The 144,179-nt window shown below is 46.9% G+C and overlaps 1 protein-coding gene across 2 annotated transcripts; it reads right to left on the reverse strand.

The window, feature by feature from the left end:
• Positions 1-8,499: 8,499 nt before the first annotated feature.
• On the reverse strand, positions 8,500-89,167 carry LOC141085321 (sialic acid-binding Ig-like lectin 13). 2 transcript variants are annotated; one of them, XM_073570601.1, is made up of 8 exons: positions 88,682-89,167; positions 68,332-68,527; positions 66,952-67,323; positions 66,330-66,632; positions 62,688-62,708; positions 62,249-62,371; positions 21,153-21,208; positions 8,500-8,735 (listed from the first exon to the last, which is right to left on the reverse strand). In XM_073570601.1, the coding sequence occupies exons 2-8, from the start codon at positions 68,396-68,398 to the stop codon at positions 8,685-8,687; spliced, it is 993 nt and encodes a 330-aa protein (XP_073426702.1). In that variant the 5' UTR covers positions 68,399-68,527; positions 88,682-89,167; the 3' UTR covers positions 8,500-8,684. The 2 variants fall into 2 exon arrangements, with proteins under 2 accessions (XP_073426702.1, XP_073426700.1); XM_073570599.1 differs by having other exon boundaries at positions 62,243-62,371.
• Positions 89,168-144,179: the final 55,012 nt, after the last annotated feature.

The raw sequence follows: 144,179 nt of genomic DNA on the forward strand, positions 1-144,179 counted from the left end.
TAGTCAGTCAGCAATAGTGCAAGTTCCACCACTTAAAAAGATGAGAGGCGTCTGTAATTTACATCATAGGTAGACCTCAACTATGGGAGACAAACTGAGAAAAAAAAATCCAGAAAATCACATTGTCTGTTTTTTTTCATTTTATTTGCATATTATGGTGGAAAATAAGTATTTGGTCAGAAACAAGCAATCAAGATTTCTGGCTCTCACAGACCTGTAACTTCTTCTTTAAGAGTCTCCTCTTTCCTCCACTCATTACCTGTAGTAATGGTACCTGTTTAAACTTGTTATCAGTATAAAAAGACACCTGTGCACACCCTCAAACAGTCTGACTCCAAACTCCACTATGGTGAAGACCAAAGAGCTGTCAAAGGACACCAGAAACAAAATTATAGCCCTGCACCAGGCTGGGAAGACTGAATCTGCAATAGCCAACCAGCTTGGAGTGAAGAAATCAACTGTGGGAGCAATAATTAGAAAATGGAAGACATACAAGACCACTGATAATCTCCCTCGATCTGGTGCTCCACGCAAAATCCCACCCCGTGGGGTCAGAATGATCACAAGAACGGTGAGCAAAAATCCGAGAACCACGCGGGGGGACCTAGTGAATGAACTGCAGAGAGCTGGGACCAATGTAACAAGGCCTACCATAAGTAACACACTACGCCACCATGGACTCAGATCCTGCAGTGCCAGACGTGTCCCACTGCTTAAGCCTGTACATGTCCGGGCCCATCTGAAGTTTGCTAGAGAGCATTTGGATGATCCAGAGGAGTTTTGGGAGAATGTCCTATGGTCTGATGAAACCAAACTGGAACTGTTTGGTAGAAACACAACTTGTCGTGTTTGGAGGAAAAAGAATACTGAGTTGCATCCATCAAACACCAAACCTACTGTAAAGCATGGTGGTGGAAACATCATGCTTTGGGGCTGTTTCTCTGCAAAGGGGCCAGGACGACTGATCCGGGTACATGAAAGAATGAATGGGGCCATGTATCGTGAGATTTTGAGTGCAAACCTCCTTCCATCAGCAAGGGCATTGATGATGAAACATGGCTGGGTCTTTCAACATGACAATGATCCAAAGCACACCGCCAGGGCAACGAAGGAGTGGCTTCGTAAGAAGCATTTCAAGGTCCTGGAGTGGCCTAGCCAGTCTCCAGATCTCAACCCTATAGAAAACCTTTGGAGGGAGTTGAAAGTCCGTGTTGCCAAGCGAAAAGCCAAAAACATCACTGCTCTAGAGGAGATCTGCATGGAGGAATGGGCCAACATACCAACAACAGTGTGTGGCAACCTTGTGAAGACTTACAGAAAACGTTTGACCTCTGTCATTGCCAACAAAGGATATATCACAAAGTATTGAGATGAAATTTTGTTTCTGACCAAATACTTATTTTCCACCATAATATGCAAATAAAATGAAAAAAAAACAGACAATGTGATTTTCTGGATTTTTTTTCTCAGTTTGTCTCCCATAGTTGAGGTCTACCTATGATGTAAATTACAGACGCATCTCATCTTTTTAAGTGGTGGAACTTGCACTATTGCTGACTGACTAAATACTTTTTTGCCCCACTGTATGTACAAGGTGCATGGAGAGGAGCAATGTATGTACAAGGTGCACGGAGCAGAGCCAAGTGTGTACAAGGTGCACGGAGCAGAGCTGCGTGTGTACAAGGTGTACGGAGCAGAGCCGCATGTGTACATGGTATATGGAGCAGAGCCATGTGTGTAAAAGGTGCATGGAGAGGAGCCATGTGTGTACAAGGTTCACGGAGTGGAGCCATGTGTGTACAAGGTGTACGGAGCGGAGCCATGTGTGTACAAGGTGTACGGAGCGGAGCCAGGTGTGTACAAGGTGTGCGGAGCGAAACCATGTGTAAAAGGTGGACGAAGCAGAGCTGCATGTGTACAAGGTGCACGGAGCAGAGCTGCATGTGTACAAGGTGTACAGAGCAGAGCTGCGTGTGTAAAAGGTGTATGAAGCAGAGCTGCATGTGTACAAGGTGCACGGAGCAGAGCTGCATGTGTACAAGGTGTACAGAGCAGAGCCGCGTATGTACAAGGTGTATGGAGCAGAGCCATGTGTGTACAAGGTGCATGAAGAGGAGCAATGTGTGTACAAGGTGCACGGAGTGGAGCCATGTGTGTACAAGGTGTACGGAGCGGAGCCAGGTGTGTACAAGGTGTGCGGAGCGAAGCCATGTGTAAAAGGTGTACGAAGCAGAGCTGCGTGTGTACAAGGTGCACGGAGCAGAGCTGCGTGTGTACAAGGTGTACAGAGCTGAGCTGCGTGTGTACAAGGTGTATGGAGAAGAGCTGCGTGTGTACAAGGTGCACGGAGCGGAGCCATGTGTGTACAAGGTGCATGGAGAGGAGCAATGTGTGTACAAGGTGCACTGAGCGGAGCCATGTGTGTACAAGGTGTTCGGAGCAGAGCCAGGTGTGTACAAGGTGTGCGGAGCAAAGCCATGTGTGTACAAGGTGTACGGAGCTGAGCTGCATGTGTAAAAGGTGCACGGACCAGAGCTACGTGTGTACAACGTGTACAGAGCGGAACCGTGTGTGTATAGGGGGTGCGGAGCGAAGCCGTGTGTGTATAAAGGGTAACAGGTGCAGTAATAGGGTCACATACGGCAGCAGTGGCTCAGTATTGGGGTATCAGGTGCAGTAATAGGGTCACATATGGCAGCAGTGGCTCAGTATTGGGGTATCAGGTGTAGTAATAGGGTCACATATGGCAGAAGTGGCTCAGCATTGGGGTATCTGGTGCAGTAATAGGGACAAATACGGAAGCAGTGGCTCAGTATTGGGGTATCAGGTGTGGTAATAGGGTCACATAAGGCAGCAGTGGCTCAGTATTGGGGTATCAGGTGCAGTAATACGGTCACATATGGCAGCAGTGGCTCAGTATTGGGGTATCAGGTGTAGTAATAGGGTCACATATGGCAGAAGTGGCTCAGCATTGAGGTATCAGGTGCAGTAATAGGGACACATATGGCAGCAGCGGCTCAGTATTGGGGTATCAGGTGCATTAATAGGGACACATACGGCAGCAGTCGCGCAGCATTGGGGTATCAAGTGCAATAATAAGGACACATGCGGCAGCAGCGGCTCAGCATTGGGGTATCAGGTGCAGTAATAGGGACACATACGGCAGCAGTGGCTCAGCATTGGGGTATCAGGTGCAATAATAGGGACACATACGGCAGCAGCGGCTCAGCATTGGGGTATCAGGTGCAGTAATGGGGACACATACGGCAGCAGCGGCTCAGCATTGGGGTATCAGGTGCAGTAATAGGGACACATACGGCAGCAGCGGCTCAGTATTGGAGTATCAGGTGCAGTAATAGGGACACATACGGCAGCAGCGGCTCAGCATTGGGGTATCAGGTGCAGTAATGGGGACACATACGGCAGCAGCGGCTCAGCATTGGGGTATCAGGTGCAGTAATAGGGACACATACAGCAGCAGCGGCTCAGTATTGGGGTGTCAGGTGCAGTAATAGGAAAAGAGAAGGATGATTGACCTCATGGAGATCAACATCCGACACTGCGGAGACACCATCACGTGTTTCTCAACGCAGTGATTCTAGAGCACTGCTCCCATCCCTTATGGGAAATATGTAAAACATGAAAATATATAAGCCGCGGAGACACCATCACATGTTTCTCAACGCAGGCAGTGACTAGCCAGGTCTTTCACCGGGAAGGAACAACCACGGGAAGGGCAGTCTCCAATGAAGGAAACCAACTATGCCAAAACATGGTATCCATCCACAGACAGCTGTTTTGGGGTATTGCCCCTCATCAGTGTGGAGTAGGAAACTGGCTAGTAGGAGCAATGCCTAGTAACAGGCCATGAAAAGAGAAGGATGATTGACCTCATGGAGATCAACATCCGACACTGCGGAGACACCATCACGTGTTTCTCATTGCAGTGATTCTAGAGCACTGCTCCCATCCCTTATGGGAAATATGTAAAACATGCAAATATATAAGCCACGGAGACACCATCACATGTTTCTCAACGCAGGCAGTGACTAGCCAGGTCTTTCACCGGGAAGGAACAACCACGGGAAGGGCAGTCTCCAATGAAGGAAACCACCTATGCCAAAACATGGTATTCATCCACAGACAGCTGTTTCAGGGTATTGCCCCTCATCAGTGTGGAGTAGGAAACTGGCTAGTAGGAGCAATGCCTAGTAACAGACCATGAAAAGAGAAGGATGATTGACCTCATGGAGATCAACATCCGACACTGCGGAGACACCATCACGTGTTTCTCAACGCAGTGATTCTAGAGCACTGCTCCCATCCCTTATGGGAAATATGCAAAAACATGCAAAACACATGGTCTGTTACTAGGCATTGCTCCTACTAGCCAGTTTCCTACTCCACACTGATGAGGGGCAATACCCCGAAACAGCTGTCTGTGGATGGATACCATGTTTTGGCATAGGTGGTTTCCTTCATTGGAGACAACCCTTCCCGTGGTTGTTCCTTCCCGGTGAAAGACCTGGCTAGTCACTGCCTGCGTTGAGAAACACGTGATGGTGTCTCCGCGGCTTATATATTTGCATGTTTTACATATTTCCCATAAGGGATGGGAGCAGTGCTCTAGAATCACTGCGTTGAGAAACACGTGATGGTGTCTCCGCAGTGTCGGATGTTGATCTCCATGAGGTCAATCATCCTTCTCTTTTCATGGTCTGTTACTAGGCATTGCTCCTACTAGCCAGTTTCCTACTCCACACTGATGAGGGGCAATACCCCGAAACAGCTGTCTGTGGATGGATACCATGTTTTGGCATAGGTGGTTTCCTTCATTGGAGACTGCCCTTCCCGTGGTTGTTCCTTCCCGGTGAAAGACCTGGCTAGTCACTGCCTGCGTTGAGAAACATGTGATGGTGTCTCCGCGGCTTATATATTTGCAGGTGCAGTAATAGGGTCACATACGGCAGCAGTGGCTCAGTATTGGGGTATCAGGTGCAGTAATAAGGACACATACGGCAGCAGCGGTTCAGCATTGGGGTATCAGCAGGATGAGGGGCTTGTGCAGGTTGGGGATAGATGGTGATGGGGCTGGAATATGAGAAGTGAAACGTGTCTTTGTTGTATTCTCTGTAGCCTAGTCCTAGCTGGAGGAGTTGTCATGTCGGTGTGGGCCAGATGGAAAAGACGTGAAAAGTGAATGATTCCATCAGAAAGAATGTCAGCGTTAAGACACCAGCTATAACTGTGCAGTAATCACTTATATGTTTTGTAGGACTGGTATTTACCACTGACCATATGGCGGTAGTATCAATATTGGTCTTTATATAGAGATTCTTTACAGTAACAGCGCAGTCATCTCCTACATCCACTATTAGGGGGCGTCACCGAGTTGTAATCAAAGTTACCTAGTTAGGGGCCCACTCAGAAGTTTCGCCCCCCCCGAACCAAAACCCTAGCTACGCCTCTGAATTATATGTATAAAAGGGAACTTACCATTATCACATGCATTACCCTAGATTACTACCCATATAATAATTGAGACATGTAATACCCTAAATGATTAAAGATTTAACTGTTAACTCTTTCATCACCCTAGACCACCAGACGTGCATGTATATGTTAATTTAGTTTCTGCAATGATCTGATGAGGAAAATCCTTTGATAAGGATATTCTTTTATCTACAATGTTTAATTTTCTAAGGATTCAAATATTTTTTTTTTCACCATTACAAGTTTATTTTCTTCTACTTTCTTGAATTTAACTTTAATTCATTTTTTAGTTCTGGTGTGAGATTTAAACATGCAATCTTCTGACCATTTCTTTAAAAAAAAAAAAAATTATGATACTTCTACATTATTATGTATGCCACTACATTACCCTTATTTGGTTACATCTTTACAACTTATAGACCTTACAGGCTGTATGGGATAATGCAATAACTATACATTAGGATAGCATTTACTAGTATATACATTGCAGGTATAATGGATATACCCGTATAGATTATCTCTGCCAGTGCACATGCATGTTTTATCATTCCCACTTCTTATAATAATCTTTTTTATATAGCACCAACATATTCCGCAGCGCTTTACAATTTACACACATTATCTATCCTGTCCCTGATGGGGCTCACAATCTAAATTCTCTATCAGTATGTCTTTAGAATGTGGGAGAAAACCAGAGGAAACCAACGCAAACACAGGGAGAACATACAAACTCCTTGCAGATGTTGTCCTTGGTGGGATTTGAACCCAGGACCCCAGCACAGCGTGTTGTCTTAGGCTGTGTGCACATGCTGTGGATTTTGCTGCGGTGTACAGTACCATGATTCCCTATGGGAGTCAAAAACCGCAGTGCAGACGGTGCGGAATTTTCCGCGCGGATTATCTGCGGTTTTCAATCCGCAGAAAGAATTGACATGTCAATTCTTTCTGCGGATTCCGCTGCGGTTTGCCATCTCCTCCATTCAGGAGATGAAAAACCGCAGGGCAAAACCGCAGAGCAATCCGCAGGTAAAACCGCAGGTATTTTGACCTGCGGTTTCACCTGCGGATTTTACAAAATCCACGCGGATTAATCCGCACCTAATCCGCAGCGTGTGCACACAGCCTAACTGTCTGCTCTGATGTTCTGTTTCTTACTAGACACTGCATTAACTGCTGCCCAGCATGAGAAACATGATCCCATCAGTTACAGGAAAAACAAAGGGGAGAGCCAGGGAACAGTGCAGAAAAGAGACTGGAAATGGAAAAGAAGACATTAACATTCGTCAGGGAATACACTTTTTCAGATTTGCAAGAAAAAAACAGATCTGCATTAATTCTGTCTTTTTGTTCAGACGGAATACGTTCCCAATACTGTAAGGCTGGTTTCACATTTGCGTTTTTTTTCGCGGTAATTTAGCGCTAAATAGCGCATGCGTTTTTTTCCCTATACTTTGCATGGGATGCGCTTATGTGCGCATACACATGCGTTTGTACGCGTTTTACCGCGCATGCGTTTTTTTGCGGTATGCGCTCGGGCGCACAAAATGCAACTTGTTGCATTTTTTGTGCGTCCGATTTGCCTCAAAAAAACGCATGCGCGCGCAATGCGTTTTTTTACAGCAAGACACCCAATATAAGTCTATGGGTGCGCATATGTGCGCATTGGCATGCTTATGTATGCGTTTTTTTGCACATGCGTTTTTTTTTGTTAACCATGGAATTTAGGGGTTTGGGTTAGAGTTAGGGTTAGTTAAGGGGGTTTAGGGTTAGGGTTAGGGTCAGGGTTAGGGTTAGGGTCAGGGTTAGGGTTAAGTATGGTTTGGTTAAGGGTTAGGGTTAGGGTCAGGGTTAGGGTTAGGGTTAAGTATGGTTTGGTTAAGGGTTAGGGTCAGGGTTAGGGTTAGGGTCAGGGTTAGGGTTAAGTATGGTTTGGTTAAGGGTTAGGGTCAGGGTTAGGGTTAGGGTTAGGGTCAGGGTTAGGGTTAGGGTTAGGGTCAGGGTTAGGGTTAGTAAAGTCATGGTTTGGGTTAGTGTGAGGGGCCTCCTAATGTTGGAAAAAAACGCAAACGCTGTAAAAACGCACTAAAAACGCATACAAACGCATAAAAACGCTGCGTTTTTTTCATGCATGCTCATAAAAATGCTTGAAAAAAACGCAGCAGTTGTATGCTTTTGTATGCGTTTTTCAATGCGTTTTTTTGCGGGAAAAACGCGCTGCAAAAAAAAGCAAGTGTGAAACAGGCCAAACAGGCTTCTTTGTTATTTTTGTTATTTTTAGGCTAGTTTCACATTAGCGTTTTTTTGCGCAGTGCATCGTGCGCATAAAAAACGCAAAGAAAAACGCAAAACAAACGCGCGTTTTTTTAACATCATGCGCACGCTGATGCGTCAAAAAAATGCAGTGTTGCTTGCGTTTTACATGCGTTTGCGTTTTTTTATGCACATGCGTTTTTAGGTGTGACATTTTTTCCATTGTCTAGAGAACATTCTAGACTTGTTTCACTCAAAAACGCATGCGCAAAAAAACGCAACCGTGCGCAAGACCATGCGCACGCATGCGTTCCCATAGACTTCAATGTGTTGTTTTTGCGCATTCCGTGCGCAAGCGTGCGCATGCGTTTTTTTGCCGAGACAGGGCGCACCAAAAAATCCAACATGTTGCGTCTGGCGCGCCTGGCGCAAAAGACAAAAAAACGCATGCGCACGAAAACGCAAGTGTGCGCAAGACCATGCGCACGTCATGTTAAACATAGGTGCGCAGTGCGCATGCGCACGATGCGCAGCGCACAAAAGCGCAAATGTGAAACCAGCCTTATCCATATTTTTGAATGCATGATTTATTTTTATAGTATATTGCAATGGATTTATTTATTTTTTAAATTAAAAATGCAATTCCCCATATTACATTGTTCACATACTATATATATTCTGCATTTATAATTAGTAGTCCTAAAACCAAAAAAAGTAAGCCTTTAAAGGTAAAAAAAATAATCAGAACAAAATCTATCTATCTATCCATTTATCTTAAAAAGAATTTCCAACCTGTATATTGATACAGTATGGAATAATTGGATACATTTAAATTTAAGAAAAGAAAATAACATTACATAGACTTTATGAAAAACAAATTAGTTCTGAGCATTTAGAGAACACTTTAGAAAACTGGTTTGTAGAACACGAAGATCTTCAAATCATTCCATCTTTATGTTGTAATAGGTGCTGTCCTGCTGTCCCATTAGGTCCTTCAAAACAAAAAACTATTTTCAATCATATTTGCAATATTCTATAGTATTTATCTATTATCTATCTATCTAACTATCTATCTAATGGATAGTCTATCCTCTATCCATCTAGCTATCTATTATCTATCTATCTATCTATCTATCTATCTATCTATCTATAAGAGAGTCTATCACAGTCCAGTCTCTTTATAAACATCCAAAGATCCTTGAGTGTAACTCATTTAATTGTTATATGTGTATCTAAGTATTTGATACACTGCCAATTTTGCAAGCTTTCCCACTGTGGTAGATTGGCTCACTAGTCTGCTCATAGAGGTAGACACAGGAAAGCTGTCTCTTTAAATTTTCCACTGGTTTATTTAGGTACATTATAAACCAGGTGTCATGGGGTTTCCGCAACAGAGAGAAGCCAGAAGACCGCGGCATCTGATGTCTTCTACTCCTGCGCTGAGAAGAATCACTTCTCCTTAATTTTAATGGTGTGCATTCCTTTTGTCAGAAAAGGGGTTAATCAGACATGTTGGAAAACCCTAACCTCTCAGCTGAGCTCAGTTAGTCACTTCTGCTTTCTTTTTAATCTTGCTCCTGATTCAAGTCCATGTCAGAGCTAGCATTTGCTGCATTTCTTAGGAGAGGAGTTCATATGAGAAGGAGTTTTGAAGGAGTTATCTGTGACTGTTACATGGTTTCTAAGTGGATAGTTTCCTTCCTTTCTTTTCTTTGGTTTATCCCCCTTCGACCACTCCCTGGTGCATTCCTTTGTTTTATGTGAGTGAATATTTTGCATGCCGGGTGTTTTCAGTTAACCATCATATGTGTAGCCTTGCTTGTTAGGTTGGTGTACTGTGGTACACAGCACCGCCACTCTTCCCTGGGTGGGGTAAAAGAACAGATGAAGGTCTACCTCAGGAGATAAGGCAAGGGTGGCATCCCCGACATCTTCACCTTCAGAAGTATCCCGGAGAATAGGGAAAGCTAGGGCGCCCCCTAGAGTCAGGGACAGAGAAAGAGCCCCTGATCCCAGGTCACCTGTCAGCTGTGTCATGACACCAAGGCAGGATTAGCAACATAAACACAGCCTTTCTGGCCTAACAGAGAATAAAGCAAAACTAGTGGCACAGTCTGTATTGCTGCGGGGTTCTGCCTGCTCAGGAAAGAAACAGGAAAAAAAAGGATCATTTTACCTTTATCTTCGTGCCCAGCTTTGGAGTTCACTTCTCCAGGCACATCCCACCCTCTAATGAGACAGAACTCTGTCTATTTATCCTCTGGACTCCATCTGGGGTGGAGATGTGTTGAACAGCCTCCCACCAACTCTACAGCTGTTCAGTCATCTAGCCCTAAACATGGCTCATTTACCATTCTCAGCACTTAGAGATCATATCGCTGAAGCTAACAGCCATAGTGATACATATCTCCCCTTCAATACTTTACCAGTGACTTTGTCACATATCCCTCCCTCTGCCTAATGCTGGGAGCTTTGGCACCTTCAGTCACCAGACAGGGAAGTCTAGACCATGCATCTGTGCTAACATGCAGCTTCCCAGGCTTGTGCTCCATATGAAAGTTGAAGTCCTGTAGAATTAGAAACCATCTAGTCAGCGTCGGACTGGAGCACCTTGGGCCCACCAGAGAAAATAATTCTTGGGGCCCACTATGTATCTACATAGAAATAAATACAAAACCACCAATTGTGCGGTAAAATGTGCTAATATCAAGGTATAATATAAGGTAGTACACATCTTAATTATGTAGTAGGGGTTTAGGTAGCCCTCCTCATAGAATATAAAGAAGCCAACTCATAGAATATAAAGTAGCCCCCCTCATAGGGTACAATACAGCCCCCTCATAGTATACAGAGTACCCCCTCATATAGCATAATGTAGCCCCCTCACAGAATATAATGCAGACCTCATATAGTATAATGTAGCCCTCCTCATAGAATATAATGTAGTTCCCATAGAATATAATACAACCAGCAATATAGAGTATAATGCAGTCCCCCATAGAATATAATGTAGCCCCATAGTGTATAATGCAACCCCCTCATAAGGTATAATGAAGCCCCCCATAGGGTATAATGTAGCCCCCTCATAAGGTTTAATGCAGCCCCCCTCAGAGGGTATCATGCTGCCCCCCTCATATGGGGTAAAATGCTGCCCCCTCATATGGGTATCATGCTGCCCCCCTCATACGGTGTATCATGCTGCCCCATCATATGGAGTATGATGCTGCCCCTCTTCATAAGAGGGATCATGTACCAGGAGTCACTATATAAAAAAACTACTATACTCACCTCTCCACCTCGCTCCCACACTGATTCTGGCAGTGGCTCTGCTCCGATGGCAGGAGCTGCGCTGCAGTCAGCCCGACATACAGCGGGGACGCGATGAAGTGATGTAATTGCGCACCCACTGTGTGTCTGAGGAAGAGGGGAATAATGGGAGAGGGAGCGTTATGTGACACTCTCTCTTCCAGTATTGCGGCATGCACTGGGGGGCCGTGCTGATGCCGGGTCCCACTGTCTTTCGGCCCCATAGTGGCCGTGCGGGCTGGGGGCCCCTGGTGGGGTCCCTAGTCTGTGGGTCCTAATAGTGGGCAGTTTTAGCCGCAGCCTGCGGCAAACTCTGCCTGCTTAATATTCACTCATGTCCACCCCCATGGGGGCCTGGGGAAGCGTGAATATTCATTTCACTTAAGCAGCGGGAACAGGCTTTGGCTTCTTGTCACCCGCTGCAGCTCTGCTGGCACCAGGGGCCTCCATAGCAGCTGTATGGTGTGTCGCTATTAGCAACACACCACTGGCTGGGGGCCTAGTCAACTGGCTCTATATGCAGGCAAGTGTCAGTGCCTGCGCCCACTGGAGAATCCTCCGGTTCTCCGGTGGCCCAGTCCAACAATGCATCTAGTCACTCGGATATTCTTTCCCTTCCTTTCCCTCATCAATGTCAGGTGTGCATGATCTGACACTAGCCTGAACTTCTGGCCTAACAGGTAGTACCTCAGGGTGTCGATTGTCCATTTAATGACCAAGCATTCTTTTTCTGAAATGGCATAGTTTTTCTCACAGGAGAAGAGTTTCCTACATATATACAGGGCTTGATGTTCCTCCCCATTTACTTCTTGGGACAACACAGCTCCAAACCTGACCTCTGAGGTGTCTGTCTGGACCACAAATTCCCTACTGAAGTCAGGTGCGATTAAGGCAGGCTGCTTACATAGGACAAACTTTAACTCTTGGAGCACCATTTCTGCTTTGGAAAAACATTTGGCCATCGACATCTTTGTGTCTTTAAAAAGTTTCATCATGAGTGCGACTATCATGGTGAAATTCAGGATAAACCGCCTATAGTATCCCATCTTTTTCAGATACACCTGAACCTGTTTCTTGGCTATCGGTTGCATCACTTTTGGATTGCCTCCACCTTATTCACTTGTAACATTATTCTGACTATGTAGCACCAAGTATTTTGCCTCCTCTTCCCCTTGGCATACTTCTTTGGGATTATGGTAGACCTCACCTCGAGCATCAAGTATGGCCTGGACCTTCTACAGATGACTTCTCCACTCCGGGCTGAAAATTACAATTTTACTCTTCTCCACGACAGCACCCACTGGAGGTATCGGATCCGCCCATTTGGAACAGGAAACCCTACAGGATAGATAAAAGGGGCGGTCCGCCTTTCCTCCTCAGTTTTGGTTTCCTGTTCCAAATGGAGCAGGATCCTGCAGGATCTTACCCGGGCCATGCATCCGCCTGTGCGGTCTCCTCGGGAACGGCAGGGGCTGCGGTCCGGAAGCAGCGTCGGGGGAGATTCCGTTTGACGGCTCCCCCCTCGTCTGGTGGCATTGTGGTAATGACCGGGTCCGGGGAGGGCCGCCCGGTCTTACCAGGGAGCGGGCCGGGCCGGGCCGGCATCCGGGGGATCCCCCCCCCCAATCGGTGGGGATATAGCGTGGAGGTGAGGCCATGAGCGCGCGAGCCGCGCGTGTGAGTAGCGGTGGCGCGGAAGCCGGCCGGCACCCGACGCTCCTATGCCCCGGAAGTAATGGTTGAACTTCCGGGGTAGGATGGCGATGACGCTGCGCATGCGCCCTGTGACAGGGCGACTTCCGGGGGCACGACAAGAAGAAAGATAAAACAGCGCTGCAGCGCTGCATCGTTGGAACCATGTCGTCCCCCGCAGAGTCGCAAACCCCAGCAGGGGATTCAGCTGGGGGCAACTCCACCAGGGACCGCAGCGCCAGGACAGAGACTGCCCGCAGGAGCGAGGCAGCAGAAACCCGATCCAGACCGTCTCAGCCATCCGACCCGGTATTAAGCTTCACTGGGTGAGTGTGCAAAGTATATACTCTACCTATTAAGCTAACCTCCTCCCTCCCCCCCCTCTCTCTTTACCTTTGACCTCTCACTTCAGTCAAAGAAAAAAGAAAAAAATAAACATAAAGCATGCGCATTATGTTCAGATCCTCTCCCTGACTCCTACCCCAAAAAACTCTGCAAACAATGCATGAAAGAGACCAGGCAGGGGTCGACGATATCTTCCAAAGATATCCGAGCCATAATTAGGGAGGAAATACAAGCCATCAACCGCGCCAGCACTCCCGCAGAGTCCAGTCATAAGAAACAGGTCATTGTTAGTTCAGAGTCAGAGGAAGAACAGGAGTTAAACTCAGGCTCCGCATCCACGTCCTCATCGTCATCCTCGGAGATGGAAGGACGCGCATGTTTTCCACTGGACAGCGTAGATAACCTTGTAAAAGCGGTTAGAAATACTATGGGATGTGAAGAAGAAAGGGGAGCCCAAACCGCGCAGGACATTATGTTTGCGGGATTGGCAGAGAAAAAGAGGAGATCATTTCCGGTGATACCAGCAATTAAGGACCTCATCAAAAGAGAGTGGGAGAAACACGACCAGAGGGGTTTTCTCCCATCAGCTTCAAAACGGAAATACCCGTTCACTGATGAAGATCTATTAAAATGGACTAAAGTACCAAAGGTGGATGCCGTCATATCCTCCACTTCCAAACAGACCTCGATCCCGGTCGAGGACGCAGGATTGTTAGCAGACCCATTAGACCGAAAGGCTGAATCTTCGCTCAAAAGGTCCTGGGAATCCACCACCGGGGTATTCAAACCCGCAATAGCCAGCACATGTACTGCTAGATCAATGCTGGTATGGCTAGATCAATTAGACCAGCAGATTGAGCAAAGAGTGTCAAGGGAGAAACTGCGTGCAGCCATCCCGTTGATAAGAGGTGCAGCTGCCTTTATGGCAGACGCTTCAGCGGACACCCTAAGACTGGCAGCGAGGTCGGCAGCCCTGGTGAATAACGCCAGATGCGCGCTGTGGATAAAGAGCTGGAAAGGGGATGCACAATCAAAATCCAAAATTAGTGCAACCCCATGCGAGGGTGAGTTCCTCTTTGGAAAAGCCTTAGACGAAATTCTCGCCAAGGCAAAAGAAAGAAAAAAGGCCTTCAGTGATTCTCCCATTCCGTTTTATAGGAAAACCTTTAAAAGACGGCCATTCGGGAGAAGAAGGCAATCGGACAGAACGAACAGATGGGCCACGAAAGACGAAAAGCAGAAGGGTACCATCTTCAGAGGGCCAACATATAGGAGAGATAAAAATTAAGAGTTTAGACCCACCAGTTGGGGGTAGATTAAAATTTTTTTTTACCAAGTGGGAACAAATTACGTTAAACCCATGGATTTTGAACATAATCAAGGAAGGAATAAAGATTGAATTCCTTCGGATCCCCTATGAGTTCTTTGTTATAACTCGCCTTAATTCCTCACTTCAGCAAAAGGCTCTCGAAGACGAGATTCGAGTCCTACTTGCTAAAAAAGTTTTAGTTGACGTCCCTGAGGAACAACAGGGTAGAGGCTTTTACTCTCCCCTGTTTTTGGTTTCTAAACCAGACGGTACGTTTAGAACCATTATTAATTTAAAGAAGCTAAATTCATTTATAAAAAATTATAATTTCAAAATGGAATCAATTAGATCCACTATAAAGCTTCTTTTCCCAAATTGCGTAATGGCAGGGATTGATTTAAAAGATGCTTATTATCATCTCCCTATACACAACAGATTCCAGAAATACCTAAGAGTCGCAGTGGAAGTCGAGGGAAGGATTCGTCATTTCCAATACGCGGCAATGCCCTTCGGGCTTTCCACGGCACCAAGAATATTTACCAAGGTGATGGCAGAAGTGATGGCCTACCTTCGCCAAAAAGACACACTAATTGTGCCATATCTAGACGACTTCCTAATAATTGGGAATTCAGTCAAACAATGTACTGAACGCGTAACTGACGCAATCTCCTCTTTTCAGAGCCTTGGCTGGATTATCAATATCCAAAAGTCCAGACTCGATCAGCAATCTCTCCAGACATTTCTAGGATTTCAACTAGATTCCTTGACCCAGATATGTCTACTACCTCAGGTAAAAATCACCCTCACAAAACAAAAAATACAAGCAGCTATAGATAAACCACGTGTATCCTTGAGAGAAGCAATGTCACTATTAGGATCACTAAATTCTTGCACCCCGGCAGTCCGGTGGGCCCAGTACCATGTCCGTACGCTACAACACCAGATCCTCCAAGAGGATAAGCGACATAGTGGTCATTTGCAGAGCAAAATAACCCTGTCACAAGAAGTCTTGACTTCCCTAGAGTGGTGGTTAGACGATAACCATTTATGTTCAGGAGTTCCATGGGTTATAGTTCCATCCTGTATCGTAACCACCGATGCCAGTCCCCAGGGCTGGGGAGCCCACATGGAGAATGGGTTTCGTCAGGGAAGGTGGAGTAAAGAGGAATGCGATTACTCATCTAATTTAAAAGAACTGACTGCAGTGTTCTATGCTCTATACAACTTCCTTCCGCAGCTCCAACAGAAGCATGTAAGGATCCTGTCGGACAACACCACCACAGTGGCATATATAAACAGACAAGGAGGAACTCGATCAGAGACTCTGATGTCTTCAGCGGCAAGAATTTTAAACTTGGCAGAAAACTATTTTTTGTCCCTCTCGGCCCTTCATATCAGAGGCGAGAGCAATCAAAAGGCAGACTTCCTAAGCCGACACACTCTACGACAAGGAGAGTGGTGCCTCAATCGGAAGGTCTTCAGGGACATAGTAGCCTCATGGGGACAACCCGAGGTGGACCTTTTCGCCACAAAGGAGAACAGGCAGATAAAAACATTTGCCTCCCTATCTCCGTCAGATCACCCAGACATACTGGACGCCTTTCTAGCTCCATGGAATTTCAACCTGGCGTATGCGTTCCCTCCATTGATCCTCCTACCTCAAGTAATTCGGAAGATCAGAGACGACAAAGCAAGAATAATCTTAATAGCACCGTTCTGGCCAAAAAGACCGTGGTTTTCGTGGCTGCAGATTATGTCAATAACAGATCCTTGGATCCTTCCGACTGCCAATCTACTCTCCCAAGGCCCCTTTTTCCACCCTCAAGTGCTCAGCTTGCACTTGACGGCGTGGAATTTGAGAGGCAGTTATTGAGGACAAGAGGATTCTCGGAGTCCTTAATTACTACACTACTACAAAGTAGAAAACAGTCCACAACCCAAATTTACACTAGAATATGGAAAAAATTTCTTCAATTCCATACAGTACCTCATACAGCAGAAGTTCCGATAATCCCAATCTTGGAATTTCTGCAGAAGGGGAAAGACTTAGGCTTAGCAGTAAATACACTGAGAGTACAAATATCGGCATTAGGGGCACTATATGGCCATAATATAGCAGGCAACAAGTGGATAACTCGTTTCATTACAGCATGTGAACGAATAGCTCCAATCCACATACCCTCCGTCCCTACATGGGATCTAAATCTGGTCTTAGACGCCCTAACGGTAGACCCCTTTGAGCCGATCGACACAATACCCTTCAAATACTTAGCACTTAAAATGGCCCTCTTAGTATCACTGACCTCAGCTAGAAGAGTGGGTGATATCCAGGCCTTGTCAATAGATCCACCTTTTTTCCAAGAATACCAAGACAGATTGGTATTAAAACCAGACCCTGTCTACCTGCCAAAAGTGGCAACAAAATACCATAGATCTCAGGAGATACTCCTCCCAACCTTCTATAAAAATCCCTCTACTCCGGAAGAGCAGAAGTTCCATACTCTGGACGTCAAAAGAACTGTCCTAAAATGTATTGAGAGGTCCAACAGTTGGAGGCAGAGTAGGGCCCTATTTGTTTCATTTCAGGGCTGTAAGAAGGGGTATGGAGTCACGAAGAGCACCATTTCCCGGTGGATCAGAGAGGCCATTCGTTTAGCCTACTCCGCAAAAAACGAAGATCCTCCAGGGAACATCAGGGCGCATTCCACCAGGGCAATGGCAACCTCTTGGGCGGAAAAGGGAGATGTTCCGATTGAAACTATATGTAAGGCGGCAGTTTGGTCATCCCCTTCTACCTTCTATAACCACTACAGACTTGATCTTTCATCAACCTCTGACTTAAGCTTTGGCAGGACTATCCTTGGCACGGTGGTCCCACCCAGGTGATGGTCTCTGGAATCTCTCCAGTGGGTGCTGTCGTGGCGAAGAGTAAAAAGCCGGATTACTTACCGGTAATGCTCTTTTAATGAGTCCACGACAGCACCCGCTCACTTCCCCCCCTAAGGATATCAATAGTTAAAGTATATTAACCAAATAATGGATAAGAAAGATGTTAAAATAAGAGAACATTGCCTAATCCTTGGCGGTCCTTCTGGTACTCTGAAACGAAAAACTGAGGAGGAAAGGCGGACCGCCCCTTTTATCTTTCCTGTAGGGTTTCCTGTTCCAAATGGGCGGATCCGATACCTCCAGTGGGTGCTGTCGTGGACTCATTAAAAGAGCATTACCGGTAAGTAATCCGGCTTATCGTATCGGTAAGCTGCGACATGCTTTTTGTGAGGGGCTAGGATTTGACTCATGGCCCACTAGAAGGTAGCTGGGGCCCCTAGCAACCCATCAATCTGGTATACTGGAAGTAACTATCCAGGATAGAAAAGGCTGTCTACTCCATGGAACTTTGAGAGAGGAGTATTTGACAGTAAACTTTTGTTAGGTCCAGAGTTGAGATGTACCGTATTTTCGTACCATAAGACTCACTTTTTTCCCAAAAATTTTTGGGGTAAAATGGGGGTGCGTCTTATGGTTGCAAGATGCTTACAAATTGTAACGCCAGTGTGTTTGTACTTTGCTTCCCCAGCGTTACTCTGCATGGTTGCATTAACTCTTTGCTCCTCTCCTCCTAACCTGCAGAGATACTGTTGTCTGATACCGTTATGTATGCTGCTCAGTTCCCTGCCACGCTGCGCAGCCGTACATGCGTGCGTGGCTCCCCTGCTTTGCATGACCACCCACTGGTGCGGTCCCTGGCTGCCGCTGTGGAAAGCTATCCATGGGTTAATAGGTCCTCTGCAATGTGTATGGCTTACCACGTGTGTTCAGGCTTGCAGCTCTCACCAGGTGTCCTTTGCATTCCTGATTTCTGTCTGGTTTTGCTTAGGGTACGTGCAGCCACACCTCCCCTGCTTTTATGAGGAATGGGTGTGTGCTACAATCGCTGCTCCAGCCTATCGCTGTGAGGCAGGTCCTATATAAAAGTTCCCTGCCCTGTGGGGCATTGCCAGAGCTTCACATTGAGTTCCTGAACCTAGCCGTGTGTGTGTGTGTGTGTGTGTGTGTGTGTGTCTGTTCAGCTCCTGCTCTGATTCTGATCAGTTCTGGGGGAGCTGTTGCTCTTTATCCCTGTGTGAACTGTGTCTTGTATCTCCGGTTGCCAGGAGGCAGACTATCCTGGCCCTTGCTCCTGTCTGCCCTCCCAGGAGGCAGAATATCCTGGCCCTTGTCCTTGTCCGCCCTCCCAGGAGGCAGAATATCCTGGTCCCTGTGTTTATGTTTGGAGTCTTGCCTTGCGCTGGTTTCCTGCTGTGTTTTGTTTCCTGGATCTGCTCCTTTACCTGACCCAGTCTGTATTGTGTCTTGTTTCTCCGCCTGCTCTGGGGGAAGAAATACCCAGACCGCCCTTCCAGATGTGCTGTGCCTGTTGTCCTCTGTCAGATGTCCGGATCCTATGTTTTCCTGCCCGATGTCCGGAGCCTGCCGATCGCTGCCAGTGGTCCAGAGCCTGATGACTGCGGCCTGATGTCTGCAGCCTGATGTCCGGAGCCTGTCGATCGCTGCCAGATGTTCAGAGTCCGATGCCAGTGTGCTGATGCTCTATCTGAGATCAGAGTCCTGATGTCCTGCCTGGTGTCCTGCCTGGTGTTCCTGATGTCCAGTCCGTGTTCCTGATGTCCAGTCCGTGTTCCTGATGTCCAGTCCGTGTTCCTGATGTCCAGTCCGTGTTCCTGATGTCCAGTCCGTGTTCCTGATGTCCAGTCTGTGTTCCTGATGTCCAGTCCGTGTCCCAATGTTCCGCCAATTCCCTGAGGTCCACCCAGTGATGACGTCCTTCTGGGATCAGTGTTTGATGTTCTCCTGCTGAGCCTGTGCTACGCCTCAGGCCTGAGAGAGAGGCCGTCCTAGTATGCCCGTGCCAGAGGATCCTGGACTGCATCAACCCGTGATGACTCCTGTCATCGTCTGACGTCTGTCCTGGGTATGTGTCTGATGTTCTCCTGCTGAGCCAGTGCTATGCCTGAGGCCTGATAGATAGGCCATCCTGATATGCCCGTGCCAGACAACCCTTGACTGCATCAACCCATGATGACCCCTGCCATCGTCTGAAGTCAGTTTGAGGTCGGTGTCTGATGTTCTCCTGCTGAGCCTGTGCTACGCCTGAGGCCTGAGGAAGAGGCCGCCCTAGTATGCCCATCCCAGACAACCCTGGACTGCATCAACCCGTGATGTCCTCCTGCCTTCATCTGTTATCGTGAGATGTGTACCCCTCCCTGATGTGCGGAACCGGGAGCCTTGCATAACTGTTTTGTTTATGTACCATGTCTTGTTCAAGTAAACGTTATGTCTATAACTGAAGTTGTGCAGTGTCATGTCGTTCTGCTACCTCGTCCACATGCTCAGCTGCCACAGACCCCTGTCACTACCCTTCCCTAGTCCGGGTAGGCTCGGGTCCCCCCTGTGGTCCAGTGGGTCCACATTCCGTCCCCACCTGAGACGCTTGCCCCACGTCGGCGTGGTCGGTCGACGTGGAGGCGCCGGCTTGGCCGCGATCGCAGACGAGACACAAATCCTGCGGGTGCGGCGGGGCTCTGTGGTGTGGTGGTGGCTGTGCTCCAGGGCAGTGGCAGCAGCTCTCTGTGCTCCATGGGGGACTCCACCGGCATTTCCTCAAAGCCCCGAGGCCCCCGCACATCCATTGCTGCCATGTTGTGGTGGCCTCCGGGAACATGGCCGCCGGGAAGATGGCCGCTTGGCAGGGGGCAGAGCATGCCCAGATTCAGATATCATCCCGAGATCTTGGGAGATCGCATTGCCGAGATTTAATTCTGAGCATGCGACACCCCCGGGCAGGCGGCCATGTTCCCGGGCTTTGACAAAATGCCAGAGAAGCACCCCATGGACCACAGCCACTGCACCGGAGCACAGCCCCCCTGCCCCAGCACAGAGCCCCTGCCCTAGCACAGAGCCCCAGCACAGGCCCACTGCCCCAGCACAGAGCCTCTGCACCAGCAAAGCGACCCTGCCCTGCAAAGCCCCCCTGCCCCAGCACTGAGCTGCCACCACCGCACCAGCTTGGGATGGGATTTCCCGGAGTCCACTGCACCAACATGGACCATCGAGCAACCCCTGTGACCACTCCTCCACCTATGCTGATCTCTTCCCTGGTAAGCTGAATTCGGACCCCCATTTGACACATTATTTTTTTCCTATTTTTCTTCAGAAAATTTGGGGTGCGTCTTATGGTCCGGTGCGGGATATAGTCCAAAAAATACAGTATGTGGCTGACCTTAGCTTCTCTATGAATCCATCGTCATAAGGCATCGGATTCTCATCAAATTTAGACACCTCATTTAGTTTCCTGTAGTTGATGCAGACACACCACTCTCCATCAGTCTTTGGCATGAGGACAATGGGGCAGGACCAGTCACACTTTTACTCCTTCGATGATGCCCAGGCTCAAAATTCTCCTTGGCGTCAAGAACTTGTCAGAAAAACATTTTATCATGTACTACAGGAAACGTCTGACCTCTGTCAAATCGACAATGTATCAAATACTTATTTTTCCCAATATATCTGTCTTTCATATGTATAATGAAAGGATATTTCCATGCTATGCATTTTTGTGTTGTCACATACAGCCTTCACGATAAGAAGGAAACAGTTCAGTAGAATGGAAGCAGTGCATTGATCTCACAGCAATATTCTGAATTTTTATTTGATGTCATGTTGATTTGTTTAAAACTCTTAGTAGCTGTTATAATACCTGATAAATAGATTCAGTTCTTTCTTCTTTTGGTCCATAATTATGTGTTCCATTCTCTAGAAAACATACAATAGTTTGAATCAATTCTATATCTGCATATAGCAAATGAGTTGAATAATTAATTATACCTGTAGTTTAAAGGGAACCTGTCAGCAGGGTTGTACGCAGTAACCTGCAAACAGTGTCAGGTCAGCACAGTTATACTGATTACAATGATACCTGGTGATGAAATATGTCTTGTGGTTGTTGTTTCATCTTTATTTTCAGTTTTGAGTTAATGATATGCTCGTGCTCCGAGGCGGCATGTAGTGTTCTGATTAGCTATTCATAATGAAGACTGCTGACAGGTCAGTGATCCCTCATACATTACATAATAAATATTATATAAACATACTGAAAAAAAAACCCTTCTGCAGGCAGGCACCAGTCGTGGCTCCTGCGCTGCAGCAAAAGCGCATACGTACTGTGTATATACTTATTATGGTGGAGGTTCATATTAGGAAACACTAACTTCCCTTCTGCATTTTAGGAACTCAACTTGGCTGTTAGAATCGTGGTTGCTGATCATCTTTTTTAAAGGGGTTGTCCGGGCTTTTCACATAATCTCAGTATATATCTGGGCTGCAGAATTATGACAATAAGTAATTTACTTTCTGTCACTAGTTTGCACGGTTTTCTAGATATTCTGAACAGAACGTCCAAGGGGGGGGGGTGTTATGGCATTTAAATGAGAACTAGTCATAACCTCCTACTCTACTCCAAACATGCCCTCTATAGTAACAACCCCACCCTCCATGGCTACAGGCCCTCCCCGTCCACATGAAGCAGCCCTCATCATCACACAGCAACGAATTCTTCCCCTCCAGCAGCCTCAGAGCAGAGAGCAGACCACCCAGCTGCTCCTCCCCCAGACACACACTGAACAGTGATCTATGGAAAGTGAAACTAGTGAGGAGGGAAAATCGCCCTGTATTCTGGGCCACTCCATGATTACAGTATGATTCGCACATACACTGCACCAAATCTGCTGCTGTGTGAAGACATCAGTGACACAGAGCTGTCTCATTCACACAGCAGAGGCTTTGTCACACAACAGATTACATCAGCGACTGCCATCCCCTGTGCAGATTAGAAGCTGCAGACCCCCATCACTGGCCATCACACAGTCTGTTCTCACTGCTGCCAGCAGCCTGGGACAGTGAGGGAAGGAATTACTGATAATGAGTTATGTATTGTAATCATGGAGTGTCCCAGAATACAGGTCGATTTTCCTTCCTCACTAGTGATGTGTTGAACTGATTCAAAGAGCCGGCTCCCTGCTGTGAACGAAATGAGCCGGCTCTGCAGGGTGAAGGAGCCGTTTTTTTTTTTCCTGGCGCCTCAGCAGCTTATCAGACCCAGCTTTTTACTGAAGCCTGACTGTGACTCATCTGGGGGAGGAGCAGTCAGGAGAGGACTGTGAATAAATGCAGGGGAGTTAACCCTTCAGTCCCAAATATACACTGCCAGTTCCTCCATAGCATATATGGCATTGAGGGACTCAGAACATAGTCATCATCATCAACTGCAATGACCTGTGCGTTACCTTTAGTCCCGAATAAAGATCTACTTTCCTGGCCCCTCATCCATGGCATATACAGTCATGGCCAAAAGTATTGACACCCCTGCAATTCTGTCAGATAATATTCAGTTTCTTCCTGAAAATGATTGCAAACACAAATTTTTTGGTATTATTATCTTCATTTAATTTGTCTTAAATGAAAAAACACAAAAGAGAATGAAGCAAAAAGCAAAACATTGATCATTTCACACAAAACTCCAAAAATGGGCCGGACAAAAGTATTGGCACCCTCAGCCTAATACTTGGTTGCACAACCTTTAGCCAAAATAACTGCGACCAACTGCTTCCGGTAACCATCAATGAGTTTCTTACAATGCTCTGCTGGAATTTTAGACCATACTTCTTTGGCAAACTACTCCAGGTCCCTGATATTTGAAGGGTGCCTTCTCCAAACTGCCATTTTTAGATCTCTCCACAGGTGTTCTATGGGATTCAGGTCTGGACTGATTGCTGGCCACCTTAGAAGTCTCCAGTGCTTTCTCTCAAACCATTTTCTAGTGCTTTTTGAAGTGTATTTTGGGTTATTGTCCTGCTGGAAGACCCATGACCTCTGAGGTAGACCCAGCTTTCTCACACTGGGCCCTAAATTATGCTGCAAAATTTGTTGGTAGTCTTCTGACTTCATAATGCCATGCACACGGTCAAGCAGTCCAGTGCCAGAGGCAGCAAAGCAACCCCAAAACATCAGGGAACCTCCGCCATGTTTGACTGTAGGGACCGTGTACTTTTCTTTGAATGCCTCTTTTTTTCTCCTGTAAACTCTATGTTGATGCCTTTGCCCAAAAAGCTCTACTTTTGTCTCATCTGACCAGAGAACATTCTTCTAAAATGTTTTAGGCTTTTTCAGGTAAGTTTTGGCAAACTCCAGCCTGGCTTTTTTATGTCTCGGGGTAAGAAGTGGAGTCTTCCTGGGTCTCCTACCATACAGTCCCTTTTCATTCAGATGACAACGGATAGTACGGGTTGACACCGTTGTACCCTCGGACTGCAGGGAAGCTTGAACTTGTTTGGATGTTAGTGGAGGTTCTTTATCCAACATCCGCACTATCTTGCATTGAAATCTCTTGTCAATTTTTCTTTTCTGGCCACATCTAGAGAGGTTAGCCACAGTGTCATGGGCTTTAAACTTCTTGATGACACTGCGCACGGTAGACACAGGAACATTCAGGTCTTTGGAGATGGACTTGTAGCCTTGATATTGCTCATGCTTCCTCACAATTTGGTTTCTCAAGTCCTCAGACAGTTCTTTGGTCTTCTTTCTTTTCTCCATGCTCAATGTGGTACACACAAGGACACAGGACAGAGGTTGAGTCAACTTTAATTCATGTCAACTGGCTGCAAGTGTGATTTAGTTATTGCCAACACCTGTTAGGTGCCACAGGTAAGTTATAGGTGCTGTTAATTACACAAATTAGAGAAGCATCACATGATTTTTCGAACAGTGCCAATACTTTTGTCCACCCTCTTTGTTATGTTTGGTGTGGAATTATATCCAATTTGGTTTTAGGACAATTCTTTTTGTGTTTTTTTCATTTAAGACAAATTAAATGAAGATAATCATACCAAAGAATTTGTGTTTGCAATCATTTTCAGGAAGAAACTGAGTATTATCTGACAGAATTGCAGGGGTGTCAATACTTTTGGCCATGACTGTACATACAGTATATAGTATGTGTAGGAGGAGAGACTCAGCACATTGTTTGGTATATCATCTTCTCATAGTGTTAGGCCAGGTTCACATTGTATTAATGGCCCTGCATTAAACGGGATCCGTTACATAGCAAGCGGCACTAACGCTATGTAACGGACGCGTTAATGCACCCATTGGCCGCAATGCTACTAACGCATCCAAACGGATGCCAAAATCGGCATGATGCGTTACTTCATGACGCACCCCCAAATGCTGTAGACCGCGTTCAAGGGTACGTCAGTAACGCATCATGCCGATTTTGGATGCGTTAGTATTATTGCGGCCAAAGGGTGCGTTAACGCATCTGCTACATAGCATTAGTGCTGCTATGTAACGGATCCCGTTGATCGCAGGGCCAGGAGGATTCAGGACAACACTACAGGGAGGAGGATAGACGACGTCAGTTGTTGCTGCTAACGGCTCATACTCACTAGCGAGAGAGTCGCACAATTCTCGTGTGAGTCTCTCGCATGGAAACCTGGCACTGCCGCCAGCACTGGGACTGAAGCATGCAGCTACATGTATTTCTATGCAGCCGCCCCCTCCGGTCCGATGCCGGCGGCAGTGCCAGGTTTCCATGCGAGACACTCACACGAGAATCACACGAGTCTCTCGCAAGTGAGTATGAGCCCTAAGGGTAGCGTAAGTAATATAAAGTGATTTTAGCCAAAACCTGTGGAGAGATCTAGGTTCAGCCCCAATCATTATATAGGGTTAAGCTGGTTTCACACTTGCATATTTTGGATGCACACGGATCCGTTTTCGTCTCTATTGACTTTCAGTGGTGATGGATGGGACTTGCGTGTGCATCCAATTGTCACCGTTTTCCCACAGATCCGTGTGTCAGCATATTTTATCAGATGCACAAAAACGCAACTTGCTGCAGTTTTGTGTCATCTGAAAAACACGCAGGCGCAGGGAGACACACGGATCCGCGGCTACACGTCGTGAATTAAAATGCAGTTCTATGGAGCACGGATCCAGGACAACATGGATCCATGTGCTTCCGTGTGCAGGAATCCGTTTTGTGGCACTGAGCATGCTCGGAAGCGAGGGATGTGCTGTATGGGACCAGTATGCAGATATAATATAGACTATGTCCGCATGCTGCTCTGTCATACAGTGATCTTTCCTGCCTCACTAGAAGAGGGCTTATTCCCTGTGTTATAGTGTGGTAATGATAATAAAATGTATTGGGAGCATGTATAAAACATGGGGGCACCAGGTTAGGGGCTGCACGAGTGGGGCTGCGTTCACACTAGCGTTGTGGTACGGTGCGTTGTGATGCGTAGCAATCCTGATGCATCCTGATCCAGATTACATCCCTATACTTAACATAGGGACTCACGGACCTGCGTTTGCATCAGGATCAGGATGCATCATGTGCACCAACACATATCACAGCATTTATTAATTCACAAAGGACATGAACAAAAAATGCCACAATATATGTGAAGACTACAACCGAGGAGCCGGGGCCTGATCACAAGAGCTGACAATCTGAGGAAACAGCAATGCTGAATAACAGTCTACACTGCATCTCTAGATCCTTATACAGGGGTATAATGAGGCCTCACTGTACAGGAGAGACCGGAGCGAGGAGCAGGGGCCTGTTCACAAGAGATGACAATCTGAGGACACAGCAATGCTGAATAACAGTCTACACTGCGTCACTAGATCCTTATACAGGGGTATAATGAGGCCCTCACTGTACAGGAGAGACCGGAGCGAGGAGCAGGGGCCTGTTCACAAGAGCTGACAATCTGTGGAAACAGCAATGCTGAATAACAGTCTACACTGCGTCACTAGATCCTTATACAGGGGTATAATGAGGCCCTCACTGTACAGGAGAGACCGGAGCGAGGAGCAGGGGCCTGATCACAAGAGCTGACAATCTGAGGAAACAGCAATGCTGAATAACAGTCTACACTGCGTCACTAGATCCTTATACAGGGGTATAATGAGGCCCTCACTGTACAGGAGAGACCGGAGCGAGGAGCAGGGGCCTGATCACAAGAGCTGACAATCTGAGGAAACAGCAATGCTGAATAACAGTCTACACTGCGTCACTAGATCCTTATACAGGGGTATAATGAGGCCTCACTGTACAGGAGAGACCGGAGCGAGGAGCAGGGGCCTGATCACAAGAGATGACAATCTGAGGAAACAGCAATGCTGAATAACAGTCTACACTGCGTCACTAGATCCTTATACAGGGGTATAATGAGGCCCTCACTGTACAGGAGAGACCGGAGCGAGGAGCAGGGGCCTCATCACAAGAGCTGACAATCTGAGGAAACAGCAATGCTGAATAACAGTCTACACTGCGTCACTAGATCCTTATACAGGGGTATAATGAGGCCCTCACTGTACAGGACAGACCGGAGCGAGGAGCAGGGGCCTGATCACAAGAGATGACAATCTGAGGAAACAGCAATGCTGAATAACAGTCTACACTGCGTCACTAGATCCTTATACAGGGGTATAATGAGGCCTCACTGTACAGGAGAGACCAAAGTGAGGAGCAGGGGACTGATCACAAGAGCTGACAATCTGAGGAAGCAGCAATGCTGAATAACAGTCTACACTGCATCTCTAGATCCTTATACAGGGGTATAATGAGGCCTCACTGTACAGGAGAGACCGGAGCGAGGAGCAGGGGCCTGATCACAAGAGATGACAATCTGAGGACACAGCAATGCTGAATAACAGTCTACACTGCGTCACTAGATCCTTATACAGGGGTATAATGAGGCCCTCACTGTACAGGAGAGACCGGAGCGAGGAGCAGGGGCCTGTTCACAAGAGCTGACAATCTGTGGAAACAGCAATGCTGAATAACAGTCTACACTGCGTCACTAGATCCTTATACAGGGGTATAATGAGGCCCTCACTGTACAGGAGAGACCGGAGCGAGGAGCAGGGGCCTGATCACAAGAGCTGACAATCTGAGGAAACAGCAATGCTGAATAACAGTCTACACTGCGTCACTAGATCCTTATACAGGGGTATAATGAGGCCCTCACTGTACAGGAGAGACCGGAGCGAGGAGCAGGGGCCTGATCACAAGAGCTGACAATCTGAGGAAACAGCAATGCTGAATAACAGTCTACACTGCGTCACTAGATCCTTATACAGGGGTATAATGAGGCCTCACTGTACAGGAGAGACCGGAGCGAGGAGCAGGGGCCTGATCACAAGAGATGACAATCTGAGGAAACAGCAATGCTGAATAACAGTCTACACTGCGTCACTAGATCCTTATACAGGGGTATAATGAGGCCCTCACTGTACAGGAGAGACCGGAGCGAGGAGCAGGGGCCTCATCACAAGAGCTGACAATCTGAGGAAACAGCAATGCTGAATAACAGTCTACACTGCGTCACTAGATCCTTATACAGGGGTACAATGAGGCCCTCACTGTACAGGACAGACCGGAGCGAGGAGCAGGGGCCTGATCACAAGAGATGACAATCTGAGGAAACAGCAATGCTGAATAACAGTCTACACTGCGTCACTAGATCCTTATACAGGGGTATAATGAGGCCTCACTGTACAGGAGAGACCAAAGTGAGGAGCAGGGGACTGATCACAAGAGCTGACAATCTGAGGAAGCAGCAATGCTGAATAACAGTCTACACTGCATCACTAGATCCTTATACAGGGGTACAATGAGGCCTCACTGTACAGGAGAGCGCGGAGCGAGGAGCAGGGGCCTGATCACAAGAGCTGACAATCTGAAGAAACAGCAAGGCTGAATAACAGTCTATACTGCCTCACTAGATCCTTATACTGGGGTATAATGAGACCTCACTGTACAGGAGAGACCGGAGCGCGGAGCAGAGGCCGGATCACAAGAGCTGACAATCTGAAGAAATAACAATGCTGAATAACAGTCTACACTGCGTCACTAGATCCTTATACAGGGGTACAATGAGGCCTCAATGTACAGGAGAGCACAGAGCGAGGAGCAGGGGCCGGATCACAAGAGCTGACAATCTGAGAAAACAGCAATGCTGAATAGCAGTCTACACTGCGTCACTAGATCCTTATACAGGGGTATAATGAGGCCTCACTGTACAGGAGAGACCAAAGTGAGGAGCAGGGGCCTGATCACAAGAGCTGACAATCTGAGGAAGCAGCAATGCTGAATAACAGCCTACACTGCGTCACTAGATCCTTATACAGGGGTACAATGAGGCCTCACTGTACAGGAGAGAGTGGAGCGAGGAGAAGGGGCCTGATCACAAGAGCTGACAATCTGAGGAAGCAGCAATGCTGAATAACAGTCTACACTGCGTCACTAGATCCTTATACAGGGGTATAATGAGGCCCTCACTGTACAGGAGAGACCGGAGCGAGGAGCCGGGGCCTGATCACAAGAGCAGACAATCTGAGGACACAGCAATGCTGAATAACAGTCTATACTGCCTCACTAGATCCTTATACTGGGGTATAATGAGACCTCACTGTACAGGAGAGACCGGAGCGCGGAGCAGAGGCCGGATCACAAGAGCTGACAATCTGAAGAAATAACAATGCTGAATAACAGTCTACACTGCGTCACTAGATCCTTATACAGGGGTATAATGAGGCCTCACTGTACAGGAGAGACCAAAGTGAGAAGCAGGGGCCTGATCACAAGAGCTGACAATCTGAGGAAACAGCAATGCTGAATAACAGTCTACACTGCGTCACTAGATCCTTATACAGGGGTATAATGAGGCCTCACTGTACAGGAGAGCACAGAGCGAGGAGCAGGGGCCGGATCACAAGAGCTGACAATCTGAGGAAACAGCAATGCTGAATAGCAGTCTACACTGCGTCACTAGATCCTTATACAGGGGTATAATGAGGCCCTCACTGTACAGGAGAGACCGGAGTGAGGAGCAGGGGCCTGATCACAAGAGCTGACAATCTGAGGAAACAGCAATGCTGAATAGCAGTCTACACTGCGTCACTAGATCCTTATACAGGGGTATAATGAGGCCTCACTGTACAGGAGAGACTGGAGCAAGGAGCAGGGGCCTGTTCACAAGAGCTGACAATCTGAGGAAGCAGCAATGCTGAATAACAGTCTACACTGCGTCACTAGATCCTTATACAGGGGTACATTGAGGCCTCACTGTACAGAAGAGCGCGGAGCGAGGAGCAGGGGCCTGATCACAAGAGCTGACAATCTGAGGAAACAGCAAGGCTGAATAACAGTCTATACTGCCTCACTAGATCCTTATACTGGGGTATAATGAGACCTCACTGTACAGGAGAGACCGGAGAGCGGAGCAGAGGCCGGATCACAAGAGCTGACAATCTGAAGAAATAACAATGCTGAATAACAGTCTACACTGCGTCACTAGATCCTTATACAGGGGTACAATGAGGCCTCACTGTACAGGAGAGACCGGAGCGAGGAGCAGGGGCCTGATCACAAGAGCTGACAATCTGAGGAAACAGCAATGCTGAATAGCAGTCTACACTGCGTCACTAGATACTTATACAGGGGTATAATGAGGCCTCACTGTACAGGAGAGACCAAAGTGAGGAGCAGGGGCCTGATCACAAGAGCTGACAATCTGAGGAAACAGCAATGCTGAATAGCAGTCTACACTGCGTCACTAGATCCTTATACAGGGGTATAATGAGGCCTCACTGTACAGGAGAGACTGGAGCAAGGAGCAGGGGCCTGTTCACAAGAGCTGACAATCTGAGGAAGCAGCAATGCTGAATAACAGTCTACACTGCGTCACTAGATCCTTATACAGGGGTACATTGAGGCCTCACTGTACAGGAGAGCGCGGAGCGAGGAGCAGGGGCCTGATCACAAGAGCTGACAATCTGAGGAAACAGCAAGGCTGAATAACAGTCTATACTGCCTCACTAGATCCTTATACTGGGGTATAATGAGACCTCACTGTACAGGAGAGACCGGAGCGCGGAGCAGAGGCCGGATCACAAGAGCTGACAATCTGAAGAAATAACAATGCTGAATAACAGTCTACACTGCGTCACTAGATCCTTATACAGGGGTACAATGAGGCCTCACTGTACAGGAGAGACCGGAGCGAGGAGCAGGGGCCTGATCACAAGAGCTGACAATCTGAGGAAACAGCAATGCTGAATAGCAGTCTACACTGCGTCACTAGATCCTTATATAGGGGTATAACAAGACCTCATTGTAGAGGAGAGCACGGAGCGAGGAGCATGGGCCTGATCACAAGAGCTGACAATCTGAGGACATAGCAATGCTGAATAACAGTCTACACTGCGTCACTAGATCCTTACACAGGGGTATAACGAGGCCTCACTGTACAGGAGAGACCGGAGCGAGGAGCCGGGGCCTGATCACAAGAGCTGACAATCTGAGGAAACAGCAATGCTGAATAACAGTCTACACTGCGTCACTAGCTCCTTATACAGGGGTATAATGAGGCCTCACTGTACAGGAGAGACCGGAGCGTGGAGCAGGGGCCTGATCACAAGAGCTGACAATCTGAGGAAGCAGCAATGCTGAATAACAGTCTACACTGCGTCACTAGCTCCTTATACAGGGGTATAATGAGGCCTCACTGTACAGGAGAGACCGGAGCGTGGAGCAGGGGCCTGATCACAAGAGCTGACAATCTGAGGACACAGCAATGCTGAATAACAGTCTACACTGCGTCACTAGATCCTTACACAGGGGTATAACGAGGCCTCACTGTACAGGAGAGACCGGAGCGAGGAGCCGGGGCCTGATCACAAGAGCTGAAAATCTGAGGAAACAGCAATGCTGAATAACAGTCTACACTGCGTCACTAGATCCTTATACAGGGGTATAATGAGGCCTCACTGTACAGGAGAGACCGGAGCGTGGAGCAGGGGCCTGATCACAAGAGCTGACAATCTGAGGAAGCAGCAATGCTGAATAACAGTCTACACTGCGTCACTAGATCCTTATACAGGGGTATAATGAGGCCTCACTGTACAGGAGAGACCGGAGCGTGGAGCAGGGGCCTGATCACAAGAGCTGACAATCTGAGGACACAGCAATGCTGAATAACAGTCTACACTGCGTCATTAGATCCTTACACAGGGGTATAACGAGGCCTCACCGTACAGGAGAGACCGGAGCGTGGAGCAGGGGCCTGATCACAAGAGCTGACAATCTGAGGATACAGCAATGTTGAATAACAGTCTGTACTGCGTCACTAGATCCTTATATAGGGGTATAACGAGACCTCATTGTAGAGGAGAGCACGGAGCGAGGATCATGGGCCTGATCACAAGAGCTGACAATCTGAGGACATAGCAATGCTGAATAACAGTCTACACTGCGTCACTAGATCCTTACACAGGGGTACAACGAGGCCTCACTGTACAGGAGAGACCGGAGCGAGGAGCATGGGCCTGATCACAAGAGCTGACAATCTGAGGACACAGCAATGCTGAATAACAGTCTACACTGCGTCACTAGATCCTTATACAGGGGTATAATGAGGCCCTCACTGTACAGGAGAGACCGGAGCGAGGAGCAGGGGCCTGATCACAAGAGCTGACAATCTGAGGAAACAGCAATGCTGAATAACAGTCTACACTGCGTCACTAGATCCTTATACAGGGGTATAATGAGGCCCTCACTGTACAGGAGAGACCGGAGCGAGGAGCAGGGGCCTGATCACAAGAGCTGACAATCTGAGGAAACAGCAATGCTGAATAACAGTCTACACTGCGTCACTAGATCCTTATACAGGGGTATAATGAGGCCCTCACTGTACAGGAGAGACCGGAGCGAGGAGCAGGGGCCTGATCACAAGAGATGACAATCTGAGGAAACAGCAATGCTGAATAACAGTCTACACTGCGTCACTAGATCCTTATACAGGGGTATAATGAGGCCTCACTGTACAGGAGAGACCAAAGTGAGGAGCAGGGGCCTGATCACAAGAGCTGACAATCTGAGGAAGCAGCAATGCTGAATAACAGTCTACACTGCGTCACTAGATCCTTATACAGGGGTACAATGAGGCCTCACTGTACAGGAGAGCGCGGAGCGAGGAGCAGGGGCCTGATCACAAGAGCTGACAATCTGAGGAAACAGCAAGGCTGAATAACAGTCTACACTGCGTCACTAGATCCTTATACTGGGGTATAATGAGACCTCACTGTACAGGAGAGACCGGAGCGCGGAGCAGAGGCCGGATCACAAGAGCTGACAATCTGAAGAAATAACAATGCTGAATAACAGTCTACACTGCGTCACTAGATCCTTATACAGGGGTACAATGAGGCCTCACTGTACAGGAGAGCACAGAGCGAGGAGCAGGGGCCGGATCACAAGAGCTGACAATCTGAGAAAACAGCAATGCTGAATAGCAGTCTACACTGCGTCACTAGATCCTTATACAGGGGTATAATGAGGCCTCACTGTACAGGAGAGACCAAAGTGAGGAGCAGGGGCCTGATCACAAGAGCTGACAATCTGAGGAAGCAGCAATGCTGAATAACAGTCTACACTGCGTCACTAGATCCTTATACAGGGGTATAATGAGGCCCTCACTGTACAGGAGAGACCGGAGCGAGGAGCCGGGACCTGATCACAAGAGCAGACAATCTGAGGACACAGCAATGCTGAATAACAGTCTATACTGCCTCACTAGATCCTTATACTGGGGTATAATGAGACCTCACTGTACAGGAGAGACCGGAGCGCGGAGCAGAGGCCGGATCACAAGAGCTGACAATCTGAAGAAATAACAATGCTGAATAACAGTCTACACTGCGTCACTAGATCCTTATACAGGGGTATAATGAGGCCTCACTGTACAGGAGAGACCAAAGTGAGAAGCAGGGGCCTGATCACAAGAGCTGACAATCTGAGGAAACAGCAATGCTGAATAACAGTCTACACTGCGTCACTAGATCCTTATACAGGGGTACAATGAGGCCTCACTGTACAGGAGAGCACAGAGCGAGGAGCAGGGGCCGGATCACAAGAGCTGACAATCTGAGGAAACAGCAATGCTGAATAGCAGTCTACACTGCGTCACTAGATCCTTATACAGGGGTATAATGAGGCCTCACTGTACAGGAGAGACCAAAGTGAGGAGCAGGGGCCTGATCACAAGAGCTGACAATCTGAGGAAACAGCAATGCTAAATAGCAGTCTACACTGCGTCACTAGATCCTTATACAGGGGTATAATGAGGCCTCACTGTACAGGAGAGACTGGAGCAAGGAGCAGGGGCCTGTTCACAAGAGCTGACAATCTGAGGAAGCAGCAATGCTGAATAACAGTCTACACTGCGTCACTAGATCCTTATACAGGGGTATAATGAGGCCTCACTGTACAGGAGAGACCGGAGCGTGGAGCAGGGGCCTGATCACAAGAGCTGACAATCTGAGGACACAGCAATGCTGAATAACAGTCTACACTGCGTCATTAGATCCTTACACAGGGGTATAACGAGGCCTCACCGTACAGGAGAGACCGGAGCGTGGAGCAGGGGCCTGATCACAAGAGCTGACAATCTGAGGATACAGCAATGTTGAATAACAGTCTGTACTGCGTCACTAGATCCTTATATAGGGGTATAACGAGACCTCATTGTAGAGGAGAGCACGGAGCGAGGATCATGGGCCTGATCACAAGAGCTGACAATCTGAGGACATAGCAATGCTGAATAACAGTCTACACTGCGTCACTAGATCCTTACACAGGGGTACAACGAGGCCTCACTGTACAGGAGAGACCGGAGCGAGGAGCATGGGCCTGATCGCAAGAGCTGACAATCTGAGGACACAGCAATGCTGAATAACAGTCTACACTGCGTCACTAGATCCTTATACAGGGGTATAATGAGGCCCTCACTGTACAGGAGAGACCGGAGCGAGGAGCAGGGGCCTGATCACAAGAGCTGACAATCTGAGGAAACAGCAATGCTGAATAACAGTCTACACTGCGTCACTAGATCCTTATACAGGGGTATAATGAGGCCCTCACTGTACAGGAGAGACCGGAGCGAGGAGCAGGGGCCTGATCACAAGAGATGACAATCTGAGGAAACAGCAATGCTGAATAACAGTCTACACTGCGTCACTAGATCCTTATACAGGGGTATAATGAGGCCCTCACTGTACAGGAGAGACCGGAGCGAGGAGCAGGGGCCTGATCACAAGAGATGACAATCTGAGGAAACAGCAATGCTGAATAACAGTCTACACTGCGTCACTAGATCCTTATACAGGGGTATAATGAGGCCTCACTGTACAGGAGAGACCAAAGTGAGGAACAGGGGCCTGATCACAAGAGCTGACAATCTGAGGAAGCAGCAATGCTGAATAACAGTCTACACTGCGTCACTAGATCCTTATACAGGGGTACAATGAGGCCTCACTGTACAGGAGAGCGCGGAGCGAGGAGCAGGGGCCTGATCACAAGAGCTGACAATCTGAGGAAACAGCAAGGCTGAATAACAGTCTATACTGCCTCACTAGATCCTTATACTGGGGTATAATGAGACCTCACTGTACAGGAGAGACCGGAGCGCGGAGCAGAGGCCGGATCACAAGAGCTGACAATCTGAAGAAATAACAATGCTGAATAACAGTCTACACTGCGTCACTAGATCCTTATACAGGGGTACAATGAGGCCTCACTGTACAGGAGAGCACAGAGCGAGGAGCAGGGGCCGGATCACAAGAGCTGACAATCTGAGAAAACAGCAATGCTGAATAGCAGTCTACACTGCGTCACTAGATCCTTATACAGGGGTATAATGAGGCCTCACTGTACAGGAGAGACCAAAGTGAGGAGCAGGGGCCTGATCACAAGAGCTGACAATCTGAGGAAGCAGCAATGCTGAATAACAGTCTACACTGCGTCACTAGATCCTTATACAGGGGTACAATGAGGCCTCACTGTACAGGAGAGAGTGGAGCGAGGAGCAGGGGCCTGATCACAAGAACTGACAATCTGAGGAAGCAGCAATGCTGAATAACAGTCTACACTGCGTCACTAGATCCTTATACAGGGGTATAATGAGGCCCTCACTGTACAGGAGAGACCGGAGCGAGGAGCCGGGGCCTGATCACAAGAGCAGACAATCTGAGGACACAGCAATGCTGAATAACAGTCTATACTGCCTCACTAGATCCTTATACTGGGGTATAATGAGACCTCACTGTACAGGAGAGACCGGAGCGCGGAGCAGAGGCCGGATCACAAGAGCTGACAATCTGAAGAAATAACAATGCTGAATAACAGTCTACACTGCGTCACTAGATCCTTATACAGGGGTATAATGTGGCCTCACTGTACAGGAGAGACCAAAGTGAGAAGCAGGGGCCTGATCACAAGAGCTGACAATCTGAGGAAACAGCAATGCTGAATAACAGTCTACACTGCGTCACTAGATCCTTATACAGGGGTACAATGAGGCCTCACTGTACAGGAGAGCACAGAGCGAGGAGCAGGGGCCGGATCACAAGAGCTGACAATCTGAGGAAACAGCAATGCTGAATAGCAGTCTACACTGCGTCACTAGATCCTTATACAGGGGTATAATGAGGCCTCACTGTACAGGAGAGACCAAAGTGAGGAGCAGGGGCCTGATCACAAGAGCTGACAATCTGAGGAAACAGCAATGCTGAATAGCAGTCTACACTGCGTCACTAGATCCTTATACAGGGGTATAATGAGGCCTCACTGTACAGGAGAGACTGGAGCAAGGAGCAGGGGCCTGTTCACAAGAGCTGACAATCTGAGGAAGCAGCAATGCTGAATAACAGTCTACACTGCGTCACTAGATCCTTATACAGGGGTACAATGAGGCCTCACTGTACAGGAGAGCGCGGAGCGAGGAGCAGGGGCCTGATCACAAGAGCTGACAATCTGAGGAAACAGCAAGGCTGAATAACAGTCTATACTGCCTCACTAGATCCTTATGCTGGGGTATAATGAGACCTCACTGTACAGGAGAGACCGGAGCGCGGAGCAGAGGCCGGATCACAAGAGCTGACAATCTGAAGAAATAACAATGCTGAATAACAGTCTACACTGCGTCACTAGATCCTTATACAGGGGTACAATGAGGCCTCACTGTACAGGAGAGACCTGAGCGAGGAGCAGGGGCCTGATCACAAGAGCTGACAATCTGAGGAAACAGCAATGCTGAATAGCAGTCTACACTGCGTCACTAGATCCTTATATAGGGGTATAACAAGACCTCATTGTAGAGGAGAGCACGGAGCGAGGAGCATGGGCCTGATCACAAGAGCTGACAATCTGAGGACATAGCAATGCTGAATAACAGTCTACACTGCGTCACTAGATCCTTACACAGGGGTATAACGAGGCCTCACTGTACAGGAGAGACCGGAGCGAGGAGCCGGGGCCTGATCACAAGAGCTGACAATCTGAGGAAACAGCAATGCTGAATAACAGTCTACACTGCGTCACTAGCTCCTTATACAGGGGTATAATGAGGCCTCACTGTACAGGAGAGACCGGAGCGTGGAGCAGGGGCCTGATCACAAGAGCTGACAATCTGAGGAAGCAGCAATGCTGAATAACAGTCTACACTGCGTCACTAGCTCCTTATACAGGGGTATAATGAGGCCTCACTGTACAGGAGAGACCGGAGCGTGGAGCAGGGGCCTGATCACAAGAGCTGACAATCTGAGGAAGCAGCAATGCTGAATAACAGTCTACACTGCATCACTAGATCCTTATACAGGGGTATAATGAGGCCTCACTGTACAGGAGAGACTGGAGCGAGGAGCAGGGGCCTGATCACAAGAGCTGACAATCTGAGGACACAGCAATGCTGAATAACAGTCTACACTGCGTCACTAGATCCTTACACAGTGGTATAACGAGGCCTCACTGTACAGGAGAGACCGGAGCGAGGAGCCGGGGCCTGATCACAAGAGTTGACAATCTGAGGAAACAGCAATGCTGAATAACAGTCTACACTGCGTCACTAGATCCTTATACAGGGGTATAATGAGGCCTCACTGTACAGGAGAGACCGGAGCGTGGAGCAGGGGCCTGATCACAAGAGCTGACAATCTGAGGAAGCAGCAATGCTGAATAACAGTCTACACTGCGTCACTAGCTCCTTATACAGGGGTATAATGAGGCCTCACTGTACAGGAGAGACCGGAGCGTGGAGCAGGGGCCTGATCACAAGAGCTGACAATCTGAGGACACAGCAATGTTGAATAACAGTCTACACTGCGTCATTAGATCCTTACACAGGGGTATAATGAGGCCTCACTGTACAGGAGAGACCGGAGCGTGGAGCAGGGGCCTGATCACAAGAGCTGACAATCTGAGGATACAGCAATGTTGAATAACAGTCTACACTGCGTCACTAGATCCTTATATAGGGGTATAACGAGACCTCATTGTACAGGAGAGACCGGAGCGTGGAGCAGGGGCCTGATCACAAGAGCTGACAATCTGAGGATACAGCAATGTTGAATAACAGTCTACACTGCGTCATTAGATCCTTACACAGGGGTATAATGAGGCCTCACTGTACAGGAGAGACCGGAGCGTGGAGCAGGGGCCTGATCACAAGAGCTGACAATCTGAGGATACAGCAATGTTGAATAACAGTCTACACTGCGTCACTAGATCCTTATACAGGGGTATAACGAGGCCTCACCGTACAGGAGAGACCGGAGCGTGGAGCAGGGGCCTGATCACAAGAGCTGACAATCTGAGGATACAGCAATGTTGAATAACAGTCTACACTGCGTCACTAGATCCTTATACAGGAGTATAATGAGGCCTCACTGTACAGGAGAGACCGGAGCGAGGAGCAGGGGCCTGATCACAAGAGCTGACAATCTGAGGATACAGCAATGTTGAATAACAGTCTGTACTGCGTCACTAGATCCTTATATAGGGGTATAACGAGACCTCATTGTAGAGGAGAGCACGGAGCGAGGATCATGGGCCTGATCACAAGAGCTGACAATCTGAGGACACAGCAATGCTGAATAACAGTCTACACTGCGTCACTAGATCCTTACACAGGGGTACAACGAGGCCTCACTGTACAGGAGAGACCGGAGCGAGGAGCATGGGCCTGATCACAAGAGCTGACAATCTGAGGACACAGCAATGCTGAATAACAGTCTACACTGCGTCACTAGATCCTTATACAGGGGTATAATGAGGCCTCACTGTACAGGAGAGCACAGAGCGAGGAGCAGGGGCCTGATCACAAGAGCTGACAATCTGAGGAAACAGCAATGCTGAATAACAGTCTACACTGCATCACTAGATCCTTATACAGGGGTATAATGAGGCCTCACTGTACAGGAGAGACCGGAGCGAGGAGCAGGGGCCTGACCACAAGAGCTGACAATCTGAGGACACAGCAATGCTGAATAACAGTCTACACTGCGTCACTAGATCCTTATACAGGTGGAGAATGAGGCCCTCACTTTACAGGCAAAGACCTAGAACGATGACTGTGGAAAACGGATTTCTATTTTAAAAAAAAGAGCCGTTTAAAGAGCCAAAAGAGTCGGCTCTTTATGGTGAGTGGAGCCAAATGAGCCGGATCACCAAAAAGAGCCAAACTTCCCATCACTATTCCTCACTACTTTCACTTTCCATAGATAACTGTTCAGTGTGTATCTGGGGGAGGAGCAGCTGCTCTCTGCACTGACGCTGCTGGAGGGGAAGAATTTGTTACTGTGTGATGATGACTGCTTCATGTGGACGGGGAGGGCCTGTAGCTATGGAGGGTGGGGTTGTTGCTATAGAGGGCATGTTTGGAGTAGAGTAGGAGGTTACGACTAGTTCTCATTTCAATGCCATAACACCCCCCCCCTTGGACGTTCTGTTCAGAATATCTAGAAAACCGTGCAAACTAGTGACAGAAAGTAAATTACTTATTGTCATAATTCTGCAGCCCAGATATGTACTGAGATTATGTGAAAAGCCCGGACAACCCCTTTAAGGTGGGGAGCAAAAATAGACTCTTTAGGCAAATTTGTTAAAGAAACATATAGAAGTTCTATTTTACATAACACATTCCCTTTAAAAGTGCAACCTTCTTTAAAATGAAGCCAGCCTTCTTAGATGGAAAAGAATTTTAACAGCAGGCAACTTTTAAAATAATTTGATAAAATTCGCCTTTAATTTTTAGAGAACTTTATTATTTGGGATGTGACCGAGCTTTGGATGGCACTGGCTGCTTAGTGCTGGAGCTCCAGCAGATATCGGCTTTAACTCCACACAACAATGTGAAAAATCACTCTGGGAAGCCCCAAATAAGTTACCTGGTGACCTGAGGACACATTGGTCCAGATGGTGTGGGGCAGGTCAACAAGAAGGATCTCTCCAAGGAAGGTGACTGCATATTTTTCCCGGAACCAGGTAATGAGTGCAGCCTCTAAAATGGTTGCAGCTTCTCCTTCCCCAGGTCCTTCCTGCTCATCAAGGGGTGGCTCACATGCAGCAGTCTCAGAAAAAGATGAGAAGAAACAGACAGATATCCCCCTTACACAAAAAACAATGGAGGCTTTGCTGAAGTCCCTGAGACAAGAGCTCCAATCTGATCTAAAAGCAATGATATCTGACTTTAAGGGAGAGCTGCAGTAGCTGGACTCGAGAACAGATCATCTGGAGCAGAAACTGGCAGAGCCTACTAGATCTCATAATGAACTAATAGATGCTAATGAGGCTTTAGAAAAGGAAGTTTCTCAAATCCAAAACAAAATCCTGGACCTTGAGGACAGATCCAGGAGAAACAATATTCACATTAGGGGGATTGATGAATCTACTCCTGAAAGAGACCTGCCAGGTCTCTTGCAGAGCTTTATACAAACAGCGATCCATTCTGCCGACAGCAAGGACTTAAAGGGAATCTGTCACCTCATTTTTCCCCTATGAGATGTGGCCACCACCATCAGGGGTTTGTCTACAGCAGTCTGTAATGATGTAGATAAGCCCCCAATGCAACTTGAAAGATAAGAAAAACGAGTTATATTATACTCACCCGGGGGGGGCGGTCCGGTCCAATGGGTGTCGCGGTCCGAGTCCGGCACCTCCTATCTTCTAGGGATGGCATCCTCCTCCTTGCTTCTGTCACAGCTTCTGCATAGGCATAATTCTCTACCCTGTTGAGGGCAGAGTACTGCAGTGTGCAGGTGCCAGGGTAAAGAGTATGCCTGTGCAGAAGCTGCGACAGAAGCAAGAAGGAGGACATCATCACTAGAAGATGGGAGGCGCCGGACCCGGACCGTGACATCCATCGGACCGGACCGCCTCCGGTTGAGTATAATATAACTCATTTTTCTTACCTTTCACGTTACGTCGGGTTCTTTTCTACAGCATTACAGAATGCATCTCATAGGGGAAAAATGAAGTCTTGAAGGACAATTCCATATTTACCTGCACATCCCTGGAAAAGGTGAGAAATTTATTGCTAAAATGGAAAATTCAACCTATATATCTGAATGACAAAAGAGCTTCTCAGGCACAGAAAAAGAAAAAACTGGACCCAGACTGGTTTTAGGCATGATTGACTAACGGAGAGCCGTTCTCTGTTTCCTGCTTTCTACTCTTTGCCTGGTGCCTCTATGGTGATGTTGAAACCAGGCAAAGTTGCCCACATAGTGTATTTTTCTCCTTTTCAAGTTATTTTTTTTCACTCTTTTCCTTTTTCTTTACTATTTGCACGATTTTGAAACTGTAAGGGGACGTCCTCTTATGTTGAAGCAAAAATTTGGGTTTGATATCCCTTCATCTGCATCTACAAGCAAATTTGTTCCCCTGTCTGTACTCCCTATGTTTGACACTCATTTAGGAGCAGAGGTCTCACATAAAGCAATGTATAGTATTAACAATGCATATTACGGTTTTATCTATAAATGCCAATGGTTTGAATTCACCAGGTAAAAGATCCATCTTTTGGAAGAATATTGGCAAAGAAACTGCTGTTGTAATTTGTGTTCAAGAAACACACTTGTTGGCACAGGATAATCTCGACTAAATAGCTCACGATCGATATCCACACTAGTTCTTTGCAAACATCAAGACTAAAAGAGCTGGATTGGCTATTTTTATGAGACTCACTAACCTTTAAATTGTATGATACTACCAGTGATCAGGAGGGGCATTTTATTTTCCTTGATTGTTCTGTAAATAACACTAGATACACGATTGTATCTCTATATGCCTCAAATATGCACCAGTTCTCATTTATCAGACGAACACTTAAGGGGGTTCAGGTGTTCTTCAAAGGGTTTAAAATTGTCTGTGGAGATTTCATCCTCCCCATGTCTGCCTCGTTAGATTGCTCAAACAAACGTACCTCTAGAGGGAAATGAGATCTCTTGGTTCACAATATAACTTACCATATATACTCGTGAATAAGCCGACCCATATATAAGCCAACCCCCCTAATTTTGCCACAAAAACTGTGAAAACTTATTGACTCACGTATACGCCTGGGGTGGAAAATGCAGCAGCTACTGGTAAATTTCAAAAATAAAAATAGATGCCAATAAAAGTAAAATTAATTGAGACATCAGTAGGTTAAATGTTTTTGAATATTCATATTGAATCAAGAGCCCCACATAATGCTCCATGCAGTTTATGATGGCCCCATAAGATGCTCCATATAAAATACACCCCATAAGATGCTCCATATATTATGCCCCCATAAGATGCTCCATAGAATATTCCCCCTTAAGATGCTCCATAGATTATACCCCCATAAGATGCTCCATAGAATATGCCCCCATAAGATGCTCCATAGATTATGCCCCCATAAGATGCTACATAGAATAGGCCCCCTTAAGATGCCCCATAGAATATGCCCCCATAAAATGCTCCACAGAATGGGCCCCCATAAGATGCTCCATAGAATATGCCCTTACAAGATACTCCACAGAATATGCCCCCATAAGATGCACCACAGAATAGGCCCCCATAAGATGCCCCATAGAATATGCCCCCATAAAATGCTCCACAGAATGGGCCCCCATAAGATGCTGCATAGAATATGCCCTGATAAGATGCTCCACAGAATATGCCCCCTCAAGATGCTACACAGAATAGGCCCCCAATAAGATGATCCACAGAATATGGTCCCAGAGATCCTCCACAGAATAGGCCCCCTATAAGATGCTCCACAGAATAGGCCCCCATAAGATGCTCCACAGAATATGCCTCCATAAGATGCTCCACAGAATATGCCCCCAATAAGATGCTCCACAGAATATGCTCCCAAAGATGCTCCACAGAATAGGTCCCCATAAGACGCTCCATAGAATATGCCCCCATAAGATGCTCCACAGAATATGCCCCCAATAAGATGCTCCACATAGGCCCCCATAAGATGCTCCACAGAATAGGCCCCCATAAAATGCTCCACAGAATAGGCCCCCATATGCTGCTGCAAATAAAAAAAAAATGACATGCTCACCTCTCCGTCACTGCTGGCTCAGGACCTGGCACCTGAGATATTCACCTGTCCACGTTCCCACACTGCTTGCCGCTGTCTGACACGTCATCTCTCAGTGACATTCAGGCAGCAGAGGGCGCGACACACTAACAATGTCACCGGGCCCTCTGACCTGAACATCACAGACAGAGGACACGACAGACAGCGGTGAGCAGCGTGGGAACGGGGACAGGTGAATATCGCTGTACTTACCCCCTCCTGGAGCGATCTCTGCAGACCCATTCTCCCATGGTCTCCGGCACCTGCTTTCAGCGGTCACGTGATACCACTCATTAAAGACATGAATATGTGCATATTCATGTCTTTGATGAGTGGTACCACGTGACCGCTGAAGGCAGGCGCCAGAGACCGTGGGATAAGCAGGGGGCTGCAGAGACCTCGCCAGGAGGGGGTAAGTATGATCTCTGACACCCCCGCTCCCCCTCCCCCGCCGACCCCCGGTATATGACTCACGTATAAGCCGAGAGGGGGACTTTCAGCCCCAAAAAATGGGCTGAAATTCTCAGCTTATACGCGAGTATATACGGTACATGATATCTGGAGATATCTCGACAGCTCTGAGAGAGATTACTCCGACTTCTCCTCTAGATTTAATTCCTATAGCAGGATAGATTATATTCCTGTGGATGATAGAATTCTAGGTTTTGCACTTGATGCAACGATAGGTGCCATCTTGTGGTCTGACCATGCTTCTGTCTCGCTCACCATATCATATAGTGATTCCTCATTCAAAGCTAATAGGTGGCGTTTAAATGATTTTTTACTAACCAACAAACAAAACATTGAGTTAATAGAAGCCAAATTAAAAGACTTAAATCAGGTGTAAGCACCCTTGACAAACTCTTAGGTTGCCCTGTATCCCCCTCCTTTGCAGATTTGTCCCAACTTTACAGGATTCCCAAAACGTGCTTTTACCAGTACCTCCAAATTCATCATTTTATCCATTCGTGTACATTTCCAGCTTGGTGTAGTCCTCCTGACACATCAGACATGATGCAAAAATACTTTAAAGTAGAATATCCAAATTAACATGGATTGTCTCTGTTTTTTAGGACTCTTAATTTGCCAGCAGAGTCTGTCAAACTCCCTTATATGATTGCCTGGGAGAAAGCACTATCTTTCTTTTCCACCCCCGAACACTGGTGGATTGCGGCCACATTTACTAAAAGGTACTCCTCCTGCATTAACCATCTTGAACAACTAAAAAAGATACATATGAACTGGTATCTGACTCCTTATAACATTTCCAAATTTATCAAATCATATTTCTCTTTATTGCTGGAAGGGATGTGGTAAAAAAGGGGATCTGGGTCATGTATGATGGAAGTGCCACAAGATAAGAGAATTCTGGAATCAAGTGGCAGAATTAATCGGGACCTTTATAGGTTTTCCTTTAACCCTAGAGGGGCCCTTGGCAGTCTTAATTATTGGGTTGGACCTCTTCCCTTCAACCTAGTTCCAGTGATAACTCATGTTCTGACAGCGGCCCGTCAGAGCTTGGGAAGGCACTGGAGGGAAGCTACTACCCCTACACAGGAGGAACTCATTGGTAGGATAAATTATCATTATGTACATGAATGTTGTTTGGTTCACTCAATAAAGCAAAAAGAACGAGTCAGTCGCCAGTGGGAGATTTGGGAGGCTTCTGGATTGGCGATAGCTCACAATTAGAATGTTTTTTAATATTTTTTTCCTGGTTCTTATGATCGTCTCATAATCAGATTGGTTAGATTGGTACACAAAAATGTTTAAATCAAAGCTCCTAAAGTTCATCCCCCTATCCATTAATTTACTTTCTGTGTCCGATCCCAGCGGCCTTTCCTTCTGTGTGATCCTTCTTTCCCTCCCCTCTCCTTTAATATCCAATTTGGAATTAGTTTATACTAGAGGTGATAATTTGGAAATTACTGCTATCTCTATATATAAATCTGAATGTGTGTGTGTGTGTATCACCAACCAATCACGAAGCAGCAGAGTGGGACACCAACCAATCACGAAGCAGCAGAGTGGGACGCGGTTGGAGAGCAGGGATGAGGACGGATACAGCAGGACAGTGCATGGAGAGTGGAGCTGTGAGGAAGACAGTCTTCAGAACAGGGGCCGAATAGTGCTGGCACCCTCCCAGCCCCGTCCTGGCTCAGTCGGTGCTCCCCGTCGCCAACTGCGCTATCCCCCCTCTCCCTTGCAGTTTCTTGGCCTAAATTTAGTCCCCGGCTTCTAGTGCGGCCTACTACAGCGCTAGGCCACGCTCCCGCAGGCCGCCCAATCACGCGCTGCAGCTCCGCTCTAGCGCCGCCCACTCCAGAAAGCCCCGCCCACTATGGCAGCCACACTAGGCCACACCCCCTGCAGGCTCTAGCTCTGCCCACTGCAGCCGAACAAACAATCTGCGCACCTCTCTCTCCTGGTCCCGGCGTCAACGTATGTGGTGCATGGAGAGCGGGGCTGTGGAGGAAGGAAGACAGTGGGGCTGTAAAGCAGGGGTCTCAAACACATGGCCCGCGGGCCGCATGCGGCCCCTGAGGCAGGCATCTGCGGCCTGCGGTGCACCACATGTCTCATTCCCTGAGGCAGGGGGAAGGCACGCATTCATGAGCAGTGTTGGCATTGGCTGTTCTGTGTGCACACACTGCACAGGACCTGTGATGAGGTCACAGGAGGGGGAGGAGTCAGGGGTCACATGATCAGGGGCCTCAGTGTGCAGGACGGATGCTGCTGTCTGTGTGCTGGTTGTCATTAGTGTTGAGCATTCCGATACCGCAAATATCGGGTATCGGTCGATATTCGCGGTATCGGAATTCCAATACTGAGTTCCGATACTTTTTGCATATCGAATACCGGAATCGGAAGTTCCGATAATGCTATGAGCCAGTTTGATTTGATTCAGCCAATGAGGAATCCTCAGAAGTGTGGGCACATCCTGTTAGGCATGTAGGCATGTTAACTAATGGCATGGCTGTGATTGGCTGATGAAATGATGTCATGATGCACTATAAAAGCCGCCGCCGCCATTTAGGGTTCACTCTGCTGTGAATTCAGTTAGGGACAGGCTGCTGTTCAAGACTCTGAGGGACAGTTAGAGATAGTGATTTGCTATATAATATTGTGGTTTACCCAGGCTACATTATCAATCACTGTAGCTTTCTTTTGCCTTGCAGCGCTGTTCACAGCTGTCTGAAAGGGTTGTGTGAGTGCAGCTCACGCTGTAGTGTGTCCTGCATCCACCTCTGGTTGTAGGCCGCTCAGCGTGCGTCACTGCCTCATACATATTTATTTTTGTTTTATTGCTGCTCATTTTTCATTAATTCTCCTATTTGTGTGCATCCATCCGTATCCATCTACTTTGGTTACAAACACTATAGGAGTAGACAGCGGAGCCTTTCTTCAGCCTTTCAGTGCTAGTGCCCAGTTCTCTGCACTGTTCACGGCTGTCTGTGAGGTCTCTGTGTGTGAGTGCAAATCACGTTGTAGTGTGTTCTGCAGCCACCTCTTGTTGTAGTCCGCTCAGCGTGCGTCACTGCCTCATACATAGTCCTTTTTTTGTTTTATTGCAGCTCATTTTTCCTGATTTTTTCTCCTATTAGTGTGCTTCCATCCATATCCATCTACATTGGTTGGTTGCAAACACTATATAGGAGTAGATAGAAGAGCCTTTTTGTTGGCTTGTGCCCTGCAGCCTCAGCCAGATTAGTATTAGCCTATTTTTTGGAGCCTCATCTATTGCATTGTAGGTTACCTTCCTGCATTGTAATAGCTCCAAAAAGTTTGTGATACTATCGCTTTCACATCTTTGGTCACATCCTTTTTGTTTTTTTGAAAAAAAACACGTAAATAAAGTTCACCAAACACTCCATTTGACAGTTGTGTAGGCCACATTAGCTCATATTAAAGTGTAGTCCACACACTTTATAAAATTAGTGTTTCTTATACCTGTTAGCAGCTGTTCAGAAATAAGCACACTAAGCCCCCCTTTTGTACTTTTCTGCCTATCTTTATCAGTAAACCAAGATGAAGAAGGCAGGGAGTAAGGCACGTGGTCGTGGGCGTGGAGTTTCAGCAGGGAGAGGATGTGGGGATTCTGTGCCTGCTGCGGGCACCAGTGACTCAGCATCCCCCAGTTTTACCAGGCAACAGTCCTTTATGCACAGCTTTGTAGGACATCGCCGTACCCCACTGCTGCGGGATGGACAAATTGAAGCCATTGTCGGATGGATGGCAGCTAATGCATCAACTTCAATTACTTCCACATCCTCTCAGGGCCAGAGCACTGAAGAGCAACCATCTGTCTCTTCACCACCTGCCAAATTGCCCAGGCAGTCAGAGAGCCCTGGACAAGAGCCATCTCTACTTCTGTTCTCCTAATCTCTTGGCTTGGAAATAGGGGGCCAGCCAAGCAGCATTCTAGAATGTGAAGAAGAGGGAGTATGCAGTGATGCGCAACTGCTTTGTCCCTCTGACTCTGAAGAGGCGGATGGGCCAGTGCCTATGGTCAGCACACCTCAGTACGCATCAGATGATGAGACTCAGGTGCCACTTTCTGGTGCATACTGTGCTGGCGAGACTACCCAGGAGAAGCAGGTATTTGAAGAGGGGAGTGTAAATGATGAGGTCCTTGACCCATCATGGCGTGAGGAACAGGAAGGTGGTGGGAGCAGCTCTGAGGAAGAGATTCCCCGAATGGCCAAAACAGGAGGGAGAGGGAGGGGGCAGACATGGTTGCCTGTAGCCTCCACTTCGGCACCCGTTAGGAGCATTCCTCTTCCAAAACCCAAAACGGGCGCTCCCAGGACTTACAGTGCATGGTCCTTTTTTGACACAGTTGCAGATTACATTTGCTTTGTCAAATGCAAGCTGTGTAATCAGAAAGTCAAAAGAGGGAAAAGTGTCAGCAACCTTAATACCACAAATATGTGGAAACATGTGCGAACCAAGCATGTGGTGGAGTTACAAAGACACACTGAAGACGTAGGCCAACCTACAGCACCACCTACCACCTCGTGTTGTAGCCTCTTCCTCCAGCTCACACACAGCTAGTTCGGCTTCCTCACAGGATCGCCATGGAAGAACCTCTGGCACTGTTGTCCAGAGACCCAGTGACATTCCACCCACAGCACCATGTTCCCTGTCATCCTCACACTCCCAGGCCACTCTACAGCCATCGGTAGCACAGGCATGGGAGAAAAGGCGGCCATACTCGGCAAACCATCCCCGAGCACAGGCTCTGAATGCTGGCATTGCAAAATTACTGGCCCTTGAAATGCTCTCATTCAGGCTGGTGGAGACTGACACCTTCCGTAACTTCATGGCATTGGCTGTCCCACAATTCACTGTGCCCAGCCGCTTTTATTTCAGCAGGCAAGCCGTCCCTGCCCTGCAAAAGCATGTGGAGGGAAAAATTAAACATGCGCTACTAAACGCCGTCAGTAGCAAGGTCCACCTGACCACCGATGCGTGGACCAGTAACCATGGACAGGGACGATACCTTTCCCTCACTGCCCATTGGGTCAATGTTGTGGAGCCTGGTACAGATCTGGAGAGTGGCGCTGTACGTGTTCTGCCAACTCCATGGATTGCAGGAATCCAGTCTGTACACATAGACTCCTCCTCCTACTCAAGTTCCTCAGAAACAGCGCAGCAGGAGCCTGTTACGACCGATATGAGCACAGCCGTGGCCAAATGTCAACAGGCCGTACTCAAATTAATTACTTTGGGGAATCGAAGCCACACAGCGCAGGAGCTCTGGAATGCCATCAAGCAGGAGAGCGATGTGTGGTTTGTGCCAGCGAATCTCCAGCCGGGCTTGGTAGTGTGTGACAATGGCCGAAATCTGGTGGCAGCTCTTGGCCTAGGCAACCTTACTCACATCCCATGTCTGGCACATGTGCTGAACTTGGTCATGCAGAGCTTTCTGAGGGACTATCCGGATCTTGATGCACTGCTGCACAAGGTCCGCATAGAGTGCGCTCACTTGCGCCGTTCCAGCACGGCAAGATCACTCCTTGCTGCTCTGCAGCGCCGATTACGCCTTCCGGAACATCGCATCATATGTGACCTACCCACCAGGTGGAATTCAACGTTACATATGTTGGAGCGGTTGTGTGAGCAGCAGGCAGCAGTCATGGAGTACCAGCTGCATCAGGCGCAAACAAGTCGCACTGTGCGTCGGTCACACTTCAGCACCACTGAGTGGGCCTATATGAAGGACATCTGCCTCGTTTTGCGTGCCTTCGATGATTCCACATGGATGGCGAGTGCAGATGATGCACTAGTCAGCATGACTGTCCCCCTTATCTGCCTGCTTCAAAAAACACTGCAAGCACTAAGGGATGAGGTTTTGGAAGAGGTGGAGGATGAGGAGTCCCAAATGCCATCTGCTTCTGGACAGTCTGCGCTACGTGGTTCCTCACAAAGGGCTAGGCAGGGGACCCTTTGTGAGGAGGATGAGGAGGAGTCGATGGAGGAGGAAGACATCTCTCCAGAGGAGGGAGGTACACAAACCTCTAGTCATTATGTACAGCGAGGGTGGGGTGATGCAGAGCAGGCAGAGATCACGCCTCAAGCAGGGGACAGTGGTTCTTTGGCAGTTGGGAGTCTGCAGCACATGGTTGATTTCATGCTGCAGTGCCTGAGAAACGACCGCCGCATCGCCCACATTCTCTACATGGCTGATTATTGGGTGTACACCCTCCTAGATCCTCGCTACCGGGACAACTTACAAAGCCTCATACCAACGTTGAACTGGGAGCGTAAACTGCGGGAGTACCAAGACACACTGGTGCAGTCCATCATGTTTCCCATTCCACCCGACAGCAGTGGTGCTAGTGCTTTACAAAGCAGCTCTGTGCGTCGAGGCAGTGGAGGAAACTCGGCACAAAGAGGCAGCAGAGGCAGTGCCTCAGCACAAGGCAAGACCGCTATGGCCCAAATGTGGCAAAGTTTTGTGTGTCCGCCACAATTGTCTACACCATCACAGATGGCTCCAGTCAGCAGGAGGCAACGTTTCTGTCAGATGGTGACAGACTACATGTCTTGCCCTGTCAGTGTACTCCCAGATGGCTCTCCCCCTTCAAGTTTTGGGTCTCTAAGCTGGATACATGGCCAGAGCTTAGCCAGTATGCATTGGAGGTGCTGGCTTGCCCTGCTGCCAGTGTATTATCGGAACGCGTCTTTAGTGCCACAGGTGGTGTACTAACAGTCCGTCGCACGCGACTTTCTTCCGATAACGTCGACCGGCTTACTTTTCTGAAAATAAACAAGGCCTGGATCTCTCCAGAATTAGCCAGTCCTCTTCCCGACTAAATAATTGGTTGGCAACTGTATCCAGGTCTCCTGTTGTGTTCATGTTTCTACCACCTGAACTATAATCCCTGGGCTTCAACACAGCCAGTTGTCGCTCAGATGTGTTGTCTGCACAGAGAAAAACACACTAGCTCCTGTGTTAGTGGGGTTCAGTAACACCAGCTGCTCCCCTGCTGTGTGGACGGCAAAGTCTCCTGCTCCATCCACATTCAAACTCCTACTGATTTTTAACCATGCTCCACTTAGGCCTCTGGCTCCACTGTCTCTAGTATTTCCCCTGGCCTCCGACCCCGCCAGTTGCTGCTCTGAAGTGGCGTCTGCACAATCCACACTTGTTCCTGAGTTACTGGGGCTCAGTCACGTCAGTTGATCCCCTGATGTGTGTCCGGCAAGGTCTCCTGCTCTGTCCACATTTCCATTACTAGTAGTGGGAATGTGGACAGAGCAGGAGACCTTGCCGGACACACATCAGGGGATCCACTGACGTGACAGAGCCCCTGTTACCCAGGAACAAGTGTGGATTGTGCTGACGCCACTTCAGAGCTGTAACTGGTGGGGTTGGAGGCCACGGAAAATACTAGACACAGTGGAGCCACAGGCCTAAGTGGAGCACGGTCACAATCAGTAGTAGTCTACAACCTCTATGAAACCAGCTGCAAGTTGGCTTCCGCCCGCTGCATGCCTCATCCTGGGCTCCAACAACGCCAGTTGGTGTTCAGAAGTGTCGATTTCCCAGAGAACAACACACTAGCTCCTGTGTTAGTGGGGTTCAGAAACGCCAGCTGTTCCTCTGCTGTGTAGATGGCAATGTCTCCTGCTGACTCCACATGCCCAAAACATCAGGCCTCAGCCTGCTCCATGCCTCAACCTGGGCTCCAACAACACCAGTTGGTGTTCAGAAGTGTCATCTTCCCAGAGAACAACACACTAGCTCCTGTGTTAGTGGGGTTCAGAAACGCCAGCTGTTCCCCTGCTGTGTAGACGGCAATGTCTCCTGCTGACTCCACATGCCCAAAACATCAGGCCTCAGCCTGCTCCATGCCTCAACCTGGGCTCCAACAATGCCAGTTGGTGTTCAGAAGTGTCGTCTTCCCAGAGAACCACACACTAGCTCCTGTGTTAGTGGGGTTCAGAAATGCCAGCTGTTCCCCTGCTGTGCAGACGGCAATGTCTCCTGCTGACTCCACAGGCCCAAAACATCAGGCCTCAGTCTGCTACATGCCTCAACCTGGGCTCCAAAAACTCCAGTTGGTGTTCAGAAGTGTCGTCTTCCCAGAGAACAACACACTAGCTCCTGTGTTAGTGGGGTTCAGAAACACCAGCTGTTCCCCTGCTGTGTAGACGGCAATGTCTCCTGCTTCATCCACATTCAAACTACTACTGATTTTTAACCATGCTCCACTTAGGCCTCTGGCTCCACTGTCTCTAGTTTTTCCCCTTGCCTCCAACCCCGCCAGTTGCTCCTCTGTAGTGGCGACTGCACAATCCACACTTGATCCTGAGTTACTGGGGCTCAGTCACGTCAGTTGATCCCCTGATGTGTGTTCGGCAAGGTCTCCTGCTCTGTCCACATTCCCATTACTAGTAGTGTGAATGAGGACTGAGCAGGAAACCTTGCCAGACACACATCAGGGGATCAACTGACGTGACTGAGCCCCTGTAACCCAGGACCAAGTGTGGATTGTGCAGACGCCACTTCAGAGCAGCAACTTGCATGGTTGGAGGCCAGGGGATATACTAGAGACAGTGGAGCCGGAGGCCAAAGTGGAGCAAGGTTACAATCAGTAGTAGTCTACAACCTCTATAAAACCAGCTGCAAGTTGGCCTCCGCCTGCTGTATGCTTCATCCTGGGCTCCAACACAGCCAGTTGTAGCTTGGAAGTGCCGTCCGCATAGATAGAAACACTCGCTCCGGTGTCAGTGGGGTTCAGTAACGCCAGCTGTTCCCCTGCTGTGCGGATGGCAAAATCTCCTGCAACATCTTATTTTCTACTTGCTCCAAGTAGGCCTCAGCCTGCTCGGAGCATTGATCCTGGGCTCCAACACAGCCAGTTGTAGCTTGGAAGTGCCGCCCGCACAGATAGAAACACTCGCTCCGGTGTCAGTGGGATTCAGTAATGCCAGCTGTTCCCCTGCTGTGCGGATGGCAAAGTCTCCTGCAGCCTCCAAAATCACGCAACATCTTATTTTCTACTTGCTCCAAGTAGGCCTCAGCCTGCTCGGAGCATTGATCCTGGGCTCCAACACAGCCAGTTGTAGCTTGGAAGTGCCGTCCGCACAGATAGAAACACTCGTTCCGGTGTCAGTGCGGTTCAGTAACGCCAGCTGTTCCCCTCCTGCGTGGATGGCAAAGTCTCCTGCTGCCTACACAGTCACACTACTATTGATTTTTAACCATGCTCCACTTAGGCCTCTGGCTCTACTGTCTCTAGTATTTTCCCTGGCCTCCAACCCCGCCAGTTGCTGCTCTGAAGTGGCGTCTGCACAATCCACACTTGTTCCTGGGTTACAGGGGTTCTGTCACGTCAGTGTATCCCCTGATGTGTGTCTGGCAATGTCTCCTGCTCTGTCCACATTCCCATTACTAGTAGTGTGAATGAGGACTGAGCAGGAAATCTTGCCGGACACACATCAGGGGATCCACTGACATGACTGAGCCCCTGTAACCCAGGAACAAGTGTGGATTGGGCAGACGCCACTTCAGAGCAGCAACTTGCGGGGTTGGAGGCCAGGGGAAATACTAGAGACAGTAGAGCCAGAGGCCTAAGTGGAGCACGGTTACAATCAGTTGTAGTGTACAACTGATCTAAAACTTGATCCAAGTAGGCCTCAGCCTGCTCCGTGATTGATCCTGGGCTCCAACATCGCCAGTTGCTGCTCAAAAGTGTCTTTGGCATGGGTACTCCCTCCTGCCCAGCCTGATTCCAGCACGCCTGCTGTATCCGGGTAGTGTCAATGTCACTTTGCCACCAATACGTTGTCCTGTCGTGTTGCGGTCGGGTTAGCCGAGTCTATGGTGCCTGCAGTTTCGGTGCTTCCTATGTGGGCTGCGGGTTCTGGTAATAAAGGCTGGTTCCGTAGTGCCAATAGGACAAGCACCTCCTGTAGGACTGTGGGTTTCGGTAACTGCGGCCGGCTCACGGCCTTGCAACTTTGTTTTTGTCCTGGGTACCTTCTGCTACCCATCCGGGTTCCAGCACTGTCAGCTGGTTCTCAGCAGTGCCTTTGGCCTAGGTGCCTCCTTCTTGGTATCCGAGTTCCAGCAACGTCTGCTGGTCCTTGGTAGTGCTTTGTAGCACAGGTACCTCCTGCTTAGTAACCATGTTCCAGCACCGTCAGCTGGTCCACGGTTGTGCCATTGGCTGTTGTTCCTTCTGCTGCCACTCTGGGTTCCAGCACCGTCAGCTGGTTCTCGGTAGTTCCATTAACTCTTGTAGCTAATGCTACCCATCCGGGTTCCAGCACCGTCAGCTGGTTCTCAGAAGTGTCTTTGGCCTAGGTGCCTCCTTCTTGGTATCCGAGTTCCAGCAACGTCTGCTGGTCCTTGGTAGTGCTTTGTAGCACAGGTACCTCCTGCTTAGTAACCATGTTCCAGCACCGTCAGCTGGTCCACAGTTGTGCTATTGGCTCTTGTTCCTTCTGCTGCCCCTCCGGGTTCCAGCACCGTCAGCTGGTCCTCGCTAGTTCCATTTGCTATTGTTCCTTCTGCTACCCATCCGGGTTCCAGCATCGTCAGCTGGTTCTCGGCAGAGCCTTTGGCCTAGGTGCCTCCTTCTTGGTATCCAAGTTCCAGCAACATCTGCTGGTCCTTGGTAGTGCTTTGTAGCACAGGTAACTCCTGCTTAGTAACCGTGTTCCAGCACCGTCAACTGGTCCACAGTTGTGCCATTGGCTCTTGTTCCTTCTGCTGCCCCTCCGGGTTCCAGCATCGTCAGCTTGTCCTCGCTAGTTTCATTTGCTATTGTTCCATCTGCTACCCATCCAGGTTCCAGCACCGTCAGCTGGTTCTCGGCAGTTCCTCAGCCTTCTTGTACCTTCTGCTACTTTTCCAATTTCAAGCTTGTGGAAATGGTTTTTGATTCTCACTCTGTATCTCCCTGACAATGACCCTGAAGACGACGACCCTGAAGACCACACAGAAGAATACCTAAAAGATGACCTGAAGAAGATGACCATGAGGACAAAGAACGTGAAGACAACCACCAAGATGCAGAACAACAAGAGACAGAAGAACAAGAAGCATAAAAACCAAAAGCAGAAGAATATTAAGCATAAGACTAAAAATCTGAGCAAATGATATTATCTAATTTATAAGCAGAAGAAGACTAAGCAGTGTATGGGGGTGAGTCCGTTCCTCCTCGTGGTGCTCCTGGAAAAGGCCTGCTGCTGCAGGCCCAACTGAACGTGGACAAATCCTGTTGTAAATCTTTTGTGACAGGCTGAACGGAAGGTGTAATCTTCAAACTTTTATAGATTACAACTACAGGAATGCCTGACACAAATAAGAATATGATGAAGAAGACTAGGAAGAAGATGAAGAAGTAGAATATGATGAAGACTAATAGTTGAATAAGAAGAATATGAAGAATGTAAAAAAAAGAATAATAGGAAGAAGGTGAAGAAGAAGAAGATGAATAAGGTGAAGAAGAAGTTGATGAAAAAGATGCTGCTGAGGATGATGAAGGAGAAAGTGTGGGAGAAGTAAAAAAGAAGGTGAAGAGCATGGAAGTAGTGAAACATACATATCTGACAAAATATTAGACTTTAACATAGCCAATATCTTTGTAACTACGAACGTCTTTAAAAAAAAAAATTACTGCTATTCCATTTGATTGGGCTAAAGCTCGATGCCTTTAATGTCTCCTACACCTCCCACAATACATTCTACATTATTATTAGTTGTTTTTCTTCATGTAGAATTAACCTACAGGGAAAAAATGTTTTTTTTTTTAATTCCGATATTTCTGTTCCATTGACTTGAATGGGACTTCCGGGATCGGAATCGGCGATACCCGATACTTTTTTTAGATCGGCCGATCCATTCCGATCCGATATTTTTCAGTATCGGGTGGTATCGCTCAACACTAGTTATTTCCCTTTGGGAGAGGGATTTGAAGTGAGAAACTAATACCATCTAGAGTACTTATGTATGTAGCTTTCTGATGCATGAGATGTATTTCTCACATTTGTTTTCTTCTTATAAAATTAATTAATATATTTTTTATAACTTATTATCATGGATTAATTTCCTTGTAAAGGAGAATTAAATGTGAGAAACCAGCAATGTCTGAAGATTAATATATGCTGCACAAAAATTCCCTTCTAGCAACATATCTTTGTACATTTAATTTTCATGTGCTCTGTGAGATATATTTATTACTGTTTGTTGCCAGATTACATATTTATATGTAAAACTGCATTTTACTTCATTTATGAACAAATGTTTTTTCACCCAGTGGCTGTGTGTTTTACTGTCATTTCTTATATGGTTTGCCGACTCTGTTTTACTCTATGTTATGTGTCCTAATAAAAATATGTTTTTTATCTTTATTGGAGGACCTCTTTCCTTGTTTGTTATCATGTAATTTCACGGTCCTCCGTGTTATAATTTTTCATTTGTGAGTGGTTACATCAGATATAAAACTTGCTCCAATTAGGCCTCAGCCTAAACCCTGATTGAACCTGGGTTCCTACACCATCAGTGGCAGCTCAGACGTGCCGTCTTCACAGAGAAAAACACATGCTCCAGTGTTAGTGGGGTTCAGTAATGCCAGCTGCTCCCCTGCTGTGTGTCCGGCAAAGTCTCCTGCTGCCTTCACATTCAAACTACATCAGATATAAACTTGCTCCAATTAGGCCTCAACCTAAACCCTGATTAAACCTGGGCTCCAACACTGCCAGTTGCTGCTCAAACGTGCCATCTGCACAGAGAAAACCACTAGCTCCTGTGTTAGTGGGATTCAGTAACGCCAGCTGCTCCCCTGCTGTGTGTCCGGCAATATCTCCTGCTGCCTACACATTCAAACTACATCAGATTTTACACTTGCTCCAAGTAGGCCTCAACCTACTCCATGAATGACCCTGCGCTCCAACACCACCAGTTGTTGCTCAGAAGTGCCATCTGTAAAGAGAAAAACACTAGCTCCTGTGTTAGTGGGGTTCAGTAATGTCAGCTGCTCCCCTGCTGTGTGTCTGGCAAAGTCTCATGCTGCCTCCACATTCAAACTACATCAGATATAAAACTTGCTCCAATTAGGCCTCAGCCTAAACCCTGATTGAACCTGGACTCCAACACCGCCAGTTGTTGCTCAGAAGTGCCGTCTGCACAGAGAAAAACACATTGTCCAGTGTTAGTGGGGATCAGTAATGCCAGCTGCTCCCCTGCTGTGTGTCCGGCAATATCTCCTGCTCCCTCCACTTTCAAACTACATCAGATTTTACACGTGCTCCAAGTAGGCCTCAGCCTACTTCATGATTGACCCTGGGCTCCAACACTGTCAGTTGCTGATCAGAAGTGCCGTCTTCACAGAGAAAAACACATGCTCCAGTGTTAGTGGGGTTCATTAACGCCAGCTGCTCCCCTGCAGTGTGTCCGGCAATATCTCCTGCTCCCTCCACATTCAAACTACATCACATTTTACACTTGCTCCAAGTAGACCTCAGCCTACTCCATGATTGACCCTGGGCTCCAACACTGCCAGTTGCTGCTCAGAAGTGCCGTCTGCACAGAGAAAAACACATGCTCCAGTGTTAGTGGGGTTTAGTAACGCCAGCTGCTCCCCTGCTGTGTGTCCGGCAAAGTCTCCTGCTGCCTCCACATTCAAACTACATCAGATTTAAAACTTGCTCCAAGTAGGCCTCAGCCTACTCCATGATTGACCCTGGGCTCCAACACTGCCAGTTGCTGCTCAGAAGTGCCATCTGCACAGAGAAAAACACATGCTCCAGTGTTAGTGGGGTTCAGTAATGCCAGCTGCTCCCCTGCTGTGTGTCTGGCAAAGTCTCCTGCTGCCTCCACATTCAAACTACATCAGATATAAAACTTGCTCCAAGTAGGCCTCAGCCTACTCCATGATTGACCCTGGGCTCCAACAATGCCAGTTGCTGCTCAGAAGTGCCGTCTGCACAGAGTAAAACACATTCTCCAGTGTTAGTGGGGTTCAGTAACGCCAGCTGCTCCCCTGCTGTGTGTCCGGCAATATCTCCTGCTCCCTCCACATTTAAACTACATCAGATTTTACACTAGCTCCAATTAGGCCTCAGCCTACTCCATGATTGACCCTGGGCTCCAACACTGCCAGTTGCTGCTCAGAAGTGCCGTCGGCACAGAGAAAAACACATGCTCCAGTGTTAGTGGGGTTCAGTAGCGCCAGCTGTTCCCCTGCTGTGTGTCCGGCAATATCTCCTGCTCCCTCCACATTCAAACTACATCAGATTTTACACTTGCTCCAAGTAGGCCTCAGCCTACTCCATGATTGACCCTGGGCTCCAACACTGCCAGTTGCTGCTCAGAAATGCCATCGGCACAGAGAAAAACACACACTCCAGTGTTAGTGGGGTTCAGAAACGCCAGCTGCTTCCCTGTTTTGTGTCCGGCAAAGTCTCCTGCTGCCTCCACATTCATCCCAACATCAGATATAAAACTTGCTCCAAGTAGGCCTCAGCCTACTCCATGATTGACCCTGGGCTCCAACACTGCCAGTTGCTGCTCAGAAGTGCCGTCTGCACAGAGAAAAACACATGCTCCAGTGTTAGTGGGGTTCAGTGACGCCAGCTGCTCCCCTGCTGTGTGTCTGGCAAAGTCTCCTGCTGCCTCCACATTCAAACTACATCAGATATAAAACTTGCTCCAATTAGGTCTCAGCCTAAACCCTGATTGAACCTGGGTTCCAACACCATCAGTTGCTGCTCAGACGTGCTGTCTGCACAGAGAAAAACACATGCTCCAGTGTTAGTGGGGTTCAGTGACGCCAGCTGCTCCCCTGCTGTGTGTCTGGCAAAGTCTCCTGCTGCCTCCACATTCAAACTACATCAGATATAAAACTTGCTCCAATTAGGTCTCAGCCTAAACCCTGATTGAACCTGGGTTCCAACACCATCAGTTGCTGCTCAGACGTGCTGTCTGCACAGAGAAAAACACTAGCTCCTGTGTTAGTGGAGTTCAGTAATGCCAGCTGCTCCCCTGCTGTGTGTCCGGCAAAGTCTCCTGCTGCCTCCACATTCAAACTACATCAGATATAAAACTTGCTCCAAGTAGGCCTCAGCCTACTCCATGATTGACCCAGGGCTCCAATACTGCCAGTTGCTGCTCAGAAGTGCCGTCTGCACAGAGAAAAGCACATGCTCCTGTGTTAGTGGGGTTCAGTAACGCCAGATGCTCCCCTGCTGTGTGTCCGGCAAAGTCTCCTGCTGCCTCCACATTCAAACTACATCAGATATAAAACTTGCTCCAATTACGCCTCAGCCTAAACCCTGATTGAACCTGGGCTCCAACACCGCCAGCTGTTGCTCAGAAGTGCCATCTGCACAGAGAAAAACACATTCTCCAGTGTTAGTGGGGTTCAGTAATGCCAGCTGCTCCCCTGCTGTGTGTCCGGCAATAACTCCTGCTACCTCCACATTCAAACTACATCAGATTTTACACTAGCTCCAATTAGGCCTCTGCCTACTCCATGATTGGCCCTGGGCTCCAGCACTGCCAGTTGCTGCTCAGATGTGCCGTCGGCACAGAGAAAAACACATGCTCCGGTGTTAGTGGGGTTCAGTAGCGCCAGCTGCTCCCCTGCTGTGTGTCCGGCAATATCTCCTGCTCCCTCCACATTCAAACTACATCAGATTTTACACTTGCTCCAAGTAGACCTCAGCCTACTCCATGATTGATCCTGGGCTCCAACACTGCCAGTTGCTGCTCAGAAGTGCTGTCTGCACAGAGAAAAACACATGCTCCAGTGTTAGTGGGGTTCAGTAACGCCAGCTGCTCCCCTGCTGTGTGTCTGGCAAAGTCTCCTGCTGCCTCCACATTCAAACTACATCAGATATAAAACTTGCTCCAAGTCGACCTCAGCCTACTCCATGATTGACCCTGGGCTTCAACACTGCCAGTTGCTGCTCAGAAGTGCCGTCTGCACAGAGAAAAACACACACTCCAGTGTTAGTGGGGTTCAGTAACGCCAGCTGCTCCCCTGTTTTGTGTCCGGCAAAGTCTCCTGCTGCCTCCACATTCATCCCAACATCAGATATTAAACTTGCACCAATTCGGCCTTAGCCTACTCCATGAATGACTCTGGGCTCCAACACCTCCAGTTGTTGCTCAGAAGTGCCGTCTGCACAGAGAAAAACACTAGCTCCTGTGTTAGTGGGGTTCAGTAACGCCAGCTGCTCCCCTGCTGTCTGTCCGGCAAAGTTTCCTGCTGCCTCCACATTCAAACTACATCAGATATAAAACTTGCTCCAAGTCGGCCTCAGCCTACTCCATGATTGACCCTGGGCTCCAACACTGCCAGTTTCTGCTCAGAAGTGCCGTCTGCACAGAGAAAAACACATGCTCCAGTGTTAGTGGGGTTCAGTGACGCCAGCTGCTCCCCTGCTGTGTGTCTGGCAAAGTTTCCTGCTGCCTCCACATTCAAACTACATCAGATATAAAACTTGCTCCAATTAGATCTCAGCCTAATCCTACTATTCCTTTTGATTGTGCTAAAACTCTATGCCTTTAATGTTTCCTCCACCTCCTCCAATACATTCTACATTATTATTAGTTGTTTTTCTTCATGTAGAATTAACCTACAAGGAAAGAAAGGGTTTTTTTTAATTCCGATATTTCTGTCCCATTGACTTGCATTGGTTTCCGGTATCGGAATCGGCGATATCCGATACTTTTTGGGTATCGGTCCGATCCAATCCGATCCGATATTTCACGATATCGGATGGTATCGCTCAACACTTGTTGTCATGGTACTGGATGAAGGTAAGTTTATGCATGGGGTCAGGAGGGGTTTATATGGTGGATGGAGCAGAGCCCTGTGTGTTCTAGGTGTATGGAGTGGAGCCCTGTGTGCACGAGGTGTATGGAGCGGAGCCCTGTGTGTATGAGGTGTACGGAGCAGAGCCCTGTGTGTACGAGGTGTACGGAGCCGCGTGTGTACGAGGTGTGTGGAGCCGCGCGTGTATGGGGTGTATTAAGTTTGAAAAGATTGCGGCCCCCCAGCTCAAATTTTTTTATGTGCGGCCCATTTACTCTGCCGAGTTTGAGACCCTGCTGTAGAGGGAGAGAGCGGGAGAGCGGGGCTGTGGACGGGGAGAGCAGGGCTGTGAAGGAAGAGAATGGGGCTGTGGAGGGAGAGAGCGGGAGATCAGGGCTGTGGACGAAGAGACCGGGGATGTGGAAGAAGAGAGCGGGGCTGTGGAGTGACACCGGGACATGGATGTAGAGCGCGGCTGCGGAGGGATAGAATGGGACGGCGGGTGGAGAGCGGGGATGTTATGGAAGACAGCGGGACCCACAGTTAGGTACTATGCCTGGGCTACGCCGGGCTCTTCAGCTAGTATTGATATAATTGTCTTAACAAGTTTTTTCTGTTATACAATTTTTTTTTTAAAGTTATTGTTTAAAAAAAAGAACTTTATTATTTTTACTACTGCATACAGTATGTTTTCGTTTAACCAATACTCACCTCTCCAGCCTCTTCACTGTAGGCCAGGACTTCCGTACACATCTAGAACTTACTGCTCATCTTAAGGTTGCATTGAAGACGAGAACTTATCACTCACAGTGCGCTCCGGTCTGGATGTAATCCAAATGCTTGCCATCTGGTCGTCTTCTTTCCATTGTTGGGCACTTCACATCTCGGGCTTCTTCACTGTAGGGCAAGATTTCCGTACACATCCAGAACACCCTGCCATCATAAGGTTGCATTGAAGATGAGACCTGATCTATCACAATGAACTGTCCAGCCTGGATGTGGCCCAACTGCTTGCCAACTGGTCCTCTTCTTTCCACTGTTGGGCGTGTCACACCTCAGACTGCTTGACTGTAGGCCAATATTTCCGTACACGTCAAAACCTCACTGCGCATCATAAGATTGCAATGACAACGAGACCTTATGACACACAGTGAGCTCCGACCTGGATGTGGTCCAACTCCTTGCCATTCTGTCCTTTTCTTTCCATTGTTGAGTTTACCACCTCTTGAGCCCCTTCACTGTAGGCCAAGATTTCCGTACTCATCCAAAATTCAAGCGCTGCAGCCCATGTTACCAAAGGCCACTGTGTGTCATAGCAGTGGGCCAGTGCAGGAAAGTAAAGTAAAAATATGGCGACTTAACGCCTGGGCCGATGCTTTTAGGGCAGGAGTCGGTTGGACAGCTGATATGAAGGAATTTGGAACTTTGACGAGATCGGTACAGACAGGTCGGTTGCTTTACCAGAGGCAACTAAACCTGGTGACTGCTGATTTCGAGTCTGGGGTTAATCAGGTAGAAGGAATTGTCATAAGGCGAGGTCAGGCCAGGAAGGAACTGGGAGGCACAGAAGCGACAGCCAGAGAGGGATAGATGAGGAAACCATCGAATGTCACAATGTACCAACTGTGGATGTAACGTGTGAAGTACTCAGTAAAGAAAGTGTTAAAGTTAACGTGGACTGTGTCTCCATTGCTGGGGGTCACCTGAAAGAGGGGCCGTCATCACCTGGGAAGTGCCCAGAGGAAGCTGAATCTGGAGATACAGGTATGCTGGGGACAAGCGTACATTTTTCTGTAGGGGAAGGACTGGACATGGATATTGTGGTTATTCAGGTCACGACTACAGTCCTGTCCCTCCCTTACATAATTAGTTGATGTGACATGACTGCTCCAGCCAAAACACTGAAAACAGAGAAGTATTATCTGTCTTTGTTATTTTACATTACTAGAAGTTTTTGACGTCCATTATTTTAAAAGTTAAAAAATCTTTTAATATTGATTCAATGTGTCAATTGTATTAAAATCAAATAAAAAAGTTCTGTGACTACTTACTGTTACCTAATTGTTTTTTCTCTGCATGTTTCTTGAGAAAGCAATATGACCCCAAAATCATGAGGATCAGGATGACAATGTTGCCGACAACCATCCCAGTGATAAGGAAAGAATCCATAGGTCTGCAAACTGTAAAAAATAGTGGAAAATTAGAACGTAAAATATCAGTGAACCATTGGTTGATTAGAGGAATAGTCCAAACAGAACAGAGAACTTGTGTCATACCTAACGTAGAGTATAAAGGGGTGGTGGATGTAATAGAAATTCATGGGGGATCATAAAGAGAATAATTGAGTCCCATTTCATGAAATTCATTAAGCAGTACAAAATGGACCAGTTCTTTATGGCTGAATTAACAATGTAATATAAACTTACTAATATATTAATTACAGTGGCTGAGGACAATGATGATAGAAAAGACAAATATCACACAAAGTATATTTACCTGGGCAAGAAATCGTCTGACCTGGAGAAGCAGGAAAAAAAGCAAAATAATTATAAATATGTTTTACAAAAGCACTGAGTTTACTCTTTCTACTAATTGCAGAAATTTATTTTTATCTGGACAAGAAAACACTTTACTCAAAGAAGCAGAAAAAATGCTGGACGATACCTGCAGATTACAAGGATTTTATTGTATTGTTGTTACTGCTCATGTAGGTATTGTTCACATGATCAGGTTTTAATACATTAAATAGGACTGCTCCGTGAAGGGTTACCGTGACGTGGTGGAGTGGCTTAGTATACATTTTTTGCAAAAAACGTATCAACTAAACACCCTGTGTTTATCATCTTTTACCAGCACTTGCTGCTTACTGTTACATTTATTTTACAACAGAGTATTCATGCACGTTCGTCATACTGTGTGTTTTTTCTCTGTCTTCGTCTTTGGGTGGTGTGAATAGTTTCTTACTGACCTGTTCATTATTGTGCACGTCTCATGTGTTTTTAATCTATTGTTGTTACCGGTAGTTTCCATTTATTCTCTTTCCTTTTTCCATCTTATTTTTTCATTCCTCTACTTTCCTGTCACTGATCCTTTTTTATTTCCTTCTCCTTTACTTTTATACCCTTTCCATTTTGTTTCTTTTCCTATTCTCCTCTTTCTTATCAGTTATCTGCTTTTTTTGGCTCTAAATTATTTTCTATTTTTTCTTTTAGAAACTACATTTTTTGGTTTCATTTATTCTCCATTTTCTTTGTGCATTACATTCTTTTCATCCTCTTCCATTTTTCTAGAAAATATTTTGCTTCATTTCTTGTCTGTCCTTTGTCCCTATTCCTTTCCCTTTTCTTTTTCCCAAACCCTTTTCCTCTCTCTACACATTTTTCCATTTCCTCCACCTCTTTTTTATTGCCAGCAACACTTTCTCTTAATCTTTTTTTTCCTTCACCTCTTCTTCTTTTGCTTCAATAGCTTTCCTTTCCATTCACCTCTTCACTTTCCCTTGGTCTATTTTTACTTTTATTTTTTTCTCTTTATTTCACCATGTTTCATTCTCATTCATCTTTTTTCTTTCTGTTCTTTTTTTCTTCCATCTTTTTTTGCTTTCCATACTTCTTCTTTACATTTCCTTCATCATTATTTTGCATTCTTTTCACCTCTTTTCTGTACCGTTCTCTTCACTTCCCTTCTCCCTTTTTCCATTAATCTGATTCCCTTCCTGTTCATCTTCTTTTCTTCTATCTATTCACCTTCTTTCACTCCCTTTCTGTCTGGGACTGAACTGGTTAGAACTGTTTCAACATGCTACTAAACAGTGCAGGTTTTCTTTGCTCTGATATTGCTAGGGTTAATCTGTTTAGTTGCTCTCCTCGAGCTCTCCATCCTGGATTGCCTCTGTTGTTCCATGTTAGACACTTCCCTTTGATATATATTCTTGCCACTGGCATTGGAAAATTGCCAGTGATAGTTCATTCTGCCTGGTTTGCAGTTGGATTAGTTATTTGACTGTTGGAATTGATAGTTGGAGAGTTGTTATGGAGACTTCTGCATGGAATTTGTTTGCGTGTTCATCCTCACCTACTATTTAGTTTTGCCTACTTTACCCTCACCTGTGTACCACTCTGTTGTTTGGTGAGTGTATTTTGTATGATTGCAGTTTTCATTTATCCCTGTCTCTCTTCCCATAGCATGGCATGTGACCCTGGGGTCTCTACCTTCTGGGGTAATCCGGGAGACAGGGATAGACTAGGATACTCCCTAGCTTGAGGGTTCGGGAATAAGCCCTTTGCTCCAGGATATCCTGCAACAGTACCGTGAAACTTTCTTTAATAGTCAACTGCTTTCCTTTGTGTTATTTGTTTTACTTATTTTTCTTTCCTACAGTGTTTGCTAATAGCTTCCAACCATGAAGACATAAACAGCACAAACAATAATTGCTCACCTTACCTGCATCAATTGAATCCTGGGTGTACAGCAGTCTGAGCAGGCGAAAAGTTAAATTCACAGAAGAAAGTAGTCACTTCATTCTTCTCGATTTATTACTTTATTAGAGATCGATAACTGCAAATGACATAGAGCACTGTCCTTAAAGTAACTGACGCGTTTCGAGATACGATTCCTCAGTCATGTTCTGTAACAAAGGACTCATATTCCAAAACGCGTCAGTCACTTTAAAGACTGTACTGTATGTCATTTGCACACATCAATCTCTAATAAAGTAATAAACTGAGGAGAATGAAGTGCCGACTTTCTTATGTGAAAGAAGGCTTATAGGTATGCAGTAGAGCTTTATACATGTAATTAGTAACATAGTAACATAGTTATTAAGGTTGAAGGGAGACTATAAGTCCATCTAGTTCAACCCATATCCTATCCTAACTTGCCCTAACATGTTGATCCAGAGGAAGGCAAAAAAAACCCATGTGGCAAACAGTAAGCTTCACATTGGGGAAAAAAAATCCTTCCCGTCTCCACATACGGCAATCAGACAAGCTCCCTGGATCAATGCAATATTAAGGAAACTAGTGTACATACCCTGTTATATTATACTTTTCAAGGAAGGCATCCAGACCCTTCTTAAATTTTAGTAGGGAATCAATCATTACAACATCATATGGCAGAGAGTTCCATAATCTCACTGCTCTTGGAGGAATTTTTAATATCAAGCTTACTGTGTGAGCTAAGTGACTTCTTTTTTTTTAGCACATTGGAGCAATAAAAAATAGTTGTACATGTAGACTTATTCTGTATGAATCTAGTAAACTAATAAATTCATCTAAAGTAGAGTGTAAGGATTCCGGATGTTACATGGAGCCTGATTTGTCCTTGTCCAAGATGTAGTCTGGTACTGCCCTTGAACTTCCTGTCTGTCCAGTTATTAAAGTCCGGGTTGGGAAACACTCCTTGCCTGTGTATTTTGTGTGCTGCTGGCTCCTGAGCTTCCTCCTGGCTTGCTTCTGGAGTTCCTACTGCTGCTCCTTACTCTGTGCCTCTTCACTTCCAGCTGCCTCAAGTCCTCTGTGCTGCTTCCTGATCCTAACGTTGGTTACCTTTGTTCAGATGTGAGAAGTTTTACATTTCTGGAACTGCTGTGTCCGTAAGAACCTTTGACATTATTATCATTGTACTAATTCTTGAACTGTGTCTGTGCGGGTTGCAGTGCTGGACTTTGTGGACTTTTTCAAACCTAAAGCAGTACACTGGAAATCCACCTCATTGCTGAACACCACTTGCATATTTCTGGACTGCCATGAAAGTTGCTGGACATTTTCATTATGGATAAGTGCCAGTCGCACTCGGCTTCATTTAATGTTGTTGCTGGACATTTTCGTTTTGTGCTGTTTTCACTTCACTGTAAACTCAGGATAATCTCTGTTAGCTTATGTTGTACACCTTGCTTACTAATACAGTTTATTTTGTCACAATTTCAGTCTCAGATTCGTTCTTATCCTATGCAATCAGATTCCATAGTGTCTTCATAATTGTTACATAGAGATACCATTGGAGGGATATTTTTTCACTCCACTATTGAAAGTTGTATTTCTACCTATTGTAAAAGCACTTTCCAATTTGGATACAAATTTGTCATCTGTATAATAAACATTGATATCACAACAGTTGGAAAAAAGTTATAAAACTTACCTGTGACATTCAAAGTGATGTTACTACTGGTGGTCACATTACTTCCAAATGTCACCATACAGGTAACTAAAGACTGATCATCCTCAATCCATGGAATAAACGTGAGGCTGGCGTAATACGTCATTGTGCCATCATCATTTTTTTCTATGTATGTCTGTGTTGTTCCATATTTTTCAATGTTTCCTTCCCATGTGATAAGTGGAGCCTTCCCAGAACATCTTCCAGGACTTGTACAATTCAGTGTTACCTCCTCACCTGCAACAATCCTTCCCACAAGAGATATTTCTGGTTTATCTGATAACTCTAGAAAATAATTATCAAAAACCATAAAATCTTATTAAAAAGAGTAAGAAGCATCAAAGCAAGGTCATATGTATCTTACCATGAGCCAGGTACGATGTGTGCACTATTGCGCCAGCTAACAAGCCACTGCAGCCAAGACTCATCCCCATCTTGACGTATACGTACCCAATAAATGTTGTTGCAATAACCCAATTCGAATATTTTAAAAGTGTTTTGTGAAAGACCATTGATAACAAGTTGTGAAAAGTTTTTTCAGTTCCCGGCATGTTTAGACATTATTGGTTTTCGGAGTATTAATAAACTTTATAAATCTACGTACCAATTACATTCACTCTGACAACTGGGTTCTGAAAACTATAACTTAGAGTCCAATTTTTACTGTCTTCATGTCTAAAGTAATAGGTCCCAATGTCTTCTTTCTTGGCGCTATTTATAGTCAATGTGCAATCTCCGTTATCAGGATTTCCTGTAAGATGAAAGTTTTCTTTAATGACATGTCTTGACTTTACATTAGTGGCTACAAATGTAGCTGGTAGTACAGGATTTTTGAGCCATGAGCCCCCGGAATTCTTGAACACATTTTTAGAGCTAGCATTAAATTTGCAAGGAATGGTGACACAGAGGCCCTCTTGGACATTGACAGTAGATTTAACTTCAATGGAGTAACCAGGAACATCCTGACACGTGAAACCTGTTGAAAGATGAATGAGTGACATCATGTTGAAAAATACTTTTCAATATTTTCAAATGAAAGTTGTTTCAAAAACTTCCATATTCACTGGAATATTTTCAAAAATAGAAGTAAAGGTTGATGCGCTTTGACTAAACAGTCTTAATCGCAATGATTAAGACTGTTTAGTCGAAACTTGTCAATGTTTACTTCTGCCTTTCCTTTCTATGATAGCCTTTTAATGGAATTTGAATAAAGTTATCAATTTTATGGAGTACCCAGCTTTATTTTCATGGACTATTTGCCTGGAGATAACCTGAATCACAAATATCCAGGTCAGAGCTACCTCTCAGCATTTGGAAATACAGTATTGCCAGCAGTGTGAGCAGCCTCTTCTTCATCATTACTGGTATCTACAGTATAAGATTAGATGGACAGGGTGACAGCAGTGTGAGTAGATATTTCTTACCGCAGCACCTCTGGTATCACCATTATTAGATCAGATAGGGTGGACAGCAGTGTGAGTGTCAAGATGTGATGCTCTTCGGTAAGAAAGGGGGGCCTCAAACTGTCCCTGGAACTGGGACCCTAAATATCCTCCTCCAGGGAGTTAGGAAGCAAAGCTTTCACTGGCAAGACAGAGAGGGTCTGACCAGGTTTTGTAGGGAGAGGTAATGACCAGATCAGAAGCAGTCGAAAAATGGAGCAGCAAGTTTCTGACCTGCATAGAAAGGGTCGCTAACCTCTTCAGCACCAAAAGAAACCAAATCCATTTAATATGCGACACAAACACACAGGCTAAATGGAAGATCTGTGATTCACAATGCATAGTGATCTTCTAACCCCAGATCTCCCAGTGGACTTGACGCCCTCGTGATAGTGAGCAGCCTCTTCTCACCTCTACACCACTGACATCTCCAGGATTAGATCAGATAAGACCATTTCCTTATTGATCACAAAGAAGGACAACATAACTTCTGCTCCCACGCTTTAAAGGTAGGATTTTGTAAAATATAAGAAAAAACTTACTTTTCAAGAGTAGAGCAAAGACAATGGAAAGACTGACCCAAAATTCAAAGCCGCTTTTCTGCATCATCTTGATGCGGAGATTAATTCTTGTTTCGTGAAGGCGTTGTCTCTTTTGAAAATAACATTTCTGAAAGTCTTCATCAACTTCTCCTATTTCCTTTTCCTGGATTTCTTCATTGTATGTGTCCACCTTTAACTTTTCACAGATCATGTAAGGACTTAAGTTTCTTATATTGCACAGTTAAAGCATTATAATGACATATTTGATAAACAAATCATAGGAAATGTGAAATTTGATTAAAATCAGAGAAAAGACCAAACTTATACAACGACAGACTAAAAAATAGTTCCCAGCAGAAAAAATCACAATGTGTTATGTCTCACCTGGTGAAGTAGAATCTGGAAGGCCTTGGTCCAGATAATAGGTTATTGTGTAACACGGAAATATGATGTTGGTGCAGCATACAGGAGGGATCAATGGATGCTAATTACACTAAACAGCAACCATAGGAAAATAGTAGTAGTCTACTAGTAAGCCTATTACTCAATGAAGGAAGATTCATGAAGCAGGTCAAAATAATGGCATGGCAGAGTAAACTTGGCAATCTAGTAGAGCAGAAAATATCAGCCCTGAGAAGCACTGAACAGTGATGTTTGAGATTTCATTGATGTAGTAGCGCCGAATAGATCTGAAGATTCAGTGCCGTGGTGTAGTTGAGCTGGGTTGGTCAGGAAGCACAGTGCAAAGATGTGGCAGTCTATTTGTATAGAAAAGCTTGATTTCTTAGGAAACTCAACATATAACAGTCAAGCAGAATGATCCAAAGTAGTGGCAAACATGAAATACTGGAAAAAAGATGGGTTAAAATTGTACTGCCATTGAAAAGATGATGAGGAAACAGGCATCCATGATTGTGGTTTATTGGTTTACGCGTTTCAAAGTATCAAACTAAACTTCTTCATTAAAGGGAAGCTGCCACCCCATTTTTGGCCTATAAGCTGCGGCCACCACCATCAGAGATTTATCTACAGCATTCTGTAATGCTGTAGATAAGCCCCCGATGTAACCTGAAGGATAAGAAAACTGAGTTATTCTCACCCAGGTGTCCGGTCCTGTCCGATGGGTGTCGTGGTCCGGTCGGGTGCCTCCCATCTTCTAGAGATGACGTCCTCCTTCTTACTTCTGCTGCAACTCCTGTGCAGGCATACTTTCTCTGCCCTGTTGAAGGCAGAGTTAAGTACTGCAGTGCGCAGGCGCCGGACCTCTCTGACTTTTCCCGGTGCCTGCGCACTGCAAAACTTTACTCTGCCCTCAACAAGGCAGAGAAAGTACGACTGTGCAGGAGCCGCGGCAGAAGTAAGTAGGGGGACGTCATCGCATGAAGATGGGAGGCGCCGGACTGGACCGTGACATCCACCGCACCCCCCTCCCCCCCCCCAGTAAGTATAATCTAACTTGTTTTTCTTATCTTTCAGGTTACATCGGGGTCTTATCTACAGCATTACAGAATGCTGTAGATAAGCCCCTGATGGCTGTGGCCGCATCTTATAGGCCAAAAATGGGGTGACAGATTCCCTTTAAGACAAATCACTGTGGTTTGAACTATAAAAGGGGGATCTGCCTCTGTTTCCAGAGACTCTACAGAACAGCAGCCAGGGAACCATGGCACCAACAGAAGGAATACAGATGTGCTCCACTCACTCTCACTGAACCCTCAATGACATTTGGAGAATACAGGTTGAGACCATCAATGCGGTCTTTCTAAAGACAGTCATGTCAGCAGACAAGAGCACCCTCTAACCCGATGTGTCCACACCGACCATGAAAGAATTGGGATGTTCTCACCTTCTAGGAACATGATGCCATTTTGAATGCACCAAGATATCATGACGAGATCCTGAGGCCCATTATTGTGCCATTCATTAATGACCATCACCTCCTGTTATAGCATGATAATGCACAGCCCCATGTTGTGAGGTTCTGTACCCAATTTCTGCAAGCTGAATTGTGAAGGCAAATGGAGGTCACACCAGATACTTAATGGTTTTCTGACCCCCACCCCAGGATGCCCCAATACTGTAAAACTACACAGTCTAAAGAGCCCATTTATTGTGGCTACTAGCCTAAGGCACACCTCTACAATAGTCAATCTGTCTTATAAGGGTCTTAATATACCACACCTATGAGGTGGATAAATTATCTCAGCAATGGAGAAGATCTCACGAACACAGATTTAGACATATACATGAACAATATTTGATAGAAAAGGGGATTTTGTGTCCATAGAAAAACTCTTAGACTAGGGATGAGCGAGTAGTGAAGTATTCAAACTCGCTATACTCGTACAGAGTATACCGTAATACTCGGGTATTCGGTACGATTAGCGAGTCCAATCATAGTCAATGGAAAATGTAAGTAATTGTCTGCTGGATCCTACAAAGCAGTCTGGGGGCTGAGGAAAAGGCTAAAAAATGTGTAAATGTTAAAAAAATGTATGCTGTAAACAAATGTATTTAACATGGGGGCACCTGGTAAGGTACTGCACAAGTGGTTTTACACTTCTGCTTCACTAGAATGTACAAACACTATTTGAAGTCCTGTGGTTTTTTGCTGGCAGAGCAGGACTTGTTTGCCACGTACTCAGTGCCATTGATATACCAGAAGTGCCGTAAGAGCGAGTGATGATGGAGGCAATCTTCTGACAGTGTAAGTGGTGTAAGGAGAGCAATCTGCCCTAGGGTCTGTGTGATGGTTAACGCAGGAAGAAGCCACCCATCATCATCATCACAAGGGATTCACAATTTTAAAGCTTGGACTACTGTCCTTGTTGTGCCACTACCCAATGTGTAGGCATAGACATATTGTCTTCAAAACATTAGCCCTTGGGTCTGTATCATGGTTGATGAAGGAAGCAAGGCAGGTCTGAAAGGCCAATCAATTATGATGAAGCTAGGGCTACTAGCATAGAGGTCGCAGTGCCCAGTGTCCAGGTATAGCCATAGTGTAACCAAAAATTACCCCAAGGGGCTGTATCATAGTTGATGAAGGAAGCAAGACAGGTCTGAAGAGCCAAACAATTATGATGATGCTAGGACTACTAGCAGAGGTTGCAGTGCCCAGTGTCCAGGTATAGCCATAGTGTCTCCAAAAATTAGCCCAAGGGGCATGATACCATGGTTGATGAAGGAAGTAGGGTCTCACTCTCATCACAAGTGCCTCCGATGGGAAATATTAATTAACGTAACATTGTTTTTAGCTTATTGACCATGAGGTACATGTGTCAGAAGCAGGATTTGAAAACATGAGTAAGAGGAAGAAAAGGGGCTTGTATGGGAAGGGATGGATGTGATCACCAATTTTAAAAAAAATAACGTTTTGGGTGACTTTAGGTTGGGATACTGTCATCTGGAGGGCTTAAATACTGTTGCGATCCAGTCCTTGTTAAATTTTATCAGAGTCAGCCTGTCTGCATTCTCTGCAGTCAACCGTGTGCGTGTATCTGTGATGATTGCCCCAGCGGCACTGAAAACACGCTCTGACATTACACCAGCAGCAGGGCAGGCCAGCACCTGCAAGGCACAGAAGGAGAGGTCAGGCCAACTATGCAGCTTGGATACCCAGTAATTAAATGGTACAGAAGCGTCAGGAAGGACACAGGTAAGGTCACTTAGATAGTCGTTGACCATCTTGTTCAATTTCTCCCTCCTTGACATTGCTACTGTTCCAGCTAGTCCTTGGTGATGAGCCGGTTTATTGAAGATGGCCCAGTTTGTGGACCTTTTACCACCACCTCTTTTGGACCTGCTTAGCATATTTCTCCCCATTAATGCATGCTGTTGCACAGCTCTGGTATCTCTGCTAGCAGTGGTGTCTGGGGGTGCTTTTGCCATCAAATGATTGACAACAGCCTTCTTGAAGGATTCCATTGTGAAACCCCTTGATGACTGCAACAGTACCAAAGGAAATTTGTCCTTGTACCGTGGGTCTAGAAAGGTGGCCAACCAGTATAGGTTGCTATTGAAAATGTGGATTACGCCAGGGTCTTGGCACAGACAGTCAGATATGAAGTGTGCCATGTGTGCCAAGCTGCAAAGAGGCAAATGTTCTGTGACCCCTGAAGGAGGAACAAAACCCATCCTCTCCTCAAACTGACTCTCCTCCTCCACCTCCTCCTCTCCAGCCCACCCATGCTGGACAGACATGAAGCTGGGGTTAGAATTCACCTCTGTAGCATGAGGTGTCCCCAAGGTACCACTAAAAAAGAAGTCCTCTCCCTCCTCATTTTCATCATCATCTTCATCTCCCAATGTTACCTGATGATATTGCCTGGGCTGGGTAGGATCACCCATTGTGACATCTTGCTCCATACCCAGCTGCTGGGCATGCAAAGGTTCCATTTTTTGATTCTGCAAACATTTTTCAGCAGACATAGTGGAGTGCCCCACGGGGCCTGGGGGTACTCGGTACCAGGCCCATCGACTATCATGGGGGACGGTGTCACGGCAGTGGCGACCCGGTCCGTGGCCCAGAGGCATCCAGTAAAAAAATAGGGGAAAGTTGTGTGGTATTTTTGTGGTAAAAATAAAGATAATGTTTATAGATGGTGAAATACGTGACGCCACCTGTGGTATTCTAGTCAGAGGTGACCAGCGCTGCGGTGTTGCTTCTCTGGGATGGATGTTGGGCGCATCTATGATGTTGTAGCCCTCCACAGGTAGGGCTGTAGTCCCAGGGCAAAGATGTTAAATAAATAGTAAAAGTGGCTGTAAACGTTGGGGTGCAGATAAATGAGAGAAAGACACAGAGAGGTGCAGTTTCTTTACCTTTTACTGGTAATAGGTTGCAGTCCGGAGTACCACATACAGGTGATGGAATGAGTCCGGCTCGCCTGGAGGCATTCGGGGATCCACCTTGCCAGGTGGGGATTTAGGACCTTCCTTTCTGCGCTTTGTGTGTTGGTCTCCGCTGTGTATAACTATGCTGCGACCCTCTATTCGTGATGGTTTCACTAACCTGTACGGCTGTCAGCATGAGCCTATTCCACGGGTACCGTTCTCTTCACCGTCGGCCCCGGGCTCCTTATCCACTGCCGTGCCCTCAGGTGATTAATGTGCACAGGAATTTACAATCCCCTGTACTTTCAGATTCAGCTATCAGGACTTACAGTTCCTGTCAGCCTAGGACTCTGATGTCCTTTTTCTCTTTATTAGCGCTTTACTCAGGGGTCTGCTATATGCAGTATTTCAGCTTCCCTAGAGTCTCTTAGTCTCTGCTCTTGTCCTTTTCCTCTTCACAGATCAGCTGTCTATCTTCATCTGACAGGATCTTCCAGAAAGATCCTTTTTACCTCACGTCCTCACGTTTTAACTGTCATTTTCCTCACAGCTGTTTTGTTTCCATGACAACTCCCTCAGCTGATTTCTAGCTGACTCACCAACCCCCTCTGCTGGCCAGAATTTATAAGGCATCTCCCTTTTCTGACCTGCAGTAAGAATTGTGATTTTTAATCTCTTTTACCTGGCATGGAGGTCCCTTTCTGCCTCCAAGCATGACTTCACCTGTTAGAGGGAGCCGATGTCACTGTGACAACCGGACTCTGGGGTGTCACAATAGCATAGGGATGGTTACACTGATAATAGCCTGATCACCGCTCACAAGCTTGGTGCAGTACTCAAAGTTATCAAGCACACCACAAATAGCAGCAATCCACACCCACTCGACAGTTGTTATGTGTCTTGGCTGAGTCTCAGTGTGATGGGCATGTTTAAGCTGGTATTCAGCAAGCACCCTCTGCTGCTCACTTACCCTTGCCAACATATTTTATGTTGAGTTCCACTGTGTTATCAGGTCGCAAATGAGTCTGTGGTTTGGCAAATTAAATTGTTTTTGAAGCGCTGCAAGACTGGCAACAGTGGTTGAGGAGTGGCAGAAATGGGTGCAAATACGGCGCACCTTCTCAAGTAGGTACGGCATGTCAGGGTATGTTTTTAGAAATTTCTGCACCACTAGATTCAGCACATGAGCCATGCATGACACGTGTACCAGCTTCCCGAGCTTTAGAGCCGCCACCAGGTTACGCCCATTGTCGCAGACAACCAGACCAGGTTGGAGTTGCAGTGGGGAGAGCTACAGATCGGTCTGCTGTTTTATTCCTTGCCACAGCTCTGCTGCAGTGTGTGGTGTTTCACCTAAGCAGATCAGCTTCAGCGGAGCATTTTGCCACTTTGCCGATGCGCTGCTGCATAGCTCCCAAATTGGGAGTGATGTGGAGGGTAATTCAGCATAGGATGATGAGGCGGAGGAGGACGAGGAAGAGGGGAGACTGGACGTATATGATGAGGTGGAAACCCTGATTGAGGTTGGGCCCGCTATTCGTGAAGTGGGTAGGATATGTGTTGATGGTCCAGTTTGAGACTTTGTCCCACCGTCCACCAGGTTGAGCCAGTGTGCCGTGACAGAGATGTATCGTCCCTGGCCACAAGTACTTGTCCTCGTGTCTGTTGTAAGATGGACCTTCCCGGTTACAGCGTTGGTGAGAGCACGTTTTAGATTGTTTAAGACATGCTGGTGTAACGCGGGGATGGCACACCGGGAAAAATAGTGCCATCTGGGAACCAAGTATCATGGGGCAGCCACAGCCAAAAAAATCACAGAAAGACTGTGTCCCCGCAAGCCTAAATGGCAACATCTCCACGGATAGCAACTTGGCATTGCGCGCGTTCAGTATTTGTGCTTGTGGGTGCGTGACTTGGTATTTACGCCTCCTTTCATACATCTGGGGCTCGGAAAATTGGACGCTTTCCTGGGACAAACAAGTGGATGAGCTTGTTGTGGCCTGTGTCTGTGCAATCGCAGCTTGTGAGCAAGAGGTATGATGATCACCTGCTTCCTGCCCAGCAGATTGGAAAGGACGTATTACAGGCGACATGGCAGTGGTTTGTGTTGTGAGTTAATTCTCGGGTTCACCAGTTGTGAGTTCCCCTTCTGGACTCCCTCTGGTGGTGATGGGAGGTGGTGCGGCTGGTTTGATCGGTGGAGATCTGCCACCTGAGAATGAGGATGATGATTGGATCTCAGGATTCTCAGATTGGATTTAAGACAGCCGATGCCCTATTCAGTTGCTGGTGATTCCTTCTGGCTTGTCAGCTCTTGGTTTTCAGCTCTGTTCCAGTCATCTAAAGCTAAGTTTTTCTGCTAATGTTCACACTTGATTTTGTTGGTCTATCCAGTTTTTTGTGTGGGCTGCCAGCCCCGGCTGGGGACTGAGCTAAATTTCCACTCTTATTTATCAGTTTTTTGCCAATTGGCTTTTTGTCCCTTACTAGTTCGGTCTTTTTTTGCTCTGTCTCAGAATATTTCAGAGTGCTGATATAGTGGGAGAAGTCTAGTGACTTCAGGGTTAATTTTGCTATCAGAAGTGTGGGACATTATTTTTGTAGGGTTTTTTGCAGGTTGCAGACAGTGTCTTCCCTTTCCTTTCCTGTCTAGTTAGTTTGGGCCCCATCGTTTGCTCAGCCTATGCTCCTGCTTGTGTTTGTGCCTTCATCTTGTTTCACCATCAATACATGTGTGGGGGCTATCTATTCCTTTGGGGTCTGATCTGGGGCAGTTAGTTTCCCTTTTCTTGCTTTAGGCTTATGTAGTCCTCCGGCCATGACGAGGTGTCTAGGTTCATCGTAGGCACGCTCCACGGCTACAGCTAGTTGTGTGGTAAGATCAGGGATCTGCAATCTGCATGGTTACCAGCCACCTTGGTTTTTTGTGGCTTAGCTGTTTTGCTTTCTTCTCCTCGGTGACCCATTCATAACAGGTTTGACCCGCAGTTGCTGACACTGATTCGGTACCCTGTTGTTCAGCCCACCAACTAGGGTGCTTGGCTGCCATGTGTTTCTGCATACTGGTGGTGCTTTTGTTGACTTTGCCCTGGCCTCTGCTCAGCTTCCTATGGCAGATGCTACAGATGACAACATTTGGTTCAGAAGGACTATCGGAAAAAAATTTCCAGACAGCGGCTGAACGCACCCTTGCCTTGACTTGGGGCACAGAGGGATTGCTCTTGGCAACAGTTGACACAGTTCACACTCTGCTCAAACCAGTAGCCCTTGGTGCCTTTTTTGGTGCTACATATCCACCTTCATCCTTTGGGCTGCTGTGCTGGCTATGCGTGCCAACGGTCCAGGTCGGATCGGTGGTCTCATCATCGACCACCTCATGTCATCCTCCTTCCGTGTTGATATTGGCGACTGGCCAGATGGCAATTATGTGTCATCACCATCAGCCTCTACCTCTTCACCCGGTATATCACGTGGATGAAAGTGGCTTTCTTCTAGCCATGGGGTTTCAAATATTTGGCATCATCAACAGAAGATACCTCCTCACATTCTTCTTCAATGTCACGCGGTGAGAGGCCAGAGGCAACAAAAGGAAATGGATCAAACAGATCCTCGGAGTGACCAAGGTTGGAGTCAAATGCTTCCTGTGACTCCTGACCAGGTGATGAACTAGGAACAGCTTGAGAATAGGATGACCCAGCGTTATCTGTATGGACAGTAGACTGTTTTTGTCATGGACAATTAGGTGCTGCTAGAACATTTCGTTGAGTCCTTATCAAGACAGTATCTGCTCTTGTTCTTCAGGCTTCCAGACCGGGAAATTTCACCAGGAACCTAGATGCATCAACCTTCTTCGGTCTCCCAGACTCTGTGCCTTGTGGAGCACCAACGACCCCACGTCCACGTCCCTGTCCCTTCACAACAGCCTTTTTAGGAATTTTGGATTTTTCTGCCATAATTGCAGATGTTCAGATGCAGATATTGGGGAACAAGGAGCAGTTAGTGCTTTGTGGAAGGTAGCATTAAAGCCTAATACTGCTTTGTGTTTTACTAACAGCACAAAAATATTGCCCTGATGTTTAAGGTGAGATTACGCAACCCAGTAACCACACAAGACAGCAGTGCTGCCACAAAAAAAATGCCCTGATGTTTAAGGCGAGATTACGCACTGAAGTCACCACACAAGGCAGTGGTGCTGGCTGCGTGTCAGTTGTGCAGTACCGTGCGTGCATCGTATTTGCTGTAAACACAGCAGCACCACAGCAGCACGAAAAACTGCCCTGCAGGGTTAAATGAGACCCCAAAAATACCTGGGAAAACTGTCACTACTCAGTACCTGACCTTATACTTTCAGCTCTGAAAAGAGCTTTTGGGTTTTACAGAGGATTTCTGGATGATTTGCAAAAAAAAAAAACACAACTCTCCCTAGCAGCTGCTCACACTCTCCCTACACTAGCTGTGTACTGCATGCAATGTGCAGAAAATGGTGGCAGCAGGACTTAGAGCCAGGCTATGGTGACTCATAGGCTATAACGATGGGCGGCTAGCCAATCATATTAATGCTGCCCACAGCCAAGAAGGCTGCGGCATTACTGTGATTGGCAACTGCTGGGCGGGAGATCCGAGTAGTGTGAGGCGAGTAGTGAAATACTTGCTATGTTCTGAGTACTGTGAGTACTGCATTACTTGCCAAGAACCGAATACCCACGATTATGCTCGCTGATCCCTATCTTAGACCTATCATTTCAGCTCATGAAAAATGGGAGCAAAACCAAGTATTGCATATAATTTTGTTTAGTGTATTTCCTTGCTTCTGACACTTATAACAATATTTTATTGCTATTGCCAATGCTGCTCCAGCATCTGATGTCCCCAATCTGGAATGCTCCAGTATATGATGGGCCTCATGGATGTTACTCCAGTGTATGATGGGCCCTAACAATGCTCCATATATAATGGGCCCTATTTCTAATGCTCCAGTGTATAATTGGCCCCGTAAATGCTGCTCCAGTGTCTGATGTCCCCCATTTGGAATGCTCCAGTGTATGATGGGCCCCATTTTAATTAACCCAGGCATGGTATGTGAAAAGAGCTCCATGGAGTAATCTGAAGTGTGTGCTGCTGCATCCTTCACTTTTGGTGTGGGTGAAGGACACAAGGAAAGGGGTTGCTCCTGACCAGAAGCCTGCACTTACGACTCAGTGCTTGCATTTTTTAAAACTTCAGAAGAGGAGGCGATAGAGCTGGAGGCTGTTTCAGCAATGTAAGCCAAAAACAGTTCCTGATGCTCCGGCTTTAAAAGCAGTCTACCTACTCCCAAAAAACGGAGCCTTACTGGCCTTCCAGAGCTACACCATGACGCAGGTTCAACACTTCCTGCCTTAGCTGCTATTGTGTTTTTGGCACTACCAGCAGATGCACCACCACCACCACTATCAGTACCAGCTGGCCCCCCATGCCCACATACACGTCCTCTTCCACCATACTTCCTCATGTTTTGGAAAAAGGACCCAAAATACCAGCAGATATATGGTACTGTATCAGAAGCTTACAGCTCTATACAGTCTAGTGATAACAGTAAATCTCCATATATATTTCATGAGTCATACACAGATGCTCACAGGCTCAGTATGGATTACCCTTTAAAATAAAAAGTTGAAAAAGGGTGCATTATCACCAGATGCAAGGTATATATAGTATAGTGTAAACATTCTGCATCTACGTATACATTTCAGGAGGCAGACACAAACACTCTCAGGCCCAGTATGGATTACACAAGAATATAAAAAGCTGTAAATGGGTAATATAACACAAGTGTACAGCTGTATACAGTGTTGGGGTAATATTAAAGCTCCTAATATATTGCCGGAGTAACAGACAGATGTTCATAGGCTCATTATGGATTACACCAGAGTCTAAATAGCTAAAAAGGTTACTGTATCAGAAGCGTACAGCTGTATACAGTGTTGGCCAAATTTGAAATATCGGTATATATTTCCGGAGTCACCCTCAGGCACTCATTCAGTCTGGGTTTGACCATAATAAAAAATGTTGTAAAAAAGGTACTGGATAAGAAGGTAGCAAGTATATATATTATAGGGTACAATTGAAATCTCTGTATACATAGTCCCTTAGTCACTCTCAGATGCTTACTCAGTATCGATTTGACCGTAATACTAAATGTCGAACATAGGTACTGTATAACAAGATACAAGCGGTATCGAGTATAGGGTAAAAATTGGTATCTCCGATTCACCGTATATATAGAAGGCGTAAACCACACACGCTGACTCACTATGGATGGTACCGTAATACAAAATTTTGAACAAAGGTACTGTATCAGCACATACCAGGTGTATCCAGACAAGGGGTAATTGTAAATTTCCGTATATACTTCAGTAGCCAGACACAGACACTCATAGGCTCACTATGTATTACACCAGAATTTAAAAAGTAGAAAAAGGGTTGAAGCATACAACAGTATACAGTGTTGTGGTACTTTTAAATCTTTGTATATATTTCAATCTCAGTAAGCCAGTCCAGATTCTCCGCTACTGGAAACTACATGGATAAAAGTACAAACGGAAAGTCGAGTGTTAGCAGAAATTTGGGAATTACTCATCGCGGCAAAACCTCCCGGTAGATGTTGCAGAGGCGATGCAGACCCTCAATTACTGTGTCTGTGGAGAAAGCGAAAACGGTTCTTTGTGAAGAAAGGATTGCTTTATCGCAGTAGCGTGGATCACATCACCGTTACTCATCTCCATCAAATTGTGATCACAGGGAGAGATGTAGACATGGTCCTCACTGCCTATCATGATGTGTCTGGTCATTTTGTAGTGCAAAAGACAGAAGCCACAGGCCGTAGGTGATTCTATTGGATTGGCATGAGAGGAGACCTTGAAAAATGGTGGCAGAAATGTCACACGTCTGTGACTATCACAACTCTGAAAGGTGATCATAAAGCACCACTGCATCCGCTTGTAAGTTGACATCCATTACAAATGGTAGCCATTGATAATCTGAAGGCAGAGGCCAGCAGGACAGGCCATAGCTACATCTTGACCATCATCGATCAATGCACAAAATTCTAGTGGCCGCCCCTGTGAAGGATTTATCTGCCCAGGCTACACAGAGGTGGAGCAGGGAGAGGTCAGTATTGCAACTTGCAAGTGCTGTGGCCATGACCAAGCAGGGGGGGCACACACGTGGTCGACGGTACTGGCACAGGGTCCATCCACCTGTTCAGAGCAACGGCACTTGCCCAGGTGCGCCAAGTGTAGACCCCTGCCATTGGGGGGTGGGTGGGCAGCCCACTTAGGGAGGTTGAAAAAATGGCATATGTTGATGTGTTGGCTGGACATTCAGATGCTGCAAAGGGCAGAATTGGGCATGTCCGAGGAAGAGGAGGACAAAAGCGAGGCAGTTTTCTGGTAACCTATGTGTCATCAGTAGTGTTGAGCTTTCCGATACCGCAAGTATCGGGTATCGGCCGATATTTGCCGTATCGGAATTCCGATACCGAGTACCGATACTTTTTTCGTATCGGATACCAGAATCGGAAGTCCAAAATGCAATGAGCCACTGTTGTGGCTCTGATTGGCTGCCGAAATTACGTCATCATGATGCGCTGTCTGTGCGCATCATGATGCGCCACCAGTTCGGGCCTTCGGGGGGTCTGTGCCGACTGTCCAGGGGTCTGTACCGGCCTGCCGGGGGGCTGTGCCGGCCTGCCGGTGGTCTGTGCCGACTGTCCGGGGGTCTGTGCAGGCTCCGGGGGTCTGTGCCAACTGCCCGGGGGTCTGTGCGGCCTGCCGGGTGGCTGTGCCGGCCTGCCGGTGGTCTGTGCAGGCTCCGGGGGTCTGTGCGGCCTGCCGGGGGGTCTGTGCCGGCCTGCCGGGGGGCTGTGCCAGCCTGCCGGTGGTCTGTGCAGGCTCCGGGGGTCTGTGCAGGCATCGTCCGATGGGACTACAAGTCCCATCGGGCGATGCCTGCTACCATGACAGTGATTGACACATTAGCCAATGATGGGACAGTAGTAGTCCCATCATCCGGCTAATGTGTTGAATGTAAAAAAAAAAAAAAAAAATTACATGCTACATACATGCTACATATATACTACATGTAACATACATGCTACATACTACATACATGCTACATACATACATAATACATAATACATAATACATATATACTACATGCATGCAACATACATACAACATGCATGCAACATGCATACTACATATATACTACATGCAACATACATGCTACATACTACATCATACATGCTACATACATACTACATGCTACATACATACTACATACATAATACATATATACTACATGCATGCAACATACATACAACATATATGCTACATGCATGCAACATGCATACTACATATATACTATATATACTACATGTAACATACATACTACATATATACTACATACATGCTACATACATACTACATACATACAACATATATACTACATGCATGCAACATGCATACTACATATATACTATATATACTACATGTAACATACATACTACATATATACTACATGCTACATACATGCAACATACACACTACATGCTACATACATGCAACATGTATTTGATCCCTTTGAACACTTTGATCCCCGAAGCCAAAGAAGAAATTCCCACGCAGCAATGGCATAAAGTGAGACTAGGGACTATTTTTTTACAGTGGTGGAGGAATACAGTGCGGAAGGATACCTAACTTCTGTCATTGTATTCCTGGAGCTGGTAGAGAATGGTAGCATCAGCTGATGCTGCTGTTCTCCACGCAAAATCGACGTGGGACCCTCGTGGACTTCTGCGGATCGGGGTAAGTATATTGGTGTTTTTTTATTTTGATATTTATTCCTCAGGCGACAATGGCTTCGGGGATCAAAGTGACAAGTGACGGTGGGTATGTACTCTTTGTTATATGTACTGTATGTCTATATGTATGTATTGTATGTAGTATATATGTATGTTGCATGCATGTAGTATATATGCAGTATATATGTAGTATGCATGTTGCATGCATGTGGTATATATGTAGTATGCATGTTGCATGCATGTAGTGTATGTATGTAGTATGTATGTAGTATGCATGTAGTATGTAGCATGTATGTAGTATGTTGCATGTATGTAGCATGTAGTGTGTATGTTGCATGTATGTAGCATGTAGTATATATGTAGTATGTATGTTACATGTAGTATATATAGTATATATGTAGTATGCATGTTGCATGCATGTAGTATATATGTTGTATGTATGTAGCATGTATGTAGTATGTATGTAGCAAGTATGTAGCATGTATGTAGCAAGTATGTTGCATGTAGTATATATGTAGTATGTATGCTACATGTAGTATATATGTAGTATATATGTAGTATGCCTGTTGCATGCATGTAGTATATATGTTGTATGTATGTTGCATGCATGTAGTATATACACTCACTGGCCACTTTATTAGGTACACCTGTCCAACTGTGTGTTAAGACTTAATTTCTAATCAGCCAATCACATGGCGGCAACTCAGTGCATTTAGGCATGTAGACATGGTCAAGACAATCTCCTGCAGTTCAAACCGAGCATCAGTATGGGGAAGAAAGGTGATTTGAGTGCCTTTGAACGTGGCAAGATTGTTGGTGCCAGAAGGGCTGGTCTGAGTATTTCAGAAACTGCTGATCTACTGGGATTTTCACGCACAACCATCTCTAGGGTTTACAGAGAATGGTCCGAAAAAGAAAAAAAATCCAGTGAGCGGCAGTTCTGTGGCCGGAAATGCCTTGTTGATGCCAGAGGTCAGAGGAGAATGGGCATACTGGTTCGAGCTGATAGAAAGGCAACAGTGACTCAAATTGCCACCCGTTACAACCAAGGTAGGCAGAAGAGCATCTCTGAACGCACAGTGCGTCGAACTTTGAGGCAGATGGGCTACAGCAGCAGAAGACCACACTGGGTACCACTCCTCTCAGCTAAGAACAGGCATCTGATGGCTACTTTCAGCAGGATAATGCGCCATGTCATAAAGCTCGAATCATCTCAGATTGGTTTCTTGAACATGACAATGAGTTCACTGTACTCAAATGGCCTCCTCAGTCACCAGATCTCAATCCAATAGAGCATCTTTGGGATGTGGTGGAACGGGAGATTCGCATCAGGGATGTGCAGCCGACAAATCTGCGCCAACTGTGTGATGCCATCATGTCAATATGGTCCAAAATCTCTGAGGAATGCTTCCAGCACCTTGTTGAATCTCTGCCACGAAGAATTGAGGCAGTTCTGAAGGCAAAAGGGGGTCCAACCCGTTACTAGCATGGTGTACCTAATAAAGTGGCCAGTGAGTGTATGTATTATGTATGTAGTATGTAGTATGTATGTAGCATGTATGTAGTATGTAGCATGTACAGTGGGGCAAAAAAGTATTTAGTCAGTCAGCAATAGTGCAAGTTCCACCACTTAAAAAGATGAGAGGCGTCTGTAATTTACATCATAGGTAGACCTCAACTATGGGAGACAAACTGAGAAAAAAAAATCCAGAAAATCACATTGTCTGTTTTTTTTTCATTTTATTTGCATATTATGGTGGAAAATAAGTATTTGGTCAGAAACAAGCAATCAAGATTTCTGGCTCTCACAGACCTGTAGCTTCTTTAAGAGTCTCCTCTTTCCTCCACTCATTACCTGTAGTAATGGCACCTGTTTAAACTTGTTATCAGTATAAAAAGACACCTGTGCACACCCTCAAACAGTCTGACTCCAAACTCCACTATGGTGAAGACCAAAGAGCTGTCAAAGGACACCAGAAACAAAATTGTAGCCCTGCACCAGGCTGGGAAGACTGAATCTGCAATAGCCAACCAGCTTGGAGTGAAGAAATCAACTGTGGGAGCAATAATTAGAAAATGGAAGACATACAAGACCACTGATAATCTCCCTCGATCTGGTGCTCCACGCAAAATCCCACCCCGTGGGGTCAGAATGACCACAAGAACGGTGAGCAAAAATCCCAGAACCACGCGGGGGGACCTAGTGAATGAACTGCAGAGAGCTGGGACCAATGTAACAAGGCCTACCATAAGTAACACACTACGCCACCATGGACTCAGATCCTGCAGTGCCAGACGTGTCCCACTGCTTAAGCCTGTACATGTCCGGGCCCATCTGAAGTATGCTAGAGAGCATTTGGATGATCCAGAGGAGTTTTGGGAGAATGTCCTATGGTCTGATGAAACCAAACTGGAACTGTTTGGTAGAAACACAACTTGTCGTGTTTGGAGGAAAAAGAATACTGAGTTGCATCCATCAAACACCATACCTACTGTAAAGCATGGTGGTGGAAACATCATGTTTTGGGGCTGTTTCTCTGCAAAGGGGCCAGGACGACTGATCTGGGTACATGAAAGAATGAATGGGGCCATGTATCGTGAGATTTTGAGTGCAAACCTCCTTCCATCAGCAAGGGCATTGAAGATGAAACGTGGCTGGGTCTTTCAACATGACAATGATCCAAAGCACACCGCCAGGGCAATGAAGGAGTGGCTTCGTAAGAAGCATTTCAAGGCCCTGGAGTGGCCTAGCCAGTCTCCAGATCTCAACCCTATAGAAAACCTTTGGAGGGAGTTGAAAGTCCGTGTTGCCAAGCGAAAAGCCAAAAACATCACTGCTCTAGAGGAGATCTGCATGGAGGAATGGGCCAACATACCAACAACAGTGTGTGGCAACCTTGTGAAGACTTACAGAAAACGTTTGACCTCTGGCATTGCCAACAAAGGATATATCACAAAGTATTGAGATGAAATTTTGTTTCTGACCAAATACTTATTTTCCACCATAATATGCAAATAAAATGAAAAAAAAAACAGACAATGTGATTTTCTGGATTTTTTTTTCTCAGTTTGTCTCCCATAGTTGAGGTCTACCTATGATGTAAATTACAGACGCCTCTCATCTTTTTAAGTGGTGGAACTTGCACTATTGCTGACTGACTAAATACTTTTTTGCCCCACTGTATGTTACATGTAGTATATATGTAGCATGTATGTAGCATGTACATTTTTTTTTTTGTTTTGTTTTACATTCAACACATTAGCCGGATGATGGGACTACTACTGTCCCATCATTGGCTAATGTGTCAATCACTGTCATGGTAGCAGGCATCGCCCGATGGGACTTGTAGTCCCATCGGACGATGCCTGCACAGACCCCCGGAACCTGCACAGACCACCGGCAGGCCGGCACAGCCCCCCGGCAGGCCAGCACAGCCCCCCGGCAGGCCGCACAGACCCCCAGAGCCTGCACAGACCACCGGCAGGCTGGCACAGCCCCCCGGCAGGCCGGTACAGACCCCCCGGCAGGCCGCACAGACCCCCGGAGCCTGCACAGACCACCGGCAGGCCGGCACAGCCCTCCGGCAGGCCGCACAGACCCCCGGGCAGTCGGCACAGACCCCCGGAGCCTGCGCAGACCACCGGCAGGCCGGCACAGCCCCCCGGCAGGCCGGTACAGATTCCCGGGCAGTCGGCACAGACCCCCGGCAGGCCGGCACAGACCCCCGAAAGGCCCGTACAAACCCCAGAGAGGCTGTACAAGGCAAAAATAGGGTTTTTCTTATTCCGATACCGGAAGTCCCATAGACTTGAATGGGACTTCCGGTATCGGAATCGGCGATACCCGATATTTTTTTTAGATCGGCCGATCCATTCCGATCCGATACTTTTAAGTATCGGACGGTATCGCTCAATACTAGTCATCAGGGGAAGGTGGGACAAAATCCTTTGAAGCCCATGCATGGTTCAATTTAATGAAGGTTAGATCATCAACATTTTGGGTCGACAGACGTGTCCTTTTCTCTGTCAGGATTGATCCAGCAGCACTGAAGACTCTTTCAGATAAAACACTAGCAGTAGGGCAAGCGAGCTCCTGTAATATGCCTTACAGGAGCTCGCTTGCTCTGCTGCCAATTCAGGCCAGGTGTCCAGTTTAGAGGCCCAATAGTAAAAGGGGAATGACCTGTGAGGGAGAACATCGATATGGGAGGAGAAGTAGTTTGTAACCATAGTTGACAATTGCTGTCTCCTGTCACTTTTAATCGATGCAGGATTAGCAGTCGTGTGAGCGGTATTTGAGAAATCATTCCACAACAGGGTCATTAAACCCGTCTCCAAGGCCACTTTGGCTGTGTGCACCACGAACACCTCTTCCATTGTGCCCACTACGGCTCATGGGAGAACCAGCACCGCTGCTGTGTCCTGGGAAAGCCTTAAACAAACGGTTTACCAGAGTTGCTTGTTTGTTAGGCAATATTATCTCTAGGTTCTCCTGTGGCATGATGTTGTGTAATTTGCCTTTGTAGCGTGGATCGAGGATGCTGGCCAGCCAGTAGTCGTTATCCCTCATCATTTTGGCAATGCGGGGGCCCCTTTTTAGGATCCACAAGGCATAATCGCACATGTGGGCCAATGTTCAAGGTGTCAATGCTGCACTGCAACTGCTGGGCGGAGTAGCACTTTCTGGCAAACAACATCCCTACAGTCACGCACAAGCACTGTACCTGACCATGGAATGCCAACATTTTCTCTAGCCCCCTGAGAAGCATCCTCCTGCCCAAAATAATCATCCCCCTCATCCTCATCCTCCACCTCGTCAAGGACAGTTCCCTGACCAGACAATGGCTGACTGTCATCAAGGTTTCCCCCCTCCTCCTCCGCTGCAGATGCCTGATCCTTAATGTGCATCAAACTTTGCATGAGCAGACGCATAACTGGGATGCTCATGCTTATGATGGCGTCTTTTGCGCTTACCAGCCGTGTGCATTCCTCAAAACATTGAAGGACTTTACAGAGGTCTTTCAGCTTTGACCACGGCACACCCGACAATTCCATGTCATCCCTCAAACTGCCTGCCCGTGTATCCTCCCACAAATGCATTACAGCCTGCCTTTGTTCGCACAGCCTCTCAACCATGTGCAGGGTGGAGTTCCACCTTGTTGCAATTACTATGATTAGGCGGTGCTTGGGGAGGTGGAGCAATCGCTGCAGCTTCTGCATACGAGTGGAGTGGACGTTTGAGCGACGAATGTGCAAGCACAGTCTTCACACCTTATGTAGCAGGGTTGTTTACTCTGGATAATTATTAAGGAAGCACTGCACTACCAGGTTCAAAGTGTGAGCCAGGCAAGGTATGTGTGTGAGTTTTGCACGGGCTATGGCTGCCACAAAATTACAGCCGTTATCACTGACTACCTTGCCTGCCTCAAGATGTAGACTGCCCAGCCATAGTGATACAGACAAGGTGTGCACTCTGTGGATATGAGGTAGGTTCAAGCTGAACTTGGAACTTAGTCCAGACAGTCATCCAGTGAAAACAGCTGCACTCTGGGAAATTTTGTTTTTCAATGCAAAAATTTTTTATTGAAGACACCACAGGGGAATAGTGCGTTGAGGTAACGTTTTGACCCTATGTCGGGTCTTTTTCAAACCTCACTAGAAAAGACACATGCAACGATAGACATTAGGCTATATACAGTGATAATCACAAAAATGTACAAACTCTGTAGAGGTTTAAACAGATATACATATTTACACAATTACATATTTACACAATGTGCAAAATCATCATCATGTACAGGATCGTTGTGTGCAAAATCATTGTAGAACAAAATTGTACAAATCAATGAGTTAGCCCATAGGATATTGGAGTTAGATCCAGTAAATATTGATTGAAGCAGCCGTGGAGCTGGGTTACGGCGAGGCCGGCATAATAGAGCAAATGACATAAATGCAACATAATTAGGCAGTGCAAGCATGGAGACTGACCTTAAAGCACAAGAGAAAAAGAAGCAATCATGGCAGTATGAATGTGCAGGAGGGGCTGAAAAAGGGTGAAAAAAAACAAGAGGTTTGGACAGGTATAGGTAACTGCAGTACAGTATGGAAAAGAAAGGGGGTAGGAGGGACAGAGGCGCGGCATACCTAAAGTGCCATATGTAAGGCTGTGTGCACACGATGCAGATTTGCAGCATTTCCGCAGCGGATTTTACCACGCAGAAACATTGCATATCCGCATTGTGATGTACAGTACCTTTAAAATGAATGGAAAAAAAAAACGCTGTGCAGACGCTGCGGATTTTTCCGCGCGGTTTTCCTGCGGTACAAAATCCGCAGCATGTTACTTCTTTTGTGCGGTTTTCTATCTCCCCTGTCACCAAATCCGCAGGGGGAAACCCGCAATGGAAAACCGCACAAAAACTGCATGAAAACCGCGTGAAAAATGGAAGAAATCCGCAGGAAAAATGCAGGTCATTTGACCTGCGGTTTTCTTCCATTCTGCACGGAAAGATCCGCAGGGCTCAAAACTCCGTCTGCACTCAGCCTAAAAGTCCGGTCTGGCAGGGACCAGGCAGAGGTCCTGAGATGAGCTGAGGGGACAGGTAATGCGAGAGTTAACAGCATGAAAGCATTCTAAAGTAGATCACAGTGCAGCAATGCTGCAGGACATACCTGGAAGCGTGGGGCAGCAAGCACCGTCTGTGGTGTAGTGTGCAGGCATTGGTGGTCAATGGGTTAAAGTAGCCTGGAGACCGAGTCAGTGGGAGTGTCTGAGGTGTGCTACTGTGTGGGAAACATAAGTGGTGTGTACTGAAGCCAGGCTTGTAGCCCTGTTGGTGGGGGCACCTGCACTGTGTGCTGAAGGTAGAAACTACAAGGAGAAGACAAGACATAAATAAAAGTGTGCCGGTGTCAGCTTAGTAGCACTGGGGGAAGGGAGGGGGACAGAGAGAGAAGGGAGTGTCAGGCTGGGGAGCAAGATAGAGAGGGAGGGCACAACACAAGGAGGGAGAAGAGGTAGGGAGATAGAACAGAAGTGATAGAGGAGTGGGAGGAGAACATAAAAAGAAGGAATTAATGAATGAGGTGAAAAAAAAGATGATGTATAATGAGAGAAATGGATGAAATGGATCAAAGGGATTGCAAAGGACAAGGAAATAAAATAGAATGAAATAAATTTGGGGTAAAAATGATAAATGAAAAACGGGAAATAAATGAAAAAATGCTGAAGAAAGTGAAAGAAAGAAAAAAAACAAATGAAAAGAAAAAAATGAAAAAAAATAGTAGAAAAATATAGAAATATATAAAATAAATAAATATAAAAAATAATAAAAAAAAGAAAACTGAAATGGTAATAGGACAAATGGAAAAAAAATCTAGAAAGTGAAAAAATGAAAGAAATGAAGTACAAATATTGATAATAAAATTAAAAAAATTGACAAAATAAAAATACTAAAAATTGAAATAAAATATAATAATAATGAAAAAATAAAATGATGAAGATGAACATAATGGAAAAAAATATATTAACGTAAGTGGGAAAAATGAAAAAAAGGAGAAAGGAAAAAAGATAAAAATAAAAAAATAAAAAATAGGATTAGAAAAATACCAGTACTTACCCTGATGGGATCTCTCTGCAGCATTCGACACTGTGGATCATCAGCTCCTCCTCACTATGCTCCGTTCCATTGGCCTCAAGGACACTGTTCTCTCCTGGTTCTCCTCCTATCTCTCCGACCGCTCCTTTACTGTATCTTTTGCCAGTTCCTCCTCCTCTCATCTTCCCCTTACTGTTGGGGTCCCCCAAGGATCGGTTCTAGGTCCCCTCCTCTTCTCCTTGTACACTGCCCCTATTGGTCAAACAATCAGTAGATTTGATTTCCAGTACCATATCTATGCTGATGACACCCAATTATACGCTTCTTCTCCTGACATCACGCCAGCCTTTCTAGAAAACACCGGCGATTGTCTAAACGCTGTGTCTAATATCATGTCCTCACTATATCTGAAACTGAACCTGTCAAAGACTGAACTCCTGGTGTTTCCTCCCTCTACTAATGTACCTATACCCGACATTGCCATTTCTGTGTGTGGTTCCACTATTACTCCCCAGCAACATGCCCGCTGTCTTGGGGTCATACTTGATTCCAAGCTTTCCTTTGCCCCCCACATTCGATCACTGGCTCGCTCTTGTCATCTGCACCTCAAAAACATTTCTAGAATTCGACCTTTTCTTACCTTTGACTCTGCAAAAACTCTTACTGTTTCTCTTATTCTTTCTCGTCTTGACTATTGTAACTCTCTTCTAATCGGTCTCCCTCTTACCAAACTCTCCCCCCTCCAATCTGTCTTGAATGCTGCAGCCAGGATCATATTCCTCACCAATCGTTACACCGATGCCTCTACCTTGTGCCAGTCATTACACTGGCTACCCATCCACTCCAGAATTCAGTATAAACTTATTACCCTCACTCACAAAGCCCTCCATGGCTCAGCACCACCCTACATCTCCTCCCTTGTTTCAGTATACCACCCTACCCGCGCCCTCCGTTCTGCTGATGACCTGAGATTAGCATCCTCAATAGTCAGAACCTCCCACTCCCGTCTCCAAGACTTTACACGTGCCGCGCCAATTCTTTGGAATGCACTTCCCAGGTCAATACGATTAGTCCCCAATCCCCACAATTTTAAGCGTGTCCTGAAAACGCATTTATTCAGACTGGCCTACCACCCCAACACATTAACCTAATCAATCCCTGTGTGGCAGAGCCAAAAGTTTTACCATAACCAGGTTCCCCGCATCATGTTCCCACATGCTTTATGCCTCCATTAGCCCTCTGTGTCTGTACTGTTACACACTTACCCTGATTGTATGGACCAGTCATAATGTTAACTGTTACCACCCACCTTTCGTGTCTCCCTCTTTCCTCATAGACTGTAAGCTTGCGAGCAGGGCCCTCTTTCCTCTTGGTATTTGTTATAATCTACTGTATGTGATTATTGTTATGCTGTAATGTCTATTGTCTGTACAAATCCCCTCTGAAATGTAAAGTGCTGCGGAATATGTCGGCGCTATAAAAATAAAATTTATTATTATTATTATATTATTATGGGTGTAAAATGTAAGGGTCAAGGCACCTGAAAAATTAGGAAGAGTTAGTATACAGAAGAAGTGAAAGTCAGCATGCTATACACATATCTGCAAATATAAAATTCACATTTTACGTATGCAACAGAATCAGATAACAAGCAGGCAAGCAAGCAAGAAACCAGTGCTATTACTTATCTGAAAACCATATCTAGTTCCCTGTTAAGGCCCCAAGGAGATAAGGTCTGTAAGGTGTAAATCTAAAAGGATTCCCTTTCTCGTAAGCGTTTAATGTGGTCACCACCCCGTCATGGTTTTTCGACCTGTTCCAATATTTGGAAGCGTAATTGAGAAACCAAGTGGTTAGTGGCTATGAAGTGATGGGGAAGAGGAAGCCATGTCTTTGTGGCTCGCTATACGGTCACGGATGTGTTGTGTCGTTTCACCGACATAAAGTAAACCACATGGGCATTTTACCACGTATACAATGTTGTTGGACTCACAGGTGAAGAAACCTTTTATGGCATACTGTTTGCCAGAATGTGGGTGGGTGATAGTGCTAGATTTAATAACATTCGAGCAGCATGCACATCTCAAACAGGGAAATGTGCCATTCCTCTCGGTGTTGAGGAAAATTTGTCTGGGGACCCGGGTAAAGCTGCCTAAGTCAGCTTTGACGACCCTGTCTCGAATATTGTGAGGTCTTCTTTTGCACATTAATGGTGGAGTCTTAAATGCCTCGACCTACGGATATGACCGTGCGAGCATCGGCCAGTGTTTTCGGATGATGTTACAGACTTTAGGCATGATGGGGTGGTGGGTGTGGACGAAGGGAATACATTCAGGTTTGGTTGAACAGATTGTTCAGGGACCGGGTTGAGAGTCAAAGTTTTTTCTTTATTGAGGAGATTTTGAGGGTAATGGCGAGTCGAAAATTTTTTTGTCATTTCATCGAGACGTTTCGGCAGAAGCTGTGGGTTTGACACTATGCGTGTCAAACGTTTAAACTGTGAGCGGGGCAAGCTATGTTTGATGGAAGTAGGATGGCAACTGTCATAGTGGAGTAAACTGTTGGAGTCAGTGGGCTTTGAAAAGATAATAATAATAATAGTAATCTTTATTTTTATATAGCGCTAACATATTCAACAGCGCTTTACAGTTTGCACATATTTTCATCACTGTCCCCATTGGGGCTCACAATCTAAATTCCCTATCAGTATGTCTTTGGAGTGTGGAAGGAAACCTGAGTGCCCGGAGGAAACCCACGCAAACACGAGGAGAACATACAAACAATGTCAGTGGAGAGGTAACCACTGACAATGTGAACAGGAGTTCAGGGTGAATCGAGTTAATGTATTCAGTGAAGGCGACCAGGGGGTCTTGAGGACCTGGCCATAGACAAAAAATATCATCTTTGAACCAAAGCCAACAGATGTTATGATGTCTAAATAGGGCGTCTTCGTAGATGAAAGCACGTTCGAAGGCGTCCGTATATATGTTAGTGTACGCCTGTGCTACATTTGCGCCCATTGCGGTGCCTTGAATCTGTAGGAAGAATTGGTCACCAAAAAGGAAAAAATTCTCGTGTAAAATCAGAGATAAAAAATCAAGACACATTTGTTGAGAATTTCTAGTGAGGTCAGACTGCTCGAGGAGGTCACCGACTGCTTTTATACCTAGATCATGCCGGATAGAAGTATAGAGGCTTTTAACATCAAAGGTGACGAGGAGACACTCAGATGGGATAGGAGGTAGCTGTTTAAGAGTTTGAAGAAAGTGACCAGTGTCGAGAACTAATGACCTCATGGTTTTAGTGAGTGGCGTAAGTACTTTTTCAAGAAAAATAGAGATGGGGGCCAGGATAGAATCGGTGGAAGCAACAATTGGTCTGCCAGGGTGATTGGTGAGGGATTTGTGTATTTTGGAAAGAGTATAGATGACAGGGGTCACCAGATGCTGATTTGATAAAAATGTGACTGTCTTAGAGTCAATGGTGTTAAGTGATAAATTTTTCCTCAAGAGTGTGTCAATTTTATTCCTAATACCTATGGTAGGGTCAGAGGGAATTTTCTTGTAGGTGGATGTATCGGATAGTTGCCTGGGAATTTCAGGCAACTATGGTGGTGTTCTGTATAACAATAGCCCCACCCTTGTCCGCTGGTTTTATTACGATTTTCTTGTTATTTTTAAGGGACTGAAGGGCCTGCTTCTTAAGGGGGGAGAAATTGCTATAGGTCGGCAAATGCCCAGAATGATGTTGGTCGAGGAGCATGTTGATCTCCTTATGAACAAGATCAACATAGGCCTCAGTGGCATGGTAGTTTTGAGGGGGGTTGAAGTTACTATTGTTCCGTAGACCAAAGTTAATGATACTTAATTCAGGAACGGGGTTCTCCACTGGTGCAGGAACCCTATTCTTGGTTGAGTCCTCAGGAGATCCAAAGTGTGTCTTGAGCCGCAGGTTGCGGTAAAAGAATTGTAGGTCTTGGGACAACCTGAATTTGTCCCATGGGGGTGTTGGACAGAAGGACAAGCCCCGCTGGAGGACAGCCAATTCAGCGGGGTCGAGCATGTAGGAAGAAATGTTGACCACCGAGTTGGGGGCCTTACCTGAGACTTCGTAGTCATACAGTCTGCGTTGTTTCCGGGCAGCCCTCCGAATCGGTCTCCTCCGGGTCGGGTATTGGTTTGCGTATTTTGGCGCTTGGCTAAAAAACGATTTTGTGAGTAGTTGTTGGTGGAACTGTCGCTGTCGGTGCTGAGTGATCCCTGGCGACGATATCCAGGTGTTCGTCTGTTGCTGGAGGTAGCAGAGTCGTTCCATCGATATACCCGACCTAAAGAGTAATCCTCGGAGTCTCTATGAAACTTTGAACTTTTCTTGTCTTGTAGGTATTTATGATGCTCTTCTATTGCCTTGTTGGTTTTGGCCTTCGGGGCATTCCAATCTGCTGCAGAAAGAGATGTGGACAGTTGTTCCTCAAAAGCGGTCAGCTTCTGCTCAGACTCCTCGATAGCTGTTTGAAGGAATTCAACTGCCCAGCCATGACTCTGTTTGTTGCTGCAAGTAGTCGGCCAGTACCTCCGCGGTGTGTCTGTTGCCGGCCAAAGACATCATCTTTAACACAGCCTGCTGACGCTTACCACTAGCTGTTCGATAGTGGGACACCTCATGTGCAACACTGCCAGCTGCGGATGGAGTGCTCGTGCGACAGCGCTCTGTGGACGAGCTTTTGCTGATGGAGGAGGAGGAGGGTCGAAAGCCTACAGCCAACTGTTTCCTATACTGGGGACTAGGCTGCACTGTTCCACCACTGCTGTCCCCTGTGGAGCCTGCATCCACCACATTAACCCAGTGTGCAGTGATGGACACGTAACGGCCCTGGCCATGCCTATTGGTCCATGCATCTGTTGTGAGGTGCACCTTTCCCCTCACTGACTGTTTTAGTGCATGGACAATGCGGTCTTTCACATGCCGGTGGAGGGCAGGGATGGCTTTGCGAGAAAAGAAGTGCTGACTGGGCAAATCATAGCATGGGACAGCGTAGGCCATGAGCTCACGGAATGCTTTGCATTCAACCAAATGGTAGGGCATCATCTCTAATGAGATTAGTTTGGCAATGTAGGCGTTCAAACACTGGGTACGTGGATGAGAGGATGAGTACTTTCTTGTCCTACTCAGAGTGTCTGGTAGGGTGAGCTGGACTGGAGAGCTGCATATGGGGGAAGTAGCAGTGGACCGGAGGAAGTGAGAGGGGGTTGGTGATGGTATTGGTGGTGATGGCCTAGATTCAGTGTTGTGTTGCAAAACCATTGTGATTCCCTGAGTGCTTTGGCCTTGCGACGACAGCTCCACATTTAGTGCTAGTGGTGTCGTAATGGTGGCGGTGGTCTTACAGTGGGGGAAGCGATGGAGCATTGCTGGCTACCTTCAGTCGGAGCAGGTGCACATGTGCTACCTGAGGTTTTGTAGTCCGTCCACGCTTGCAAGTGCATTCTGGTTAAATGTCTAAGCATGCAACTGGTTTTTAAATTTCTGAGTTGTTTACCTCGGCTAAAGGTCCTTCCGCACTTACAGGTAACCTTTGCCTTATCAGTAGGATTTTGGACAAAGAAGTTCCACACTGCACTCTTCCTACTATGGTATGCATTTTCTGGACTTGCACGCTGTGCTAAGTTGACCATGTGGCCAAGCTGTCCTGCAACTCTTTTATTTTTTGGTCCACGTTTTTGGACAGCAACGGGCCTGCCAGATAACCACTGCTGCGATATCAAGGTCTGCTGCGGATCTTTCTCCATATCTGAACTATTGCCAGCACCACCCTCCTCACTCAATGGATGCCAATCCGGGCCAAGAACTGGGTCATCCATCAACTCCTCTTCAAAGTCATCTGCACCTTCCTCTTTACCTTCCTCTGTGTCACCGTGTAAGGTGGTATAGTATGCGGGAAGTGGCACCTGAGTTTCATCAGGGTCAGATTCTGGCTCAATAGACTGCGAGGGCAATGTAGTGCCCTGGGTCAATGTACCAGCAGAATCATCTAGCAGTGGCTGTGCATCAGTGCACTCCATGTCAGATTCATCTTGGACTGGGGAATTCAGGATTTGACTGGATAACCCAGGCATGGTATGTGAAAAGAGCTCCGTAGAGTAGTGTTGAGCGATACCTTCCGATATCGGGAAATATCTTATCGGATTGGATCGGACCGATACCCTAAAAATATCGGGTATCACCGATTCCGATACCGGAAACCAATGCAAGTCAATGGGACACAAATATCGGAATGAAAATACACATACAGTACTACATACATGCATACAGCATACCACATGCATACTACATACATACATACTACATACATACTGCATACATACTACATACCTACAACATACTACATGCATACTACATACATACTACATACATACAACATACTACATGCATACTACATGCATACTACATACATACTACATACATACATACAGCATACTACATGCATACTACATACATGCTACATACAATGCATTACATACAATACATACATATAACATACAGTACATATAACATAGATTACATACTCACCATCACTTGTCACTTTGTTCCCCGAAGCCAGTGTCACCTGTAAAAAATGTTAAAATAACAAACAAACAATATACTCCCTGATCCGCAGAAATCCACGAGTGTCCCACGATGATCTCCCGTGGAGAACAGCAGCATCAGCTGATGCGACCGATCTCTAGGGGCTCCAGTAATACAATGATGGGAGGAAGGTATCCTTCCGCACTGTATTCCTCCGCCACTGTAAAAAAAAAGTCCCTAGTCTCACTTTTGGCATTGCTGTGTGAGAAAGTTCCCACGCAGCTTTTTCCATAAAGTGAGACCAGTGAACTATAGTAACCTCTCAGTGATGCACTGTAGGAGCCATTGTCTCCTGTCAGTGTATCACTGAAGGTCCTATAGAGCAGTGACATCACCTGATGTCAATGTTCTATAGGGGAAATCGTCGTGGGACACTCTTGGATTTCTGCGGGTCAGGGAGTATATTGGTTGTTTGTTATTTTAATATTTTTTTACAGATGACACTGGCTTCGGGGATCAAAGTGACAAGTGATGGTAAGTATGTACTCTATGCTATATGTACTGTATGTCTATATGTATGTATTGTATGAATGTATTGTATGTAGTATGTAGTATGTATGTTTGTGTTTTTTTTTTTACATTCAACACATTAGCCGGATGATGGGACTACTACTGTCCCATCATTGGCTAATGTGTCAATCACTGTCATTGTAGCAGGCATAGCCCGATGGGACTTGTAGTCCCATCGGACGATGCCTGCACACACACAGCAGTGCCATCGAGCCTGTCACATAGCGCTCAGATATCAGTGGGCCTCACACAATCCAAAAATGTCCAGTGTCCAAAAGTGTGTGCAGATATTCAAAATCTCCCTTATCCTCTAGTCACTTTTGTCACAGCAGTGCCATCGAGCCTGTCACATAGCGCTCAGATATCAGTGAGCCTCACACAATCCAAAAGTGTCCAGTGTCCAAAAGTGTGTGCAGATATTCAAAATCTCCCTTATCCTCTAGTCACTTTTGTCACAGCAGTGCCATCGAACCTGTCACATAGCGCTCAGATATCAGTGGGCCTCACACAATCCAAAAGTGTCCAAAAGTGTGTGCAGATATTCAAAATCTCCCTTATCCTCTAGTCACTTTTGTCACAGCAGTGCCATCGAGCCTGTCACATAGCGCTCAGATATCAGTGGGCCTCACACAATCCAAAAGTGTCCAGTGTCCAAAAGTGTGTGCAGATATTCAAAATCTCCCTTATCCTCTAGTCACTTTTGTCACAGCAGTGCCATCGAGCCTGTCACATAGCGCTCAGATATCAGTGGGCCTAACACAATCCAAAAGTGTCCAGTGTCCAAAAGTGTGTGCAGATATTCAAAATCTCCCTTATCCTCTAGTCACTTTTGTCACAGCAGTGCCATCGAGCCTGTCACATAGCGCTCAGATATCAGTGGGCCTCACACAATCCAAAAGTGTCCACTGTCCACAAGTGTGTGCAGAAATTCAAAATCTCCCTTATCCTCTAGTCACTTTTGTCACAGCAGTGCCATCGAGCCTGTCACATAGCGCTCAGATATCAGTGGGCCTCACACAATCCAAAAGTGTCCACTGTCCACAAGTGTGTGCAGAAATTCAAAATCTCCCTTATCCTCTAGTCACTTTTGTCACAGCAGTGCCATCGAGCCTGTCACATAGCGCTCAGATATCAGTGGGCCTCACACAATCCAAAAGTGTCCACTGTCCACAAGTGTGTGCAGAAATTCAAAATCTACATTATCCTCTAGTCACTTTTGTCACAGCAGTGCCATCGAGCCTGTCACATAGCGCTCAGATATCAGTGGGCCTCACACAATCCAAAAGTGTCCAGTGTCCAAAAGTGTGTGCAGAAATTCAAAATCTCCCTTATCCTCTAGTCACTTTTGTCACAGCAGTGCCATCGAGCCTGTCACATAGCGCTCAGATATCAGTGGGCCTCACACAATCCAAAAGTGTCCACTGTCCACAAGTGTGTGCAGAAATTCAAAATCTCCCTTATCCTCTAGTCACTTTTGTCACAGCAGTGCCATCGAGCCTGTCACATAGCGCTCAGATGTCAGTGGGCCTCACACAATCCAAAAGTGTCCAGTGTCCCAAAGTGTGTGCAGATATTCAAAATCTCCCTTATCCTCTAGTCACTTTTGTCACAGCAGTGCCATCGAGCCTGTCACATAGCGCTCAGATATCAGTGGGCCTCACACAATCCAAAAGTGTCCAGTGTCCAAAAGTGTGTGCAGATATTCAAAATCTCCCTTATCCTCTAGTCACTTTTGTCACAGCAGTGCCATCGAGCCTGTCACATAGCGCTCAGATATCAGTGGGCCTCACACAATCCAAAAATGTCCAGTGTCCAAAAGTGTGTGCAGATATTCAAAATCTCCCTTATCCTCTAGTCACTTTTGTCACAGCAGTGCCATCGAGCCTGTCACATAGCGCTCAGATATCAGTGAGCCTCACACAATCCAAAAGTGTCCAGTGTCCAAAAGTGTGTGCAGATATTCAAAATCTCCCTTATCCTCTAGTCACTTTTGTCACAGCAGTGCCATCGAACCTGTCACATAGCGCTCAGATATCAGTGGGCCTCACACAATCCAAAAGTGTCCAAAAGTGTGTGCAGATATTCAAAATCTCCCTTATCCTCTAGTCACTTTTGTCACAGCAGTGCCATCGAGCCTGTCACATAGCGCTCAGATATCAGTGGGCCTCACACAATCCAAAAGTGTCCAGTGTCCAAAAGTGTGTGCAGATATTCAAAATCTCCCTTATCCTCTAGTCACTTTTGTCACAGCAGTGCCATCGAGCCTGTCACATAGCGCTCAGATATCAGTGGGCCTAACACAATCCAAAAGTGTCCAGTGTCCAAAAGTGTGTGCAGATATTCAAAATCTCCCTTATCCTCTAGTCACTTTTGTCACAGCAGTGCCATCGAGCCTGTCACATAGCGCTCAGATATCAGTGGGCCTCACACAATCCAAAAGTGTCCACTGTCCACAAGTGTGTGCAGAAATTCAAAATCTCCCTTATCCTCTAGTCACTTTTGTCACAGCAGTGCCATCGAGCCTGTCACATAGCGCTCAGATATCAGTGGGCCTCACACAATCCAAAAGTGTCCACTGTCCACAAGTGTGTGCAGAAATTCAAAATCTCCCTTATCCTCTAGTCACTTTTGTCACAGCAGTGCCATCGAGCCTGTCACATAGCGCTCAGATATCAGTGGGCCTCACACAATCCAAAAGTGTCCACTGTCCACAAGTGTGTGCAGAAATTCAAAATCTACATTATCCTCTAGTCACTTTTGTCACAGCAGTGCCATCGAGCCTGTCACATAGCGCTCAGATATCAGTGGGCCTCACACAATCCAAAAGTGTCCAGTGTCCAAAAGTGTGTGCAGAAATTCAAAATCTCCCTTATCCTCTAGTCACTTTTGTCACAGCAGTGCCATCGAGCCTGTCACATAGCGCTCAGATATCAGTGGGCCTCACACAATCCAAAAGTGTCCACTGTCCACAAGTGTGTGCAGAAATTCAAAATCTCCCTTATCCTCTAGTCACTTTTGTCACAGCAGTGCCATCGAGCCTGTCACATAGCGCTCAGATGTCAGTGGGCCTCACACAATCCAAAAGTGTCCAGTGTCCCAAAGTGTGTGCAGATATTCAAAATCTCCCTTATCCTCTAGTCACTTTTGTCACAGCAGTGCCATCGAGCCTGTCACATAGCGCTCAGATATCAGTGGGCCTCACACAATCCAAAAGTGTCCAGTGTCCAAAAGTGTGTGCAGATATTCAAAATCTCCCTTATCCTCTAGTCACTTTTGTCACAGCAGTGCCATCGAGCCTGTCACATAGCGCTCAGATATCAGTGGGCCTCACACAATCCAAAAGTGTCCAGTGTCCAAAAGTGTGTGCAGATATTCAAAATCTCCCTTATCCTCTAGTCACTTTTGTCACAGCAGTGCCATCGAGCCTGTCACATAGCGCTCAGATATCAGTGGGCCTCACACAATCCAAATGTGTTCACTGTCCACAAGTGTGTGCAGAAATTCAAAATCTCTCTTATCCTCTAGTCACTTTTGTCACAGCAGTGCCATCGAGCCTGTCACATAGTGCTCAGATATCAGTGGGCCTCACACAATCCAAAAGTGTCCAGTGTCCAAAAGTGTGTGCAGAAATTCAAAATCTCCCTTATCCTCTAGTCACTTTTGTCACAGCAGTGCCATCGAGCCTGTCACATAGCGCTCAGATATCAGTGGGCCTCACACAATCCAAAAGTGTCCAGTGTCCAAAAGTGTGTGCAGATATTCAAAATCTCCCTTATCCTCTAGTCACTTTTGTCACAGCAGTGCCATCGAGCCTGTCACATAGCGCTCAGATATCAGTGGGCCTCACACAATCCAAAAGTGTCCAGTGTCCAAAAGTGTGTGCAGATATTCAAAATCTCCCTTATCCTCTAGTCACTTTTGTCACAGCAGTGCCATCGAGCCTGTCACATAGCGCTCAGATATCAGTGGGCCTCACACAATCCAAAAGTGTCCAGTGTCCAAAAGTGTGTGCAGATATTCAAAATCTCCCTTATCCTCTAGTCACTTTTGTCACAGCAGTGCCATCGAGCCTGTCACATAGCGCTCAGATATCAGTGGGCCTCACACAATCCAAAAGTGTCCACTGTCCACAAGTGTGTGCAGAAATTCAAAATCTCCCTTATCCTCTAGTCACTTTTGTCACAGCAGTGCCATCGAGCCTGTCACATAGCGCTCAGATATCAGTGGGCCTCACACAATCCAAAAGTGTCCAGTGTCCAAAAGTGTGTGCAGAAATTCAAAATCTCCCTTATCCTCTAGTCACTTTTGTCACAGCAGTGCCATCGAGCCTGTCACATAGCGCTCAGATATCAGTGGGCCTCACACAATCCAAAAGTGTCCAGTGTCCAAAAGTGTGTGCAGATATTCAAAATCTCCCTTATCCTCTAGTCACTTTTGTCACAGCAGTGCCATCGAGCCTGTCACATAGCGCACAGATATCAGTGGGCCTCACACAATCCAAAAGTGTCCAGTGTCCAAAAGTGTGTGCAGATATTCAAAATCTCCCTTATCCTCTAGTCACTTTTGTCACAGTAGTGCCATCGAGCCTGTCACATAGTGCTCAGATATCAGTGGGCCTCACACAATCCAAAAGTGTCCAGTGTCCAAAAGTGTGTGCAGATATTCAAAATCTCCCTTATCCTCTAGTCACTTTTGTCACAGCAGTGCCATCGAGCCTGTCACATAGCGCTCAGATATCAGTGGGCCTCATACAATCCAAAAGTGTCCACTGTCCACAAGTGTGTGCAGAAATTCAAAATCTCCCTTATCCTCTAGTCACTTTTGTCACAGCAGTGCCATCGAGCCTGTCACATAGCGCTCAGATATCAGTGGGCCTCACACAATCCAAAAGTGTCCAGTGTCCAAAAGTGTGTGCAGAAATTCAAAATCTCCCTTATCCTCTAGTCACTTTTGTCACAGCAGTGCCATCGAGCCTGTCACATAGCGCTCAGATATCAGTGGGCCTCACACAATCCAAAAGTGTCCAGTGTCCAAAAGTGTGTGCAGATATTCAAAATCTCCCTTATACTCTAGTCACTTTTGTCACAGCAGTGCCATCGAGCCTGTCACATAGCGCTCAGATATCAGTGGGCCTCACACAATCCAAAAGTGTCCAGTGTCCAAAAGTGTGTGCAGATATTCAAAATCTCCCTTATCCTCTAGTCACTTTTATCACAGCAGTGCCATCGAGCCTGTCACATAGCGCTCAGATATCAGTGGGCCTCACACAATCCAAAAGTGTCCAGTGTCCAAAAGTTTGTGCAGATATTCAAAATCTCCCTTATCCTCTAGTCACTTTTGTCACAGCAGTGCCATCGAGCCTGTCACATAGCGCTCAGATATCAGTGGGCCTCACACAATCCAAAAGTGTCCACTGTCCACAAGTGTGTGCAGAAATTCAAAATCTCCCTTATCCTCTAGTCACTTTTGTCACAGCAGTGCCATCGAGTCTGTCACATAGCGCTCAGATATCAGTGGGCCTCACACAATCCAAAAGTGTCCAGTGTCCAAAAGTGTGTGCAGAAATTCAAAATCTCCCTTATCCTCTAGTCACTTTTGTCACAGCAGTGCCATCGAGCCTGTCACATAGCGCTCAGATATCAGTGGGCCTCACACAATCCAAAAGTGTCCAGTGTCCAAAAGTGTGTGCAGATATTCAAAATCTCCCTTATCCTCTAGTCACTTTTGTCACAGCAGTGCCATCGAGCCTGTCACATAGCGCTCAGATATCAGTGGGCCTCACACAATCCAAAAGTGTCCAGTGTCCAAAAGTGTGTGCAGATATTCAAAATCTCCCTTATCCTCTAGTCACTTTTGTCTCAGCAGTGCCATCGAGCCTGTCACATAGCGCTCAGATATCAGTGGGCCTCACACAATCCAACAGTGTCCAGTGTCCAAAAGTGTGTGCAGATATTCAAAATCTCCCTTATCCTCTAGTCACTTTTGTCACAGCAGTGCCATCGAGCCTGTCACATAGCGCTCAGATATCAGTGGGCCTCACACAATCCAAAATTGTGCACTGTCCACAAGTGTGTGCAGAAATTCAAAATCTCCCTTATCCTCTAGTCACTTTTGTCACAGCAGTGCCATCGAGCCTGTCACATAGCGCTCAGATATCAGTGGGCCTCACACAATCCAAAAGTGTCCACTGTCCACAAGTGTGTACAGAAATTCAAAATCTCCCTTATCCTCTAGTCACTTTTGTCACAGCAGTGCCATCGAGCCTGTCACATAGCGCTCAGATATCAGTGGGCCTCACACAATCCAAAAGTGTCCAGTGTCCAAAAGTGTGTGCAGAAATTCAAAATCTCCCTTATCCTCTAGTCACTTTTGTCACAGCAGTGCCATCGAGCCTGTCACATAGAGCTCAGATATCAGTGGGCCTCACACAATCCAAAAGTGTCCAGTGTCCAAAAGTGTGTGCAGATATTCAAAATCTCCCTTATCCTCTAGTCACTTTTGTCACAGCAGTGCCATCGAGCCTGTCACATAGAGCTCAGATATCAGTGGGCCTCACACAATCCAAAAGTGTCCAGTGTCCAAAAGTGTGTGCAGATATTCAAAATCTCCCTTATCCTCTAGTCACTTTTGTCACAGCAGTGCCATCAAGCCTGTCACATAGCGCTCAGATATCAGTGGGCCTCACACAATCCAAAAGTGTCCAGTGTCCAAAAGTGTGTGCAGAAATTCAAAATCTCCCTTATCCTCTAGTCACTTTTGTCACAGCAGTGCCATCGAGCCTGTCACATAGCGCTCAGATATCAGTGGGCCTCACACAATCCAAAAGTGTCCAGTGTCCAAAAGTGTGTGCAGATATTCAAAATCTCCCTTATCCTCTAGTCACTTTTGTCACAGCAGTGCCATCGAGCCTGTCACATAGCGCTCAGATATCAGTGGGCCTCACACAATCCAAAAGTGTCCAGTGTCCAAAAGTGTGTGCAGATATTCAAAATCTCCCTTATCCTCTAGTCACTTTTGTCACAGCAGTGCCATCGAGCCTGTCACATAGCGCTCAGATATCAGTGGGCCTCACACAATCCAAAAGTGTCCACTGTCCACAAGTGTGTGCAGAAATTCAAAATCTCCCTTATCCTCTAGTCACTTTTGTCACAGCAGTGCCATCGAGCCTGTCACATAGCGCTCAGATATCAGTGGGCCTCACACAATCCAAAAGTGTCCAGTGTCCAAAAGTGTGTGCAGAAATTCAAAATCTCCCTTATCCTCTAGTCACTTTTGTCACAGCAGTGCCATCGAGCCTGTCACATAGCGCTCAGATATCAGTGGGCCTCACACAATCCAAAAGTGTCCAGTGTCCAAAAGTGTGTGCAGAAATTCAAAATCTCCCTTATCCTCTAGTCACTTTTGTCACAGCAGTGCCATCGAGCCTGTCACATAGCGCTCAGATATCAGTGGGCCTCACACAATCCAAAAGTGTCCACTGTCCACAAGTGTGTGCAGAAATTCAAAATCTCCCTTATCCTCTAGTCACTTTTGTCACAGCAGTGCCATCGAGCCTGTCACATAGCGCTCAGATATCAGTGGGCCTCACACAATCCAAAAGTGTCCAGTGTCCAAAAGTGTGTGCAGAAATTCAAAATCTCCCTTATCCTCTAGTCACTTTTGTCACAGCAGTGCCATCGAGCCTGTCACATAGAGCTCAGATATCAGTGGGCCTCACACAATCCAAAAGTGTCCAGTGTCCAAAAGTGTGTGCAGATATTCAAAATCTCCCTTATCCTCTAGTCACTTTTGTCACAGCAGTGCCATCAAGCCTGTCACATAGCGCTCAGATATCAGTGGGCCTCACACAATCCAAAAGTGTCCAGTGTCCAAAAGTGTGTGCAGAAATTCAAAATCTCCCTTATCCTCTAGTCACTTTTGTCACAGCAGTGCCATCGAGCCTGTCACATAGAGCTCAGATATCAGTGGGCCTCACACAATCCAAAAGTGTCCAGTGTCCAAAAGTGTGTGCAGATATTCAAAATCTCCCTTATCCTCTAGTCACTTTTGTCACAGCAGTGCCATCAAGCCTGTCACATAGCGCTCAGATATCAGTGGGCCTCACACAATCCAAAAGTGTCCAGTGTCCAAAAGTGTGTGCAGAAATTCAAAATCTCCCTTATCCTCTAGTCACTTTTGTCACAGCAGTGCCATCGAGCCTGTCACATAGCGCTCAGATATCAGTGGGCCTCACACAATCCAAAAGTGTCCAGTGTCCAAAAGTGTGTGCAGATATTCAAAATCTCCCTTATCCTCTAGTCACTTTTGTCACAGCAGTGCCATCGAGCCTGTCACATAGCGCTCAGATATCAGTGGGCCTCACACAATCCAAAAGTGTCCAGTGTCCAAAAGTGTGTGCAGATATTCAAAATCTCCCTTATCCTCTAGTCACTTTTGTCACAGCAGTGCCATCGAGCCTGTCACATAGCGCTCAGATATCAGTGGGCCTCACACAATCCAAAAGTGTCCACTGTCCACAAGTGTGTGCAGAAATTCAAAATCTCCCTTATCCTCTAGTCACTTTTGTCACAGCAGTGCCATCGAGCCTGTCACATAGCGCTCAGATATCAGTGGGCCTCACACAATCCAAAAGTGTCCAGTGTCCAAAAGTGTGTGCAGAAATTCAAAATCTCCCTTATCCTCTAGTCACTTTTGTCACAGCAGTGCCATCGAGCCTGTCACATAGCGCTCAGATATCAGTGGGCCTCACACAATCCAAAAGTGTCCAGTGTCCAAAAGTGTGTGCAGATATTCAAAATCTCCCTTATCCTCTAGTCACTTTTGTCACAGCAGTACCATCGAGCCTGTCACATAGCGCTCAGATATCAGTGGGCCTCACACAATCCAAAAGTGTCCAGTGTCCAAAAGTGTGTGCAGATATTCAAAATCTCCCTTATCCTCTAGTCACTTTTGTCATAGCAGTGCCATCGAGCCTGTCACATAGCGCTCAGATATCAGTGGGCCTCACACAATCCAAAAGTGTCCAGTGTCCAAAAGTGTGTGCAGATATTCAAAATCTCCCTTATCCTCTAGTCACTTTTGTCACAGCAGTGCCATCGAGCCTGTCACATAGCGCTCAGATATCAGTGGGCCTCACACAATCCAAATGTGTTCACTGTCCACAAGTGTGTGCAGAAATTCAAAATCTCCCTTATCCTCTAGTCACTTTTGTCACAGCAGTGCCATCGAGCCTGTCACATAGCGCTCAGATATCAGTGGGCCTCACACAATCCAAAAGTGTCCAGTGTCCAAAAGTGTGTGCAGAAATTCAAAATCTCCCTTATACTCTAGTCACTTTTGTCACAGCAGTGCCATCGAGCCTGTCACATAGCGCTCAGATATCAGTGGGCCTCACACAATCCAAAAGTGTCCAGTGTCCAAAAGTGTGTGCAGATATTCAAAATCTCCCTTTTCCTCTAGTCACTTTTGTCACAGCAGTGCCATCGAGCCTGTCACATAGCGCTCAGATATCAGTGGGCCTCACACAATCCAAAAGTGTCCAGTGTCCAAAAGTGTGTGCAGAAATTCAAAATCTCCCTTATCCTCTAGTCACTTTTGTCACAGCAGTGCCATCGAGCCTGTCACATAGCGCTCAGATATCAGTGGGCCTCACACAATCCAAAAGTGTCCAGTGTCCAAAAGTGTGTGCAGATATTCAAAATCTCCCTTATCCTCTAGTCACTTTTGTCACAGCAGTGCCATCGAGCCTGTCACATAGCGCTCAGATATCAGTGGGCCTCACACAATCCAAAAGTGTCCAGTGTCCAAAAGTGTGTGCAGATATTCAAAATCTCCCTTATCCTCTTGTCACTTTTGTCACAGCAGTGCCATCGAGCCTGTCACATAGCGCTCAGATATCAGTGGGCCTCACACAATCCAAAAGTGTCCACTGTCCACAAGTGTGTGCAGAAATTCAAAATCTCCCTTATCCTCTAGTCACTTTTGTCACAGCAGTGCCATCGAGCCTGTCACATAGCGCTCAGATATCAGTGGACCTCACACAATCCAAAAGTGTCCAGTGTCCAAAAGTGTGTGCAGAAATTCAAAATCTCCCTTATCCTCTAGTCACTTTTGTCACAGCAGTGCCATCGAGCCTGTCACATAGCGCTCAGATATCAGTGGGCCTCAAACAATCCAAAAGTGTCCAGTGTCCAAAAGTGTGTGCAGATATTCAAAATCTCCCTTATACTCTAGTCACTTTTGTCACAGCAGTGCCATCGAGCCTGTCACATAGCGCTCAGATATCAGTGGGCCTCACACAATCCAAAAGTGTCCACTGTCCACAAGTGTGTGCAGAAATTCAAAATCTCCCTTATCCTCTAGTCACTTTTGTCACAGCAGTGCCATCGAGCCTGTCACATAGCGCTCAGATATCAGTGGGCCTCACACAATCCAAAAGTGTCCAGTGTCCAAAAGTGTGTGCAGAAATTCAAAATCTCCCTTATCCTCTAGTCACTTTTGTCACAGCATTGCCATCGAGCCTGTCACATAGCGCTCAGATATCAGTGGGCCTCACACAATCCAAAAGTGTCCACTGTCCAAAAGTGTGTGCAGATATTCAAAATCTCCCTTATCCTCTAGTCACTTTTGTCACAGCAGTGCCATCGAGCCTGTCACATAGCGCTCAGATATCAGTGGGCCTCACACAATCCAAAAGAGTCCAGTGTCCAAAAGTGTGTGCAGATATTCAAAATCTCCCTTATCCTCTAGTCACTTTTGTCACAGCAGTGCCATCGAGCCTGTCACATAGCGCTCAGATATCAGTGGGCCTCACACAATCCAAAAGTGTCCACTGTCCACAAGTGTGTGCAGAAATTCAAAATCTCCCTTATCCTCTAGTCACTTTTGTCACAGCAGTGCCATCGAGCCTGTCACATAGCGCTCAGATATCAGTGGGCCTCACACAATCCAAAAGTGTCCACTGTCCACAAGTGTGTGCAGAAATTCAAAATCTCCCTTATCCTCTAGTCACTTTTGTCACAGCAGTGCCATCGAGCCTGTCACATAGCGCTCAGATATCAGTGGGCCTCACACAATCCAAAAGTGTCCAGTGTCCAAAAGTGTGTGCAGATATTCAAAATCTCCCTTATCCTCTAGTCACTTTTGTCACAGCAGTGCCATCGAGCCTGTCACATAGCGCTCAGATATCAGTGGGCCTCACACAATCCAAAAGTGTCCAGTGTCCAAAAGTGTGTGCAGATATTCAAAATCTCCCTTATCCTCTAGTCACTTTTGTCACAGCAGTGCCATCGAGCCTGTCACATAGCGCTCAGATATCAGTGGGCCTCACACAATCCAAAAGTGTCCAGTGTCCAAAAGTGTGTGCAGATATTCAAAATCTCCCTTATCCTCTAGTCACTTTTGTCACAGCAGTGCCATCGAGCCTGTCACATAGCGCTCAGATATCAGTGGGCCTCACACAATCCAAAAGTGTCCACAAGTGTGTACAGAAATTCAAAATCTCCCTTATCCTCTAGTCACTTTTGTCATAGCAGTGCCATCGAGCCTGTCACATAGCGCTCAGATATCAGTGGGCCTCACACAATCCAAAAGTGTCCAGTGTCCAAAAGTGTGTGCAGAAATTCAAAATCTCCCTTATCCTCTAGTCACTTTTGTCACAGCAGTGCCATCGAGCCTGTCACATAGCGCTCAGATATCAGTGGGCCTCACACAATCCAAAAGTGTCCAGTGTCCAAAAGTGTGTGCAGATATTCAAAATCTCCCTTATCCTCTAGTCACTTTTGTCACAGCAGTGCCAGCGAGCCTGTCACATAGCGCTCAGATATCAGTGGGCCTCACACAATCCAAAAGTGTCCAGTGTCCAAAAGTGTGTGCAGATATTCAAAATCTCCCTTATCCTCTAGTCACTTTTGTCACAGCAGTGCCATCGAGCCTGTCACATAGCGCTCAGATATCAGTGGGCCTCACACAATCCAAAAGTGTCCAGTGTCCAAAAGTGTGTGCAGATATTCAAAATCTCCCTTATCCTCTAGTCACTTTTGTCACAGCAGTGCCATCGAGCCTGTCACATAGCGCTCAGATATCAGTGGGCCTCACACAATCCAAAAGTGTCCACTGTCCAAAAGTGTGTGCAGAAATTCAAAATCTCCCTTATCCTCTAGTCACTTTTGTCACAGCAGTACCATCGAGCCTGTCACATAGCGCTCAGATATCAGTGGGCCTCACACAATCCAAAAGTGTCCAGTGTCCAAAAGTGTGTGCAGATATTCAAAATCTCCCTTATCCTCTAGTCACTTTTGTCACAGCAGTGCCATCGAGCCTGTCACATAGCGCTCAGATATCAGTGGGCCTCACACAATCCAAAAGTGTCCACTGTCCACAAGTGTGTGCAGAAATTCAAAATCTCCCTTATCCTCTAGTCACTTTTGTCACAGCAGTGCCATCGAGCCTGTCACATAGCGCTCAGATATCAGTGGGCCTCACACAATCCAAAAGTGTCCAGTGTCCAAAAGTGTGTGCAGAAATTCAAAATCTCCCTTATCCTCTAGTCACTTTTGTCACAGCAGTGCCATCGAGCCTGTCACATAGAGCTCAGAGATCAGTGGGCCTCACACATTCCAAAAGTGTCCAGTGTCCAAAAGTGTGTGCAGATATTCAAAATCTCCCTTATCCTCTAGTCACTTTTGTCACAGCAGTGCCATCGAGCCTGTCACATAGCGCTCAGATATCAGTGGGCCTCACACAATCCAAAAGTGTCCACTGTCCACAAGTGTGTGCAGAAATTCAAAATCTCCCTTATCCTCTAGTCACTTTTGTCACAGCAGTGCCATCGAGCCTGTCACATAGCGCTCAGATATCAGTGGGCCTCACACAATCCAAAAGTGTCCAGTGTCCAAAAGTGTGTGCAGAAATTCAAAATCTCCCTTATCCTCTAGTCACTTTTGTCACAGCAGTGCCATCGAGCCTGTCACATAGAGCTCAGATATCAGTGGGCCTCACACAATCCAAAAGTGTCCAGTGTCCAAAAGTGTGTGCAGATATTCAAAATCTCCCTTATCCTCTAGTCACTTTTGTCACAGCAGTGCCATCGAGCCTGTCACATAGCGCTCAGATATCAGTGGGCCTCACACAATCCAAAAGTGTCCAGTGTCCAAAAGTGTGTGCAGATATTCAAAATCTCCCTTATCCTCTAGTCACTTTTGTCACAGCAGTGCCATCGAGCCTGTCACATAGCGCTCAGATATCAGTGGGCCTCACACAATCCAAAAGTGTCCAGTGTCCAAAAGTGTGTGCAGAAATTCAAAATCTCCCTTATCCTCTAGTCACTTTTGTCACAGCAGTGCCATCGAGCCTGTCACATAGCGCTCAGATATCAGTGGGCCTCACACAATCCAAAAGTGTCCAGTGTCCAAAAGTGTGTGCAGAAATTCAAAATCTCCCTTATCCTCTAGTCACTTTTGTCACAGCAGTGCCATCGAGCTTGTCACATAGCGCTCAGATATCAGTGGGCCTCACACAATCCAAAAGTGTCCAAAAGTGTGTGCAGATATTCAAAATCTCCCTTATCCTCTAGTCACTTTTGTCACAGCAGTGCCATCGAGCCTGTCACATAGCGCTCAGATATCAGTGGGCCTCACACAATCCAAAAGTGTCCAGTGTCCAAAAGTGTGTGCAGATATTCAAAATCTCCCTTATCCTCTAGTCACTTTTGTCACAGCAGTGCCATCGAGCCTGTCACATAGCGCTCAGATATCAGTGGGCCTCACACAATCCAAAAGTGTCCACTGTCCACAAGTGTGTGCAGAAATTCAAAATCTCCCTTATCCTCTAGTCACTTTTGTCACAGCAGTGCCATCGAGCCTGTCACATAGCGCTCAGATATCAGTGGGCCTCACACAATCCAAAAGTGTCCACTGTCCACAAGTGTGTGCAGAAATTCAAAATCTCCCTTATCCTCTAGTCACTTTTGTCACAGCAGTGCCATCGAGCCTGTCACATAGCGCTCAGATATCAGTGGGCCACACACAATCCAAAAGTGTCCACTGTCCACAAGTGTGTGCAGAAATTCAAAATCTACCTTATCCTCTAGTCACTTTTGTCACAGCAGTGCCATCGAGCCTGTCACATAGCGCTCAGATATCAGTGGGCCTCACACAATCCAAAAGTGTCCACTGTCCACAAGTGTGTGCAGAAATTCAAAATCTCCCTTATCCTCTAGTCACTTTTGTCACAGCAGTGCCATCGAGCCTGTCACATAGCGCTCAGATATCAGTGGGCCTCACACAATCCAAAAGTGTCCAGTGTCCAAAAGTGTGTGCAGAAATTCAAAATCTCCCTTATCCTCTAGTCACTTTTGTCACAGCAGTGCCATCGAGCCTGTCACATAGAGCTCAGAGATCAGTGGGCCTCACACATTCCAAAAGTGTCCAGTGTCCAAAAGTGTGTGCAGATATTCAAAATCTCCCTTATCCTCTAGTCACTTTTGTCACAGCAGTGCCATCGAGCCTGTCACATAGCGCTCAGATATCAGTGGGCCTCACACAATCCAAAAGTGTCCACTGTCCACAAGTGTGTGCAGAAATTCAAAATCTCCCTTATCCTCTAGTCACTTTTGTCACAGCAGTGCCATCGAGCCTGTCACATAGCGCTCAGATATCAGTGGGCCTCACACAATCCAAAAGTGTCCAGTGTCCAAAAGTGTGTGCAGAAATTCAAAATCTCCCTTATCCTCTAGTCACTTTTGTCACAGCAGTGCCATCGAGCCTGTCACATAGAGCTCAGATATCAGTGGGCCTCACACAATCCAAAAGTGTCCAGTGTCCAAAAGTGTGTGCAGATATTCAAAATCTCCCTTATCCTCTAGTCACTTTTGTCACAGCAGTGCCATCGAGCCTGTCACATAGCGCTCAGATATCAGTGGGCCTCACACAATCCAAAAGTGTCCAGTGTCCAAAAGTGTGTGCAGATATTCAAAATCTCCCTTATCCTCTAGTCACTTTTGTCACAGCAGTGCCATCGAGCCTGTCACATAGCGCTCAGATATCAGTGGGCCTCACACAATCCAAAAGTGTCCAGTGTCCAAAAGTGTGTGCAGAAATTCAAAATCTCCCTTATCCTCTAGTCACTTTTGTCACAGCAGTGCCATCGAGCCTGTCACATAGCGCTCAGATATCAGTGGGCCTCACACAATCCAAAAGTGTCCAGTGTCCAAAAGTGTGTGCAGAAATTCAAAATCTCCCTTATCCTCTAGTCACTTTTGTCACAGCAGTGCCATCGAGCTTGTCACATAGCGCTCAGATATCAGTGGGCCTCACACAATCCAAAAGTGTCCAAAAGTGTGTGCAGATATTCAAAATCTCCCTTATCCTCTAGTCACTTTTGTCACAGCAGTGCCATCGAGCCTGTCACATAGCGCTCAGATATCAGTGGGCCTCACACAATCCAAAAGTGTCCAGTGTCCAAAAGTGTGTGCAGATATTCAAAATCTCCCTTATCCTCTAGTCACTTTTGTCACAGCAGTGCCATCGAGCCTGTCACATAGCGCTCAGATATCAGTGGGCCTCACACAATCCAAAAGTGTCCACTGTCCACAAGTGTGTGCAGAAATTCAAAATCTCCCTTATCCTCTAGTCACTTTTGTCACAGCAGTGCCATCGAGCCTGTCACATAGCGCTCAGATATCAGTGGGCCTCACACAATCCAAAAGTGTCCACTGTCCACAAGTGTGTGCAGAAATTCAAAATCTCCCTTATCCTCTAGTCACTTTTGTCACAGCAGTGCCATCGAGCCTGTCACATAGCGCTCAGATATCAGTGGGCCTCACACAATCCAAAAGTGTCCACTGTCCACAAGTGTGTGCAGAAATTCAAAATCTACCTTATCCTCTAGTCACTTTTGTCACAGCAGTGCCATCGAGCCTGTCACATAGCGCTCAGATATCAGTGGGCCTCACACAATCCAAAAGTGTCCAGTGTCCAAAAGTGTGTGCAGATATTCAAAATCTCCCTTATCCTCTAGTCACTTTTGTCACAGCAGTGCCATCGAGCCTGTCACATAGCGCTCAGATATCAGTGAGCCTCACACAATCCAAAAGTGTCCAGTGTCCAAAAGTGTGTGCAGATATTCAAAATCTCCCTTATCCTCTAGTCACTTTTGTCACAGCAGTGCCATCGAACCTGTCACATAGCGCTCAGATATCAGTGGGCCTCACACAATCCAAAAGTGTCCAAAAGTGTGTGCAGATATTCAAAATCTCCCTTATCCTCTAGTCACTTTTGTCACAGCAGTGCCATCGAGCCTGTCACATAGCGCTCAGATATCAGTGGGCCTCACACAATCCAAAAGTGTCCAGTGTCCAAAAGTGTGTGCAGATATTCAAAATCTCCCTTATCCTCTAGTCACTTTTGTCACAGCAGTGCCATCGAGCCTGTCACATAGCGCTCAGATATCAGTGGGCCTCACACAATCCAAAAGTGTCCAGTGTCCAAAAGTGTGTGCAGATATTCAAAATCTCCCTTATCCTCTAGTCACTTTTGTCACAGCAGTGCCATCGAGCCTGTCACATAGCGCTCAGATATCAGTGGGCCTCACACAATCCAAAAGTGTCCACTGTCCACAAGTGTGTGCAGAAATTCAAAATCTCCCTTATCCTCTATTCACTTTTGTCACAGCAGTGCCATCGAGCCTGTCACATAGCGCTCAGATATCAGTGGGCCTCACACAATCCAAAAGTGTCCACTGTCCACAAGTGTGTGCAGAAATTCAAAATCTCCCTTATCCTCAAGTCACTTTTGTCACAGCAGTGCCATCGAGCCTGTCACATAGCGCTCAGATATCAGTGGGCCTCACACAATCCAAAAGTGTCCACTGTCCACAAGTGTGTGCAGAAATTCAAAATCTACATTATCCTCTAGTCACTTTTGTCACAGCAGTGCCATCGAGCCTGTCACATAGCGCTCAGATATCAGTGGGCCTCACACAATCCAAAAGTGTCCTGTGTCCAAAAGTGTGTGCAGAAATTCAAAATCTCCCTTATCCTCTAGTCACTTTTGTCACAGCAGTGCCATCGAGCCTGTCACATAGCGCTCAGATATCAGTGGGCCTCACACAATCCAAAAGTGTCCACTGTCCACAAGTGTGTGCAGAAATTCAAAATCTCCCTTATCCTCTAGTCACTTTTGTCACAGCAGTGCCATCGAGCCTGTCACATAGCGCTCAGATATCAGTGGGCCTCACACAATCCAAAAGTGTCCAGTGTCCCAAAGTGTGTGCAGAAATTCAAAATCTCCCTTATCCTCTAGTCACTTTTGTCACAGCAGTGCCATCGAGCCTGTCACATAGCGCTCAGATATCAGTGGGCCTCACACAATCCAAAAGTGTCCAGTGTCCAAAAGTGTGTGCAGATATTCAAAATCTCCCTTATCCTCTAGTCACTTTTGTCACAGCAGTGCCATCGAGCCTGTCACATAGCGCTCAGATATCAGTGGGCCTCACACAATCCAAAAGTGTCCAGTGTCCAAAAGTGAGTGCAGATATTCAAAATCTCCCTTATCCTCTAGTCACTTTTGTCACAGCAGTGCCATCGAGCCTGTCACATAGCGCTCAGATATCAGTGGGCCTCACACAATCCAAATGTGTTCACTGTCCACAAGTGTGTGCAGAAATTCAAAATCTCCCTTATCCTCTAGTCACTTTTGTCACAGCAGTGCCATCGAGCCTGTCACATAGCGCTCAGATATCAGTGGGCCTCACACAATCCAAAAGTGTCCAGTGTCCAAAAGTGTGTGCAGAAATTCATAATCTCACTTATCCTCTAGTCACTTTTGTCACAGCAGTGCCATCGAGCCTGTCACATAGCGCTCAGATATCAGTGGGCCTCACACAATCCAAAAGTGTCCAGTGTCCAAAAGTGTGTGCAGATATTCAAAATCTCCCTTATCCTCTAGTCACTTTTGTCACAGCAGTGCCATCGAGCCTGTCACATAGCGCTCAGATATCAGTGGGCCTCACACAATCCAAAAGTGTCCAGTGTCCAAAAGTGTGTGCAGATATTCAAAATCTCCCTTATCCTCTAGTCACTTTTGTCACAGCAGTGCCATCGAGCCTGTCACATAGCGCTCAGATATCAGTGGGCCTCACACAATCCAAAAGTGTCCAGTGTCCAAAAGTGTGTGCAGATATTCAAAATCTCCCTTATCCTCTAGTCACTTTTGTCACAGCAGTGCCATCGAGCCTGTCACATAGCGCTCAGATATCAGTGGGCCTCACACAATCCAAAAGTGTCCACTGTCCACAAGTGTGTGCAGAAATTCAAAATCTCCCTTATCCTCTAGTCACTTTTGTCACAGCAGTGCCATCGAGCCTGTCACATAGCGCTCAGATATCAGTGGGCCTCACACAATCCAAAAGTGTCCAGTGTCCAAAAGTGTGTGCAGAAATTCAATATCTCCCTTATCCTCTAGTCACTTTTGTCACAGCAGTGCCATCGAGCCTGTCACATAGCGCTCAGATATCAGTGGGCCTCACACAATCCAAAAGTGTCCAGTGTCCAAAAGTGTGTGCAGATATTCAAAATCTCCCTTATCCTCTAGTCACTTTTGTCACAGCAGTGCCATCGAGCCTGTCACATAGCGCACAGATATCAGTGGGCCTCACACAATCCAAAAGTGTCCAGTGTCCAAAAGTGTGTGCAGATATTCAAAATCTCCCTTATCCTCTAGTCACTTTTGTCACAGCAGTGCCATCGAGCCTGTCACATAGCGCTCAGATATCAGTGGGCCTCACACAATCCAAAAGTGTCCAGTGTCCAAAACTGTGTGCAAATATTCAAAATCTCCCTTATCCTCTAGTCACTTTTGTCACAGCAGTGCCATCGAGCCTGTCACATAGCGCTCAGATATCAGTGGGCCTCACACAATCCTAAAGTGTCCACTGTCCACAAGTGTGTGCAGAAATTCAAAATCTCCCTTATCCTCTAGTCACTTTTGTCACAGCAGTGCCATCGAGCCTGTCACATAGCGCTCAGATATCAGTGGGCCTCACACAATCCAAAAGTGTCCAGTGTCCAAAAGTGTGTGCAGAAATTCAAAATCTCCCTTATCCTCTAGTCACTTTTGTCACAGCAGTGCCATCGAGCCTGTCACATAGCGCTCAGATATCAGTGGGCCTCACACAATCCAAAAGTGTCCAGTGTCCAAAAGTGTGTGCAGATATTCAAAATCTCCCTTATCCTCTAGTCACTTTTGTCACAGCAGTGCCATCGAGCCTGTCACATAGCGCTCAGATATCAGTGGGCCTCCACAATCCAAAAGTGTCCAGTGTCCAAAAGTGTGTGCAGATATTCAAAATCTCCCTTATCCTCTAGTCACTTTTATCACAGCAGTGCCATCGAGCCTGTCACATAGCGCTCAGATATCAGTGGGCCTCACACAATCCAAAAGTGTCCAGTGTCCAAAAGTTTGTGCAGATATTCAAAATCTCCCTTATCCTCTAGTCACTTTTGTCACAGCAGTGCCATCGAGCCTGTCATATAGCGCTCAGATATCAGTGGGCCTCACACAATCCAAAAGTGTCCACTGTCCACAAGTGTGTGCAGAAATTCAAAATCTCCCTTATCCTCTAGTCACTTTTGTCACAGCAGTGCCATCGAGCCTGTCACATAGCACTCAGATATCAGTGGGCCTCACACAATCCAAAAGTGTCCAGTGTCCAAAAGTGTGTGCAGATATTCAAAATCTCCCTTATCCTCTAGTCACTTTTGTCACAGCAGTGCCATCGAGCCTGTCACATAGCGCTCAGATATCAGTGGGCCTCACACAATCCAACAGTGTCCAGTGTCCAAAAGTGTGTGCAGATATTCAAAATCTCCCTTATCCTCTAGTCACTTTTGTCACAGCAGTGCCATCGAGCCTGTCACATAGCGCTCAGATATCAGTGGGCCTCACACAATCCAAAATTGTCCACTGTCCACAAGTGTGTGCAGAAATTCAAAATCTCCCTTATCCTCTAGTCACTTTTGTCACAGCAGTGCCATCGAGCCTGTCACATAGCGCTCAGATATCAGTGGGCCTCACACAATCCAAAAGTGTCCACTGTCCACAAGTGTGTGCAGAAATTCAAAATCTCCCTTATCCTCTAGTCACTTTTGTCACAGCAGTGCCATCGAGCCTGTCACATAGCGCTCAGATATCAGTGGGCCTCACACAATCCAAAAGTGTCCAGTGTCCAAAAGTGTGTGCAGAAATTCAAAATCTCCCTTATCCTCTAGTCACTTTTGTCACAGCAGTGCCATCGAGCCTGTCACATAGAGCTCAGATATCAGTGGGCCTCACACAATCCAAAAGTGTCCAGTGTCCAAAAGTGTGTGCAGATATTCAAAATCTCCCTTATCCTCTAGTCACTTTTGTCACAGCAGTGCCATCAAGCCTGTCACATAGCGCTCAGATATCAGTGGGCCTCACACAATCCAAAAGTGTCCAGTGTCCAAAAGTGTGTGCAGAAATTCAAAATCTCCCTTATCCTCTAGTCACTTTTGTCACAGCAGTGCCATCGAGCCTGTCACATAGCGCTCAGATATCAGTGGGCCTCACACAATCCAAAAGTGTCCAGTGTCCAAAAGTGTGTGCAGAAATTCAAAATCTCCCTTATCCTCTAGTCACTTTTGTCACAGCAGTGCCATCGAGCCTGTCACATAGCGCTCAGATATCAGTGGGCCTCACACAATCCAAAAGTGTCCAGTGTCCAAAAGTGTGTGCAGATATTCAAAATCTCCCTTATCCTCTAGTCACTTTTGTCACAGCAGTGCCATCGAGCCTGTCACATAGCGCTCAGATATCAGTGGGCCTCACACAATCCAAAAGTGTCCAGTGTCCAAAAGTGTGTGCAGATATTCAAAATCACCCTTATCCTCTAGTCACTTTTGTCACAGCAGTGCCATCGAGCCTGTCACATAGCGCTCAGATATCAGTGGGCCTCACACAATCCAAAAGTGTCCAGTGTCCAAAAGTGTGTGCAGATATTCAAAATCTCCCTTATCCTCTAGTCACTTTTGTCACAGCAGTGCCATCGAGCCTGTCACATAGCGCTCAGATATCAGTGGGCCTCACACAATCCAAAAGTGTCCACTGTTCACAAGTGTGTGCAGAAATTCAAAATCTCCCTTATCCTCTAGTCACTTTTGTCACAGCAGTGCCATCGAGCCTGTCACATAGCGCTCAGATATCAGTGGGCCTCACACAATCCAAAAGTGTCCAGTGTCCAAAAGTGTGTGCAGAAATTCAAAATCTCCCTTATCCTCTAGTCACTTTTGTCACAGCAGTGCCATCGAGCCTGTCACATAGCGCTCAGATATCAGTGGGCCTCACACAATCCAAAAGTGTCCAGTGTCCAAAAGTGTGTGCAGATATTCAAAATCTCCCTTATCCTCTAGTCACTTTTGTCACAGCAGTGCCATCGAGCCTGTCACATAGCGCTCAGATATCAGTGGGCCTCACACAATCCAAAAGTGTCCAGTGTCCAAAAGTGTGTGCAGATATTCAAAATCTCCCTTATCCTCTAGTCACTTTTGTCACAGCAGTGCCATCGAGCCTGTCACATAGCGCTCAGATATCAGTGGGCCTCACACAATCCAAAAGTGTCCAGTGTCCAAAAGTGTGTGCAGATATTCAAAATCTCCCTTATCCTCTAGTCACTTTTGTCACAGCAGTGCCATCGAGCCTGTCACATAGCGCTCAGATATCAGTGGGCCTCACACAATCCAAAAGTGTCCACTGTCCACAAGTGTGTGCAGAAATTCAAAATCTCCCTTATCCTCTAGTCACTTTTGTCACAGCAGTGCCATCGAGCCTGTCACATAGCGCTCAGATATCAGTGGGCCTCACACAATCCAAAAGTGTCCACTGTCCACAAGTGTGTGCAGAAATTCAAAATCTCCCTTATCCTCTAGTCACTTTTGTCACAGCAGTGCCATCGAGCCTGTCACATAGCGCTCAGATATCAGTGGGCCTCACACAATCCAAAAGTGTCCAGTGTCCAAAAGTGTGTGCAGATATTCAAAATCTCCCTTATCCTCTAGTCACTTTTGTCACAGCAGTGCCATCGAGCCTGTCACATAGCGCTCAGATATCAGTGGGCCTCACACAATCCAAAAGTGTCCAGTGTCCAAAAGTGTGTGCAGATATTCAAAATCTCCCTTATCCTCTAGTCACTTTTGTCACAGCAGTGCCATCGAGCCTGTCACATAGCGCTCAGATATCAGTGGGCCTCACACAATCCAAAAGTGTCCAGTGTCCAAAAGTGTGTGCAGAAATTCAAAATCTCCCTTATCCTCTAGTCACTTTTGTCACAGCAGTGCCATCGAGCCTGTCACATAGCGCTCAGATATCAGTGGGCCTCACACAATCCAAAAGTGTCCACTGTCCACAAGTGTGTGCAGAAATTCAAAATCTCCCTTATCCTCTAGTCACTTTTGTCACAGCAGTGCCATCGAGCCTGTCACATAGCGCTCAGATATCAGTGGACCTCACACAATCCAAAAGTGTCCAGTGTCCAAAAGTGTGTGCAGAAATTCAAAATCTCCCTTATCCTCTAGTCACTTTTGTCATAGCAGTGCCATCGAGCCTGTCACATAGCGCTCAGATATCAGTGGGCCTCACACAATCCAAAAGTGTCCAGTGTCCAAAAGTGTGTGCAGATATTCAAAATCTCCCTTATCCTCTAGTCACTTTTGTCACAGCAGTGCCATCGAGCCTGTCACATAGCGCTCAGATATCAGTGGGCCTCACACAATCCAAATGTGTTCACTGTCCACAAGTGTGTGCAGAAATTCAAAATCTCCCTTATCCTCTAGTCACTTTTGTCACAGCAGTGCCATCGAGCCTGTCACATAGCGCTCAGATATCAGTGGGCCTCACACAATCCAAAAGTGTCCACTGTCCACAAGTGTGTGCAGAAATTCAAAATCTCCCCTGTCCTATAGACACCTTGTACCTTGTTTTACATTACTATATAGATTGTTGGATTTTGTCTACATTTCTACCAAAAATGAGGAAGGCTGGTGGAAGAGGCCGTGGAATTGGGCGGGGGTTGGCAGCTGGTAATGATGGTGTCGGTGGTGGATCTGATGGTAGTGGCAAGAGCAAAATAGGACCGAATGCAGGAGGTGCTGACCCTGCGTCATCGTCTGGCTACATAAGGCCTCGAACGCTTAGTTTTCTAGGAGTTGGCAAACCGCTTTTAAAGCCAGAGCATCAGGAAAAAGTTTTGTCTTACATTGCTGACTCAGCCTCCAGCTCTATCGCCTCCTCTTCTTCAGTTGTAAAAAGTAAAAGCACTGAGTCGTCATTGGAGGCTCATGTTCATGAACCACACCTTTCCTTGTGTCCTTCACCCCAACCAAGATTGAAGGATGACGCAGGCCATACTACTGATTACTCCATGGAGCTGTTTTCACATACCATGCCTGGATTATCAAGTGAAATGGTGAATTACCCAGGCCAAGATGAATCTGACATGCAGTGCACTGATGCACAGCCGCTGATGGATGATTCTGATGGTACATTCACTCAGAGCACTACATTGTCCTCGCAGTGTACAGAGCCAGATTCTGACCCTGATGAGACTCAGGTGCCCCTTCCCGCACACTATACCACCATACACGGTGACACAGAGGAAGGTGCACATGACATAGAAGAGGAGGTGATGGATGACCCAGTTGTTGACCCAGATTGGCATCCATTGGGGGAAGAGGGTGCTGCTTCCAATAGCTCAGATGAGGAGCATCCACAGCAGACATCGACATCGCAACAGCTGTTATCTGGCAGGCCCGGAGCACTCCAAAGACAGGTTCCAAACATCAAAAGAGTTGCTGGACAGCTTGTCCAGAGGGTCAAAAGATCACAGCGTGCTAGGCCGCAAAATGTCTGCCAAAGTAGGAAGAGTGCAGTGTGGCACTTTTTTGACCAAAATCCTCATGATCAGGCCAAGGTTATCTGTAAGAAGTGCGCAAAGACCTTTAGCCGAGGGAAAAATCTGAAAAATTTGAATACCAGTTGCATGCTTAGACATTTAACCAGCATGCACTTGCAAGCGTGGACACAACACCAAACCTCAAGTGCCACATGTGCAACTGATCACAACGAAGGTAGTCAGCAACGCTACATTGTTTCCCCCACTGTAAGCCCACCGGTTAGCACAGCAGCAAATGTTGAGGTGTCGTTGCAAGACCACAGCAGTCAGGGAATCCCACTGTTATATCAACGAAAGACTGATTCTAGGCCATCAGAAAGAACAACAACTCCATCACCATCATCAACCCTCTCTCAGTCCGCCCTGTCCACCGCTACTTCCACCATATGCAGCTCTCAAGTCCAGCTCACCCTCCCAGACACTATGAGTAGGTCAAGAAAGTACTCAGTCTCTCATCCGCATACACTGGGTTTGAACGCCCACATTGCCAAACTAATCTCGTTTGAAATGATGCCCTTTCGGTTGGTGGAAACCACAGCTTTCCGCGAACTCATGGCCTATGCAGTACCACGCTATGACCTACCCAGTCGCCACTTCTTCTCTCGCAAAGCCATCCCAGCCCTCCACCATCATGTGAAAGACCGCATTGTCCATGCACTCAAGCAGTCAGTGAGCGGAAAGGTGCACCTCACAAGTGATGCATGGTCCAGTCGGCATGGCCAGGGCCGTTACGTGTCCATCACTGTGCACTGGGTTAATGTGGTGGATGCAGGGTCCACAGGGGACAGCGGTGGTGGGACAGTGCTGCCTAGCCCACGGTATAGGAAACAGTTGGCTGTAGGCATTCCACCCTCCTCCTCCTCCTCCTCCTCCAGAAGCGAAAGCTCGTCCACAGAGCGCAGTCGTACGAGCACTCCATCTGCAGCTGCCACTGTTGCACACGATGTGTCCCCCTATCGAGCAGCTAGTGGAAAGCGTCAGCAGGCTGTGTTGCAGATGATGTGTTTGGGCGACAGACACACCGCCGAGGTGCTGGCCGAGTACTTGAAGCGACAAACTGAGTCATGGCTGGGCAGTGTACATCTTGAGGCAGGCAAGGTAGTTAGTGATAACGGCCGTAATTTTGTGGCAGCCATAGCCCTTTCAAAACTCAGCCACATACCTTGCTTGGCTCACACCTTGAACCTGGTGGTGCAGTGCTTCCTCAAAAATTATCCGGAGTTAACAGCCCTGCTCCAGAAGGTGCGAAGACTGTGCGCGCACATCCGCCGGTCGCCTGTACACTCCGTTCGTATGCAGAAGCTGCAGCGATTGCTCCACCTTCCCAACCACCGCCTCATTATCGACATTGCAACAAGGTGGAACTCCACCCTGCACATGGTGGAGTGGCTGTGCGAGCAGAGGCAGGCCATAATGCATTTGTGGGAGGATACACGGCCAGGCACTTTGAGAGCAGACATGGAGTTGACAGGTGTGCAGTGGTCGAAGCTGAAAGACCTTTGTAAAGTCCTTCAGTGTTTTGAGGAATGCACACGGCTGGTAAGCGCAGACGACGCCATCCTAAGCATGAGCATCCCACTTATGCGTCTGCTCATGCAAACTTTGACGCACCTTAAGGAGCAGGCGTCTGCAGCCAATGTTGATGAGGAGGAAGAGGAGGAGGGAATCCTTGATGACACTCAGCCATTGTCTGCTCAGGGACCTCTCCTGGACGAGGTGGAGGAAGAAGAGGAGGAGGAGGAGGATGATGGGGATGATTACTTAGGGGAGGAGGATGCATCTCGTGGGGCAAGTGAAAATGTTGGCGTGGCAAGGTCTGGTACAGGGTTTGTGCGTGACTGGAGGGATGTGGATTTGCCAGAAAGTGCTCCTCCACCCAGCACTCGCAGTGCATCATTGACACCGGGAACATTGGCCCACATGTCAGATTATGCCTTGCGGATCCTAAAAAGGGACCCCCGCATTGCCAAAATGATGAACGATGACGACTACTGGTTGGCCAGCATCCTGGATCCACGCTATAAAGGCAAATTACAAAACATCATGCCACAGGAGAACCTTGACCTAATATTGGCTAATAAACAAGCAACTTTGGTAAATCGGTTGCTTGAGGCATTCCCAACACACAGCAGCGGTGATGGTTCTCACACGAGCCGTACGGGCCGGGGGCAGCTTGGCAGAGGTGTTCGTGGTGCACACAGCAGAAGTGGCGTTGGAGACAGGGGTTTCATGACAATGTTGTGGACTGATTTTTCAAATACCGCTCACACAACTGGTAATACTGCATCGATGGAAAGTGACAGGAGACAGCAGTTGTCAACTATGGTAACAAACTACTTTTCCTCCCATATCGATGTTCTCCCACACAGGTCATTCCTCTTTGACTATTGGGCCGCTAAACTGGACACCTGGCCTGAATTGGCACAATATGCCTTACAGGAGCTCGCTTGCCCAGCTGCAAGTGTGCTATCGGAAAGAGTCTTCAGTGCAGCTGGATCAATCCTGACAGAAAAAAGGACCCGTCTGTCAACCCAAAATGTGGAGGATCTAACCTTCATTAAAATGAACCACGCATGGGTTTCCAAGGATTTTGTCCCACCTTCCCCTGATGACACATAGGGTGACAGAAAAATGGCTTGCTTTGGTCCACCTCTTCCTGGTACTTCACCTATTTCGCCTTTTGCATCAGCTGAATGTTCAACATCAACATATGCCACTTTCTAAAACTCCCTAACTGTGCTGCCTCCCCCCCCATGGCCGGGGTCACCACCTACCGCACGACACCGTGTGAGTGCCGTTGCCCTGGACAGGTGGGTAGGCCGACTCTTGGGCGCGGGCACTGGCACAGGGTCCCTCATAGTGCATTCAAGTGTCTCTGATGGTGGTGGTGCACACCCGCCGTCAGACACACCGCTGTACTATGAGGGGCCCAGTGCCAGTACCGACGCCCACGAGTGGGCCCCCTTGCTTGGGCAGGGCCCCAGCATTTGCAATCTTTACCTCTCTCTGCTCCTCCGCTGTGTAATCTGGGCCGTCAAATCCATACTGTGCCTGACACCGTCTGAGCCTGCCTCCTGAGACATATATTTTGAATGTGTACGCTATCCATACATGTTATCCGGGGATACGGTACCCTTTCTAACCTTTGTGCAATCACGTGCAATCCATACTGGGCCTAACACCGTCTGAGCCTGCCTCATGCTGTATAGACATATATTTTGAATGTGTACGCTATCCATACGTTATCCAGGGATACGGTACCCTTTCTAACCTTTGTGCAATCACGTGCAATCCATACTGGGCCTAACACCGTCTGAGCCTGCCTCATGCTGTATAGACATATATTTTGAATGTGTACGCTATCCATACATGTTATCCAGGGATACGGTACCCTTTCTAACCTTTGTGCAATCACGTGCAATCCATACTGGGCCTAACACCGTCTGAGCCTGCCTCATGCTGTATAGACATATATTTTGAATGTGTACGCTATCCATACATGTTATCCAGGGATACGGTACCCTTTCTAACCTTTGTGCAATCACGTGCAATCCATACTGGGCCTAACACCGTCTGAGCCTGCCTCATGCTGTATAGACATATATTTTGAATGTGTACGCTATCCATACATGTTATCCAGGGATACGGTACCCTTTCTAACCTTTGTGCAATCACGTGCAATCCATACTGGGCCTAACACCGTCTGAGCCTGCCTCATGCTGTATAGACATATATTTTGAATGTGTACGCTATCCATACATGTTATCCAGGGATACGGTACCCTTTCTAACCTTTGTGCAATCACGTGCAATCCATACTGGGCCTAACACCGTCTGAGCCTGCCTCATGCTGTATAGACATATATTTTGAATGTGTACGCTATCCATACATGTTATCCAGGGATACGGTACCCTTTCTAACCTTTGTGCAATCACGTGCAATCCATACTGGGCCTAACACCGTCTGAGCCTGCCTCATGCTGTATAGACATATATTTTGAATGTGTACGCTATCCATACATGTTATCCAGGGATACGGTACCCTTTCTAACCTTTGTGCAATCATGTGCAATCCATACTGGGCCTAACACCGTCTGAGCCTGCCTCATGCTGTATAGACATATATTTTGAATGTGTACGCTATCCATACATGTTATCCAGGGATACGGTACCCTTTCTAACCTTTGTGCAATCACGTGCAATCCATACTGGGCCTAACACCGTCTGAGCCTGCCTCATGCTGTATAGACATATATTTTGAATGTGTACGCTATCCATACATGTTATCCAGGGAAACGGTACCCTTTCTAACCTTTGTGCAATCACGTGCAATCCATACTGGGCCTAACACCGTCTGAGCCTGCCTCATGCTGTATAGACATATATTTTGAATGTGTACGCTATCCATACATGTTATCCAGGGATACGGTACCCTTTCTAACCTTTGTGCAATCACGTGCAATCCATACTGGGCCTAACACCGTCTGAGCCTGCCTCATGCTGTATAGACATATATTTTGAATGTGTACGCTATCCATACATGTTATCCAGGGATACGGTACCCTTTCTAACCTTTGTGCAATCACGTGCAATCCATACTGGGCCTAACACCGTCTGAGCCTGCCTCATGCTGTATAGACATATATTTTGAATGTGTACGCTATCCATACATGTTATCCAGGGATACGGTACCCTTTCTAACCTTTGTGCAATCACGTGCAATCCATACTGGGCCTAACACCGTCTGAGCCTGCCTCATGCTGTATAGACATATATTTTGAATGTGTACGCTATCCATACATATTATCCAGGGATACGGTACCCTTTCTAACCTTTGTGCAATCACGTGCAATCCATACTGGGCCTAACACCGTCTGAGCCTGCCTCATGCTGTATAGACATATATTTTGAATGTGTACGCTATCCATACATGTTATCCAGGGATACGGTACCCTTTCTAATCTTTGTGCAATCACGTGCAATCCATACTGGGCCTAACACCGTCTGAGCCTGCCTCATGCTGTATAGACATATACACTCACTGGCCACTTTATTAGGTACACCTGTCCAACTGTGTGTTAAGACTTAATTTCTAATCACATGGCGGCAACTCAGTGCATTTAGGCATGTAGACATGGTCAAGACAATCTCCTGCAGTTCAAACCGAGCATCAGTATGGGGAAGAAAGGTGATTTGAGTGCCTTTGAACGTGGCATGATTGTTGGTGCCAGAAGGGCTGGTCTGAGAATTTCAGAAACTGCTGATCTACTGGGATTTTCACGCACAACCATCTCTAGGGTTTACAGAGAATGGTCCGAAAAAGAAAAAAAATCCAGTGAGCGGCAGTTCTGTGGCCGGAAATGCCATGTTGATGCCAGAGGTCAGAGGAGAATGGGCAGACTGGTTCGAGCTGATAGAAAGGCAACAGTGACTCAAATTGCCACCTGTTACAACCAAGGTAGGCAGAAGAGCATCTCTGAACGCACAGTGCGTCGAACTTTGAGGCAGATGGGCTACAGCAGCAGAAGACCACACTGGGTACCACTCCTCTCAGCTAAGAACAGGAAACTGAGGCTACAATTTGCACAAGCTCATCGAAATTGGACAGTAGAAGATTGGAAAAACGTTGCCTGGTCTGATGAGTCTCGATTTCTGCTGCGACATTCGGATGGTAGGGTCAGAATTTGGCGTAAACAACATGAAAGCATGGATCCATCCTGCCTTGTATCAACGGTTCAGGCTGGTGATGGTGGTGGTGTCATGGTGTGGGGAATTTTTTCTGGGCACTCTTTGGGCCCCTTGGTACCAATTGAGCATCGTTGCAACGCCACAGCCTACCTGAGTATTGTTGCTGACCATGTCCATCCCTTTATGACCACAATGTACCCAACATCTGATGGCTACTTTCAGCAGGATAATGCGCCATGTCATAAAGCTCGAATCATCTCAGATTGGTTTCTTGAACATGACAATGAGTTTACTGTACTCAAATGGCCTCCTCAGTCACCAGATCTCAATCCAATAGAGCATCTTTGGGATGTGGTGGAACGGGAGATTCGCATCAGGGATGTGCAGCCGACAAATCTGCGCCAACTGTGTGATGCCATCATGTCAATATGGTCCAAAATCTCTGAGGAATGCTTCCAGCACCTTGTTGAATCTCTGCCACGAAGAATTGAGGCAGTTCGGAAGGCAAAAGGGGGTCCAACCCCTTACTAGCATGGTGTACCTAATAAAGTGGCCAGTGAGTGTATTTTGAATGTGTACGCTATCCATACATGTTATCCAGGGATACGGTACCCTTTCTAACCTTTGTGCAATCACGTGCAATCCATACTGGGCCTAACACCGTCTGAGCCTGCCTCATGCTGTATAGACATATATTTTGAATGTGTACGCTATCCATACATGTTATCCAGGGATACGGTACCCTTTCTAACCTTTGTGCAATCACGTGCAATCCATACTGGGCCTAACACCGTCTGAGCCTGCCTCATGCTGTATAGACATATATTTTGAATGTGTACGATATCCATACATGTTATCCAGGGATACGGTACCCTTTCTAACCTTTGTGCAATCACGTGCAATCCATACTGGGCCTAACACCGTCTGAGCCTGCCTCATGCTGTATAGACATATATTTTGAATGTGTACGCTATCCATACATGTTATCTAGGGATACGGTACCCTTTCTAACCTTTGTGCAATCACGTGCAATCCATACTGGGCGTGAGAACGGCTGGCGAGCTGTTAAGCAAGCTACAGCACCTGTCCAGACAAGTACAGGGATTCCCTAGCGAGGAGACTTATTTGATTGTTTTCAATGTTGGGACAGCAATTTTTGGGGAGCACTATACTCTGGAGAATGATAGATGGGGCCCACCATACACTGCAACATTCCAAAGGTGGACATCAGACACTGGAGCAGCATTTACAGGGCCCATTATACACTAGAGCATTAGAAATGGGGCCCATTATGTTTGGAGCATTATTTGGGCCCATAAGACAGTGGAGCTTCATCCATGGGGACCAACATATACTGTAGCATTATGTGGAGCTCATCATATACTGTTTCAAACATTATATGGGACCAATGATTCTGTATGGAGAAATAGATGGGCCTCGTCATGAGATGTAAAAAGTGAGGTATTTTTCATTGTACTATACCGCTATTTCTCTGCCGTATCGGAGCATGATGAGTTGTGGTATGTGTTAAAGGGGTGCTCTTTCGCCCAGGGCACATGAAAACCTGCAGCCAGCCCCCCCCCCCCACAACTTTAGCCAAATAACCCCCATTTTTCAGTGCGTAACTTGTATTATGAAGTTAATTAAGGTTGACAAGCTTAAGTAAGAAGAATTGATGCTTTTGGCATTCAAATGGGCACTGTAGGTGTGTTTCCTGTCCTCCTCTCACTGTCGACTTTTATTCCACATTGACTTACATTGGGTTTCGTGTTTCGGGACGACCCCGACTTTTCCCTGTAATTGGACGATCTTGCTCGACCCGACTTTTGGAAAAATCGGGTTTCACGAAACGAAACGCGACCCTAAAAAACCAAAAGTCGCTCAACTCTACTCAGGAGCGCTTCTTGTGGTAAAACACCTGCTGTTATATTAAAGTACAGCATAAACCGTAGCAGGGTTGAATAAAGTAATAACATAAATGTGGCCTTTCTGGCCTAATGGCAAAGCAAAACAAAGATAAAGTCCAATAGAGTCCCTTTCTTTCTTCTCCAAACATACAACACTGAGAAAAATATTTGTGGCTGTACATTTAACATCCCTGAGGTGGAGATATTGAAGCGATGGCCGGGGGACCACCACAATGCAGAGAGACTACGGTACACAAGATCAGGTGCAAGCAACAAAGGGTTTAATTTATTTACAGGCAAGGAATGCAGTGTTAGGAAAGTGTAAACAGGGGTATGCAATGACATAAAACAATTTACAAAAGGGATATTCTTTAGCTGGGCCGTACAAATGGCACGGAGCACCAACTATTAAAGATCAGTGTATTTTGCAAAAGGCAAAACAATACAATAAAGTACAGTATGTTGCTACTCTAACTATAATCTATCTGGCCGCTGCTACTCTGGCCACACGGCTACCGTGCACTGTCTACTGCAGCCTATCCTAAGCTCTAAACATGTGCGCACAAGGGGTTAACACTCACAGTAGTTGGTATCTCAGTCCATTCCTGGGGGCCCCTGAAGCTTTGCAAGATGGCGCACACTTCTTCCTGTAAGCTCTTTTTTCCTTGTGTGCAAGTTCAATGATGCTCCTAGGAACGATGGATTCCTCCTCTGGGTTCCTTTCTTGTCCTTTCTTCATGGCTTCTCATGACAAGACAGGAAAGCCACCTTCTAATCCCCAGAATAGTTTACAAAGTCACAGTCGCAGACTAAATGTTCTTTTCCTCACAGCTCTGGCAGGCACACCTGCTTCCTGCAGAAAATCTCAGGTCTCTTCTACCCACTGAAAAGCAGCCCCTCCCCTCTGTAGTCTGGCAGATGAAACCAAACAGTCTTTACAGCAGTGAAGCGCAGAATGTCCCACTGCTCTAACCAAGGGAGTGCTGTCTCTTAAAGGGGCAGCTTGTATCTACTGTCCATAGCCTGTTATGAATGAGTCACCGAGGAGGAAAAAACAAAAATCAAGCTAAGCCCAGAAAACCGGAGAGGTTGGTAACTAGTGGATTGCAGGCCCCTGATCCTATCCACAACAACTAGCAGTCTAGGACCATGCCTACGCTGGTCCTAGACGCCTCGTCACGGCCGGAGAACTAAATAAGCCTAAAGAAAGAAAGGAAAAATCTAAACTGCCCCAGAGCAGACTCCAAAGCAATAGACAGCCCCCAACATGCATTGTCGGTGAAACAAGATGAAAACACAGACACAGGTAGAAAGATAGGCTGAGCAAACGATGGGGCCCTCGCTAACTAGAAAGGACAGGAAAGAAAAGCTGCTGTCTGCAATCACGCAAAAAACCCTGCCAAAAAGAATGTCCAACACGTCTGATAGAAAAAGGCCCTGAAGTCGCTAGACTTCAAATCACTGTATCAGCACTCAGGTATATTCTGAAGACAGAGCAAAAGAGATCAACTGATCAGAGACAAAATGGGGATTCAGCCCAGTCCCAGCCAGGGCTGGCTGAACACAAAAACTAAGTAAACCAGACAAAAACTCATATGAACAATAGCAGAGAAAACTTAGCTTTAGGAAGGCAGGAACCAAACTGGAAACCAGGAGCCAGAGTCAGGAAAAATCACCAGCAAGAAATAGGGAGTCGGCTGCCTTAAATCCCATCAGAAACTCCTGATGTCCAATCGCAGTCCTCTCCCTCAGGTGGCTGGTCTCTGCCATTAAGATCAGCTTCATTACCTCCCTTCACCAACAGATAGAGTCCAGATAGAGAACTCACTACTCCTCTGTCAGCACAGCCAGCTCCATAACCCTCACCAGAAGCCAGAGACAAACCCGAAAATGAGCTCACAACAATAGCCCTGCCACCCCCTTACATGCCTCCCTACTTAAATATGGTCATCCTCGACCATCACAGCATCAAGGTTGCAGTGGAATAGACACTTGCAATGCAGAACAGTACCAATAGGGGAGAAAACAGAAGCGGAGAAACAGACAGAGAACACTGTTCTATGTATCGAGCTGGTGGAACCCCTGCAGTAGACCTCTGGGATCTCCGGATGTTTTGACTATCCTCCAGAAGAATACTTGCTGCAGTAGTTGTAGTAGGCTCTTGTCTGGACTCATCGTCATGTAGCGGCAGTGGTACCTTCAGACGATTACGGTCTCTGTCCGGCTGAGGGCCCCCACGGTGTCAGGGCCGATCCACCATTCATCATTGATTTCACCAGCAGGCAAGACAGGTTCAGAAGGTGGAGCATCACCCTCAAGCGGCTCTGGTACAGGACGGGCCTTGGACCGGCATGGCCGTAGCGTATTCCTGTGGAGCACTCTAGGGGCGGACGCCCCATTCTCAACCTGTGCCTTGTAGACCGGACCGTAAGCATACACTCGCTCGATGACTTTGTAAGGCTGTACTTCCCATCTCTTGCTTAGTTTACCCTTGGGGCATTTCTCTCTGACTAATACTTGGTCCTCAGGCCGGAGCAATACCTCTTGAATCGGTTTATGGCCCGTATGTTTTTTCTCCTGTAGCTGCTGACCCACCAACCGCCATATTGTTTGCAGTTGTTTCCGATGTTCTTTCACCCATGAAGTGACTTTCGCTCCATCAGCTCCTCTGGCAGTTCCAAATTCAATTCAATGATCTCTCATCCAGCTCTTCCAAACAGCAGCAGATAGGGGGTGTAACCCGTGGTGGAATGGACCCGATTGTTGTAGGTCCAGACCAACTCTGGCAGGAAATCTTGCCAGCATGCCTTCTTGTCCTCTTCCAACGTCCTCAGCAATTGAAGTAAGGTCCGGTTGAAGCGTCCACATGCTCCGCTGCCTTGAGGATGGTAAGGGGTGGTCTGGGACTGTTCGATGCCATACAAATGGTACAGTTCTTCCATCACCTTGCCTTGGAAACATGCACCTTAGTCAGAGTGGATGCGCTTTGGGCACCCATACACTCGGAGGAAGTCTTGACAGATGGCCCGTGCTGCCGACTCAGCAGTCTGATCTCTAGTCAGGGTGACTACCGTGAACTTGGAGAAATGGTCGGTCATCACCAAACAGTACTGTGGCCCCCGGGCTGAGTGTCCCACGAAGAGATAGTCAATCATCAGGACTTCTAGCGGTTCCTTAGTATGTATGGTCTGGATGGGTGCCCTTTGTTCAGTACTCTTAAAGAGGTCGCATACCCGACATTGCTGTCAAACCTCTTCTACCACAGACCCCAACTGGGGGCAGTACATGTGCAGCTATAAACACTAGTAGATCTTTGTAGACCTGAAGTGGGCTCCGAATTTGTGGGCATCTTTAGCCACTTCTTGGGCCATTTCTCCTGGGATGACCACCTGCCACCTTACTTCAGGATCTTTCGGCTGTTGCCTCTTGCAATATAGTACCGATTCTCGCACCTCCAGCCTATCCCACTGATGTAAGACACTCTTCATCTCAGTGTTTTGACTATCTCTCTCTTGTTTGGCTTCCGCTTCTGCGCTACCCAGCATTTCCAACTGTCTCAGCTTGAACATTTCCCCACTCTTCATTGGTTCTCCCCAGAGATTGGGGTAGTGCGCAGGCCTCCATACTCGACTGGACCGCAACCAATGGGGTCTTGAGCTTATGGAAGTCTGGGATTTCTTCCTCTTCGAGTTGTTCATCGAGATCCCCCACTGGAGTTTCCACTGTCACTCGTGACAGGCCATCGGCTTTTGCATTTTCAATTGCAGAGCAATAACGGATTGTAAAGTCAAACTTGGTCAGGTGAGCCACCAACCATTGTTCTAAGGCTCCCAATTTACCATTCTCAAGGTGGGCCATGGGATTATTGTCCGTTCGAACTTGAATCTTGGTCCCTGCCAGGAAGCCACAAACTTCTCTGCCATGGCCCACACGAGCGCCAGGAGCTCTAACTGGAAAGAGCTGTAATTATGGGGGTTTCTTTCACTGTCTCGCAGGGACCTACTGGCATACCCAATGACTCTCTCATGTCCATCCTGTATTTGGGAAAGTACTGCACCGAGTCCATGAAGGCTACCATCTGTGTACAACAGGAATGGTTGATCGAAATCTGCGTAGGCCAAATCGGGGCTGCATTCTTTATAGTATGGAAGGCCTCATCTCGCCTCTGGTCCCAGGGGATGCACTGAGTCTTTGGCACTCCAGCGGTCCCCCTCAGTAGTTCATTCAGAGGACCCGCCACCTTTGCAAAATCTTTGACAAACCGTCCGTAGTACCCAGCAAGTCCAAGGAAGGCCCGGAGTTCCCTCACAGTTCAAGGAACTGGTCACTTCTGGATAGAAGCCACTTTTTCTGGTGAAGGCAGAACTCCATCTTGTGACACTATGTGGCCCAGGTATTCAATCTCTCTCTTGAAGTGGTGGCACTTCTTTGGCTTCACCTTCAGGTTATGAGCCTGCAGTCTTCCGAGTACCTGTCCAAGCTGGGCAAGATGGTCTTCGAACAAGGCAGAGAACATAATGATGTCATCCAGGTAGATCAGTGTAGCCTCAAGTTTAAGTCTCACAAACACTTTTCCATCAGCCGTTGAAATGTGACTGGAGCATTAGAGAGACTGAAGGGCATCTGGTTAAACTTGAACAATCCCATAGGGAGGGTGAAGGCAGTTTTTTCCTTGTCTTTCTCAGCCACGGTCACTTGCCAGTATCCGCTTGCTAGGTCCAAGGTGGAGAAGTACTTGGCTGTCCCCAACCCTGTTAAGGAAGGATTCCTCCATGCGGGTTAACGGATATGAGTCTCGCACAGTGCAGGCATTGAGTTTCCTGTAATCTACACAGAACCAGATGGTCCCATCCTTCTTCTTGACGAGCACCACCGGTGCCGCCCAAGGGCTCTGACTACTCTGCACTACTCCAGAATCAAGCATCTGCCTCAGTAATGTCTTCAACTCTTGGTACTGTCACGCCATCTCTGCATACTCACCCGGCCATCACTCCCACACCGCAGCCCCTCGCCGCCCGACAGCCACGGCGGTCACCTCTGACAGGCGCGCGGCCGACGGCATCCTTGCATGCAATGCACATGCGCCATAGGCCACGGCCGCACCTCCCTTCTGTTTCTTGTGCTCCGGCTATGCCCTGAACCGGAAGCACCCCCTGACCAATGGCAGACCAGACAGGGGCATATCAGGCTACTTCCCCCTGAGGAAGGTGCCTGATCATTGTGTTTCCTAGCACACTGGGCCTCACTTCATCGTGTGCTCTCTGCAGTCCCGTTCTCATCTGCTCCCTGAAGCAGCCTCTCAGTCCTGTTATCCGAGTTCCCTGCTGTATTCTGCAGTCCTGCCTCCGGTGCTCCCTCCGTCCTTCTCCAGTCCTGCCTGCGGTGTTCCTGCTCCATCCTGCTCCAGTCCTGCTGTCCTACTCCAGTCCTGCCTCCGGTGCTCCTGTTCCATCCTGCTCCAGTCCTGCCGTCCTACTCCAGTCCTGCCTCCGGTGTTCATGTTCCATCCTGCTCCAGTCCTGCTGTCCTACTCTAGTCCTGCCTCCAGAGTTCCTGTTCCATCCTACACCTGTCCTGCCTCCGGTGTTCCAGTTCAATCCTGCTCCAGCCCTTCCGTCTTCCTCTAATCCTGTCTCCTGTGGTCCTGCTCCAGCCATCCCTCCACGTTCTAGTCTACAGTCTTACTCCTTTCCTGTCCCCTGTGTTCCAGCTCTGTTCTGTCATCTACTCTTCAGTCCCACAATCCTACTCCAGTCCATCCTGAGCCGCCCCACTCGGTACTGGCTACCGTGGTACTCGAACCCCTGGGCCTGCTCCTAACGGTCCGTGTATAGGGGTCGGTTCCACCTGGCACCTCGAACGGGGCCACTCGGTGCCACGGCCCAGAGGGTCCACTCCTGGAGATTCCAGCTCCAGACCAGCCATGCTAACAGGTACATCTTGGGTGGGATTTGCCAGTATCGTTCTCGAATTGGGCAAGCATCCCTGGTCGGTATCTCATGTATGATCGCTTCGGTACAGCCAAAATCTTCGGCGTGATGGGCAAATGCAGCCTGATTTTCCCACAGCATAGCTTCTATCGCCCGCACACGCTCAGGGCCAAGAGTCTTCACATCCATTTCCACTTGGTCAAGGATGATTCACCCATTCCACTCCGGGGATGGCTTCTCTTCGGGCCCCACAGCGACTGCCAGGCTCCACCCCGCAACTTCGATCAGCAATAAAGACATCTCTTTCTGACTCACCACTTCGCCCTTGTGTAGGTACACCCAGGCCAGATCTGTTCCCTGTGGCAAGGTGACTTCCACCGGGGCCCACGTTCAAAGCTCTTATGGGGATGTGTCCTCGCTGGACCACAGCTATTGTACGAGCTATCATTACATCTTGGTCTGCTCCTCCACCTACCACAGGCTGAACTATCACCTCCAGCCCATCAAGGTTGCAATGAGTCCCCACTGGAAGGTGTAATATACTTTCTCGCTTGGGAGGCAGGATTACAGACTCCTTCCCAGGGGCCCTGATGACTCCTACTGCCTGATAAGACGGCACACTCTTCTGCATCCTACAGATGCGGATCAATCACTGAAGGGCTTCTTGAGTAGGCTTGTGTGTGGCAGCCTTCTTCCAACAACTAGGTCCCCTTTGGTGAACATTATCTGATCGAGTTCTCATTGGATATTCATTCCCAGTACTACAGGCACATCTTCTTTGATGGGCTCAGGGAATAGCAGGATCCCTTTCTTTCCTACTTCTTGCCTACAGATTCGAATATTTATCCACACAACTCCTGTGACTGGGAACGGCTGTTGATTGGCAGCAAACAATCGGATCAATGTCTCCTTCTCTGGCTTAGCCAGGGCCTGAAAATGCTCTTTGAAATATGATTCTGGCATTATTGTCACTTGTGAACCAGTATCTATCAAGCAATCCACTGGAACGCCCTCAAATTCAGCATGCAGGATGGGACACCCAGCAATCAAGTGTTCATTATGATAAGGAACGGCCTCTCTTCTTGCTTCCCCACAGAGTGCCACGTTACTGTGGGGATTGGTAGTTTAACGGCGCCTGTTGCTGGATTTGAGCTTAATTCCGGCAGTCCCTGGCAAGGTGCCCTTGTCCTACACATTCCCATTATTGGATGCCTCCTCTTCGCCGAGGGGCACCCCGAGTCTGTCTTCGTGCCTCTGATGCCTGGTGGCGGGGAGCTTGCACCCACTGACCCCTTAAAGGTCGGGCCAAAGGATGGTTATATGAGTGTGTTGGGTCAGACTGTTGTTCTCCCATTCTTTGCTCCATCCGGGTTAATTTATCCTGCATACTGACAAGAGACCACTGCAAGTCGTGCACTACCTGGACCAGCGCCTCCTGATGATTTGGGTTTCCTCTGGTATTGGCATCCTGATCATGCATCACACTAGACACGTAACTGTCTTCCTTGCTTGGGGCCACTGCTTCTGCCAGGATTTGATGGAATGAAAGAGCCGGATCTGCACAGACCCGTTCTGACAGTGCTCTCCTCAAGGATGTGCTATGCAGTCCCAGAATGAATTGATCCTGGAGTATCCGGTCTTTTGAGGCCATGCCACCGAGACCATCTGTCTCTTTCCTCTGCACTTCTGTCACCACTTCTTGCAGTGCTGTCGCATACTGAGAGATCCCTTCTTCTTCCTGCTACAGTCTAGAGAAAAATTTGGCGCAAAGGTGTCCCGCGCTAGTAGTCTCACCATAGATCTCTTTCAGGAATTTCATTAACTCCTTCAGGGTACTACGGGTGAGTTCCGGCTGTAGACAGACATTTTTAAGGGCCTCTCCCTCCAAGGCAGTCAAAGCAATGTCCACGTCAAGGTCTGTGCTGATGTCATAAGTCTTCAGGGTGCTTTGCAGCCGGGACACCCAATCAGACAGGGGCATATTATTGCCATCAAATTTTGGAAGCACACTAGATATGGTGCCCATAGGGAGTGTCCTTGCAGGGCTTCCACCAATGCCCACAGCATCCTCACTAACACTAACATTCTTGCCATTGCTGCCTGCTGCCTGAATCTTGGTGACAGTAACCCTGCTCGCAGCACCACTTGAAGTGATGGCCCGGTGACCACCACAATGCAGGGAGACTACAGTACACAAGATGAGGTGCAAGTAACAAAGAGTTAATGTGTTTACAGGCAAGGAATGCAGGGTTAGGAAAGTGTAAACAGGGGTATACAATGACATAAAACAATTTACAAAAGTGATATTCTCTAGCTGGGCTGTACAAATGGCATGGAGCACCAACTATTACAGATCAGTGTATTTTGAAAAAGGCAAAACAATACAATAAAGTACAGTATGCTGCTACTCTAACTATAATCTATCTGGCCACTGCTACTCCGGCTGCACGGCTACCATGCTCTGTCTATTGCAGCCTATCCTAAGCCCTAAACATGTGCGCACATGGGGTTAACACTCACAGTAGTTGGTATCTCAGTCCATTCTCAGGGGCCCCTGAAGCTTTGCAAGATGGTGTGCAGTTCTTCCTGGAAGCTCTGTTTTCCTTGTGTGCAAGTTCAATGATGCTCTTAGGAATGATGGATTCCTCCTCTGGGTTCCTTTCTTGTCCTTTCTTCGTGGCTTCTCACGGCGAGACAGGAAAGCCACCTTTTAATCCCCAGAATAGTTTACAAAGTCACAGTGGCAGACTAAACGTTCTTTTCCTCACAGCTCAGGCAGGCACACCTGCTTCCTGCAGTAAATCTCAGGTCTCTTCTACCCACAGAAAAGCAGCCCCTCCCCTCTGTAGTCTGGCAGATGGAACCAAACAGCCTCTACAGCAGGGAAGTGCAGAATGTCCCACTGCTCTAACCAAGGGGGTGCTGTCTCTTTAAAGGGCAGCTTGTCGCTACTGTCCATAGCACTGCCACCCCTTTACAATATGGTGATTAGGCATCACACCTTACCAACTCACCAGCAAACACGTTCCTTCCCATCTGATTAACTTCTTCAACACATAGCATGGGGCAGAGAAAATTATGAGTTTCTAGATCATGGAAGAAAGCAATCTTCATAACACATATCTTCCCTCATATACTGTGCCAGTGACCCTGTCATAGCCTCTACAGATATAAAAAGAGAGAAGCCAGCCTCTACAGAAACAAGCTACAAAAGAAGCTTAGCAAAAGGCATCTGCGGGGCAAACTCAGACTGCCAAGGAGTATGGAGTATCAGTGATTTGTGTGTTACAGCTAGAAGTTGTCTGGGCAGCTTGCCTGACCTCACAGTAAAGGTGCAGTGCACCACACGTAGCAGTGTGTGCAATGGATTAGCTATAAAGTAGACAATTTGTTTTGTAAAAAATTGCAACACTTGTACTTTAGAATAATCTTAAAAGTTTTCCGTTACATATTTAGGTTACACATCATGGTGCAACCAAGATCTGAAGATATTCATTGGATGGTTCATGACAACATTATTTATTGCTTCAGTTATGTAAAAGTTTTCAACATAAAGGAATAAGAAGGGAATTTCTTGAATGTGCCACAACATCAGCAGTGAAATGTAACGTCAGTACTTGGAAAATCCATAACTGATCACAAAGTGGAGGAAATATTATTTTACTTACTTGTATAGCGCCATTAATTATATACTGGTTTACAGACGTCATCATCTCTGTCCCCATTGGTGCTCACAATCTACAAGGTGGGCGATTTATATGGATACACTTAAATAAAATGGGAGGTGATAGCATCTTCCTCTTTGTGGCACATTTGTATATGGGAGGGGGAAAACTTTTCAAGATGGGTGGTGACCATGGAGGTAATTTTGTAGTCTGCCATTTTGGATTCAACCTTATTTTTTTCAATGGGAACAGGGTGTTAGGCGTCAGGTTCCTACAGCTGTACAGCAGGAATCCAGAGCCTTGTATTTGTCAGTTTCCCATTCTCCATGGACCGCAGAGGAGCCTGCTCAGCAATCCCATCATTCCCAACACTCTGCTCAGACCAGCTCTGTGGGTCTGACTGTTGCTGCGACCTCTGGGCCAGCAATAGCAATGCAGGCTGCTCAGCAGCAGTGTCTGTCGCTGCGATGCAGTCTGCAGTTCTTATTGGAGTCCGCGGTTGCGACGCCGCACGTACGGTATGTCTAGAGGGACGCTGACCCTGTGTCTTGGGTCCGAGTCCTGCATGCTCAATCCAGACAGAAGGTTAGGTTGGCTCCCAACTTCTCTGAACCTCTTGAACCCCCCTGATCTGGAAATTATACCTCCAGAGCCCATGGAGGTGTCTCGCACCGGTCCCAAGCCGCGCCCGGTACAAAGCTCCACACGCTGTTACCAGTGTCGACAGTCGGGTCACCCGGCTAACAGGTGTCCGCAGCGGTCGAAAAAACTATCACGTCCAGTGGTAATTGATGGGGGTCTATTTGATATGGAAACTTTCTCCTCCAAACCAGCATTCCGAGGGACGTTAGATAGCGGTGCGTCCACCTAGTAGGTAGAAGTCACGGTGGACTCCGGGGCAGAAGGAAACTTTATGTCCTCGGCCTTTTCCCAGCAGCGCGCAATTCCATTGGTGCCACTTCCTCACCCCGTGACCATCAGGGTGGTCAATGGTTCGACCTTACTGTCCCAGATTACCCACCACACAGCACCCCTTAGGCTCTCAATCCCACAATCTCACCGCAAGACGTTGTCCCTGCTCATTATGCCAGAGGGCATCGACCAGGTGCTTCTCGGAGTTCCCTGGCTCCTTTGCCATTCCCCTCATATAGAGTGGTCCTCGGGGAGCATATTGGGGTGGAGCAAGGACTGTGAGGAAAGGTGCATGGGGGGCAGCATCCAAGTAGCCTCTACGGAAGTGCCCGCGGAGCTCTCCGCGCTTCCCACACACTACCAGCAGTACGAGAGGAACGTCCGTGCTGAGGCTCTCTCTCGCTCGGTGGCTTCAACAGAAGAAGAGAAGGCTGAGCCTTAGCTGATCATCCCCACTGAGAGCCTGAGGACTGTGGCCCGGTCGCTCTCAAGTCAGTGCCACTGGGCAAGACCTTTGTCCCTCCTCACCTGCAGCCAGATGTTCTCGCGTGGGCACACGTGTCCAGGGTGGGTGGTCACTTTGGCAACAAGCGGACCACAGAACTCCTGGCAAGGTCTTATTGGTGGCCGCACATGGCTTGGGACACGAAGGAATACAATTGGGCATTCGCCTCTTGTGCTCGAAACAGGTCCTCTAGGCAGAGGCTGGCTGGGTTATTGTATCCCTTGTCGGTGGCTGACTGGGTAGTGGAGGCTAGTGAAATTTGGGATCGCACCCAGGATGCCATTCGAGCCTCAAAGGAGAGAATGAGGGCGTCCGCTGACACACATCGGCGCCCCGCTCCAACTTTTGCCCCTGACAACATGGTGTGGCTTTCTGCCCGAAATATCAGGCTGCAGGCCGACTCCACCAAGTTCACACCGTGATACATTGGTCCCTTCAAAATCCTCGAGCGTATCAGCTCGGTGGTCTATCACCTGGCTCTTCCACCACACTTGGCCATCTCTGACGCCTTCCACGTGTCCCCTCTCAAACCTGTTCACATGTTCCGGTTTTCCGAGTCATCTGCCGGGACATCAGACTTGTCTTCGGACAAGTTTGAGGTAAACACCATTGTGGGACGCAGGGTGGTGCGTGGCAAAAAGTTTTATTTGGTGGATTGGAAGGGTCATGGCCCAGAGGCCCGGACCTGGAAAACATCCATGCACTGCTCCTTATTGCAGCATTTGAGCGTAGCAAAGCTCAGAGGGGAGGGGGCCCTAGGAGGGGGGTTAATGTTAGGCATCAGGTTTCTGCAGCTGCACAGCGGGAATCCAGAAGCTTGCATTCGGCAGTCTCCCATTCTCCATCAACCGCAGAGGAGCCTGCTCAGCAATCCCATCGTTTACGATGCTCTGCTTAGACCAGCTCTGTGGGTCTGGCTGTTGTTGCCACCTCTGGGCCAGCAATAGCAATTCATGTGAAAAATGAGGATGAATGAACTCATGGAGATCAACATCCAACACTGTGGAGATACCATCACATGTTTCTCAACGCAGTGATTCTAGAGCAATGCCCCCATCCCTTATGGGAAATATGCAAAAACATGCAAAACACAAGCCGCGGAGACACCATCACATGTTTCTCAACGCAGGCAATGACTAGCTAGGTCTTTCCCTGGGAAGGAACAACCACGGGAATGGCAGTCTATAATGAGGAAACCACCTATGCCAAAACATGGTATCCATCCACAGACAGTTACCCTGAAACAGTTGTCTGTGGATGGATACCATGTTTTGGCATAGGTATCTCCTATGGTGTCTCTGCGGCTTGTGTTTTGCATGTTTTTGCATAGTTCCCATAAGGGATGGGGGCATTGCTCTAGAATCACTGCGTTGAGAAAAATGTGATGGTGTCTCCGCAGTGTTGGATGTTGATCTCCATGAGTTCATTCATCCTCATTTTTCACAGTCTTTTACTAGGCATTGCTCCTACTAGCCAGTTTCCTACTCCACACTGATGAGGGGCTATACCCTGAAACAGCTGTCTGTGGATGGATACCATGTTCTGCCATAGGTGGTTTCCTTCATTGGAGACTGTCCTTCCTGTGTTTGTTCCTTCCCGGGGAAAGACCTGGCTAGTCATTGCTTGTGTTGAGAAACATGTGATGGTGTCTCCGCGGCTTGTGTTTAGCAATAGCAATGCAGGCTGCTCAGCAGCAAGCCACTCCAGAGGCTAAGTCCTTCCGTCGCTCCACTGAGCATGCTCACGAGACGATCTCCCATTGGAGATCAGGAGTTACATGCACAGGTCCTTCTCCAGATCTGATTGGTCCACCTCAGGGATCTGGAAGCTTCTGGAAGGTCCTGGCTATAAAAGGTTCACATGGCCGCTCGGCCATGCGCTGGTATAGACTTTAGTTGCTACCTGTGTGAATGATGACGGATGCATGGACTTGCAAATGACTCATTAAGATTCCCCTCCCTCTGACATTACGTGTGTGGATAGGAAACTAATGATAGAGTCAGCGCCAGTCAGTGGCAAGCTACAGGCCACAGTGCATATCATCCACAGTACTAGTGTCCGAGTGTGCCTGCTACCGGTCATTGTGATACAGCGGCAGTGTCTGTCATAACGCTGCTGTCAGCAGTACTTATTGGCATCCGCGGTGGCGACGCCGCACGCACGGTAGGTCTAGAGGGACGCTGACCCTGTGCCTTGGGCCCGAGTCCTATGACCATATACAGTGTGTGCATTCCGCTGATCTCTGTGAGGTCAACAGGCTCGGCAGTTGTGTTTAACGCTTCGGCGCCTCTGTGAAGAAACTCTGTGAGTCCGCCCAGCGCACACCGGATGACGTTCAACCCGCGTGCGTTATACCGCCATATTGAGCATCTGCCATTACGTAGCAGCAGCGTAACACCTCTGCATGGTGGACCCCGGGCGGCGAGCGCACTTACTATTATTTATTATTTAGTGCGTTCCGCCGTCCATAACACAGGGTCATGTGACACATCAAACTTATTGAGAATTTCACAAGAAAAACAATGGTGTGCTTAGTTTTAATGTAACTTTATTCTTTCATGAGTTATTTAAAACTTTCTCTTTGTTTACAGCCATTGACATGTTGCAGAAGTTAACACGTGAGGAGCGGATAGAAATTGTGTTGGCGTCTGGTGAACGCAGTACACGGGTCAATGCAACTGTCACCATTCCCATTTTATTTAGGTATATCCATATAAATGCCCACCCAAAAAAGTTTGCCATATCACTGAACACAATGTTCTGTGTAAACTGAGGGTCCTGTTCCAATTTTTGTTTTGCCCATTCTGCAAATTCAGTGCTCTGAATTGGGTCATCAACCATTCCCATTTTATTTAGGTGTATCCATATAAACGACCCACCCTGTATATTCCCTATGAGTATGTCTATGGAGCATGGGAGGAAACTCATGCAAATACAGGAAGAAAGTACAAACTGCATATAGATGTGGAACCCAGGAACTCAGCACTACAAAACTACAGTGCTAACCAATGAGCCACCGATATGTTGAGTTTTTGGGATGATCAGACCCGTGCAAGTTCGGGTTCTGGTACACGACCAAACTCAAGTCCAAAGTTTGAACTGTATCTGAACTTGAACCTGAACCGAACCTCATTAAAATTAATAGTGACCTAAACTTTGAAGATGTAAAATCTCTCTTTTCCCAGACTTTCCCCAGAACTCCAAACATTAACCCCTTCATGACAGGAGGTATTTTCGATTTAGCGTTTTTGTTTTTTGCTCCCCTTCTTCCCAGAGCCATAACTTTTTTTACTTTTCTGTCAATATGGCCATGTGAGGGCTTTTTTTTGGGGATGAGTTGTACCTTTGAAAGACTCCATTGGTTTTACCATGTCGTGTACTAGAAAACGGGAAAAAAAATTCCAAGTGAGGTGTAAATGCAAAAAAGTGCAATCCCACATTTGTTTTTTGCTTTGCTTTTTTACTAGGTTCACTGTCACGGTCACGCGAACCCATGACACGCATGACCCCTCCAGTAGGGCGAATTTAAATAATAAAATGTGCAGCTGGATACACCGACTCCAACTGGCGAATTTAGGTAATACACGTTATATATACAGTAAGACTACTGTATATATAACGTGTATTACCTAAATTCGCCAGTAAATTCCAGTAAGGCGAATTTAAATAATAAAGGGGAAACCTGGGTAACAATAACAAAGGTGGGCCCTGCGATAGGGAATAGGGACGTGGAGACCTCCTGTACTCCCCTGAGCCAGTGTTCCTGCACTCCTAACATTCCCTATGCCGGTTCCTCACCGGGCGACGCACGCGTACCTCAAACACTGACTCGCCCTGCACCTAAACCCTCAATAGAGAATTGGTCGGTGCAGAAACTAATCCCACCACTGCACTAAACACACATAAGGGAAAATGACAACACAGGGGGACACCACTTAGCTTTGCTCTGTTGCTTATGCTCCCCGCAACCGAGCCCACCACCTGCGTGCAACTTCTCCTTCAACCGGATCCATCACCATAACCGGATCCATCACCATAGTGCAGCCTTGGAGCAGAGTCCACCACCAGTTGCAGCTGCCCAGTAAACAGATTCCCAAAGATGAGTCCAGCTTCTGCCAAAAAGTCCAGCATGCTTGAGTACAACTTTTCTGCCAATAAGTCCAGCATGCTTGAGTCCAGTTTTCAGCAACCAAGTCCAGCATGCTGAGTGCAACTCTGACCATAGTCGCCACTCCACCAAGCCATGCAAGCACTTCCTGCTGACACCATAACCTGCGACTCCACCACGCCATGCCAGCCCTTCTTGCAGACCACATCGTTGGACTCCACCAATCCATGCCAGCACTCCATGCAGACTCCATAGCTGCCACTCGTCCCCTCTGACTGGGCTGCCCAGGACACACATTCAGCTCCATCTTTCACCCAGGCTTCCTTGAGAATGACTAACTATCAATATCAACAACAATCATCAAACATACCTGAAACTCTTTTATAGAGCCTCACCACCGGGGCAACTTAGAACAAACGACACCACGTGTAATAATTCTAATGGCCACCGGGGGCAATCAACCCACTTTGGCACCAAGCCAAAGGAAAAAAAGTTCACTTTGTCCATTTACTTGTCAGATCCACCTTGGATCATGACATTCACTAAATGCTAAAACTGACCGGCCATTATTATTCTCCAGGTCTTTACGAGTTCATAGACTCCAAACATGTCTAATTTCTTTTTTATCTACGTGGTGAAAAAAAATTGCAAACTTTGTTTAAAAAAAATTGTGCCATTTTCTGATACCCGTACATCTCCACTTTTCATGATCTCGGGTTGGGTGAGGGCTTATTTTTTGCACACCAAACTGACGTTT

Source organism: Dendrobates tinctorius, unplaced genomic scaffold, assembly GCF_039654945.1.
Source record: "Dendrobates tinctorius isolate UK_male_01 unplaced genomic scaffold, ASM3965494v1 ptg000028l, whole genome shotgun sequence".
In the NCBI taxonomy this organism is placed as follows: Eukaryota; Metazoa; Chordata; class Amphibia; order Anura; family Dendrobatidae; genus Dendrobates; species Dendrobates tinctorius.

Bases quoted from the DNA above. Each gene is read 5' to 3' on its own strand.
- LOC141085321 (XM_073570599.1), bottom strand. From the start codon at position 68,398: ATGATGCAGAAAAGCGGCTTTGAATTTTGGGTCAGTCTTTCCATTGTC. The intron at 62,709-66,329 runs GTAAGTTTTATA...CTGCTTCTCCAG, and splicing joins CATCACTTTGAATGTCACAG to GTCAGACGATTTCTTGCCCA. The intron at 62,372-62,687 runs GTAAATATACTT...TATTTTTTACAG, and splicing joins TCAGACGATTTCTTGCCCAG to TTTGCAGACCTATGGATTCT.